Raw genomic sequence first — 144,179 nt, 5'->3', positions numbered from 1 at the left:
GTCAAATTAATTACAAGTAGTGTAGCTGCTTGTTAAAGCTCTTACTAAATGAGGGGGGACGGGGTGTGGGAGCAAAGGGGGGGCTGAAAGATGACCTCCCCCCCAACCATGGACCGAGTACAAGACCCATAAACAGACGTGATAGATGGCTGGCAGAGTGTGCAGATAGATGAATTACGTGGATGTGTACGTACGAGTGGACACACAAGACATGGGGCATCGCATCCTGTTTGTTCCTGTCTTAACCTTGACTTTATTTACCACTATTCATTTGCAATGCACGCCACATGTGTATATATTCTTCTGGATGACTAAACTTTATTGTGGGAAACCATATCTGGTAAATTAAGTGCTGCCTCCCTTTCACAAAAAAAAACACAGTCTGAATAAGAAGACATGAATGTGACAAGATGACGTGTTGAAGTATTATTATTATTATTATTATTATTATTGTTTGAGGTATTATTTTCTGGCAGAGACTTCCGTTTCATCCCCGGGGGTGGCAGCTGATTGACAGTAAGCACAGCACCAAATAATGTGCCCACTGAGACGAAAACACAAAAACTCAGCTCGGAGAAAAAAAAAAGACAACAAAACCGACACTTAGTCAAAATGAAGGCATCATATTTACCATGATAAATTAACTCGCCCCGGCTACGGTTTCCAAGTCATTAAAAGGATTGTTTCATACTGTCCAAAACATATGAATGGCATTTAATAAAGAATTAAATTCTTTAGCTAGACAATGCTTGAAATAATTTGAAGGCCACGAGCGGCACAGGCAATCTGAGCGTAATTTACAAAAACCCTGGTATTACCTTTTTGAATGTGATATTTTTCTCATTCTCAGACGGAACCCACTGACAGAGAGGGCTTTAAGAGTAGAAGATGGACATGCTTTCCGCAGGGATCATCTGAATCAGAAAAAAGAAGAAGAGGCAGGAGTGTTACTTGTCAGTCATGTGACAGAGACTCATTACACTCACACATCACCGAACCAGAGACTCTCTCTCAAGTGTTTATTACACTGGGCTTCGGGGAGAAATCGATCTAAAATGACAGCTGTTAGGTCCATTCCTGTGGAGAGTGAAGTTGACCTGTACACGGTGACGCCTGCGTGACTGGTCTACCTGCATGATCCTATCACAGGCTGTTTTATCTGGTTACATTGAGGCTTCTGTTGGTTGCATTTTTTTATATTACGGGGAAGGAAGAGTGAGGAGAAAGCACAGTGTGAAATAGAGATGCAACAACCATTCCATTGGTTCTCAACTATTTGATTAACTGGCAACTGTTTTGATAATCGGTTAATCGTTTCAGCATTTTCTGACACTTTCTAGACCACACAACCAGGGATGGGCAATATATCGATAGCATATAACCCATATTACCAATATGAGACTAAACAGGATAAAGTCATAGATTTTGGCAAGTGTTGTCCTTTTCTGATTTTAAAAGGTGTATTACGGTAAGGTGATGTAATTTACAGAACTTGCCCCACTGTTCTACTACTTATACTGCCACTTAGTCATTAAATCCACATTTCTGATGATTATTTAACAAAAATGTCATTGCATAAACATTGTTTTTATGTACCAACACTCACTCCTGCAGTGCTTTGTTGCAAAATGTAAATTTTTTGGTCAAACAATATTGTATAACTTATGGGGATAGAGATATAGTTTAGGAATATCACTATATTATTTTAAAGGTGTCAAGGGTTGCTCCCAAACTATAGGGGGCAGCAAAACTGTCCATGCTGCTCATTACACTGGACTTGCTGTTCTATTCTGTAGCTAAGCTTGGTTGTAGCGGCAACTTGCCATTAGATAGAAGCTCAGGTAGGAAAAGAAACAGCATTAGAGAGCAAGAATATTCTCAGATCTCACTATTGAGGATTTATTTAGTGGTGATTGTGTAAAGGCAGACCAGACTGTGTAGGTGAGTTGTGTGTTTGACTCATCTCAGTTCTGTAAAGGAGAAAAAGTGTAGTTTTTCTGTTTAGTAAGGAAACTAAGTGTGCGATTATTTCTTTCTTTTCATTTTGTGAATTTATCGTGTCAAACTAGCTGCTTTTACATCTGCAAGACGAAGCTACACGGGCTATCAGGACATGCTGGGGCCAGCTGGTTAGCATGCTAGTCCAAGTCTTAGCTAGCATTGGCACCTTTTATGTTTGCTAGCTAACATTACAGTATACAGTGGTGTATCTCTACTGAGAGAGACTGAGAGAAAACTGATTTATACCGACTTCTAAAAAGACCGGAACAGGAATGATTTTCCTCGCTGATGAAGACATCAAACGAACATCTGTTGCTGACAGGGAATAAAGTACCTGATTCCAAAATTCTCTTCAACCTTAAAAAAAACAGTCACAGTGATTATTTTGACTGTTTTTTTTTTTTGCAAGTGTCTGTAATAGCCTTCATCACCCCAGGAGCTAATTGATACTCTTGACACAAAAGATGCAGCACACGCTTGAAATGGCCACCGCTGTCCCCCCCCCCCCCCCCCCCCGCCTTCATCATTCAGTACAGCCAGTACTGCATTTTGAAAGTCTTTTTAAAAAACCCCGTAGCTCCCGGTTTGGATAAAGAAATGAACAACTGCGCACGGCAACACTTCCTAGTATGTTGTAGTGTTGCGGGGGTCTGTGGGGAACCCGATGCGTAGCACAGCTGTTAAGTACTTTTAGCAGAGCTATTGTTCAGTGAAACAAAACAGCCCATTCAGCTTGGCTGGTTTCCAGAGCACTCCTATAGCGGCCAAATGTTTATCATTGTTTTGACACTGCATAGGATAGGACAGCATGGGGTATGCCTATAGATAGCGGTGTCGAGTTGGTGTGTGTGTGTGTGTGTGCGTGTGTGTAAAGAGAGAGGGAGAGGCTGTACAATGCGTTAATGCTCCAGAAACAAATTAGTGCTATCGTGTAAGTTGTGACTATTTACCATACACCTTCTTTTTTTTCCCTCTCTCTCTCTCTCTCTGTGTAATTCCTCTTGGGTAAGTGCAGTGGTAACTCAGTGAGCACGCGGCAGCTGAAATGAGGTCTATTTACAATCTCAGGGGGTCTCGTGTGTTGTACGTCCAACACACATGTTTTCATTAGCTGCCGCTCCTCCAGAGTGATTCCTCCGCCGCCTCCTAATGATTGGCGTTTCCTTTTTTGCCCTTGAATCTGCCACCGTCGACTCCTCGTGGGGTCCGGGCGGTACAGGACAGAATTGAAAAGGTGCTGTATTATCTGTTCTGACTGCAGTCCGATAGCTGCTGCTCACGCTGATTGTGCTTCCACCGTCTCTCCTTACCCATTTAATCTCTTCATTCTGGCAGCGTGCACAGCCAGGACAGTTCTGCTTTATTCTAATTGCATACTTTCGATTAAAAAAGCTTGTTTTCCTTGATTACTTTGATGTTGAAATGGGAGCAGGGGAGCAATTCACATTCATTCGGCAGTATGTTTTTCCCCCCCGCTCTTTTGTGCTAACAGCAGAATTCCTATTTATATATTGGCAGTGGAACTAAATTACTGCAAACATCTCTGTGGGCCAGCCAGGCATAACAGATTGGCAGGGACTTGTATTATATCAGTGCCCCCTACTGGCTGCAAGCGGAAGTGCACCACTGTTAATTCCAGGCACGTAAGGCATCAGGGGCTGTTAGAAACACAGTGGAATGGGCTCCTGGATTCTTTGCAGGGGCTGCTGGAATATTTGCTAAATGAATCCCTCATGACTGGAATTGCTGTGCCAGTGTGCTGCTATGTGCACATACCAGGAATGACTCCAATTTACCTCCACATTATCAGCATTTAGCATCACACCGGGAGGAGAGCGAGTCCAGCAAGGCTTCACCTCCAAGATCACCCGTAGTGGATGCATTTGCAAGCGCGAGGAGCCTTTCGTTTTTGCGAAATCCGGACGTCTTTTATGGCATTCATGCAAAGATCTGAAAGAGAAGGCTAAGAATATAAATAGAAGATGGGTGAGATATGAATCAAAAGGGGGAGGGACTGACGTTTTGTGAAGACGTGAGTGTTTAAAAGAAAGTAGTCCTCCAGAGGAAGTAGAAGATACAGAAGTGAGGATGCCTTATCTGTGTTTTGATGCTAAATGCTACATGCTACACGGGCTAAGGGCCCAACTGTCCACGCAGAAGAAAAGCCTGATCATCCGTGCATCATTCATGGCCTCCACTGATGTTAACCCACCAGTGTACAGGGGCAGGTTTACGACTAAAGGCGTGGGTCGACTCCCCCGCCGGGATGTGAGCGTCTCTCCCCGGAGTCCCATCACACACTGCTCCAACACAAGCAGACATCAAGGGGCTTTTGCTCTTTTCATATTTGGTTCTCTCTCTCTCTCTCTCTCTCTCTCCCTCTCCTCCGTTTCTCTCCTCTCGCAACAGTGAAACGGTGAAAAAGTGAGCTGCACGAGGGTGCACGAAATGCAGCAAACAACCGCCTCATTGGCCTATTAGCACTCACCTACAGATCAATTAGGAGCGCTCAACTGCTGAGAGCTCAGCTTGAGCAAGAAGCTTGGAGATTAAAGCAAAGATTTGTGGGGAGGGAGGGAAAAAAAAAGGGATTTCTTTTTTGCTATGTGTCTGTGCAAAAAGACAAATAGATACTGACAGAGACAAAAAAGCATGAAGGAGAGAGCTCTGCAAGCAGGGAAGACATAAATAGGCACGGTGTGGCAAGCAGGCAATGCCATGAAACAAAACACAGTCCTCGACTATGAATTTCAAATGTTGTTTTCATTAATGGACGCATAGAAACGCCATAAAAAGCCTTTTAAAGAAATTGCGTGGTTATCATTCCAAGCCCAACATAATTTCGAGCTTTTTTTTTTTCGAGGAAAGTAAATGTCAACCCGCTGAAATGTCACAAAAAGTTCATGATAGCCTGAGAACCGAATCTCGTTTTTCAAGTGCCGCCCTCCCGTCACATTCACAGCGCGAAAAGGCATCTTTGGGTCTGCTTTTATCTCACCAAAAGTTTGAAGCATTATTTTTCGAACAACGAGCTCAAGTTTTAATACAATAGCTCCACTGACGACCACCCTTCCCGTCTCCCGTCATGTCAGAGCCCGAGCCAGCTGCACCTTGGGATGAGGCTGTTTGTCTTCATTAGCATCCCGTGTTTCTTCAGTGTTTTTCATTAGCAAGGTCCCCCTCCTGTATTTGTCAACTGCAGTGAAAGGCCAGAGACACAACAGAATCCGGGTCACGCTTTAATCGTTTTCATGCTATCTCTACCGCTCTCTGAGGTGTTTGTCTTCCATTAGCCGAGGAGAGACTTTCCCACAGTGGGGGTTTCTCAAGCAGCTGGTACAGGCCGACCCTGCCAGTCTTGAGAACGGACGGACGGGGAGGGGGTGAAGCTGCAGGTTTTTTGTTTTTTTTTTGTTCCCAAGCATTCCTCATTTCCCACCTGCGTATGCCCGCAGCGTGACGGCTGTGCTTAAAAAAAAAACAGGCAACAACGAGGTCCAGATGAGGTGAGCTGCGATTTTAGCTCAACCTGGAGAAAAAAGTCAGGTGCTCTTTGCAACAAAACACGCGCCTGGAAAAGCAGCTTTCAGTGACGCTAATAAACATGTCAGCGTTATATATTGTAAAAGGGGGGAGATTTTATGAAAAGCATTAAACCTCTCGGACCAGTAGAGATACTTTGTTTTAATCTCATGTGACTCGCTTTCATTGTATCTACAAAGGTCATTTTGCCAGACTGTAAACATGTCATATCAAATCCAAATTATTTTTCAGCCTCAAAAACGAGGTCAGGGAGTTTGCAGAGAGGGGGGAAAAAAAAAAAAAAAAAAAAAAGCGCACAGGTTCATGGAAAGTAGCGACATTAGTGCGTGCAGTATGAACTTCTGTAATGACTAAAGCCATTACTACACATCCTGACGCGCTCGCATACCGCCATCGGTCTCACCGACCTGCACGACACGACGGTGATGCGTAATCATCCCGCGTCGTGACCTCTAATTAAACTACGCGGAGTAAGTTTGAGGAGGAAGCGTCTCCTCCGCTTCATTTGCGCGTGTAGCCGGTTGTAGAGGGAGAATTAAGGCACCGTCAGCAGTTTAATGAGCCTCTCACCTATTGTTTCCAGCACTTTTTTATGTGGCGCCGCATCTCCGTTCCCCGCTCTCGACCAAAAAAAAATAATAGAAAAATGACTGTAGATACTGCTCTCAGTGTGTAAGTTGCTGTGATTAGCAGCTGTGATTTAAGCTCTTTCTTAATTAACCTTGTTCTTTAATTCCCTCCCTCACTAATTTCCAGGGGAGACAATGGAGACTCGGCGCCGGCTGCTCACGGGGACTGAGAGGTATTCCGACGACAGGGTGATGGAGATATGATGTGTCTCGCTGTGTGCACGTTAACCAAGTCGATGTGAGATAGATGGCGAGGATAATCTTAAATCATTAGTCTCATTGATTGTTTGGGTCGTTACTGGTTCCTTTAACGTTGGCTCCTTTCCTCAAGCACAATATGCTATGTTAACTACTACTACTGCAATTTCAATATAGGGTACGTGCAGCGTTTGTAGATACCAGGTGATAGAAGTGGAGTGTGAGACTTCGGTTTAATCATGCAGGTAAACTGTGTTCACGCACTGTAGGCAGAGAGGGAAGAACAGGTAGAAGAAACTACAGTTAATCCCACTTGAGAGCGTTCCAGCATCACTCCGCATCTGTTGCCACAACTGGCAGCCTTTAGACGCTCTAAATGATCCCATCAGTTGATTTGATTGTGCTTAATTTAATATTGTTTTTGTTAAGGACGCAGCAGTTCATCAGCCATGCGTTCTGGTATTAGCCGATATTTGCTTTTTGAACAGCTATTGACCTTTTGGCAAATAAGATGACATAAAGGCCGTCAGTGTGTTCGGCTGCATAAGCACTGAGTAAATCTTATCATTGAGCGAACTGTGAAGTCTGACAAAGTGTTCAGATACTTTAGTTTGGATACCAAAAGCTGACAAAAAAAGGTCCATTCATAGAGCAGGCTAACAAGGCTTTCGAAGCAGTTACTTTTCAAAATAAAAGAATGTGTTTCAAGTGAAAGACGGTTATGTTAAATGTTGTTTCATAAATTTGTATGATCTGATCTGTGCTGTTTCAAAGGCAGACTAAAGAAAGGATTAACGACTTTAAAATCTGTCAGTGTGGCTTTGCTTCAAAAAAAGTCAGAGAAACTGATTACCTCAACATCATAAAGTAAAATAGATGAATAATAAACACAAGTCGACAAAACTTTAATTTAGTCGGAAAATATATTTTAATAGTCTCAGTTTCTTTGACTTTTTTTTAAAGTAAAGTCAACTTTTAAAATGAACAGTGTAGAATGAATATGTCTTTCTCTCTCTGGCACAAAAGGGGTTCAAACTTATGAAGTAAACAACAGCAAGGATCGGTGTCGGTCTTGGCTATTGGCCAAATTGGTATTCTAAACACCGGTGTTGATATTGGCTCAGAATTTCACCACCAGTGCATCCATATGTGTGATTTTCAGTTTGAACTGTTAGTAACGGGGCTGCTTCGCCGTGCAGTCCTGATACCTCTGACTTCTGAATGATGCAACATTATAAATATGTGGAAATCTTTCTGGTTTTGAAAAAAGGTGACACGGTTTAGTGTGGAAGAGGCTGACAAATGACCTGTTTTGTAGTGTTGCAGTGTTAGTATCTGTTGCATGAACAATAACAGTTATCTAACATTTAATCGTGTATTTATGATATTTAATCATGCACAGAATTCCATGAAGTGAAAGTGACCTTTTCGACGTCTGCTCAAACCCTACAGTGCTGCATACATGTAGAGTATTTGTGTTTACACTCTTGCGCACAGTAAGAATGTGGTTCTGACAAGAGGTCCTGGTGTGCTTTTATCAGGTTACTGTCTACTTGGTATATCGTGTGTACAGAAATATTCCCTGCCAGAGTTATACTTTCAGTGGTTCATTAAATTTGGCAGGAAGTGTTAATAAAACGTGTCAGCAGTTGGATGCAGCTCATATCTTTGTTGGAGGTCATCCTCCGTCTTTTCACTTTGCCTCCTCACTCTCCGACTGAATAAAATATTCGCGCAATTAAAATCATATTCCAAAGAAAATATTCACATCAGGGTCGCAGTCACCTTCAGTTATTCAGAGCAGAACCATGGAGCCTAATGGTTATCTTCCATATGGGTCTATTTGTTTTTAAAGCCTGGCTCACCATGTTGTTGTTTTTTTTCACAGGCAAAGTCAATTGGGGCTATTGATTTTTTTTTCTGCTGAAGTGGTATAGTAATCTCTGCTTGCTTAATATACACCAACTCGCAGTCTCTCACTCCCCACAAAACATCTATCTTTGCTGCGGCAGTTGGCCTGAATGGAAGAAAAATGGAGGAGGGGAGTGGCCGGCTAAATACCGAGACTGTGTAGTGTTAGTCGGTTCACGAGAGGAGCTCCGCGCTGAACGATTCTGGACTGAATAGCTGGAGGCAGGGCATCAGAATCAGGTCAGTCTGTTTACTGATCAGCCCTGAGACTCCAGAGAGCCACCGGGCTAACAGTCAGTGCAGCAGTGTGAGGAGTGTTGTGGTTTTTTTTTTTCAGAGCCCATGTAGGTACTCGCCGCCCCCGGGCCAAACTCAGCAGCATAATTTCTAAATGCAATAACCATAAGTCAGAAAAGTTGAGATTCATGCTTCTAAGTATTCACAATGTGCATTAATGTGAGTGGTGCTCATGGCTTTGTGTGTCAGCGCTTTAGGCTACAGTCCATCCATCCATCCATCCATCCATCCTTCGATCCATTTTGTGAACCATTTGAATTATGATTTCATTATTTATTGGAAATTTGGGGAAAAGTTAGGCACTGTTTGGTTTAGAATAGAATAGAATTACTTTAATGATCCCAGACTGGGAAATTATTATTTAATGTAATACTGCAGAGACTGAACATGGCGTGTGGCATATTAAATGCACAGTATGTCATTTTTTTTTTTTTTGCCACCAGTCTCTCAATCAAAACAAATAAAACAGAGGATGTAGTTTGATCGTGGGAGTCAATGTTTTAATTGTTCAACCACAACTGCAGATGGTGATGAAATGTTCACGGACACTGTGAAGTTTGAAAGTCATTTCACATTGTGTTGGGTCACGTCCACCGACCTACGGTGGCCCTGAGAGCTCACAGCACTGCAACTTAAGAAAACACATGCAAAAAGACAAAGACAAGCAAATTTAGAAAACATCCTCATCAATTTAACAACACATGCGCAGCATTTAGAAAACGCGCTGCAAAGACCACAATGCAACACAGTAGAAAAACACGCTGCAAACAGACCGCAACACAACGGAAGTGTTTCCAGAGAACATTTAAAAGTGATGCACACGTCCAGTCACACGCTTGTTGTTGACGCAGATTTTGAGTCGCACCGCTATTAAGGTTCTCTTTCCGTCAGTGGTGTTGGAAAATGATAAAAAAAAAAAAAAAAAAAAAGTGATTTTGATTTATTTTAACATTGTGATCGCATGATTCAGATATTAGCCTATTGCAGTGATCTGCTGTTAAAGTATCGTTAGCCTTTTGCTTGTAATTAGTGATAGTTTAACAGCAGATCACTGCAATAGGCTACTATTATATTATATATTATATTAAATCCGCGTCAACAACAAGCGTGTCCAGACGTGTGCATCACTTTTAAGTGTCCTCTGGAAACACTTGCGTTGCGTTGTGGTCTTTGCAGCGCGTTTTCTAAATGCTGCCCATGTGTTGTCAAACTGACGAAGGTGTTTTCTTAATTTGCTTGTGTTTTGTCTTTTTGCATGTATTTTCCTAAGTTGCAGTGCTGTGAGCTCTCAGGGCCACCGTACCGACCTCCTTCCTCACTCTTCCCGCAGAAGTAATATCGACAAACAACAGTTAAATGTAGCGTTGCCTTAAAAACAATAACAACAACAGCAATAACAGAGGTCTTGACCTTTTCATGAGGTTTCAATGCGCACACTGGCGCTTCAGTTTGCTGATACTGCAGCACATGCTCATTGTTACGGACAGAGATCAGAGACTCTCCCCAAAGGTCCGGTTGTGAACACAGATTCTTGCCAGGATCTGGGTCACAGGTCATCGGGAGCTATTAGGTGCACCTGGGATGTTCTCCCTCGATTATATAAGGGAGGGTTGCAGTTGCCCCTGTTCAGTTGGTTGTGTGTCTTCAGGGAGTCGACACCATCAGTTGGCTTTCTGTGTTTTGTGTTTGAGATTTTTGTTTTGGCCAATTTCTTTACATTTTGTTTCCCCCACTCTGTCCAGTGACTCCCACTTCACCTTTGGTTTTTGGGTCCAATCCTTTTTGTTCGTCTTTCAACCTCTGTTCGCCACCTTTAAACTCCAAGGGACCAGTTTGCTTTGACCCTCTTTGTGATTTGTGCAGAGTTGTCTCTGTTTCCCAGCCTGTGACCCGTGTCCTGCCGGTGTTGCTGCCTGGGGAAACGTAACATCACAAACTCACATACACTAAATATCCAGTCACTGTGATTGTTCCTAGCGACTTGCACATTACATCTTTCAGTACGACTTGGGTTTACTATACTGATCTGATGCCTATTAAGCTGAACACTATACTGTGGTAAATGTTATGTATAAATATACGTATCTCAGTAGAAATGATTCCACAGCATCATGTTGGTAATTCTGAATTTAGTTACTGCTGAATGCAATAATAATGTAAGAATATATAATGTAAAAATAAGAATTTTTTTATTTGCATACTTATTTGTGTAACATTTAAAGGTGGACTATGTAGTTTGGGGGATTACATTTTAATCCGAAGAGAAAGCTCTTCATTCTTTTTTTGTGCCTGAACAAACTAGATAAACAAACGTTTGTTGTTTTTATGACAGAATAAACTGAATAAATAAACTGACAAACAATTTCACTCGTTTTTTTTTTTACTTTTACTGTTAATATGTGGCGGACCCTGCCACCTTTCCAGCTTCAGTTTCTCTGGACCTTAAGTTCCTCTCAGAACAGCTTGTTTATTCAGTTATGGACAAAATTAATATTTCTGAGTTTGTATTATCACTTCTATTAACATCGTGAATATTACAATCCTGAGTTTGAATTTCTTTTACATTGTTCCCCCCTTTTGTTTTAAAGGTAAATATCATGTCGCCTTGCCTAAGAGTACATATTAGTTCCTACCTGCCCTTGTTTCAGGGGGGACGTGTAAGAGTGAAACAGAAATAGAGTAACATGTGTAACGAGGAAGAGGTGTTGTGAACTGTGAGAGAGCTAAGTCAGGTGTACATTGTCCTGCTGTGTTGGTGTTGATGACAAGAAGATTAAAGAAAAGTCCAACTGTAGCCTGCTTATTGTCCAGAAGGGCTGAGGAACGCTACCAAACAAAGAAACAGGGTTAAATGACTTAAAGACGTCCGTCACTAACTTGAGTCTAAAGAAATAATGGACAAAATCCAAAAGTCCTTGTCTTTAGCAGAAACGCACTCTCAACTTCAGCCAAATCCAGGAAGGTATTTTGCCAAAATTAAAATTTCCTTCATAAAAATCCCCTCTTGAATTTGGTTTAACAAGGCTGTAAATTGATTTTAGCTAATTCAGTCTGCTGAAGGAGGACTTGCGTACACAAGAGTTCTCGAGAGATCGTTTCACAGCCACCATACCTAGAAAGAGGGAAGTATTACAACGATCAATAACTATCAGTGTACGTATGGGTATTTCTATATTGCTTTAAGACAGACTTGGGAGAACTGCGAGCTTGACTGTGTCTTTCTCAAGGGTGCAACAAAAATACTGAAGTGCGTTTGCATTTCTGAAAAGGGTTTACTACTGACTTGCTTTGACCACAATTATTGGGCTGTTTAAGAGCGCCTGCTGTGTCGTATAAAGAATATGCGGCTATCAGAGCCTTCGCGGTTCTAATTAGTCTTTTAGCTGTGACTCATGTTAAAGATTCAAAATTATACATTTCTTAAAGCTCCGGGGATGAATTCATTCACTTTAACAACCCCATCAGGTATAACAGTTTGCATCAGCTAATCGCTTGAAGAAGATATGGATATGTGTGTGTGTGTGTGTGTGTGTGAGTGTGTGTCTCTCCTCTGCAAGAAGGTGCTGATTATTCCTATTAGAATCGTGTTGTGTTTCAGGCACAGTAACAGCAGTGTCATCTGCCAATGTTATTTCATGCTCGGTTGGGTGTGAATCAATTTCATTCCGGGGAACAATTACTGAAGATTGCAGATTTTTTATTTTTCGTTTTTTTTTTTTTTTTTGCCATCCTTCCAATCATAACATTTGAATCAAATCATTGTGCGACGCTCGACATACAGTGCCAGAATCAAAACACATCAGCTGCTCAGCGCTGTGATCCAGTGACGTCTGTGACAGGCCGTTTCCAGGAGAGAAGCATGTTTCAGTTTCCATCATTTCTTAAAAAAATGCATGTCGAAAATATTCCCTCCTAGTTTTTCTTTTTCTTTCTTTCTTTCTCTCCAGGTCAATAAACACCACACACGACCTCAGTGAACTCTGACTCGAGAGCGTTTACATTGTCAGGGCAGCGTAGTCAAACAATACGCGGGGATGGATGGGAGATAAAGCCTCACACATTCCCCCATTACTCACAAAAAGAATGTCGGCCCCTTCAGCGATGGACAGAGACCCTGGTTTCTCGGAGCCTAGTTGGGCCGACGCTGACAGTTATTTCTGGCCTCCAGAATTGGATGTGGGGAAGGCTGCGCAGGGAGCCATGCTTCAACGGTTAAAGAGGCTGATCAGTTTGAGGTTGTGCACCTTTCACTAACGTGGAGGTGTCATTCAAGCCCAGCTACCTCTAACTGGAGGAAAGGGTCCATCCATGGATCACTAAACAACACAGACAGGCAGGCTCTCTCCAATTAGAACTGGCTGCAGTGTATCCGTCCCATCTTCCACTGGCCTTTAGTTAGACATGGATGGGTATACTGTTGAGGGCTAAGATCGAGGAATATAATTAAACTGGGAAAGCATTAAGGACACAGACAAGGTTAAAGTTAGTATGTTCTTAAGTAAGATGTCCAGCTACTGGCTGGCAGGGTGGAATTATAATAACTACCTTCCTTTTTAAGGAACTAGAAGACTCCCAGTGAATGATTTATTTATATTTTAAGGTATATCAACAGGACACTACATTCAAAAGTGCTGCTCTTCAGGTGCATGCTTTAATTGAGCCACTAATAGAAAAGGTTTACATGTTTTAATGCTAAAAAGAAACGGTCGGGAACGCTCTGTTTTAGCTCCTGTCTCTTTAAGGCCCCCCCCGCTCCCGAATTCCACTGTCTCTTCTGATTGGTCAGCTCATACACGCCTGACCTAGCACCGCTAACAACAACAGAGCAGCAGTGCTAAATTATTTCTTGCGTGCCAAACTAGCCACTAGGCATTGCTAATGCAAATGTGTGTCATGGTGATGTCACAAAGTCACGGAATTAAAGGTGGGGCTACTGACGAGGCGTTTGAGGAGCACCGTTTTCTGTGGGAGAGAGGAGCTCTGTTGGTGCTGAGATCTTCAACGTGCATGCAAACAAATATGAAACAATGAGGGGAGAAAAAGAGGAAACAAATCCCGACAGGTCTCCTTTAAAGCGCTAATAAAACACATTTGAAAAACTCAGCAGACCCCATCACCCAAGATAATCCACAAAACTTGTTGTGAGGAACTCATTTCTTACCAAACTACTCCTGCCGAAAGTATCACTGCGCAGAAGGAAGTGTGCATCTATTCATGGATGCGAGGTTAGCTAACTGGTTCAATGAAGCTAGCTAAAATTACAGCTCAGCCAAGGCGGTTTAGCACGAGCTTCAACAAGGTCTGTGAGTTATTATCAGGGACTGGGTCATGATTTTTGTAAAGAGAAATTGCTGATGAGTTTTTGTTAGATGTTTGCTGTGCGTTTTTGTCTTTTACTAGCCGAGCGCCATCTAGTTCCATCGTATTCAGGATGTCGCTAAACGTCGGCAACTTGCACCAAAAAAAAAATCTATACGTAATTTAGTGTGAACTGTCCCTTTTTAAAATTCTGCTATATAGCAGCCCTCAGTCAGTGTTAAATTTTACAGTCGAGAGATAAAACGCCTGCAATGGAATATTTTCTGAAATTGAATGAGGAGCCAATAATTTTGACACTCCCCTGCGAGGAAAATGACCTGTTTTAGCATCATGTCTGTCCTTTGTCACAGAGAAACACCTTGAAGACTGTGTGTGTGTGTGTGTGTGTGTGTGTGTGTGTGTGTGTGTGCGCGGATGGCATACACAGATCTCCTCCTTTCATGCCTTGTGAACTACTCATGCCTTTCCTGTCCATATCACACAGATACCCGACTGCTTTCGACAAGGCTGCAATCATCAAACCCCGATTTTTTTTATTTATTTTTTTTGACTCGGAGCTCCACAATCTACAAATTGACAAAAGAAGAAGAACCTATTTCTGAGAGAAGCACAAGAGCATAAAAAGCCCACAAATAGTCAGAAGAACTAGAATCGATAGAGATTCTCTTTTTTTTCTTTTTTTGCCACATTGGGGATGTGCGATGTGGTGTATTGTACGGTACATCAACCTTCCACCCACACTTTGCAGATCTAAACAGACACTGGGCTTGTTGTTCGTCGTGTTGCCACAGCAATATTTCTATTTATCCTGTGAGACAGCTATACAAATAGATGAAGTGCAACAACATGACATTTTCTGTACTTCAATTACTTTGCGGAGCCGGGCCACGTGGGTTAAAAGCCAACAAACCATAACTTTCCCTGACATTTCCTCCCCCCACAGTGACCGTTGATGGATTCTCCCTGACAAAGCATTCATTATCGCCGAGAACAGAGAGTGCACTAAAATCTGTTCTCTTTTCTTCTCCCCTCCATCCTCTGCCTTCCCTGTCCAAATCGAGATGAACTCAGCTGCGAGAAGCAGAATGGGGCTCCGCGCTCACCGTTAGGAGGGAGAAAAAGCGTCGAATCGCTGCAGGATAGTCACTGGCAATCAAAAAGTATATCCTTATTGCGGGGCCAGCCATTATGGTGCAGTGGGCAGAGGGGCATATCAAATGGAAACAACTGTTCGGTGCCAGCTCCGATTTGATCCTGCTACAATGAGAGGGGCTGCTATGGAAATAAGCTATGATGGCATGCCATTGAAGATTAGCTCCCTTTTATCATTTATCTCAGAGTTCAATGCGCCGAGGCTCAGTGGTCCAAGATGCATCGAGTCACCTTATGTGGCAGGCGGTGCCCCAACCCCCTCCCCCCCCCCCAGAAAGCCCTCTGGAAGGATGAAGCTAACATGTAATATTCAGACAGCTCAATCAGTGAAACAGTTTGAAAAGATAAGATGCATTTTCATCTCTGAGTCAAAAAAAAAATTGTTCTTTTTTTTTATATCTGTTATGTGACTATTTAACAAGCAATTGTGCATAAGGGAACACTTCATGCTTGTGTCTTAATCACATCTCTCTTACATGGATGCAAACACACACACACACACACACACACACACAGGTCCTATCCACCCACAGGCAGGGGACTGATTGTCTGATAGCATTAGCATTCCTGTCCAAGCCTGATAGAAGCAACACAGGAATCAGGCTCACTTCAAGGGGTTCACATCACAGACAGAAACACATCCATTCACTGTGGACAGGCTAATAAATAAAAGAGTAACCCTGTGGCAGTAACAAGCCTATAAAGTATAGCTATGTTTTACAAGTGAATGAGACGGACGGCCGAGAAAGATGGTTACCTTGCGAGAGCCGGGCACTCTGTACTTTACAAGGCTGAGAGGAGCGCGCGACTCCATCCAATACTGCTGCTCTGCCGCAGATTGACTCTCTTCATCATGATATGAAAATCTCAGAGTGTCACGGCGTGAGTTATCAGTGTTTACACTGGAGAGATGATGTACTTCCCTTCAGGTGATGTGCATTTTGCTTGAGATATGAAGTGGTGGAAATAGACATTGTAGTTTGAAAAACACATTGAGACGTATAAATCAGACGCGTCTCCGACAAACACACATTTACATTTCGAATGACGCAATACATCATATATATGTTTGTGAATTGGTTATAGGATATGACTGGATTTCAATCAGGCTTTAACTGCAACACAAAACTACGAACACAATGAAAAATATGTTTCTCTGTGGATTAATCTTAATTTAATTACGTTTTATTGGGCCAACAATCTCTCATCAACAATATGAAGTTTATTATCCAAGAACACTAAAGCGGTACAAACACAAGGCCTCATTTTTATACCCAGATTGGGTTGAACTGCTGTCTGATTGGTCGTCCTTTGACCTGCAGTTAGGGGGGAAATGACACCAGACTGATTGCCTGAATGATCACTGATCAGGTTATTCGCATAATCCAGTGGGTTTCTAGCCGGTCCAGAATTCTGGGCAGCTTTCTTGCAGTCTGAGCAGTTCTACAGTCCGATTTTTCATGCAGCTGTTGTCAAAAGCGTCATGACACATTCTGCTATCAGCAGTATTCTACATGCGGTGATTAAAACGGCAGTCTTGGCTTTGCAGCAGAACAGGCAGGCTATATTTTCCACATCTGCAGCTTGACATTAACAGTCAATATTGTCGAGCACGCAGCCATCTTGTTTGTAATAAACTGGACTTATCTTTGGATAAAACAGCTGGGGGGCTCATATCTGTACAGTCTCTGAAACAACTGGCATAGATGGGGGCTTGTTTAAAAAAATTTAAAAATTTGAAAAGCCTAAGAACTCAAATGTGAGGAATGAAAAGACGGTACTAATTTTCAAGCTAAAATTTTCCCGGTGCCTGCAAAAGTAAAAGGACACATCTGGTATTAAGTGAAGGCACAAACTCATCAATGTGGACTTTGAGGGCTTCTGGAGACTTGGAATACGAAAAGTAGTCCCTATATGCTTCAGATGATAAAGATAATTCTGCAGAACTACAGAACTTCATCTGACTTTCCATCGGCATGAGGGTGAATGTATAATCTCTGAATTTACATTTTTGGGTGAACTTATCCTTTAAGGTTTTTGTCCCCATTTTTTTTTTTGTTGTTGTTGTTGCTTTTTTTTTGCTTAACAATTGTTGTGCATGATGAGTAAGTTACCGGAATTGAAGTCTACGAATAACAAAGCACACTACAGAGCATTCCACCCCAGAGAAATGAGTAAATAACTGCGTAGGTTTCAATAAAACTGACATTTCCTTGCAATAAAGTGATCACTACATATTCCACTTGTCCTTGTAATTAAACAAATTCAAACTGTATATACTGTAAAACAGATCCATACACTTGTTTTGCCACACAGACAACAGTGTACCCAGAACGTCACCATAGAAGAGGTGAATGAAGGACAGCAGAGAGCGCCGCGAGGCTCCAGTCTGGCTGTCACCCCACATCCACGCCTGGTGGACACAGCTCGGCTGAACAGAATGACTCCACGTCGGCTCCAACATATGCACATCAACTCCTGGATCAAAAAACATGCCTGGTGGAAACAGACCTTTTATATTTACCCAGCATCTGTTTAACAAGGAGAACAAGGAAAGCCAACCAATCAGAGCGAGCTAACGCAGCGGCCTCAATTACAGGGAACGTCTGAACAGCCAAAACACTGGCCTCACCATGTCAGCGCTAGCCCCGCTGCAGTCCACTGAGACTGCAATCAGCAGCACACAACACAAATATAAACACATTAGCTTTAATTAGATTGTGGCTAGCACTTTGACTCCATCAAATCTAATACATATTATGCTGGATGTAATCCAGCTGGTTGCTATGGTATTGTTGGCTCTGCAGCGGAGGGGGCTGGGAGAATGTGCTGCTGGGGAAACGGCGATTTGTCTAACTGGAGATCAAGATGTGAGTGAGCGGGTCTCTGAATGTGAGTGTGTGCATGTATATGGGCACAGTGTGGTTCGCATGCATGCAAGTTTGTGTGTTAGTGGTTATATCCAGGTGGTTTTGTGTGTGTGTGGGTGTGTGTAGGGGGGTAGGGAGGGTTGTTGTTTGTATAAATGCATGGCCACGTACACGTGTGTCGGTGCAACCATGTGTCACATCCAACATATGCTCCCCAGCAGCTCTCCCAAGCTGTGGCACACGGCAGGACTTTTCCCTGACATGATCCGGGGGGACAACATGGTGCTCGGTCCCAGGGGCCAGAGGGCTCAGCCCGGGGCCTCGAGAAGCGCTCAGGATTTGTTTGCATCCTCACTGTCAATGTCTGTGTGGCTGTGTGGGCATGGAGGCGGACTACGCCACACACACAGACACATGCAATCATATATACTTTGCCTGACATGTATGCACACGATGTAGAGACATGATAATATGTTGACATATTAATGATTTGGTATCTCTGTATCAAACATTTGGTGTTCAACAGCTTATAAAGTATGTATTCTCAGCAGGTACATACACACTACACAGATGCACAAACACTAAAAACCCATGCATACCTATACAAAAGCACAAATAAAAACATAACTCTTTACTAGTGCACATTAACACAAGCGAACCTGCACACATACAGATATTCACACTCACAGACTGATGCACAAGTTGGGAAATAATATTGGGGCTGCAGCCTCTGACAATTTTCATGATCAAGCTAAAAATGATTTTAATATGTAAAAATCTCACTTCAAAACACTGAAAAACCACAACTGTCAACAAAATGCGAAGAAAAATCACCTTCGCCGTTCATGCCAAGACATCTCTGTGCTGTTTTGAAGAGTTCTCTGCTGAAATTAGCCTGCTAACCAGCTAGCCCTAGCTAGTGGAAAGTTTCCAGTTCGAGTCGCATTAATTGCTCCGAGCTCCCAGTTTGGGAACACTCGAGTCAGTTAATAGGAATGCTAGCTACGTGGCTAACTCCGCTGTCCAGCCAATGGCTGCTACTGTTAACAGCATCAGTTATGACTTCAATGACACCAAAAGGTGGCCAATTCTTACACATTGCATCTTTAATAAAAATAAAAAAAAAGAACAATAAAAAAACAGTTTTTTAATCATAGGTGGGAAAGAAATTATCAAATCCTGTCTTATAAAGTTAAAAACCAGCAAATACCATTTTTTTAACTTGTAAATGCCTCAAATGATTAACTTTTTTTTTTTTTTACCAAAATAGCAGCTGAATTAACTTTTCTTTTGTTTGAATATGATTCATTGCTTTAGGTTTAGCTCTAAAAGTATGTGAGTCATCCTCTTAGCTTAATCCACTTTAAAAAAAAAAACACAATAGCAGTGGATAAATAACTGGCTAGAGACACTGGAGAGGAGTAATTCTACTCATCGGGCTCCCTGTAACATGCCTTGCGTCTGCCATTGTCAACTTTATACGACACAGGGGAGACAAAAAGGTCCAGAGTTACCAGTGCTGACACAGACCAGTGTCTCTTCAGCCCACATTAGAGCAGAAGAGACCTGCAGACATCTCAGTTCCCTCTCTCTGAAATTTATTTAGACACCTCGGGCTGGCGTGTCCGCGGCTCCGGCCATTCCTCTCTTCCATCAGGACCTCGGGGGAAAAACCCATGTCAGGTTTAAAGCTCCCAGACTGCGTTATGATGTCCTCACTGTTGCCACAGCTCTGATTTTGCCTACTTGGTGTTTTTAATGAGATGATGTTTGAGTTATTCTTTCCACATTGACATGGTCTGTGTTTTCAGTCTCAGGCTCTATTAAAGAGTTGGGTAGTTCCACTGCTAGGAAATAAGTGAAAGTGTGACTAACTAACTAAACACAAAACTTTTGGTATTGGAAAGAAAAGGGGTGAACGCAGAAACAAGTCAAACGTGAGCTTTTTGAGAGCTCATGAGAAGATCGATACCATCCTGGACCTGTAAACGCTGGAAACAGCTAGCCTGCCTCTGTCCAAAGCTTCAGAGAAACAACTTACTGATACCTCTACAGCTCGCTGATTACATAAACAAGATAATTCAAACGGAACATGTAGTTTTATGGGGAGTGACGTGTGGTAACTATTTCTTGGCGACCAGGCAAGCGAGTCTAGTCGTCTCTGTGAGGTTGTCAGGCAACCAGGACGAGCCTCAAAACACACTTCTGGGCCATAATCCATCCTGGTAATACATTCTGACAATACATTTATCCGAACCACCTGTTAGATGACTCCAATTCCTGAGATTACATTCAATGATAAAGTTTTTGAACATTGTGTTTGGAGTTTTGGACGTCAGGCCACTAAAACACTGAGTCCAGCTGAAGGAAATATAGATGTCATGATATGAAAAAATAAGGCATGACTTTCAACACAAAATACTAACCATTCTGCCATTCTGGTTTAATTATACACTCTTTAAATAATGTTTAAAGATGAAGAGAATGTTGAGTTACCCATCATCTAAACTTGACCCACAGATTAAAGCAACGTTATGTCACTTTTTGCCTTAAAATAACATCCTATAAATCATAATAATGGGTTGTTATGACTCATATTTTACTTTTAATGTTAGGGAGCGACCTCTAGTGGCCGTAGTAATTATGACAGGAGCAAAGGAGGAAGTTGGATGACGTGGATTAACGAGCAACAATTATCATAGTAGGGTGGTTGGATATGTCTATCACACCCAGGAGAACCAAAGGTGAATGTTGACTTGTTTAAACTTTCTAAAACATAACGTGATGTCTGTCGCACACGATGTAAGATTATGACGGGGGCAAAGGAGGAAGTCGGGTGACTTGGATTAAAGTGCACCAACTACCATAGTGAGGTGTTTGGGGTGGTTGGATCGGTCTATCACGTCCAGACCTTCACCCAGGAGAACCAAAAGTGAATGTTGACTTGTTTAAACTTTCTAAAACGTAACATAATGTCTGTCGCACACGATGTAAGCCCCTCCTCATCAGAAACCCAGCAATATAGGTTGTTATGACTAGTATTTACGTTTTAATGTTAGGCAGCGACCTCTAGTGGCTGTAGTGATTATGACGGGGGCAAAGGAGGAAGTCGGGTGACGTGGATTAAAGCGCACCAACTATCATAGTCAGGTGTTTGGGGTGGTTGGATCGGTCTGTCACATCCAGACCTTCACCCAGGAGAACCAAAGGTGAATGTTGACTTGCTTTAACTTTCTAAACAATAGACATATTCAGTCATTCAGGTACGAGGACTTGTTGCATCATGTCTAAAATTCTTATTTCCTGAAAGTCTTGATTACATTTTGTCTTTTAAGGAGTGATCACTGGGGTACATGTTAATCTGTTTCCACTTATTGTCATTAACAACATTATTGGGAACAATGAAGTTGCACTGAAAGCAGTTCCACCTTCATTGGCTGTGAAGGGGAAAAGACTTTAAGCCCTGAGATGATCTTTTAGCAGCGCTGAATGTTTTGACACAGACCGAACCCTCAAATGTCACAGCCGCAGCCTCAGCAGATCTCCGGCCAACGGACACAATGAGTGACGTACGCGGCTTTTGCTGCTGTAATGTGCAAACATCACTGTTTGAGCTGTTCTGGCGTCAGCCCGCACCAGTCTCTCTTTCCCTCTCCAAACTTGGAGAGCAGCACCCAAAGCTGTGTGCAGTTACACGTCTCTAATCCTGTAATTACTGGCCCATCAGCGCCTAGTAAAACCATAATTGGAACCAGCTGTCTATTTGTTTTGTCTTTTTCCTCTCCCAAGCTGCACCATGACCAATTTGACATTAGCAAACCCATCTCTGGACCTCCAATAGAGCCTATTTTTTTTTTTTTTAACAAGTGGGGACAATTTGGTCCAGATTACATTTGTCCACAACTGAGCGCCAGAGAAGGAGGTGGGGGGAGTGTAACGTCAAGTATGGCAAACTCGTATCAAATATCCCAAGATTCCACGGGGGACGGTGTTCGGCTAAGTGTGAGTGGGGGCATCAGGTCCAGCCGTACAACGAGCAGAACAACAGATCTGGCTGAAGAAAGATTAAACCAGTGATCAGAGAAGCAGACAAACTCGTGGCTATGCTTAAAGGGAGATATAGAGGTTACTTAAAAACACGGTCTCACAGTAGAGAAGAAAACAAAGTAACAGAGAGGTCTGGCAGAGAGAGATTGGAGTTTTATTTATGCAAACATTTCCCAGAGGCAGCTGCTCTTGAGGGCAAAACGAAGCACGCTGGTTACTTTATATTTGTATTAGTAACAAATACACGCCTGAATACATTAGCTACTAACAGCATGCAGAAAAATCCATGTTTCTGTTATATACAGCATAAATATGTGAATATGGAAATACATTACTGCAATAATAAAACAGCAGGCAGAAGCTGTGAAAACAACACTGATGTTATTGTCAGCATTTAAAGGGCGACTCCACCAATTTTGAAGTTTGTTTACTGGTCTTGGTAATACTGCGCATGTGAGCAAAGTTATCTCCAAGTGATGTCACTCAGTGGCTATGTTGCATTGTGTGTAATGTAGGCAACAGGTTTGCAAAGCAGTCCCCTGGTCTTAGCATTGCACTCCTATAACACTGCTGGACTCAGTTTAGAAAGAAAATAATATTTACTCCATTCAACCTGGAGACTACAATACCCATGATGCAACTCATTCACTCAGTGACATCACTGGAAACGATTTATCAGTGTTTTGTTCACAGCTTCCTCTTTTATCGCTGCACTAATGTACAACTGTGTATTTCTGACAAGGGACCACAGGATTTCAATATTTGTAAGATTGATACTACTGGATGTTTTTAAGGAGACCCAAAACTTGATTTTTATCAAGAAGAAGACATCTTGAGCTATGTTTGCTACGACCAAAACAGGTATTTTAAGCCAGAACATTATCTTTACTCACCCTAACCAAGTGGTCAGTGTGCGTTAATCTAACCAGAGCATAAGCACGATGTGTCACAAGAAAAAGACACCATCAAATTTTTGTTTTAGACTAAAATAATCACAAAAAACACAAACATCCTGAATATATCTGAGTAAACAACAGCGAAACGAGCTGTCAGTGTTGGTCCAGTCTTGGTGCGTAACCTGCCTAAACTTTGGAATCACTTAAGAGGTATAAGATCAAAAAATGCTCATATGAGTTGTGAGTGGAAGGCACAAGCTGTCTATTTGTTGTGTAGTCATGAAGACTTGCTCTGTGCTGGGAGCACACCTATGAACCTGATATCGATCAGTCTGCTGCACTGTGGGTTTGGATCTGTTCCCAAAATACTGAAAACATTCCTCTGTCAAAGGTCAAGAGTTTAAAACGTGCCTTTTTATATATGTGTGTGTGTGTGTTTGTGTGTGCCTGTGTGAAAAATGTAAATGAAAGTCATCTCTTTGCAGTTTTTTTAAGACAGTGTGTACAAAGATACTGGATGGAAATAAGAGGCGACAAACGATAAAAATAAAGTGCACAGATACACAAGTTCATTCTGCATTATAACAGCAGCAGCACTCCATGTTTGGCTTCTCATTCCCCGGCCACAGATAAGTGTTTTGCTACTTCCACACAGCCACTCTCACCTTCATTTTCATTCTGTTTTTTCCTTGTGAAGGTCATTGTTTGCTTTCCTCTCGCTGTATACATTACATTTCACAGTCTATTGCTTCATTCCCATCTAATGACTCGCAGGCCCCTCTGTCTGATTTGCCAGAAATGAAAGCAGACATGACAGACTAAATGACTTCAATTCTACTCCGGAGTAGAACTACATGCCCTCGGAAAAGAGAACGCGCACGCAACCAGATAAATAACAGATAGAGGGAAGCAGGCAGAACCATCAAGAAACACAATCATGATGCAATAAAGCTGCACGACAGCAGGAAAACGCATGATTAAAGTTGTTTACGGAGTCGAAATGGAAGCGGTTATTATCTTATTTCTGAATTGTGCTTTTATAAAAGAGTGTCTCAAGTGCGTTTTGTCAACAGACGGCGCACGATTATGAAAAACTGTCTCTCTATGAACAAATTATGTTCCGACGCTGGTGTTGTGTGCGTCGGCAAATCACATTTAGGAGGGGAACACAATGCCACGTACACTGTGTTTCTTCACTGTACGAGACAGAACTTTCATACTGAACATGTTTTTATGCATTTACTGCTCTCGTCACTATTTACACTGACCTTTTAATATCTGCAAGAGGCAACAGAGTTACTAATTAAAGCCATTTTATTAACTTTTTGAGAGGGAACAGAATGCAAAAAAATTAGTTTCTTAAACACTTGCTCGTAAAGTTACTCTATTTCAGAATCATGGCCTTTGGAATTATTGAATATTCATATTTTCCAGAGAAAAAAAACAACATCAACCGTCTTATAAAAACTGAATCAAGGCTCAATACAAACTTATTTTGATTCCTATTCACGATCTTTTAAAAAAGGGGTTTAGCAGCGACGCATTTAACCTGTGATGTAATATATATATTTAAAAATGTTAAGCTCCCACAAAGATTGAGTGCCGCTTTAATGCTCTATAAAACATTAATGTGAGATAATGGCATTACTTTATCTAAAACTCAATAATAACATCGTGCCACAGAGTTTGCAGGCCTTTCTTCACGGTGTTTGATACTGTACCTTTAGCCAGCGTTGCCTCGGGGCTCATATTTGAAATGCTACAAATGCTGTAGCAACACAGGATAATTTAATAGGTTTCTGACTGCCAATCCCCAGGAGCACAACATGAGACAGGGAGGAGGGGCGGGGAGAAAAGGCAGCTATTCTAATGTGTGCTTGGCTCTCTTCCTTGACTCTGGCTGCAACCAGCTCTGATAGGAATGATGGTTTTTATATGTATCGCTTTCTGAGTGGCGGCAGATGTTCCGCATTCTCCAGCAGCGCTCCGTTCCGGGGGGAAATCAGGGAAAACTACGCACTATAAAATTAAACCACTGACACTTCACCGGCCCTGAAACCAAATAGGGCCCGCAGCATCGGCAAGCTGGAGCGAATCCATCATTTCTCATTTTTTAGAGGGTTCCATCTGTGCTAACTTTCATTAACACTGGCTGTATCTACAGTGAGCGGCTATGTAACGGATAAACAACACAGCACTTATTCACCAGGGCCCATTGTGTTTGATATCACAACAGAGTGTAATGTAGGATTAGGAAGGGGGGGGGGGGGGGAACCCATATGAGTAAAAAGCAAACACTGTCTGATTTCATTATGTAGAAACAACAGTGGTTATTGACATCAGTGTGTGTGCCAAGGCTGGTTAGGAAAGCTCCGACTTCATAATAAAACAACATGTTCCAGAAATGATTTTTTGTCTTTATCACGGGATCCAGAAACAACAATTCTTGTTTGTGTCGCTTTATACGTTGAAGGTTTGGTGTATTTATAGAGACGATGTTTTAATTCCAGCCGGGGAATAGGTTGTAATGTCACTCAACACAATGCGCGCAGAAAGGAAACTGTTTTCTTTTTAATTACGTATGAAAAGAATGAAAGAGAACGGATGCCTGTCATCTCTCCGCTGACCTCTCTGTTACTGCTTGACATAAATAACTCATTGAAAGCTTCTGTGGGTTTTTTCCATTTCAGCAAACAGTATTCAGATCATTTCTCTTTGTATTTTGTAATCTGTTAGCCTCCACCAGTAGCCAGTCACACCCAGTTGAACCTGGATAAGGGGATTAGACCCGGGGCATTATGGAAATAGTAGAGATCAAAAGAGGACCAGCAACGGTCAGACCGCTCGCGCAGGTAGGCTGGTGGAACAAAGCCTTTTTAATTACCCTTTTAATTGCTCCTTTAACAGTATGAATTAGCATTTTAATGATGGGTATGTAATTAGGGTGGAAAAGGCTACGAGAGCTGCAGGCTGCTAATAATGCCTCTCAGCTCAGAGATCACAGCAACAGGAGACAAGAGCAGCTGCACCTGAGCGCCGACACACACTGTACCCCTCAGCCCACAGCGAGCAGATGCTGCGTGCACACACTCGCACAGAGGAGGGCTTTTGTGCACACGCGAGCACGTCCGTGGGCGCAACGCTCACGAGGATTTGGTGGTCAGCGGGGTGAGCAAACAGTGGACGTCCAGAGAGAAAGAGAGCACGGTCTGGATCCTAAGTTAAGTACCGTATGTCCAAACACCGGATCAAATCATTAAACTGGTCATTAAAACCATTCGACATTAATGCGATTATATCAAACCGGATGATTTTCTTTTGTTTTCTATGATGAAATGTTAGAAATACATTGCCGCAAAACCGCAGATGAGTTTCTTTATGTTGCAGCTTTCTGTTTGTTGAGGTTAATTGTTTTTCTATTTGTGCTCCGGGTCGGTTCAGGCGCCAAAACCACTTGGTTAGGGTCAGGGAAACATCAAGGTTTGGCTTAAAATATTATTTTTGCTCGCCACAAACACGTCTGGAATTCTCTCCAGCTCTGGTGTTTGGTTTGGTCTGGTTTTGGTCGACCCATATCCGTGAAGAATATCTGCTTGTGCTCGCCCCAAACATGGCTGGAAAATGTCCTGAGGTCTCCCAAAAAAACGTCCCGGTTTTGTCGCCCAAGTGACAAAATGCTCTGGTGTCTGATGTCACGCTTCCAAATGCCTTCATATGGCACAGTTTGCACAAATGTCAATATAGTGCATAGCCTATGCCACGAACAAACCTGGACGTATCTGCGGTTGGTAGAAACTACTGCTAACACTGTGTCCTGGCGGTGGGGCTGTTGATTCAGATATGCACATGGACACAGATGCACATACACACACACGTGCTCCGCTCACACACACAGACCTTGGCAATTAGACCGTTAACAACAGGCTCCCCTAACAACTCGCATGTGGCGATTGAAAGATGGTAAAGGATGAGAGCGGTTTGACGAAAAGGCTTTCCAGCTAATTAAAAGACTAACGCAGCCTCCAAATGACCATTAGGATCCGTTCGGCCCGTATGCAAAAAAAAAAAAAAAAGATGTATATCTCATCATGAAATGGCCGCGGGATGAAAGCGGGCGACATCAAATATGCCGTTCATGTGTGCCAATCATTTGTCGTGGCAGAGACCTTTTACCTGTGTTTACATGAAGCGAACTGTGTGTGCAACATAAAAGATGTTCTAGTAACGGTCTGTTCTCGAGGGGCATGCATTGTGTTTTTTTTTTTTTTCCCCTCCGTATGAATATGTAACGACTTAAACAGGCCTGAAGGAGACACAATGCAGCCAGTAATTATGTGACATAATGGCACCGTATGAAAAACAGCGGCACATATCTCATTAGTATCCGGTAATGACATCTGCAGTGTAATAATGGAAGTCTTTGCTCGCGTTTGGCCGCCTAAAAAGCTCCTATATTGTGAATTCAAAGCGTTCTTTTGTTTCCCACGCGATCAAATGCAAAAATGTTCTCCTTCTCGTCGACCCCGAGCTCTATGCTGTGCAACAGCCTTCCTGCAGCTTGTCATATTTACTTATGATTGGACGCTAATGGCACGCCGCGACAATGAGACGTCTTTATGAGCTGGAAAAAAAAGGAGATCAAACCTGACACGTCGCCTTTTTTTTTTATTTCTGTAAAACCTGCAATCAGCCTTATACACAAACGGGCTAATCTAATTCTAAAACGCAGCCGCCTGTTCACAAGCAACCAAACTCGGTTTCTTTCCGGCTCCCGCATTAAGATTATTTAGCAGGAGCCGAGACGTAAATATCAAGGCGGGGAGAGCATCAAGAACAGAGGACCGTCTTTGTGCAGTGTTGCTTCTGGGAGCAGACAGAGGGGCTTTCTCAGCGCGCTCTGGACGGCCGTCCTAATTATTTTTTCCCAGAGATGAGGTCACATTCCTCATGGCCCAATCATGGAGAGAGAGGGGGGGAGAGAGAGCTTGTTATTAACAATCTGCAGACAAACAAACATGCTGGCTAAAAGGCATCCATTCAGCCTTCGAGGGTTTTTTTTTTTTTTTTTTTTTCCTGCTCCAGTCACAATAATCAAATTCAAACAAACAAGTGCAGAGACACAGCAAGGTAAACAAATAGAGAATAATCTCAATATTTAAACCGTGAGGGTTCTGACTTGAAACAACAGAGTAGATTTTTCAGTTTTTCCCCCTCGAGGCGTGCAGGACTGTGGCATGATGACACAGCGGGCAACAACGCCATTAGCAGACTATTACTGTTATTTGATGTGCGTTAAGCGACCCTTCTACAGATGTTCAGGGGTATTAGCCCTGTTGTCATGGTGAACATGAAGGCCTGCTGCAGAAATCATTGTGATAATTAGCCTTTGTTATCCTAATGGATTTGTTTCCAGCGATCCGAACAGGAAAGTGCACACATGCAAAATATGTATAAGTGCCTCATTTGATATCTGGAACACACGCGGTCTACGTGGTTCTTTGTGCATCCTCAAAGAAAAAAGATGATTTCTCCTCCTCCTGCTCTTCAGAGAGGTTGGTTCAGGCAGCTGGTAGGAAGTCGTGTTGCGGTCGTCAGATCATGCAGACATCTCAGTAAACAGTTAAGAAAATGAGAGCCAGAGCGCAGGGGGTCTGTGGTTAAAGGGGCGATCTCCCTGCCTCCAAAACAATCACCAGGAAGCCGTTGACCCTTCGCTCCTCAAAGCTTCTGTTTGCTACGTCTTCCAGGCGTTCGAGTGAGGCAACCTGTGGAGTGTACAGTGGTTACAGAATTTCTTCAAAGGCTTCTTTGATTCTTAATTATTCCGTCTCGCCTCTGTAATAAAGTACGAACGCGGATTTAGAGAGGCATTTTTTGTTGTGCCTTCAAACTGGAAGTGGACGTAGTAACAGAGCTGAACGGACGTCTGCGTGAGAAGAGTGAGAGTGTTCGGTTCACTGCCAGAGTTATGATGGCTCATCTTTGCGGCGATGTTTTGAAAACCAGGCTTCCAGCTGAGAACCGGGGACTTAATCGTTTCTAGCTAGATTGCTGATTAACTCTATATAATGATTTGTTGAAAATTCCATCTCCAGCGACTTTTTTTGCGTTTCCGACAAACTTGGTTTTTAAAAAAATGGCTACATACGCCATGTAATGCTACGAGACTAGAGCTAAAGTCAACAACCTCACCAGTCTGTGTCCAAGTCATTTAGAGTAGAAGACACGGGAAAAGCAGCATCATTGTTCTCCTACTGGTACTGTACTATATTGTTTTATTTTTTACATAGAAAGCTTGCAAGCTTATATTCGTTTTTCCAAACCATAACTTTCACTTTTACAAGAAGTGTGGATTTGAGGATAAGGACGGATTTTAGACTTTAACTCTATCTCAGGTGAAAGGTTTGGCCAAGGTTGTTGGAGCTTAAACTTATCAAATATTTTTTTTGTTGGATGCACCGTTGACAATACTGATGTGCTTAGATTTTTTTCTAGTTTAATAAGTTTTTGTTGGGTTTTTTTCCCCCTTTGGTGCCAGGGAAACAAAGACATCTTCAAAATAAATGTTTTATAAAGTTTTTCAGCCCTTCATGACACTACCTTTTAAAGAGCACAGATTCAATCATACACGTTTATAAATCAGCCTGGTTTGGATCCATCTTTCACATGAAAAGGCTTCTTTTTTTAAAAGTACCTGCTTCAGAAATGCTTTTTCAGCCTGCTACATGCTCAATGATAAGAACATTTCCATAGTGTAGCCTTACGAACTGATGGAAGGGATCTCACGAGCCAATAGCTCATGAACGTGCCAGTGCAAATACGACGTGACACATCAGATGAATGTCATTATTCGCCAGTAGACCTCGCAGTCAACAAGGCGAACCCCGGCTGATATTGATGTTTATCATGACTCTTAACTTGCCATTGTACCCCTGGCATCTTGGCTCCCACATGCATGTGTCAGATCTGATCTCCACAAGTTAATGTACAGTAGTGAACAAAACAATCACCAGGAAGCCGTTGACCCTTCGCTCCTCAAAGCTTCTGTTTGCTACGTCTTCCAGGCGTTCGAGTGAGGCAACCTGTGGAGTGTACAGTGGTTACAGAATTTCTTCAAAGGCTTCTTTGATTCCTAATTATTCCGTCTCGCCTCTGTAATAAAGTGCGAACGCGGATTTAGAGAGGCATTTTTTGTTGTGCCTTCAAACTGGAAGTGGACGTAGTAACAGAGCTGAACGGACGTCTGCGTGAGAAGAGTGAGAGTGTTCGGTTCACAGCCAGAGTTATGATGGCTCATCTTTGCGGCACTGTTTTGAAAACCAGGCTTCCAGCTGAGAACCAGGGACTTACTCGTTTCTAGCTAGATTGCTGATTAACTCTACATAATGATTTGTTGAAAATTCCATCTCCAGCGACTTTTTTTGCGTTTCCGACAAACTTGGTTTTTAAAAAAAATGGCTACATACGCCATGTAATGCTATGAGACTAGAGCTAAAGTCAACAACCTCACCAGTCTGTGTCCAAGTCATTTAGAGTAGAAGACACGGGAAAAGCAGCAGCATTGTTCTTGTACTGGTACTGTACTATATTGTTTTATTTTTTACATAGAAAGCTTGCAAGCTTACTATTGGAAAACATACGTGGTGATGCCAGACTGAGGTTAGATTTATCCTTTCATATTCGTTTTTCCAAACCATACGTTTCACTTTTACAAGAAGTGTGGATTTGAGGATAAGGACGGATTTAAGACTTTAACTCTATCTCAGGTGAAAGGTTTGGCCAAGGTTGTTGGAGCTTAAACTTATCAAATATTTTTTTGTTGGATGCACCGTTGACAATACTGATGTGCTTAGATTTTTTTCTAGTTTAATAAGTTTTTGTTGGGTTTTTTTCCCCCTTTGGTGCCAGGGAAACAAAGACATCTTCAAAATAAATGTTTTATAAAGTTTTTCAGCCCTTCATGACACTACCTTTTAAAGAGCACAGATTCAATCATACACGTTTATAAATCAGCCTGGTTTGGATCCATCTTTCACATGAAAAGGCTTCTTTTTTTAAAAGTACCTGCTTCAGAAATGCTTTTTCAGCCTGCTACATGCTCAATGATAAGAACATTTCCATAGTGTAGCCTTACGAACTGATGGAAGGGATCTCACGAGCCAATAGCTCATGAACGTGCCAGTGCAAATACGACGTGACACATCAGATGAATGTCATTATTCGCCAGTAGACCTCGCAGTCAACAAGGCGAACCCCGGGCTGATATTGATGTTTATCATGACTCTTAACTTGCCATTGTACCCCTGGCATCTTGGCTCCCACATGCATGTGTCAGATCTGATCTCCACAAGTTAATGTACAGTAGTGAACAAACAAAAAGCTGTTTGGTAGTGTAATGGTAGGTTTTTAGGTAGGCTGGCTAGTTAGCTGGACAAGCTAACATCTGCAGCTTACAGAAGAGAAGACCAAATGTTCAATCCATCTGTTACACTTTTCCTTTTGTGTTTCTGATTATTATCTTTTTTGAAACTAGACATCAGCTTCCGAGAGATGAACAAGTCCGAACTTTTACTACATATGCACACTGCTTTAGCATGTGGAGACATCCAAAGCCAGACAGGCCATGTTTAAAGTTTGAAGGAGACCCAGTTGCAAGGGTGGGCATTTGGGAAGCCGGGCTCGCCCACTGAGTCGCCCCTGTCCCACCCTTCACTGCCCTGGACTCGTCTGGACCAGACGTAAGATGGACTAATGTAATAATAATGGATATTAGAAGTTTCTTTAAAAAAAAACTGCTGGCCGCGGGTCATCAGAGGAGAGGAAACTGAGGAGACTGATGAGGACTTGATTAAAAAGTTCAGGGATGGGCGGTGTTTTAAGACGATTGCACTCGGTCCAAAAACAGCCACCACTGTACTAACTGTGTAGACTCTGACTGAAGTACATTTGTAAGCTGTGCCCCCCTGTGAAAATTGAATGCCCGCCCATTGAAGAGCCGCTACGATTGGACAACCGAACGAGGGGTTTAGCAAACGGCCAATTAAAGCCATCTATCCTGCGTTACCCACCTTGTGCTTAAGCTTAAACATTCAACCCAATCAAAGATTTTAAAGACGCACGGCGGTCATCATCACTGCGTTCACAAAGGTTATCTGCTGGACAAAAAGCAGTGCAACAACACATGACACACAATGGGTATCCCCCCCCCCTCCATGCGTGCAGATAACACACAGTCACATCTGAACCCACACTGACCAAACACCGGCAACCATCACACGTTCGCTTTCATGCTTTCATTCCTTCCTCTTTTTTTTTTTTTTTTTTTCTTATCAAATTTGATATTTTACAGAGCCCACTCGTCCACGCTCACAATAGGCAGAGTTGATTCTGCTGAAGGTCACCCCGACATCCGAGCTGAATGAATGACATTTAGAGTACAATTTCCTTCTTTTTTGCACCATTTCTTCTTTTTTGAAAGGCCTTACTCTACATGCGAGCACATCCACGCGACGGGCCCTTTTAGCCAGCCGCTAAGCTCGTCGTAATTTACTGCGGCGACTTTATACAAACAGCGATGACTCAGCGGCTCTCAGACTCACCTTTCCCGCTCCAGCACAGATTAGATACAGAAACACTTGCAAAACCGGATCGACTCCTCAAACAGTCATCTATAATTTACGGATGACTGGCGAGATTAGCGGGGGTTGCCCCTAAGATAACAAATATATTCAGCTCTTAAAAGAAAATGACTGCCAAGTACAAATATTCATTCCTGAAGTAGGCTAATTATAAACAGCGGGAGCGTGTTTGATTAATTTCTCATTTGGTTTGCAGCACCAGAATTGTTCTCACCATTCCGTTTCAGATGTTTACAGCCGGCCCCCTTTTTTTTTTTTCGCTCCTGTTATTGGAAGATGGTATTTTCTTCTAACCCTGTTGCAAAAGGACATGTCTCTTTGTGCTCCCATCCAGGATAATCAAGTCATCCTGGTCCACATGCCTCCCTGTATCTCTCCTCCAGCGCCCTGACCTTTATCTTCAGCTAAATCTTATTTGCCTCCAGGACTTTATAGGGTTTTCCACTCGTTCATAATCTATTTGCAGTGTCCTACAGACTTTTCATTGCGATGACATTTGACAAAAAAAAACTTAATGGTAAGATATTTCAGTCCCTGTATTCATTTGCGGTTGACTTTGAGTGAATCCTCTTTGGAAGCGGTGGAGGAGATGGATTGTGAGCAGCTTTGCTCCAGGGACATTTTTTTTTTTTTCTCCCCCTTTAGTTCAAGGAGATTACCTTTCTGGGCGTGTGCTCCATTAAGCAGCTGCTCAAATCTTGAAAAAAAAGAAAAATACTCCAATAAATAAAAACTTTGCAGAGTTGCTATTGTTTACCTTCCACTAAAAAGGAGGGGGGAGTCTAATGGACGACATAACAGACTGATGACTCACCAGTGTTCCCTCTTTAATCATGACGGGCACTAAAACACAAACTACAAACAAATAGATGAAGTCGGCATGCAAAGTGAAACCTGCCATCAGCCACTGTATTTACATAGTTTGTCAGTTTCCAGGAAACACAGGTCAAAACGCTCAGCCCTGATTGGCTCACACTACACAGTGTAGCTGCTGTCGCTAAGGTATACGTAGCCTCGTGACTCATGTTGGTGGTGTTCCTGGATTATCATATTAATGGGTGTTGCTACAGTCCGGAGTACGTGTGGGCTCCGTACAAGTCTCTCACTCAGTAGAACAGTAGAACATTATTAATTTTATGCTAAGGTGACCTGCTTTCTTTTCAGTTTTTGTGACTGTTTGGTTAGGATCAGGAAATAAACATACTTGTTGGGTTTAGGTAAACATGGTTTGGGTTAAAATGTACCTTCACACAATGTGAAACATGTGTTTTAAATGAATTGAGTTTCTTAGTAATGACGTTGAGATAAACATGATTGGTCAGTTGCTATGGGAAAAGTACCAACATGGCGATATCTCACCCTGTCGCCACATCTATCGCAGATGTTGAAATAAGAAATAATCAAAACGCAACAAACTACCTACGATAACTAGCTTGTAACATGTTCAGCTTAATTATCGTCTGATGTTTCTATGAAAAATTCTACTTTAAAGCAGCTACAAACAACTTTAATTTCTCTTGACTCTGGCGGCCCCTGTGGACAAAAACTGTAACAGCAGTCATAGTGGTCTGAATCCGGCTAGTGCGCACGTTTGTTTTGGAAGCAAGTGAAAGGAAGACGCAACATATTTTGAATATGGTTTTATCGTATTATTGCAATCAGCTGTTTGAAAAAGAAAATGCATAACTTTGTTGTAGCGCTCTACCTTACAAGCAGACTGAAGAGCAGCTTCACTCCTCATGCTGTGAGGCTTGACTTTCATTTTATGACTCAGCCAACCCGTATAAATTGGAATCCAAACAAGTGACAGGCCAGCTTCTTATTGATGTTCTTAGAGAGGCATCAGAATTAAATTGAGACTGTTTCATAACCAGTTAAAAGTTACTTGTTGTACAGTTAATTCATACCTACAATAACAGAGGTCATTGAATTATTAGTGTCGTTTCTATTCTTCGGAGACTTTCACTAAACTATCTGATTTGTGCTTGTTGGTCTTGAGGCTGATTTGAAGTATTAGTTGTGACACTGATAGTGATGTTGTTGTTCTGGACTGACAAAATTAGAAACCGCTTTAAATGTAATGCAGCCCAGTGGAACACCACATTTAACTGTGACCTCAATAATGAGCATAAAGTTGCATTTCACACATTTCTGATAGTGAGATGACCAGCTGATGTGTGGGCAGACAGCTAATCTAATTAGTGCCACTGCTTTAATAGCGGTTGATGTTTAGAAAGCTGCTGACAGAAGGTGATTTTCTTCAAGCTCTAGCTGTTTTCATGCTTTTGCCGGTTGGCCAGATGTTTGTGTGAGGTGATCGCATCATTTTGCAGCTTTTCCTTGTTGTCCGAAAGGTAACCCGTGGCGCTTGTCTTGTCATCTACAGTCACCTGCATCATTATTGCACTTCTTAATAATGATGATGTGGCGTTGATAAGGTTCAAAGCACCGCTTTAACTGTGCTACAGGAGTCTGCTGAGCATCCTGTCCTTTTTTTTTTTATCCGATTGATCGAGAGGATAGTTAATCCTGCAGAGAAACTATAGATCAAACTGGTAAACAGGCATAAAGAAAAAAACATAAATGCACTACATGACCTGATCTAAAGGGAGCAGACTGCAGATCATCTCACAACAGGGAGAAGATGTCCGGGTACAAATTGCCCCGACACCGAAACACGTTGTCTCGCAGCGAGACAACAACGTGGGTTGTTCATACAGAGATCCTTCTGCTGTTTGTGTTCAATAAACTACACTCCAGAGGCCTTAGTGTCGCTTCAGGATCAGATTGTTCTGACAAGTTTTTTTATTTTTTATTTTTATGAATATGTGGTGATTTTTTTGTTTTTTTGTTTTTTTGTTTTTTTTCCATCCAACTCAAAATAAAAGCTGCGTTGCTGCACCAGAGTGTGAATGGGATGGGTCTCTGTAGCCTGCAGTGGTGGTGGAGGAGGAGGTGGAGGAGGAGGTGGAGGAGGGGGTGAGGAGGGTGGTTGGAATCAGTGACATTCTTCAAGGCCAGTGTAAGATTAAAGACCGGGGCTGTCGTGCCTCTGATCATATATTCACAAAAGATTCCCTGTGAAGAACACATCTTTAAAGAGAGGCTGGCTGAAAATAAGACCACTACTTGTGAATATTTGTGGCAGCCCATTATACATATCATATAAATGGTCCATTACTGAGTAAGGAGATTACACCCCAGAGAGCTTTTTTTTTTTTTTTTTTTTTTTTAGTTACCCTTCTCATTTTCTGTTTGCCCTCTTTCCTTTTTTTTTTGGCACAATCCAGCGAGCAGCTGCCTCCAGTGGCACCAGTTTGTCCTCTGTGATGTGTTTTTATGTGTGGAAACATCACCGATCCCAGGTTGGAATCGAGCCAGGAGACCTCTATCTTTTCTCTCCTTTTTTTTTTGATCTTATGGAATGACTCAAACATTATAGCATTGTGGCGTTGAGCTCAAAGGGCACTGATAAAAAATGATTTAAAAAAAAAAAAAGCAACAGCCTTGGGCATAATGTGCAACCAGGAGCATTTATGCAGAAATGAAAAATGTCAATAGTGCTTCCTTCCATAATATTGCCTATTTCACTAGCACATAACACTGGCCTGTGACTCATGGACATAAATTCAGCGTGCAGTACAGTAAACCGAATAATGATTAATATAACTTTCATCTCTGGTTTGCTTCACTTGGTGTGGCCTTGGGTCCTTTAATAGTCACGGCACGGTGGAGGAAAATGTAATAGCTTGCTACTCTGCATGTCCTTCAAACAAAATGTTTCCATAATGGATTCTCCTAGTACATACACACACATATATATATATATATATATACTTATATTGCACCGTAAGTACTGCCCTTTTTTGTATCTTTCATGAGAGAGTTCATCAAAAAAACTCTAGCTAGATCACATGATTACAGCCCCCCCGGAAAAGGGACAGCAAACGGCTAAGCTGCTGAGTAGTATTAATATAATAATCAAGTGTCTCAGGTTGCTTTTAATTCAATTGTCTCTCTTAACATTTCCCGGCTATGTCAATCAATGTGCCTGCCTTGTCTTTAAAGCAACAGAAGAGTTATCCGTTCTGGCGCCATTAAAACATCAATGTCTCATTTCTGCTAAATGGCAGAGGAAAAGATAATTGGCATGTGTGCATGCATATTAATTAACTGATAATGAGACGATAAGGCCCCCTCTCTATCTGCAGATGTGGAACCACTAATCAATTGGCAGTGAAATGGGGCAAAAATGCGCTACTTTTATCCCACTACTGAAATTAAAAACCTATTTAGCACCACGTTTTCCAACAAAGTGCTTTTCATTTATCTTCTCCGGCACATTATTCAATCACACTTTCCATTTGTATAATGGTAATATTTTCATGTAATTTCCCACTGCCTCTGAGATGGGTATTTTTGATATGGCTTTGTGAAATGGCTATTCCATTCCAGCTCCATTCACTCGCTGGTAATAAACTTACAACCTATATTTTAGATTAAATGTCTTCAGCAAATGGAGCCGGCCTCAGATGTGTCACGGCGGCACGGAAAGATCACTTCTGCTCCCTGGTGGCCGCACGTGGGAACTACCTCGGCGTTTGTGCGCGCCTCCTGGTGGCCGAGATGGCAAAGTGCCTTTTTCAGACATGCCTGTAACCAAACTCTTGGCATGCATTTCATTACCCGCTGCATAAAGCACTCGCTCCCCTTCAAATGAATACCAGAGACAGTCCTCTGATATGCAGAGCATGCTATCTAGTTGGAGAGCTGCGAGGTATCCACGGCAGAAACATAAGCTGACTATCTTAGAGGGGGTTTTGCCGCTTTAGCCTGCAGCAGAATTGGAAGCGTTTGAAAGGGTGCGTTGCAACTATCAGGCCTGACCAGAGGTGTGCGAGCGCTTCAGAGCAGAATGAACATATAACGGCTGTGAAAACAAACAAAGGCGATGCAAAGTAGGCCGCAGGGGAGAGGTGGGGGCTGTGCAAAGATCTGAACGGAGCCTGAAAAGGAATATAGAGGCAACACAGGTACACAGAAACACAACACGGAGGGTTTGAATCAGTGCATTTATCACAAAATAGTTACTGGAATATGAACAGAAGAGCTGGATTATCTCCAGAAGTGTGTGTGTGTGTGTGTGTGTTCTGGCTGGCCCAGAGGTTGATGGACAGCGGTGCACCGTCGCCTCCTCCTGCTGACAGGCCCTCCTTCACCCCGGACAGGCCAATCTGTACACACAGCGACACAGACACACAGAGCCCATCTCAGTCAGCACACAGCCCATTTGTCATGTCAAATAGCCTCAGAGAGACATGGCGGTCGAGTTATAGAGGTGATTGTATCAAAGTGACCCCAATGCGATGGTCATAAATTGCTCTCTTTTATGGGCGAGGTATACCGCGTCCTCGTTGCATTGATAGAATTGGAAAACAACGAAAAAAGGACACCGTCAGCTGATATGTCGAAATTGGAAAACATTTTTCATGTAGATTGTGAATCCTTTTCATTAAATCTCAAATATTCACGGGTTTCGCGTCATTTATCACGGTTCTTACTTCGAGCAGAGTTCAGGACGAGAGGTGAGGACGGCACTCAGCTGGAATTCTCAATTTTCTCCACCTCGACTTTGTCTGTTGTTCCGTTGTTTTCCTCTACAGACGCCTCGTTGGTGGAAGCGGCTGTCTCCGGCCTCTCCTCCGGCTTCTCGGAAGGGTCCACCACAGTGGCGTCCCGGCTGGTGTTGCAACCCATGATTTAGCAAAATCTAGGAGTCTACAGTGTGCTGTTCAGTCGATGGAAGTCCAAAAGCATATAGGGTGTTAAATCGCCGGTCAACACCTTAAAACCTGAATAAGTGTTGTGGGCTCAGGTGCCTCTGTTCTCTATGGCAACCTCGGGACTTCCTGTCGAGTTCGGGCACCTGAGCTGAGCTTTTGTCTGCTGTTCTTAATGCCCTTCGGTATTTACCTCCCAAGCAACATTTGGTTGAGAATTAACTGAGCAGGCGTGCCAAGACATGGTTACTGATCAACACTAAAACAGATTGTGTGTCAGTCACAGGGACGCCATGGTTACCAACCTGGCGGTGAGTTTCCCTCAGAGGAATCCATGAAAAGTGTTTACCGGGCGGTCAGATAATGTCAGAGCAGCTTCTTATTTATAGGCCCACTGTGTTTGAGGAGACGGTGAGCTGTAGATCATTATGAAGGCGGTTTGTATGACGGTGGAGTGACTGAGAAAATGTATGACGTTTAATCTGAAAACTGCAGTCTATATATTTACTAAAGTGCCGTTTAATTTAAGGTACTTTTAGTTTACGAGTCTTTTCTTTTCATGCCATTTCTCCTCAGCTACATCTAAGAGAGAAACACTGTATTTATTACTCACTGCATTTATTTGACAGCTTTAGCCACTTGTTCATTTACAAATTAATTAAATTAAGATCACTCCTGTTGTAAATTAAACTATATACAGGCAGTGGATGAACCTATTAGTTGATGAAGAGAAAACTATTTGAATAATCACGTAAGTCATTTTATTTTATTTCCTTTCAAGGTTTTTTTTTTATTGATTTTAAATGATTTAACCTCACCAATTCATTTTTTTTTTTTTTTTTTTTTTTTTTTTTTTTACCAACCAATCTGTTGATTAGTGGTGAAATAATTAGCGGATGAATCCATGATGAAAATAACCATTAAATGCAGTTCTAACCAACTAATTCAAGATAAGCTCCACCTCAACTGAGTAATGTGAATCTGATGTCATAATATGGAACAGAATAAAGTGTGAATATAACAGCATTGAGTATCATTACTTTAGTTTTTAACACCTTAAGTACCTTTTTCCTATTATACATTCTTTTACTTGAAGAACACTTTCAGTGCTGTTAGCTGGTTAGCTCAGTTAGCCATGCAGCTAGTGGTACTATCATAGAAGCTGTACATACTCTGCCCTGACTTGGAGCTAAACTAGGCTAAGCTAAGCTAAGCTATGCACTGGGGGAGTGTTAGTATTGTTTACACTGCTCGCTGGAAGGCTTTGAACTTTGCACAAACTCTTACATATTGCACCTTTAAGTAAGGATATGAATATTTTCACCCCTCTATATTAAATATTCTGTTTGGTATCTAGGTACAGCAGAAAAACAGGTTTCCTGTTTGCATCTCATTCATTTTTTAAAAAGGAAAGCAGAGCAGAGTCCGGCCTCAGTGCCGAGTGTAAAGCAGTTTCCCTGGAACTGATCCGATCTGATAACATTTACTCACAGTGTGAAATTCAACAGAAACCAAACAGTCTTTCCTGGTAAACTGTGATAAATTTCACGGCAGAGTAAAGCGACTGGTTTAATGAACAAGAATAATCAATATGAGACATGTTGTCAAATAAATGTATGTTTATTCTCAAAAGTGTTGTTGCATGTAGACATCAGAGTTCAGATTGACAATTAAATAAAGACAGTTTTGATTTAAAAAAGGACCCTTCAGTTTAAGACGATCAAATGAAAATACAGCACAAGAAAGCCCCAGAATCTGTGAACATGAAAATAAAATGACGAGGTTGGAATTCATTCTCAGTTTCTGGGCGCTGGAGGTTTCAAGTTTTTAAACATTGGACCATGTCTGGCTTCCCCACTAGTTGCGATGTCACAAAATCCTGCTTGTACATCAACATCTTACACTCCAAATAAAAATGCGAGCGCACATACAGTGAAGGTCAAACGAGTGATTTAACAAAAAGCGAAACACTTTTCTGAGTGGATTTGATACAATTCCTCATCCATGGTATTAAAGGTTGCGGTCAGTAGCGGCTGGAGCTGATGATGGGATTTAAAAGTGATTCTACTCAAACAGATTCTTTCATTTTCTTTTAATGTGTTCACGTAGTTCAAGTATCACTGAGTAAAGTTTTAATGCTGCTGTAACTCCTTCATTTATGGGAAGAAGTAAAGAATCATGTTTTCAGTTTCAACACAAACATATTTTAAAAAAAAATGAAGCATCACGTCTAGAAAGCATCATTACAGGATAAATAAGAATTAAAAAACACATGAAACATTTCTTAACAGTGGCTTGTACTGAACGCTAAGTACCACTTAATCGGAATCTAGTCAATTACAATCATGAAGGCCGTGGACCCTGCTGAGGCTTGACTTCCCCGGACGAGCTTGTCCTACAGCGGATCAGTCTGTACAGTGCGATCCTCTCTCAGTCTAACCTTTATTTATCCGAGGAAAGTCAAGTGAGTACTCTTCCAGACATGCCCTACTTCAAATTTATACATCACACACTTCCACCAGGGAGCCGCCCGGGACGACGACAGTCTCCTACCGCCGAGCCGAGGGGGCCGAGTGCCTCATTCAAGGACATAAGGTGTCAGAACAAAAGAGCAAAAAGACATAAGTTTAGCTTAGGCTGGAGAGAAAACTTTGATCTGACAGGGGAATTCTGGTAAGATACCTTTTTAACAGGAATAAAAGCAGCTAAAAGTGTGCCACGGTACACTGGTGCATATCAGTAATCATAGTGCGAAAAAAATATAAATAAAGATTAAAGAGCTGGACATCGTTGTTGGAGTCTCAGAAAGAGGAGCAGAGTGAGACTTCATGCTCCTCTACGCTCCAGTGCAGGTTCAGCTTTGTAACTGGACACGGTCGGTCCTGGTCCCGGTCACCTCCCGTCACGCCATCATCCACCACGATCCTCAGCCGCCTCGGAGCGACTCAATGATCACCCGAACGAAGCCTCTTGACTTGAGGACCACCTTCTCTCTCCTCCTCCTCTTCCTCCTCTCTGTCCAGCGGTAACACATAGCGTCCCCTGCTGGCCGGCCTGCCCGTCCTGATCATGTTATTGATCTCACGCAGACGCTGTTGGGACAGGAAGGGATATTTGTGGTTATATTTAACCAAAACATGACGTGGAATTTATTCAGTCCACACAAAGATGATGTTTCCATCGCTGCGTCCACAGACCCCTGGGGGGCTTGAGTTGAAATAGTAGGAGAGTCCGGATGAACTGGGTGGAGCGGTTTCCGTGTTGTACGGTGAAATGAAGATGGTGCGGCTGCCGGACAGCCTCCGCCTGCGAGGAGAGGCGTTCCACTGACGGGGGTACGGAGACAGAGGAGGAGTGTCCCCCTACAAAACAGCGGCAAGGCACATGTGTGATAACAGTATTTTTACAGTGTTTTATACATATTCGTGTTTAAGAGATTTAAATTGACTTACTCCAGAGCTTGGGGCAAACTGCTTGGCGAAGGCCTCCATCTTTGTGGTGTAGACCTGGTTGTAGAAGTAAATCAGATTGCCCCTCTCCTCCTGACAGGACCTGGGGTAATGTGATGAGGGTGTGTTGGGGGTCGGGAGACCGTTGCTGTGCTCTACATTGTCTGAAATCAACAAGGTAATAAATGGAATGATGGCCGTACGCTGTCGCTACTTACATTATAATGCGGTATATTGTAACTTATTATAGCACCTTGATATAGGTATTGCTTTAACGCAGCTCTCCAGACTGACTTATGTCCGACCCTTGTCATGCTGTCTGAAGGCGTTCAGCTAAGCGGAACAACCAAAGATAAAAATCTTAGTTGTGTATCAAGAAAACTCTCTGACATCATGTTGATGATGCTCTGATGTTGGTGAGTCCAGTAGAATACAGTACAGAATTATGCTCTAAACGTGGGTTTATTTAATCATCTCATCTTCCTGTAGTAAGAAATGGGAAGTGTACCACTCACTCCATGAAGGAACACACATATTTAGTGTTATGAAACTGAGCCTTTAAACGAGCTGTCAGGACTTCCGTAAGGTTGTGATGTCATAATGGTGCGTGCTTGCTCGGGCGTGTGAGAGCTGGCCAATCAGAGCAGACTGGGCTCTTTTGTGGGCCTTAAAGACACAGGCACCAAAGTGACAGAGGGTGAATAGAGGGGCTGCAGCAATTGACGGTACGAGAATGTAATCTGTTTTTTTTATTACAAACTAAAGCAAATAAACATTGTTTGGGTGAACACCTGAAATAAAAGTATGAACCTGAAAATAGAATATGCAGAATATGGGACCTTTTTAAAGTAATCGAGTAAAAATCTTTAAGTTACTTAAATGATAAACAGACACAATTAGACATCAACATAATAAAATAAAAACATAATTAATGAACGTGTTGTTACTGTGTGCTGTATATACGGCATGTTGAGATGCGTCTGTATCACCTGTTAGTGTTCTACACACTGATTCACCTCTGCGTAATGCAGGGAAGTGTTCCATCCTGCCTTTTTCTTGTACATGCAGATGAGCGAGTGTGCCCTTTACAAAAAAGAAAAAAAAAAAAGGGTTTCTTACTTTCGTTTCCAGACGGGAGACTTTCTGCGTCTCTTCTGTTAGAAATCAGCACATTTTTACAGACCTGGGAACAGAAAGAAGAGCTGTCAACAACAGATCGCGCGCTGCGTGTCAGTCACGTTTCACCTGTCAGTTTAATGAAAGTGTTAATGTTGATGTTCGGCAAGATCTCAAATCACGTCGTCTGTTTGACTTCTCACAGCGTTTAAGTAAATGAGCTTAAATGATCACGAGGTAAATCGGAAAAAGGGAACTTACACTTCTGCTGGCAAGCGGCTGCGAGTTGTAGCACTCCATTATGTGTTTGAAGAGTATCTCCCCATTGGTAATCTGTGATGTAAATTCCATGAATTAATAATTCATTACGTACTTTTTAATCTCTAAGCGGACTTCTCACATCTGGATCAATTATCTTATTAGCAGGTCCTTCTGACATCGGCTGTGCGTGGTGAGAGTGGAGGCGTAAGACTTTCATGGGATGCTCTAATGACTAATGTTGTATCAGAATGATGGTAGAATGACTTTTTAACCACTTCTTGACCTAACGTTAGCCCCTAGACACCTGACATCCCTGCATACGGTACCACCGGTGTACCACATCGACGAACGACCTCTCTCAGGTGTTTCAGAACCCCACCTTCGCTATGATGTAGATGGCACACATGAGCAGCTGGTCCAGGTGACGGTCCACCATGAGGTCAGTGCAGTGGACCAGAGAGTACTCGAAGCAGGTCCAGATCTTTAACCTCAGCTCGTCAGAAATGCGCAGCGTGGAGCACAGCTCCCTCAGACGCCTGGCCATCAAGCTGTACACCTGACGGGGTGCGGAGGGGAACACGACTCCGTTAAACATGGCACAATATCTCCAAAATATTCCTCGAGAAACAATCAAACTCCCAGATCTGCACCTTAACTTATATGATGCTCCATAAATTAAACGACTGAGGGGAGAAACACTACTGCACGATGTAATGGGTGTATAAGCCACAGAGGTATCATGCATACAGTACATCAGTAATGTTTCCTATATCAGCCAGGATCACTTCATGTGCACAGCATAGACTGAACTGAGTTTAATGGCATGACCCTGTCCTGGAGGCTCCATCTCAGTAAAATGGTGATTGCGGCGATGACCGTTATTTGGAGCGGATATCATTACACACAGTGTGAGAGTGCTGCGCCGCCGTAGACCGACTGACCTTGCGAGCGAACAGATGAAGGGCGTTGCTAATCCGAGGCCTGGCGTCAGCTGACGGGGGGCGCTGCTGGTCGGTGCTCGGACCCGCTGGCAATAACAGAACCGACCGGTCAATCCATGATGACAATACTCAAGTTGTGAGTTTGCGACAGGGAGGGCATCAAATAGAGGGATGTGTTGTAATTGTATTAAATGCAATAGAACTACAACAATGTGATTAAAGGTGCAATATGGAAGAATTGGCCACCTGATAATTTCATTCACCAGAGTAAAAGCTAACTGCTGCTAACTGTAGCATCCAAACTCTACTTAGTTCAGTTAGTCGTGCAGCTGGTGTTTCTTTAAGCTGGTTTGCATGAAACACGGAAGTCTTTGACAACAGAACTGACATTTATTAACATTTTGTTGATATTTTTATTTAGTTTATGAATAACAGTCCTACATATTGCACCTTTTAAAAAAGAAACATAAGGGCCAGCGTGTAGGATTCAGGTGGATCTATTGACACAAATGTAATATAATGTTCCTACTTATGTGAACCTTTTAATAAACTATATCCGTACCTCCTGGTAGGTTTGCGTCAGGTTGCACGTCCGTCCTCATCTGATCTTCAAGTTGTGCAGAAGGGATCACCTACAAATGACACCAAGCCTCCGTTAAATCCACATGTGTAAAGAAACTGTAGTGCTTCAGAGCGATCATTTAATCAGGAGAAACGTTTTAATCATGTTTCTGATTTCATCTCACTCAGAAACCGCCACCGCCGGTCACCTTGAAGGAAACCTGGAGTACGTGACCGAGGTGATTTTGTGTGTTTTACTGCCAACCTGTTGGCAGGAGGGCAGAGGGCCCTCGCTGGCTCGGAGCTCTTCCCACAGCGGTGAGTCGCCGGTCCAGGCCAAGCTCTCCAGGACTTTCTCCTCCGCCTGGGCGAGGTGTTTGACCACGTCGCGATGCAGGCCCTCTTCAGCCCGCAACACCAGCTCAATCACCTGTCGGACCACAGGGGGAAAAACAAAAGGCAGGACAGATCCTCAGTGAAATTATGTTTTAACATTTGCCCTCCTGTGTGTTCTCCTTAACGGCAATTCAGAAAAAAAAGTTTACCGGTTTACTCATTCTTTCTTTTTAATTTGATCTCACAGAATTGATTTGAGGTTGATTGACCTGCAGAACTTGCAAATGGTTGAAACAGACTTGACTGCTAACAAGCTTAGAAGAAAGAGCACACCCGCCAGAAGTGGTACGGTGCCAGTTTGAGGATCTGAAGGAGCAGAGGGAAGTCGCATGGCAGGCGATTCAAGGATATGGAAATCTCCAGGCAACAGGCCACCAGACAGGACTGGATGAGATCATTCTCAAAGAGGACCTGCGACGAAACACGTGCACATCATGAGCATGAAACAAAAAAAAAAAAAAAAGACAACTACAGACCAGGAAGGACATAAAACATGTAGTATAGTACAGATTCTGTATTAACTGGTCATGCAGCGCCTCTAGTGTGCAGAAAAAAAGGTATTAGCCAGTTCCAGTTGTGGCCACAGGAGGGCGGTGCACTCACTGAGATGTCGCTGACGCCCAGCCTCTTCCTCTCCTCACTGGCATGCTTCTCCAGGATTTTGTAATACCAGATTGTCGCCTCACAGCAGCACTTTGCTGCCAACTCTGTGAACGGTATCACATGGATTATGTGTGACATGTATCAACAACAAGGGCTCTACTCCAGAATACGATACCTGTCATTTAAGGAAAAAAAAAAAAAAGCCCGCTCTGTGATCGTGTGGGGAGTTAAAACAGCGTAGGGGAGCAGACAGTGGCTCCCTGCTGTGCTCAGAGAGACATTTGTTCCTTCTGAGAAAACCAGTGGATGTTAAAACTGTTGCGTCTCTGAAGACTAATTAAATTCTGGGATATGAACCAGCAACACTGAGAAGGCTATAATCAGTGTTTCTTTGAATTCGAACGACAGAGACTTCCAAGTTGTTTTCCCATTCCCTCATCTCACTACATGAGAATCATTAGTATGTTAATACCTTGGGTGTCGTTTGCCGCGGTCTCCCTGTTGTTTTGTAGAAATGTGTGCAGCAAACGTTGCAGCCTGGCTTCAATCGCCTCGGTCGGGTCCCTGGAGCAGTCTCTAAAATCAGGGGAATCGTAGTAGTTAGCAGAGACGATAAATGAGGAATGTTGAGGGTTGAGAGTAGGGAGGTTAAGGAAAAATTTGAAAACTTGTATGGTGAAGTAAACATCATGTAACGCTGTGATCCGACCCTCTCCCTGAAGTTACACAAGTGACGAGGAGCAGAGTGGCTGAGACAGAGACACCAATAACCCGAATACAAGACACCGTACCATCAAAATGATTTTGAAACTGGTATTTTAAGCTTTCAAAGGATAAGTTCATGGAAATATTATTTTTCTGTCATTTCACCCCCATGCCGACGGAAAGTCGGGTGAAGTTTCTTATTCTACCAAACACTTCTGGAAACAAATAGCGCTGTAGCATTCTCATAAATAACTGAAGTAGATGGAGACTTATTTAACAATGAAAAAAAGCAAAAACATTAATGCTCCGTACAACTTGGCCTTCATAATCCAAGCGTCTGGAAGCCCTGATACCACAAATTGATTGGAAAAGATGCTATTTACATCCCCGCAGTTCGGTCAGCCCTCTCAAATCAGACTGGATGCACACTAACACTTTTAGCTTTAGCAGGTACAGTGACAATTGCTGCTTAAAAAAGAAAGTGTAAATAACATCTTCTCAAAATCAATTTCAGGGTTTCCTGTAACTTGGATCATGAAGCCATTCAATGTTTAATTTCAGTTGTTTTCATTTTTTTTTGGGGGGGGGGGGGGGGGGCGTATATAAACGAAGACTGGTCAGCTGGTGTAAAAGCAAGAAAACACTCAGAAATCAGTCAAAATGTAGCACAAATGAATCTACAAGGTTAAAAACCATCTGAAAAAACAGAACATATGTTAATGTAAATGATGTCAGTGTGTAATTTAAAGGTGCAATATGTAGTTTGGGGGAAGAGAAAAAGCCTAAACAAACCTCATAAACAAACTATTTGTTTTCATGACTAAACAAACTGACCTTAAAGGACAACACCATATCACACTGTTTTACTTTGTTTACACGTGGCGGACCCTGCCACCTTTCCAGCTTCAAACTGTGGTCTTGGACCTTATTTTCCTCTGAGAACAGCTTGTATATATATATATTGCTGAGTTTCGGTTACCACCTCACTAATATAAGTTTGAATTTCTACTCAAAAGCTACATAGTCAACGTTCTGATTAAAAAGCAAACATAGCAACTTTTAATTAACTAGACAATATATCACATTGAGTAGCTGCGGTAGCTCACAGCAACTTTTAAAAGCTCTATTAGTGCGTTTAAAGAGTAAACAAAAACCTCCTCCACTAAACATCATGTGTACACACAGTACACTCCTCTGTCTCAGTGCAGACGTAACCCTGTTACTTGTCAAAACCTGACATGCATGTAAGAGTTATGCGTGGTTATACAACGGAGACAGTGTTGTGTCGGTCTGCCGCGGTCCCCGGAGCTAACAGCGGCTGCTCGCTTCATGTTAACGTGACCCGCTGAGACGATGTCATAATTGTGAGGCTCCATACAAACTTATACAAACCATACAAACCCCTGTGTGAGTAATACTGACCTGAAGATAGAGATCAGCGGGTCGCTGGGGCCAAAGCCCGGCCTTCCTAGGTTACCCTGCTGCTCGTTTGCCATGGTGACCTGCAACACACACACACACACACACACACACTGGATCAAAGTGAGGGCAGGAATGAGTACCTAAACATTCGTACCACAGACACAATTAGCGGTGTGGAACCAGTGACTAAATCAAGTCAGTCGACCTCTAAACAAATACAATGTGTAAAAATGGTGTAAAAACAAAAAAAATTATGTTTTCATTTCTCAAGAAACTGTCCTCCAGGAAATCCACAGAAGTGGAAGTGGTGTGTGTGAGACGTCACCCTCTGGTTTCCGCAGGGACTTACAGAAAACGTTTGACGTCAGCAGGAAACGTATTTGCTTTTTTGCAGAAGAATTAGATTGAGATGAGAAGACTGAAACAAATCGGACAGTCTTGCCTACACCCAGATTCAAGACCAGAACCTCTAAGTTACTCACTTTGACTCACTTATTTGTTCAGTTCTGGACGTGCTGGTCGGTGAACTTCGGCAGTGACCGTCATGTTGAAGGTGTAACAGTAAAATGTTTTTAGCTGCCACAGAAGACTCGTGTCTGTGAGCAGCGGCTGTAGTCGTCAAGGAATGGAATTTAAAGCCTACCGTGACAAGTGCAGGTCTCAACAAGAGATCATTTTTAGAATTAATTGAGGGTATTTTTTTTTTTTCTTTGTCAGACTCTTCTCAAGGGGTGTTTGTTCGCTCCTCGGTCCGGCCTGAATAGAGAGTCTGTTTTCTCTTATCAGTCCCACATGTGCTGTTTTCATTCCGGGTAAGCGTCCTCACTGAGTCAGACAGTCAGACCTCAGCCCGCACAGATGTGTGTGTGCGCGTGTGTGTGTGTGTGTGTGAGTAATGGAAGAGGAACCCCCCCCCGAGCTGAGAGGCTGTGAGGAAGCTGAGGCCGCAAGACGCAGACCAAATTTGAATTGTGATTTTTTTAGTTTGTTGATCAGAGGATCTCGCAGGCCCAGTACACAAATATAAGCACGTTTTGCAACTTTAATTGTGGTAACTTCCCTGCTGTTTGCTCTTCGTGGCCATTTAGAGCTCAACGCTCGTCCTGATTTAGATTAAAAAAAGATTTATTTGCCGTGTTCAGGAGACTCACAGTCAGTCCTGCTGTCTTTTGTCAGTCCTACGTCGATCTTTGGAAGCTGTTTCAGAAATAACAACTCACTTTTTGATCTTACGCTGATGACACACACACACACATACACAGCTTTAGTTTTTATGCATTCAAAACTCTCAGTTGACATGAATTTGCGGATTCGATATCATCTGTTTCCTACTTTTTTGTTATCTTGAGCATGATAACAAAAAAGGACGGTGACTCACTCTGGCTTCATTCATTCATCCTGACACATTCCCAAGATAAGATCATCTCCAGATAAAGAAGGGACCTTAAGTACTTCATTAATAGCAGAAATTCTCCATCATTATTCCACCTTGTTAATCTTCCGCCTCGGGCAAAGTTCAAGCTGGCACAGAGCTGATTTTAAGAGTGTGTCATTGGATCCACAGGTGCGGTCCTGATAACAACTTTCATGAAGCCCACGCGGGGGCCGTAGCCTGGAGTTTAGGAATACTGAGGTCGTACGTCCTAGCCATGCAGTTCCATCTAAATCTTTGCATTTCAATGCATCTGAATGGCAACTTGTCACTTTTTAATAAATGTTTATATAACATTTTAAAAAGACCCAGAAGAATTTACCCAGGACATGACCTCAGTGTCCTCAGTGGTAGTGAGCAAATGTCTATAATACATTATAATGCATTATATTGTGCTCATCTCTCTGTATAATAACGGCTATAAGCACTCATAGATATTCATGATGCTTTTTAATCATAACTCATGACACCGATGTCTAAAAACACACGTATGATGCCTTTATAGTTATGAGCAATCAGATATTTAGAATGCTTAACAACAATCATAACACACATTATACATTTTAACACTTTATAATAACTTGATGAGGTTAAGTAGAAATAGTTGCTGGTAACTATCGTTGCAAGGATCAAAGTTTATTAAAAGTCTTCATTATAATCACTAGTATAATATATTGTAATGTGATTATAAGATACTGTAAGTGGCTGTTAAGTAAAGTAATGAAATCCCTGTATTATCGACAGATGTTATAAATTACGAGCCGGTTACAAGTTACTTTAAGTGGTCATTTGTTTTTGTTTCTACACACTCATGAGTGCTTCTAACTATGACTGTAAGGCACTTTAATAATAATAATCATCATCTTCATTATTATGTTCATAAAGCACTTCATGGAAGCATGAGATCAGATGTCTTGATTTCGAATAACTGGCAGAAGCGAAGAAAAATCTCTCTTCCTCGTTACATCTTAAGTTGAACATCTGCTTTTACACTTCGAGGACGAGTTTTCCATCTCATCTCCTCAGCTGCAGCAAGATAAAACCTACGACTGGTAGTTTTTTAGGGGGGGGGGGGGGGGGGATCAGCATGCACCTAGCCACTCACACTCTCTATCTAAATCATTGCCTGGGCGATTCATTATCTGATTAAAACAGATGTGTTAACACTCCATTACTGTGCTGCGAGTCCACGGAAATATTAAACACAGGAAGATCAGTCGGCGGCAGACTGTACACACAGAGAGGAGATAAACTGGATGAAACAAAAACACAAAAAAAAACAGCTCGTACTCTGTATTTTTAAACTCTGCCTGGACTTTCCAACACATTATATGGAATTAAACATCTTTCCACATGATGCCATCCGGCGCTGCATGTTTGTTCGGTGTCAGCAAAAATTCATTTACACAAACTGTTTTTGCCAATTTGAAAGGGTTACACCCATTTCCTGTTTCCTCCCCGACCCGTCCTTCACTGACACAAGTTCTGTCAAACACAAGCCATACTTTCACTTTTGAGACACGTGCTAAACATTTAAATGTCACTTCAGTTCGGTTTGAGCTCGTGTTTCCTGGGGTCCGCAGTGAATGTGTGATCATTCTGTGCAGTGAAGCCTGGCCGCAGTGCAGTTATTGAAAGTGAAAAGTGCCTGTGCTGAAGCTTCACAGCAGTGAGACAACACTCCCTTTAAAACTGTCAGCTGACTTTATCTCTGTTGAACTTTTGACTTGACACTAAAGTCACAAACAGGCACTTACCGGTATCGCTCAGTGTGTTTTTTTTATGGTGAGATCAGGAACCCAGATGGAGGGTCTCTTCTGCTCTGAGAATGCCCCCTCTGTATGTGTCTTCAGGTCCAGCTTGTAGCAGTGCAGCAGTGCAGCATGGTAACTCAGAGCAGTCAAACCTTCTGCTCTGCACACTGAGGAAGTTCAGCTCATTGGCCTCCTCTCAGCAGCAGACAAGCCCCGACTTGTCATCTGTGTCTGGTTGCTATGATAAGCGCTGAGCAGTTGACCAACACAGGCCTCCTGGTGCCGCCAAGAGGAGGCATGGAGGTACTTACAGCCGGGCGGAAAGCCTGCTAACCCTCGGCTTTAACAAAGACAGTTCATGGGACTGTTTATGCACTTTAAAAATGCAACTGGTGTTGGTTAAGAAATTGTAAAGAGTTTGATGGAGGTCTTCTTCCAACGGCATGATGTTAAAGAGTCATATTTCTGGACACATGTAAGATTTGGTGGAGCATCAACAAAACCTTGATGCAGCACTTGTGTATTAATTCTACATTATAATACCTAAAAATGGCACTTAGTGGTTACTAACATAACATTAGTATGTAAGTGCAAGTACCAAAAAGGAGACTCAGTTTTCTGATTTCTTACTCTAGCTCTCCGTGACAAACGAGAGCCACATGAACTTTTAAAGCCCTGTTATGTTTTTCCATTTTTTTCCCCTTTCTTCAGTGATTTTTATTTGTCCCTGTGCATGTAAAAGATGTTAGAAGATAAAAAATTCCCAAGTCTTCAACCGACAGAAGCTCCTCTCTCCCACAGAAAACTCTGCTCCTCAAACGCCTCGTCAGTAGTTCCGCCTTTAATTCCGTGACCTTGTGACATCACACTTTATAACGACCGTGTACTGATTTATGTCCAGCGGCTGGCTTGGCGCGTAAGAAATGATTTTGCACAGCTGCACTGTTGTTGGCAGCGCTGGTTCAGGCGTGTGTGGGCCGACCAATGAGAGCAGACCTTGTATTTGGGGTCTGAGGCCGATGTGTTTGAGCGTTAAAGCACGTAAACCTATGCAAGCAGTGAGCCAAAAATATGATTATTAACCTGAAAATGAGCAGAATGTCTCCTTTAAAAACTGATGAGAGGAAAAACACGTTTAAATCGAGGCACCTGAACCATTTACTGAGTCGTACAGCGCCACATTATCTGCTTCCTGGAGTAAATATCAGGGAAGGGGAGCAGTAAGAAAGTGCACACGTGAGAGACGAGGAGCAGAAATGTCCCAAAACGTTCCCGACATCAGCGACTTCTCCAACGAGCCCCCCCCGCCCCCACCCCGACAAAAGCAACAGGCAAAGGCACACTTAAGTGATAGTCAGAAGAATATGTTTAATAAAAATAATTAAACCTCAATTTCCTCTATAGAACTTCATAGAAAGTAATCCAATAAATTACAAATGACTTTTTAAGACGCGTTTTTTTCCTGCACTACATAAAGAATTATTTTGACTACACAGACCACAACTTGCAAATATCACAACTGTCCAATGAAAAAAAAAAAAAAATAATAATAATAATAAAAAGGACAAAAAAACTGACCAGGGTGACATTTAGGATATTATCAAGCTTGAAATAAAAATACAAAACCAAATGATGCTAGTTTTGTCATCTCAGTGATTTTACACGTTATGAAAACTGAAAGAAAACCTCCCTGTACAGCAGTAGTAGTAGTAGTGTGTGTTGTCATTTCCTCTTGCATATTGGTCATGGTTTGTTTGTTTTTGTTTTTTTTTAAACTTGTGTCCGTGTTTGACGCAGATTCAACACCGCTTTCCCCTAAAAGACGAGCAGTGCTTTTTTTTTTGGGAGTCCTTGTACAGTACAACCTAGAGAAGAACATTTAAAAAAAAAAAAAAAAAAAAAAGAAGAAGGAAAGCAAAATGAAAGCAAAAGAAAAAAGTCCAATCTTATGTCTAACATTTTTTTGTTTTTTTTTCCCTCTCCCCCGCCATTTGTGTCCTAATGAGGCTCAGCACAGTCGTCAATCCATCAACCCATCAAATCGCTGCGGGGCAACAACAACAACAACAACAAGAAAAAAAAAAAAAGTTGCAAAAAAAAGTAGTTCGATCAATCAGCAGAAGTAGCGATGGCTGGGTGTTTGCATAAGGGCACTACAAGTTTAAAGAGAGCAGAGGTGTAGATATACAAAATGACAGTGGCATGTTTTAAGTTCATTGCTCAGACATAGAAAAATACTGTACTGTTAGTTAGAATATAAAAAAAACGCAATTGCATTGCAAGCGAAAACCCATGACGAGGTCTATAGAGATATACAACAGGCATACAAGAAACAAAACCACTTTAAAGCAACAGTAGAAATCAAGACGTGGGGGGGCTGTTTCATGGTTTCACCCACCAGAGAACGATGCTACAGCAATACTTAAGAAACTAAAAACAGACTGAGTTAATTCAGTAGGGCTATTTTTCAATGCAGGAGGGGGAGGCGCTCCGTCGTCCCCCCGCGCTCCCCCCTCCAAGTCAGAACGGAAAGATCGCCTCGGGAAAAAAAAACATAAAAATCATCGTTGAAACGCGTATCTAACAGTCCGCTGTGTAACAGCAGTCCTAGAGCGAGCACTGTTGTGCAGGAGGAGGTTTACAAGAAGGTACTTCGGCTTGAGTGAAATCCAGTGTTTGTGTGTGTCCTGGTTACAGCTGAGCGTGAACATGCGCAAGAGATGATGAACCAAAAAAAAAAAAAAAAAAAAAATTGCACAAGCATGGACACTGAAATCTGAGCAGTCAGTCTGTCAGACAGAAGTTGAATGAGAGAGAGAGAGAGAGAGAGAGGTACAGGATAAGGGCACTTCTACATCTAGCTGAAGCTCCATTCATCAGCGAAACAGAGTCAAGGACAAAGTGAAAGACACACAAGCTGCTATTTTTCTTTTGAGCCATTTCTGAAGCTCGCTCCACCGGAACTGTGTAAAAGTGTAATACTCAGTCAAAAGACGAAGACGGTTTCTACAATCTTAGCCGGGGTTTCGAACTATTTTGTGCTTGTGCCAGGTGTAACGACTTTGGTAGACCGGCGGTCATGCAACACAGAATCCAAAAAGCTCTTCGCTTCCCCCCCCAAAATTCCTAATGAGCCCCGTCTGAAGGTCAAAAAACACTTTGCTATAACGATAGCTAGAAAGGTTTCCCCCCCCTCCCCCCCGCCTCCGTAAGACACAACATTCAGACTGGAAATTATGGAAGCAGTAGATAACACCAGGTGAGACGGAGCGGTCCAGCCAAACGAGACAGCACAGTGGAAGCTCTCGGTACAAAAACAAAAAAAATGGCCTCTGGTACACACATTCCAGCAGAGACGAAGAGGACATTGAAAAGTACACGGACAGCAAAGACAACACACCCATGCACATGTACACATCTGCACAGTGAAAGCCAATCCGTGTAGCACAGTTGAGGTAAGATGCAGTCGAATACGCCGGGGTTTTTTGTCGTAATAATACCCATGTCGTCGAGAAATCCTGAATTCTTCCTCTACACAGAGACGGCGGGAAAAACAAACCTCAAAACGGGTCAAAGGGCAGTTGTTTTTTTTTTGTTTTTTTGGCACACAGTAAAAAGGTTGTTTTTCTGTCCTCACAGCTAATGACACCGTTGTCAAAATCAACAGATGCGAAAGTGACCGTGTATGTGCCTACCGTGAGTAGCTAAAGTGCTCCTTGGACATGTTGCGACATGTTCTGTAAGGTGATGGTGAAAATAAGGAGTTGCTAAAAAAATTCGATATCCGTGTGAGAAATGAAAAAAAAAAAGAAAAGAAGAAAAAGAAAATAAATCACAGCAGACATTTAACTGAGATCTGTTTTCGAGGGATTTTTAAGCTTATGAGTTTGATTAAGAAAATAACACTTGTACAGATTTTTTTTTTTTTTTTCCCCCCCAGATTGAAACTTTTTCGGGGTGATTTCAGCTGAAATTAAAACTCTTCCAACATGATATGAAGGTGAGCGGAGAAAAAAAAAAAAAAAAAAAAAAAAAGGTAAGTGAGGCTGTGTGAGTTTGTGCACTGGGGGGTGGAAACATGGCAGACAGAGAATCTACAGCTTCAGTGACATTCATTAGCTGCCCAAGTTATTGCTGACATATCCAACGTATGATCTGCAAAGCATAAGTGTCAACGAACCTGTAAAAGTACTGACTATTTACAAGAGAAACCAAAGTGTTTTTGTCAAGTGTCATTCGCCCCAAACCCCCCGACAATCAAAATATATTAATAGTACAGCTCAACGAGCATGTTGATGTAGTTTCACTTTTTTTAATAAAATTAAATCCTGACATAATTACAATAATGCCTTTTTTTGTTGCAATTGTACATAATTGTGTGGTACAAGTTCACAGAGTTCAGAAATCTACTAAAGTCTGACATGCAAAATGTCTCAAAACAAAGACTGTACCTTGTGAACAAAAAAAAACTGAAATTTTATTTCAGTTCCTTTTAAGTCAGTTTTTCCTGTTTTTTTTTTTGTTTTTTTTAAGGGTTTTTTTTTTAAGGTTTTTGTAGTCAACAACATTTTTAGTTAGTTCTTATATTTACATGTAAAGAAATCGCAACATAAGTGCTGGAAAAATCCATATATATGTGAATATATGTATACATTTCTAGGCGATACATAAATAAATTTATAATTATATATTCATCGGATCAGTCCTCGTCACTGGAGTCTGAGTCATCTGAAGAGGAAGACGAGCTCCCAGACTCTGATGTCGACGACTCGGCTTTCCCAGAACCTTCGGGACCACTGTTTTCTTTTTGTTCTGCTGACTCTTCCTCCTCCTCCTCCTCTTCCTCTTCTTCGTCCAAAGCCTCTTCCATCTCCTCTTCGTCCTCCTCTCCGTCCTTCCCTGCCGCCGGCCGCTTTGTCTCCTGCGTCGATGGCTGGGAGAGGGCGGGCGGAGGAGGAGGAGGAGGAGGAGGAGGAGCGGGAAGGGTCGGGTCACTGTTTGAGCTCTGCTGCTGTGCGGCAGACACGGGAAGGTTAAGGCCTGGAGTGAGAAGCATCCCTGGGTAAAGCATACTGGAGAGTAACAAGGGGTTAAGAGACAGTTGGTGACTGGAGGCTGCAGACGCAGCTGAAGCACTTGGTGGGGCGGTGGCGGAGGAAGTGGAGCTGGAAGTGGAGGAAGGAATCGTGTTCAAGCCCTCTGTCCTTTCTCCTTTGGTGTCTGAAGTGTGAGGGGGGGCCTTAGAGGCAGATGGCTCTCCTGCTACACCGCTGCCGGTTACCTTCTTCTTCTCCTCAGAGCCTCCTGTGCTCTCCTGCGCAGGCTTCCCGAGCAAGCTGCTCATGCCCAGCAGGTTTGGCAATCCAGCCATACCAGAGAGCATCATGGGAAACATGGCGGCTAAGTTACTTGCGGCCAGGTTGCTCGCGTCGGATGGGAGCCCCATCAGGCCTGCGGTGAGCTGCAGGGACTGTAAGCTCTGGAGGTTTTGCTGGAAGGCCTGCAGGCTGGTCAGGTCCATACCAGAGAGGAGGCCGTTGGCCAGCAGGGGGTTCAGACCCAGGGCGGAGACGGCCTGGTTGGGCGCCGCTGCTGCTGCTGCCGCCGCCGCCGCCTTGGCCAGAGGATTCTTGGGTCGACGTCCACGCCGGCTCACCTCCTCAGGAACGATGGGTCCCGTCAGGATTCTGTCAAACATGCTCTCTGGGAGGTAACCCTGGAAGATAAAATGCAGGGTTAGACGTTTTACTCACACAGTTATCACAGGACGTGTAATGACAGTCATTCATCGCTTGTTTATCAGGTACACCTGACAAAAAAACCAGTGTAGCAGAGTAGCAGTAGCTGACTTCCAGTCTGACCACAGAACTGGACTTCTTCAGCAGCCCGTCTCGGCCGCCCTGACATATTCACACCAGCACACCACAGACTGATAGATCTCCGATGGCTTGTTAGAGTCCAGCAGTGGTTGGGATGTCATGGAGGGTGGTGTGATGCATCCAGTCTCATGTAGGTGGGTTCTAGAGGAGAGCTGGATGGCGAGCACGAGAAGGAGCAAACCTTAATGGATGTGACAGCGCTCTCCTCACAGAAATACCATGTAACCAGGCCCTTAGTGTCACCCTGGAACAGTTCCCGGTCTGTGACATGGAAATACTCGCGGAGGGTCTCCTCGACATCCTCAGACTAAACCTGTACAGTCCCTGTACTGACCACCTGTAGCTTCACTAGTGGGTTTTAGGTGGCCAGAAGGAGTATCAGGTGATGTTTTTATGTCTTGCTGCACTGTGCACACAAATAAAATGACTCGAATAAATACACTGAAATCCACACTGAGCATTTTAAGCATTTAAAGTGTGGCGAAGACATCGCTCACTCTCGACGTCGCAGCAGCAGGTCCCAATCCTACACCCACCAGCTCAGTATCAGCAGTACTAGTACTGTACGTTACATGGCGGTTACATGGCCAGGCTTAAACCAGGATTAAGATGAATGCAGCGAGACGTCCTCCTCTCTTCTCACTGCTCTGTTTTCCTGTCTGCCCGGGCCGGAGCGAGCCGGCTAATTCAAGCCGACTGTCCAATTCAGCCACATCGCAGTGAAGCAGAGCAAACTTGCGCTCCCTGAGGGCACGCTGACCGTTCGCCAGAGCCGTTCATCTGTCTTGTTGGCTGCAGACCTCTTGTTTCCCGTAATGATTGATGGGAGAAAAGGTTAACTTGTCCCGTCCCTCCTGTCCTCTCTCTGATGCTCACACCGGCTCGCTGATAGAGTCTCCATATGTCCGCTTTAATATGTGAACAACAACTCCAGCTCAGCGGCGGTATTCCAGGAACTTGTCATGGTAGTCGGCAACCACCGCACTTCAAAACTATCCAAATAAATAGTTCTGTATTACGACTGCACTTCCTCTGAAGTAGCTTTTGCTGGTGGACCTTGTAAAATAGCAACTGGCTGTGCATCGGTTCTAACACATGCAGTTTTGATCTGATCTGATGGATGTGTTATTTTGTGACTCACCGACTGTTTGACGACATCGGCCCATTCAGGTGGGACTCCGTATTCGGGGTTCTCCTGAAGGAACCGGCACAGATCCTTCAGAGGAGGAGCGAAGGCTCCACCGACCTACAGAGCAGATCACAGTCAACATGAACCCGAGTGCACAACACGCAAGATACATATTCTAGAAATATACCAAATTATCCCTTAGAGATGAGGTGAGAATGATGGTTTTTTTTGTGTCATTTTGAAGAAAGCATTTGAGGACAGGCGACACAAAAAAAACCACACCAAACACACACACAAACACACACCTTGCGTGCATTTCTCCTGTTGATGATCTGGACCCTCTCCTCTCCTGTGAGGCTGTTCACGTCGATCTTGTTGGGGTTCCTGCAGCGGTGCCGCTTCTGTTTGGGCCGGCCGTCCTGGAAGTGGAACTGCATTTGCATCTTATTTACCCCCTGGACAGGAAATGAAAAAAAATGTTTAGGTGTAAAAGAAAAAAAACTGCACAAACAATCATAAACGAAGAAAAATGAAAAAAATAAAAATCAGCTTACCGGGATAAAGGCTCCTGTGTCTGCCACGAAGCCCGGGTGCTCTCTGAGCCACTGTTCTAGATCTTTCCTCCTGGGAGCGTCGTCCCCGGCGAGCCGGGTGCCGTCTTTGAGGTTGATGACGGGGACCCGGCTCTCCGTGTCCCCGGGGATCTGACTGGAGCTCTGGCTGTAGGCCAGCGCGGGGGCCGCAGCCATGCCCACCTGACCAATACCACCCCAACCCGCGGGCAGCTGCTGACGGATGAGCACACAAAACGGTGTTTTATGTTATTTACAGTACAGCTCATTATATGTGAGACCTGCTTTTGCAAGGATCAGAAGATAAGTGCTCACCTGGTCTGGAACTGCAGGGACTCGACTCCTGTTCATGAATAACAGGTCCATCCCCTCCACGTTCTTCCTCCTTCCCCTTCGCTTCTTGACCACAGGCTGGCCGTCCAGTGCTCCGTTCAACCTCATCTGACCAGAGAGATCTTGAGGCGCTGCTGTGAGAAAACAGCCAGTTAGCTGTGAACTACTGAGTCGGTTTCAAAGTGCAATGAAGCTTTGAGATATGGAAAATCTGGATCTGGAAATATTTACACATTTACTTTCTGATTTGAATCGGCTTTTACAGATTTCCATCTCTGGTTTACTGATTATTTTCTGGAAAGTTCAGATGATATAGTTTAAAGCCAACCAACGCCTTTTTATTCCATAACTATCTTTACAAAAACTAGACTTTGCTGCCATCTAGTGGCAGCAGAGGCAAACAGGATGGCCTCATCTCAACACACAGCACTCGTCTTCAGGCATGGCTGAGTTCTGTATAAACACACCGGTCTGGTAGCTGCACTGAGGCTTGGTGATGTCGGCCAGGCCCGTGTCCGAGGCGCTCTGCAGCTCGTGAAGCCGGACGAGGTACTGCTGCTCCTCCGACTCCAGCGGCCTCTTCAGAGGTAGACCTTGTTTCTGGAAGGTCAGCTTGAGACCTCCCTCCTGCTGCATGCACGGACAAACAGAGGTGTTAGACGCACGTAGGCAGATGTATAGTGACAGGAAAAGCTAATTATAAACAAGGAGAAACTGTTGCTTAATTATCTTTAATCCCTTTTCAGATGGTTTATTATATATTTGGGCTTTTTTTCTGACTATTCAGAGATTTAAGGATTTAAGGACCTGGTAGATAACTATGTTACATAAAATCATCTCACTTACAAGAATTCTTTACAGGAACTATTTACAATATTACATTTATAAATGTAAGTATTTCCTTGTTAGTACTGGGACACGTAGACACACAGTGGGTAGTGGCTAGTAGGACAGCGGGTGAAGTCTTTTTCACAGTTTGGACTGTGCTGGGAAGCCATGCCAAAGAGATAGCTGCTGTCAGCGTATACAAACTTAAAAAAAAAAAAAAAAAAGGTAACAAGCAGCAGGTGTCGTGCTGGTAAAAAAAAAAAAGGGACAATTTTGGAAAAGATCCTGGTGAAAAAAAGCAACACGAAAGCAAGATGCAAATATTAAGCCTGTCAAGTTAATTGCCGCATTGCCAAGAAGCATATTAAAAAAAAACACCCACAGTCAGGGTCTCCATTTCAATCAGATTAGAAGCAAGACCTCTTCAGCAACGAGAGGCTGCAAACTGAACCTTATTATATTCTCATGACTGAGTGATTTGTGCTCGTGTAATCACAGCCTCAGAGCCCGATTCAAATTGAGTGTGTGGGAAAAAGAAAAAAAAAAAAAAAAAAAAAGAGAGGAAGGCTGCTATTAAATTAATCTCTCCTCCTGCCAGGCAGTCAAAACCGCTAATCATCCCCGAAAGGAAAGCAGGAGGGAAAAAAAAAAAAAAAAACAGAGAAACATGCTGAACGCGGCAGCTAGCAACCGGTCATGGCAGCAGAAGTGGAAGGGGGTCCTACGATTAGGGCGAAAGCGGAGGGAGGAGGGGGAAGAATGGAGAAATGAACATACATCGTTGAGTTTTACTGAGAACTCCTTGTTTTCTGCAACATGCTTGGTCACCTTTGACCCCTGTGGCGATGCAGAGGGGTCCTCGCACAGGCTGTTGGCATTGTCCAGCAGCTTGGTGGTGTAGAAGGAAGCCACCGCGCCGCCGGGCTCGTAGACCCGACGCGTTCCGGGCCACTTGCCCTTCAGCACCGCCTGGCAGATGCTGTCCAGGCGGTTGATGATCACACGGTCCTGAATTGACATCAGCACAGAGGATTAGCAAACTCAGATTGTCGTTTCGCTTTCAATTACAACTATGCTGCAGGTTCACAATCATCACAGGACAAAAACGTGTTATATTTTAAGATCAAATATTCCCCTTTCTTGCTGAATACGCCTTTTGAACAACTACAGGGACAACAATGGAAGAATTACGTGGTTTTAAAAATGGCTTCAGACAGCAGTTTTATATCAGCGCCACTAAACGGGGAGTGGATGTGTGCAGCAGCTCACCTTCGGCCAGTAGGATGCAGCGAGCATGTACCCTCCGCCCTGGAAAGGATGCGAGGAGTTGTTGGTGATGCCGTTCTCGGCCACGTGGGTGTCCTGCGTTTCGTCCTGCGTTGTGCTCAGAGACGCCACACTGTCCTCGTCGAAGGCCTTCACACTCGCCACTGCAGGCACTGAAGAAAAAAAGGACGGGACACAAACATTAGAGACACACCCAAACCTTTTTAATGAGCACATTAATAATCAGTATATAACACGGTCCAGCAGCAGAAAAACAATCAAATAATTCAGATATTTTACTTAATTTAAACTAGCTGGTTAATAATTTGGTGAAATATGTCCGCCTTATCAAAACGTATGAATTCCAGACTTTTTTGTTTTGTATTTCGTTAGTTACTCACCTTTCTTCTTCCCTTCCTCTCCCTCGCTTTCGCTGTCATCAGAAGACGAGGAGGACGAGGACGACGAGGACGAAGAGCCAGAGGAGCAAGATGACGAGGAGGAGGAGGAGCTGGATCCGGAATGTGACGAGGAGGAAGAGGATGACGAAGAGGAAGAAGAGGAGCGCGACGAAGAGCTGGAGGAGGAGCCGTCCGAGTCGGACTCGGAGCCCCGCCGGGCCTCCCTGCGGCTCCTCTTGCTCGCCTTCTTGGGTTTCCTCTCGGAGGAGTTGGGTGTGAGGGGTTTGGTTCGTGCTGCCACCATCTGCTTCTCGCTCTCCTTCACCTCAGTGATAGGCTTCTCCTCCAGACCTGTGGGAGTAGCTGGTGCTCGAGGAGGGCTCCATGTCTCCCCCGGCTTCTCCTTGCCCTCCTCCCCCTCTGAGGCTGGTTCCACCTTGGGTACAACCACACCGGGCTCTGTGTCTCTCTGGACAGGTGGAGGCAGTGGAGAGCCCGTCAATACTGAGCTGCTGGGCTGGCACTGAGGGTGTAGAAGCGGGGTGGATGTGCGTGATTGCTGCTGTGCAGCTTTAGTTTGGCTGTAGTTGCGTTGGGCAGCCATGAAGCTGAGCTCGGGGTCTCTGAGAATGTGGTAGTCTGTGCGGCTGACGCCGTGCTTAGCAGCTCCGATCAGCAGGTCGCGGTCATGGGTGCCGGCTTCCCACCAGACGGGTAAGTCAGAGCTCATCTGGCACAGCGGCAGGCGCTCGTAGAGCAACGAATGGCGAAGGACCTGTTCTCTCACCTGGCGAAGCAGCTCCACTCTGTACAGCGTGCGAGACGCTCGCTCCTCAGTGATGGGCTGGATGTTCAGAGACGGGTCGACCGCAGAGTCTGCAACAAAGACCGAGGAGGTGTGAGGGAAAAGTGCAGGAGGGAGAGGAAATAAAAGGCTGCTCTGCAGGCACAACCCGAAGACCTGTTTGTGCCGGAGTTTAAACATCACTCTGTTTGTCTTCCCACAAATGATTAACCTTATCAGCCGCTCTGCCTCGGTCCTGCAGAGCCAGCTTGTTTACTAAGGTGCTGCCGACCTCCCTCCAGAATAAAACCATTCACTGCCAGGAATGTGTGTAGCACATGCTACTGTACCTGGAGCTGCGTTAATAACATCATATTGAAAAAAAGCGTCTCCGGAGAGTATATAATAAATTTAGACTCACACAAGTATAAACGGACAATATATCATAAGATCCATTTCAGACACCGGTGCTGGACACACACACACACACACACACACACACGACACAGCATCCTCACTTATCTCACAAGCATCGATTCTTGTCGCGACCACAGGATCTAGCCGGGTGACAGAGTGTCTGCTGGTGACCGCTCAAAGTCAAAAACTCAATGTCGCCGTGGTCCAGACCTCCTCAGTTCAAGTGTATACAGATAAAGAGTGACAGTTCGTCTGCATGTGTGTGTGTGTGTGTGTGTGTGTGTTCACTTGTGAAAGATGTCTGACCTCCTTCTTTGGGTGGCAGGCGACACACCCTTCGGCACATGGCGGTAAATGCACACAGGTACTTCTGCAGGCTCTCGTCGGTCTTCTTGTGCAGCCGAGCCATGGCCCTGAACTTGGCCCAGTCGAATCGGCCGAGGTTGGGGTCGAACACGACGCCAAAGGTGGAGACCACGCGGTAAAAGTCGGCCTCTTCTCGCCGCGTCCATCTGAGGAGGAGAGAAAGACGTGCACTGTAGAAACAATCATCATTCACAATAATCTCTGTTCTTAACTAAATATTCCTCCGGACCTCTCAAAACCTCTAAGGTCCAATTTATTCTGCGACCGAACGCCAATCTGCTCTGTGTTCTGACCTTTGCTGGCGTTCGATCTTAGCAGCCATCTTGGGGTTGAGGGTGTCGTTGAGCGTGGCGGGCAGCGGGCAGAGCGGAGCAGACATCACCATGGTCTGCTGGGACTGAGACTGAGTCTGAGTCTGGTGGATCTGGAGGATCTGCCGGCTCTTGGTGAAGCGCTGGGAGGCCGTGATGAGACGCCTCAGCCGGGCTGTCAGCACCGAGGACGAGGGCCAGTAGATGGTTTCACCTTCTGTCGGCGGTACTGCGTCTAGATCGGAGTAACAGACCGCGCGGAGAACATTCAAGTTCCAAAAATCACTGGAACACATTCACGTTTTTTTTTTTTTTTGCTAACCTAACTAAAATTCAACAAGGTTTCCCAGATTTCTCCCACTTGCAGGAAGCCTGCATTTAACGATAATCGGCTGAGGATTACAAGCGTCTAATTCTCACCTCCGGCGTTGTCAGTGACAACCAAATCTCCAGGGGAAGAGGCGTCATCCTGCGTGAGAAGAGACTGTATGTTTATGGCAGGGTTTAATACATAACATGCTTCATCATAAACACAGACGTGTGCATCGGATTCACGTTTCCTGACCTCCATGTCGTCCTTCATCAGGGCCGGAGCGGGCTTGTACTCCGGATCGTCCACATCCCTGCGCAGAGTTCAAACATTCAGTCACGTTTCGGTTGCCGACACAATTTTCAAAACACAAATCTAAACTTGAGAACACAAAGGGGGGGCAACGTCATGTTTTTCAGGCTCAGCGGCAGTGCGATGGACCCACCCGTCCATGAAATCATTGCCTCTCTGTTCAGCAGCGATGGCCTTCTCGTCCGGTCGTCCCACGCGCTCTATGAAGCACAGGGTCGGGTCGGCGCGAATCGTGTTGTACTTCTCGTAACCTGGGAGCGCACGGGAGGAGAAACCAAACGCAGGAGTTAGTTCAGGATAATGCATGGAAACTTTTAGATTACAACGTACACAAGCTGGAGGATTTCCCACAATCACCTGATGTCAATGGAAAACACACACAAAGCAAACAAAGCGATCAGCTGCCACAATGTTTTCCTTTACATGATAGATAATATAATAGATAATAGCAGACTGTAGCTGGTAAATGTTTCATGTCTGGTACCGACTGTTCTCCCCTCTGTGAAGTGATCACAGACACTTTGGATGCACTAGTTGAGTTAAACTTTAGCGCCGTAGCACACGCTTCTCCTTTTGGGTTATCGAGGAAAGAGTGGAAGTTTTTCCTCACCGTGCTTGTAGATGCCCAGCAGCAGACACTTGTCAGCGATGGCATCCCACCACAAGGCCGGCAGCTCCGAGTGGTCAGGATCCGGCACCCAGATCTTTATCTCACTGAAGAGAAAGGAGGGGGGCAGGTTTGGAAACAAAAAACACGTCAGTGAGGCTTTGTCAGTTTACTGATCTCCGACGCTGTGACTGCTGTTTGAGTTTAGACACAGTTCCTCCATTGCAACATCGCGTGAGAACCAAGTAAATCTGGGAAAATGTACCGCGGCGAGAAGCCCTGAAGACCCAGAGCTCGGCTGATTTCTATTCTTTCATCTGAGACAAGATAAGTTTTCACCTTTGCATCCTCTTTTTTTAATATACTGTAATATACTGACTCATAATCTTAAATCGGGTTTAAAAAGAAAAAAAAATAATTAAATATTTCACAGATTATTTTCACAATGAACTGATTAATCATTTAGTCATTTGAATGTAAAAAATAAAAATAAAAATGCTCATCAAAGTGATGTTTTTTAATGGTTTCTTGCACAACCAACAGTCCACAACCCAAAGACTCTTCATCTACTATCATAACAGACACAGAACAACAAATCATTACATTTACTTAAACTGAATCACCATCAGAATAGATTCATTTTCTCTCCTCCGACTGCTCGGTGAATGGACTAATCACTGCAGAGTTTATCGTTGGTGCTAAACGTCAAACTGCTCCTCCGTTTAGAGCTTTTATTGTGATAAAACATAATGAGACTTAATAAAAGCCGTTCTATACTTTAGATGGTGATTTCCATGATAACCCCTTTTTAACAGCGCCGTATGATTGAAACGACAGAAGAAGAAAAAAACTTCCCATCTTCACCAGCAGGTGGAGCTCTGCCACCTTCTAATGCATTCAGCTGATCGGTTAGTTCTTGCTTCAACAGGTTGATGCAACACGCTAACGACTCGACTCGCCACTCAAGGAGGAAAAAAAAAAACATCTGAGGCGGGTTTTTTTACGTTGATATGGATACAATGCTGTCGCCAGTAATGTTGTATTAAAGCTGCTAAACCCACCTGACCCTCCGTGTGCACCGTAAATCCGGCTATTTCATTATCTGAGCAGGACAGGAACACTGCACTAGTCAGAGTGTTAGACACCATCTGCTGCGTCGTGGGGAAATCTTTTATATCCTTCGAAATTCAGGGTTCAAAGAGTCTCGAGCGGCAGAAAATGTAGAGTGCGTGAGGTAAGGTTAACGTCCGAGTAGCTCACCTGGCGTCCGCGCCGTCCAGCACCTTCTGGGCCTGGCTTCCTATCACCTCTTGTTTCAGGTAGTAGAGCATTCTGACCCTGAGCAGCACCCTGCGCAGAGAAAACCCACTGGTCACAAAAAAGCCCTGACCACGCACAAACGCTAGAGCGAGCAGAACCAACACACAGACACACACAGACACACACACACACACACACACACAAACACAGACACACACACGCACGCACACACAGACAGCAACCTGTTGAACACAATGCAAATGAGGGAAATCACCCACAATTCAGCTGTAACGCTAAAAGTTGACTGCTGTACACTCCAGCAACGAAAAACTGGATTTATCTGTAACATGTGCACTTATATTATATTCTAGGACTTGTGTGTGTGTGTGTGTGTGTTTTCAGCTACACATCATTAGCCGTACATGTAGCATACACGCTAAACCCGAGCGACAGATTAGGCGAATGTTTGTTACGCCGAGGCCCATGTCACGGTATCGATCTGGCAGGGAGGAGTCGTGAGCGGCTCGACTCGGCGAACCGTCCCTCTCTCTCGAGTCGTCGTGTGGTCGTGCTCTGGCACCAGATGAAGGCTGGGAAGCCGACGGCTGACAAGGTAGAGAGAGGCTGACTCACAGGGGAGACATTAGCTCTGTGATGCATGATCACACGTCGCAGCCAGCAGGCTTTTTGAGCGACAGTGAAGTGCTGGGAACTGTGGTGTGCCAGGCGCTAACGTCTGGTACGCCTTGAGATCTTTTTTTTTTTTTTTCTTCTTCTTTGCTTAATGCAGAAAAAGCTGTTCTGTGTATTCGTTTTCTGTCTGAACGCAGAATTATTTTCCTGTTGCAAAACGTGCAGCGCGGAAAGTTTCAGGGACTTCTTTGCATGAGAGGGGAAATTCTCTGAGGGGGATTTTTTTTTTTACATTTTTTGCTATCTGTCTTACAATTATTTTTTACATTAGACATTGTCAACTGAGCGCGGACACTCAGATTTACATATCCAGCATTTCTGTACGGTGACATTTAACCCCCGCAATTAAAACAACCGACTATTAACAGCATTATCCAGCAACCTGTTGCCAGACTGCTGGTGTTTTCAACACTGTATGTGTCGCCTGACTCTTCTTCTTCTTCTTCTTCTTCCTTTTTCGAAGCTTTCAAAAGAAGAACACTGTGTCACAGTTTTTCCTGGCGAGGTCTTTTCCTTTCAGCCAGTTTTTAAAACAAATTACCACTAAAGACTTCAATATTAATCTATCACCATCTATCACTTTCGGTGGCCTCTTCTCCTGCCAAAAAGCTCCTCCACAGTGCTGCTCTTCCTTCAAGAGCGCCGAGAGTTGCGAGCCGCCGCTATGAAATGTAACACGCCGGGCCATCCGTCTTTATCACGCTGTAATTTAGCTAAATATTGTTATAAATGGGCCCCAAAATCCTTCCCCAATGCACCGCGCTTCGAGACCTGTCCGTCTGTGTGAGTGATGGATATCTGCGGTGACCAGAGCGGACTTGTAGCTCTGGTAAATCAAAGTCTTGAACTTCCTCCCCCCCCCTCCTTCCCCTCCTTCCCCGCCTCCACCCTCCATCCTCCTGTGTGACTGGACCCGCCCAGGAGCAGCTGCCGCTTCCTCTGCCTGTCAGCACAACCCTTCATCACTCTCCTCCCAAGCCTTTGTTAGTCCGCGAGCGTGCGTGCGTGCGCGCGCGATGCCGGTTTCGCTGGCAGAGATGAGCTGCAGAGGATCTCGGCACAAGTCGCACGCAGTCTTTTTTTTTTTTTTTTTTTTTTCCCGAAAGCAAATAAGCCAAGTATGCATGACATGAGTGGCATGCAAAGAATCCCTCATGGGCTGTTCACACAAAACAATCCATCAAAAAAAAAAAAAAAAAAAAAAAAATGGCGTAACAGGGAGATTCTGAGTCACTGATGTAATTCTGATTCAAAACACACAAAACACTATGAAATTTTTATGCACTCTCTCAAAAACTGCATCCCACACGCCGAAGCAGATTTATTGATGACAGCTCCGCGTCTTTACTACGGCGCGTGCAGTAAAGGAATATGTGTTATTTATAAAGCGGAGAGCGGAGGCAGACTGCCAGAGGAGCGAGGAATTCGCAAAATGATCATCCGCGGCGATCGCGATTTTTTTTTCTCCGACCTGCGGGTCCCTTTCACACTTTTGGTAACAGAATCTTTTCCAACCGCTTCATGCGAGCTGCTTCATCGGTTTCCCGTGCAGGAGCTCTGTCCTACATGTACAGCCCCTGTGGTTCCCAGCCTCGCTCAAGAAGACACGCAAGCCAGGGCCAAGTCTGATGAACTCAAGCACCCCTTCATCATCATCATCATCAACAACAGCAGCAGCAGCAGTGGTAGTAGTTATGTTCCAGACGTGTTCATTTGAGCTCAGTTTGATCGAGTTTGCATCGGTGCTACAACTACAAAGCGGCAAAAGCTGGACTTTCTAACCATTCATCCATTTTTTTGTCATTTATTTCAACAGTTCTTTATTTCATTTAGCCAAGTATTTTAATCATTGAGCCATTACTTTCCCCTCATCCTTTATTTCTTCCAGTTTTCCTTTTCTTTTTTACCCATGACGATTGTACCGCCTTGTCTCATTTGCTAAAATAAATTGCAATAACGTCTAAATTAATTGTTATAGCGGACTCGATGTGTGTAATTTTTAATAAAATCTTTAATTACATTTTTAAAAAGTAGTTGAACGGCTCTAAGATCTACATTCTCCCCCCGCCGGCAACGCCAGAAGTGCCCCCTGGGGAACAAGTACCTCTGGCTGGGAGAATTACTGCTGCTGAGGAAGCCAGTGAACGCCTCCCCACCTCCCCCACCTCCCCCACCACCACCCCGCCCCGACCCAGCAGTCACATTCCAGGTCCTCACACTAAAAATGCACGAGTCAGCAAACCGCGCTGACTGTGTGTCCCCGTTCGCCCGGCGTGTCACACATCAGACAATCCCTGGATTCAGCACAACTGGACCGGGGGGGAGACAATGGAGAACTTTCTATGGAAGCTTCGGCGATCCGCGTCCAAAGCCCCACGGACACAAGCCCCCCCTTTTAAAAAGAGAGGCAGCCATCTATTTGGCTTTTATATCTCTGCAGCGTGTGTTTTGATAGAGGCCATCTTTTTCTTCCCCCCCCCCCCCTGCTGTCTGTAAATAAGAGAGATCTACGACGGCCATTAGCCGCGCTGAAAGTCTCGTTAAGAATCGCATCGTCGGGGGCCGGTCGCGACGTGACGCGCGTCCGTTAATGAATCAGTCGACTGTCTGCTCCGATAGATGTTTTTAGTGCCTCCTAATTACCGTGGCTTTGAGGTGCCACGGTTGAAATTTGAGTCAAGTGCAAATTGTATTTTCATGCACTCGGGGCTTCATTCTATTAAAAATAAACTGATACAATCTGTGCTGGAAGAGAATAATGACCACCTGCCAGTCGCTATAATAGCACGAGAGGTTTAAAAAAACACAGAACGCACACGTTCTCTCACCCACAAGAGATACAACAGCCCGACAATAGACTATTAGTCACCACGTGCACTGCGAGCAAGTTAAATGCTGGTCGTTACAACTGTCATGTTCACCTAATGACGCCGTTTGAGACGGTCAAAAATATTCATCTGTTGCGTTATGGTTGTGTCACACTGCGCTGTCACTGCTGTGCAGAAGCGGATCGCGGGGTGGGATGAGGGAACACCTACTTGTTGCAGTGGTGTTTGAGGTGTTTCTTGTAGCCGTCGTCCTGAAGCATGTGCTCTGGGTTGTGTTTCCGGAGCCATTCGGCTTTGTGGATGTCGAAAGAGCTCGACTGGGTTTTCATCTTCTTACCCTTCCTGCCCCGAGGGACTGGGGCGGACAGGCCTGTTGGAACACGGGGGAGACAGAGCGTTAAAGGTGCAGTAGAGGAAATTTAACGGTTCCCTAACTCCCACCTCCGTATGTGCCGTAAACTTCACACAATGAGTTGCAGTTAAATGTAGGCTGGCAAGGCCCGAGACTCACCCAGGTGATTCTGCAGCTCCTTGGTTTGTCCGTCCTCCGTCGGGGCGATCAGGTCCCACATGAAGCTCTTGATTTTGTCATCTCCGCGGTAATGGACCAGGCAGTAAGACAGCAGGGCCCTGCAGATGGACTCCACGTCCCACTCCGTCAGCTGCTTCTTAAAACGCCCGTGTTTGAGAATATCGTTCCAACGACCCCATCTGGACGAGAACACGGACGACGTTAGAAAAGTGGGATTTGAAAGCATCGCTTGTCAAGGTGTACTATCTGCAGAAAGCTTTAATTATTCAACTGAAAATATACGTGACGACCGCCTCGTCTCACCCGTAAACGAGCAGGTTCTTCTCCACTCTGAAGCACTCCGTGCGTCCGTAGCTGTTGAGGCGGTCGTGGTTTCGCCTCAGCTTCGGTTTGGTCTCGTCGCCCTCGCTTTCGCCCTCCGAAAGCTCGGCTAGCTCGTCCTTAGTGGCGCTGAACGGCCTCGTCTGCTTTCGGACACGAGGTGTGTCGATCACCAAGCTGTTCTGTAGAGAGAGGGGACGTACAGCATGTCAGCGAAAGGGCTTCGCGCATTTCCACACAACTATTCTTTCCCCGGTGCTCGGTATTAACTGTGCTGGAGAACTTACTCTGCCATTGACCATTTCCATGTCAATGTCTGCCTTTTTGGCCCATTTGTCCCAGAAGTTGGGGTCATCCAGAGAGATGTCTGTGCGGTTTCCAGATGCCACAAAACTAGCCTGAAAGCAAACATCAGAGTCGCATCAGACATCGCCTTTCATCACAAACTGCTCCAGGTTAAAACTTCAGATCAGCCAGTTGACCTGCATCACTTGTGTCGGAGCAGTTGTATTTATCGGTTTCACTCACCTTTGCGAAGGTGGATCCTCGTCCCTCAGACTCAATGGTGATGGTCTTCGTCCTGCGCTGGAGGATCTGGTCGATGTCCTCCTCGCAGAATTTGGCCCCTTCGTCCTCCTCGTCCATTATGGCCCCGTACGCGCCGCGTCGCAACAGATCCTCGATCTCCTTCTTCGACAGCTGCTGCTGCACAGCCTGAGAGGGTAAAGGGAAAAGGAAGGGTCAAGAAACTACGTAAAACTAAGAAAGGATACTGGCAAAACAGATTTTAAAATAGACCAGACGTGCAAAAACGACATAATGCACGACCAAAAACATAACTTTACACTTTTTCTAGAAGACGACAAGCCCTTGCCAAACGCACACAATGAAAGACAGACATGTTGCATTTTTAAAATCACAACATCAGCAGCCCTGTGTCTAACCCCAGCAGCTGTTTGTTATGCAAAACCCTTCAGTCAGACCAGATGTGGAAACCTGCTAATCGCTCAACCTCCTTATACTTCAGATAATTCTCAGAGGACACCAACCGCCGACAAACATCCACCTACACGCTTCACATGCTGTTGACACACTCCCTCACAGCGAGATTAGACTCTAATAGGATCGGTTACACTTCAAGGGGAAATTTGGAGAGCGAGCTCCAAGTTTGTCGGGTTTGTGAACAGTTCCTTTTTCTTTGGCTTTGGCATCTTCTCGTTGTCTGCCATCTGCTACAGTTTTTCCTCTGATGTCATTTAGGCCCGACTGTATTGGAAACCGTTGACTTCTGTTATTGTTAGAAAGACACTTGGAGGAAAAATCTTCTGTGTTTTATTTTTAAAAACTTCGGCTCGTTCTCGCAGGGTGACATCAGGAGGGTGTTCGGCGAGCGAGTGCGAGAAAGCGCGTTCATCATCTCGTCTGACTGAAACTGCGTCATGAACGCCAAGTGTGATTTTTCCTTCAACTATATTCAAGTCTCTACCTGGGATTTTAAGATTTAAATCTACCTGATGCGATGCCAAACTGAGAGGGAGAATAGAGGGCGTTTGTGAAATAATCAAAAAATAAAGAGGAATCAAGAATAAGAAGAAAACATGGAGACTGCAACAAGTGTTAGTAAAAACTGTGCGCGCTGCTGCTTCATAATTATCCCAGCGCCGCACCGGGCTTTTGCCGTTTCCTGCTTGTTTTTGTGTGATGATTCGATGATGAGATGGTTCAACTGAAATATTTCATGTCCCCGCCAAGGTCAGCCTGTGAATTCATCACAAGCGCTGTCTGCAAACAAACACACCCCCCCCCTCCCCTCCCTCCCCCCTCCCTCCCCCCTTTGAAAAATTAACTGAACATAATTTACACGACTAAATGGTTTAATTCCCCGTTTCTATTCCAGACAAATTGGACAATTCTCAAACTCACCCCTCCCCCGGCGCCTCCTCCCAGGCTGTTGTCGCGGCCACTCATGCTCTGCAGCACGGCTTTGTCCAGGCCCAGCTTGAGGCTGGCGCGATCAAACATCTCCCGCTCGTACGAGTTCCTGGTGATCAGGCGGTACACCTTCACCGCCTTGTTCTGACCGATCCGATGGCAGCGAGCCTGGGCCTGCGTAGGGGAGGAGAAAAATGGAGTGAAGCGCACTAAATATACATTTCTTTAATTTGACCCAAATGTCACCCGGTACCGAATGACTGCATCTGTAAAAATCATTGGAATTTGCAGGTGCTGCTGATTGGACGGAGTGTAAGCACGATCGACGGTGAGGAGACTTGTTGGCTGGTGCTCACAAGAGCAGATGTCACACAAGAGACGACGATCGGAGTGCCAGAATCGTCCGATGCCAGAAACATTAATGCTACAAATCTACGGTAGTACTGTGCATCTGCTGCTAAGACAGTGTGTGTGGTTGTGTGTGTGTGGTTTTGACGTACCTGCAGGTCGTTCTGCGGGTTCCAGTCAGAGTCAAAGATGATGCAGGTGTCTGCGGCTGTGAGGTTGATCCCGAGGCCGCCAGCTCTCGTGCACAGGAGGAAAACGAAGCGTTCCGATTCGGGCTTACTGAAGCGGTCGATGGCTGCCTGCCGCAGGTTCCCGCGAACGCGGCCATCTATCCGCTCATACAAGTACCTGCCAGATCAAAAGAAAATACCCATGATGCGTGCAGAAAGCAATAACTTCGCTTTAGGTTAACGCTTTATCAACGCCACATTTTGGTGAATCGTGCTTTTAAGAACTGGTTTTAACTGAGGCATAATTTTTGGACAGCTCCTTTAAATTCACACACACAATGTTACTTTCTCTCCCTCCCTTCTACACCTGTGCACCACTACCTTCGAAAATAAAACTGTTTTTGTAAAAGGAGTGGTTGCTCTCTTTCATCCGTGTGTCCGTTCTCATCCCCTCCCACAGTCCGACCCCCCTGCCCTCCCCAGGGTAATCCACTTCCAGTCAGGAGAAGCCTCACAGAAATTCCTGCTCGTCTAACGCGGTGGAGCCCTGAGGGCTTCTATAACCCGCCGCTGAACTCTGTCTGAGGTCTGCGCTGAGCGGCATCTCGCATGTTTACAATGGTTTAGGGTTCGCTCCGGCTGCCAGTGGGAAGCCAGAGGAGCGAGAGCGAGGAGGAGGAGAGAGCGAGGCAGAAGCAGAGACATGAGAGAAACAGCGTGATGTAGGAAGACAAAGAGCTGTATAACAAAGTCAGGAAAGTGAAATGGAAAAAGGCCGAGGAGGAAGACTTTGGAGATTTGAGGATAAAGACAAAAGAGAGTCAGAAACGCAAACTCTCGTAATCTGTAATAATCATTCGTTCCTAAATGACACTCAATCTGAAACCTAATGGCCGGCTGTGAAGATCCAACACCGCTCAATGTAAAGCCACCGAAGCTTTTTATGGGGCCCGGGACAGCTGACAAACACAACCGCACGAGGGAAACGAGGTGAGAGCTCAAAGTCTGGCAGAGCCTCAGATTGTGTAAAGTAGATTTAACGACAGAGTTTAATGTCCATCATCTCCATCAGCTGCTCTCTTTTCATTCACTCACTGAAACAAGACTCTGCGTCGTAAATAACTTCTTCAATAGTGAAGAAGAAGAGGTGAACCGGACATTTTAACTTACTGATCAGTGTGTGGTTTATATTCATGTATTTATATGTATGTTGCGTTTGTGTTCACTACATGCCACCATGATCTCTAAGTCTGAGCTATGAATAACAGTTGCTGTCACCGTCACCTTCTCTGAATGAGGTAGTCTTCCAAGATGTCCAGGCAGCGCACCATCTGGGAGAAGATGAGCACCTTGTGCCCTCCGGCCTTCATCTTAGGCAGCAGCTTGTCGATAAGGACGAGCTTCCCGGCAGACTGTACCATCGCCTGCAGGTGAAAGTCCATGGCAGTGGGGCTGTACACCTCCCTGAAGTCCTCCAGGATCTTCTCTTCTGCTCCTGATAAACAAAAGACACGGATACATCAGGAACAGTTCAGCGTCCATTCGTGTTCTCTGTAACACATGAAGTATAATTTCAGGAGTTTAAAAGGTAAAAAGTCTGAAGACTTTGACTTTGTTGCTGTGATCTAATTAAAAAGGGAGGAAAACAAAACACCACTCAGATTCAGTGCGTATGCAATTTACACTAAATCTGTTGAGATTGATATGTTTTTCTCGGGGGCAACAGTGCTCGTGTGCAGAGTCTCATGTAACAATCACTTAAGGTATCAAATTATAGAGAGCGCCTTAATCTTCTAAAATGAGCCCACAACAGTCCCGAAGACTAAACAGGAAACGGTGGAATTGCAGACCTTCTGCTGACTCCGCCTTTCAAGGTTTCCAACTATACATTTCAGCTGGATTGACTTAAATTCACCTATATTTAGGCTTTAAGGAGGGAAACGATCCTACCTTTGATGAGGTAGGGATGGTTGCAGCACTTTCGCAGCTCCATCATGGTGTTGACCAGGTTGGGCATGTTGGCCTGGCCGGCTCCTTTAGCCAGGAAAGAGAAGTTCTTCTCGAGGATGGCGCGGTAGTATTTCTTCTGAATGTTGGTGAGCTCCACCTCGATGATGGTTTCCTCTTTCGGAGCCAACTTCTTCTCCACGTCCTCCTTCAGCCGACGCAGCATCATCGGCTTCAGGATGCCTTGAAGCTTTTGTACCTGCGGGCGGCGAACACGCGGAGATTAAAAATGAAAAAGCGGCGTCGTACGTAGCGCTGCACTTCTTCTGTGCGCGCCAGGGAGTTTTCCCATTCCCGGGTCGAGAGTAATTTTACTGTATTCAATCAGAACAAACGCTCGAGTTTCCTCATCGCACGCGGAAACGCATTTGATGCAGAACCGCGTTTACAAAAAGCCAAGAGTTTGTGCTTGCAGAACAGAATCGCAGCATAGCTTCTGCTAGACCCAGAGGAGCGGACCAGCTTCCCTCAAACAGCGTTCAATTTCTGTTACACATACAGGCCCCCTCGTCTAACATCGGTTGTTGGAAAAAAAAAAAGCAGCTCTCGACAGCACCGACAACCTTTATTAAGTAAAGGGTTTCACATTTCCCCACTGGCACAAAGAGCTTCTGGATTTAGTACCGCGTGTTTGAGTACTAGCCGTTCCAAATGTTTTAACTTTCAGCGCGAGTGCCGCACTTCAAACATGTTGTAACGGTCTTTCCTCGAGCATCTCTTCAGCGCCTCTGCCTGAAAAATGAAATGCCGAGCTGCGATGTGTAGAAGGAAAGGTAAAAAAAAAACAAAAAGGGCCCTTTTTCTCTGTGGGCAAGTGTGACAATGCATAGCTTAACAATGAGTAGCATAATACCCCATTATCTGTTATCATTATCCACCATATGTTGGGTGTGTGAGAGTGTGAGTGTGTGTACAAAATGTCACTGTGGCCTAGTTAGAAAAAGCCCTACTTTAAGTGTTCCATCTGTAGCGAGAGGATCTGGTGTCGAGGCGTTTTGCGGAGCTCTGCGGAACATTTTGTCTTGTTATATGAATCCAAAACCTTAAAACGATGTTTCCTGTTAACAGCTTTACACATAAAGGGTCACAAAAGGGCGACAGAAGCTCAAAACATCATCGTCTGACCTGCTTGTATGGTGAGTGTTAACAAACGTAGCGTGCAGAATATCCGCTGCCTCACCTGCTCCTCAGTCTTGAGGTCTCCGAACTCCTGCATGAAGGTGTGTTCTGAGGGGAAGCGTGCCGGCTCCAGGAAGTGGAGCAGGCTGAAGAGCTCTTCGACTGTGTTCTGGAGAGGAGTACCCGTCAGCAGGACCTTGTGTTCCTGAGGGATGGAGGGGATGAGAATTAACATCGAGTCTCATTTGTCAAAAAAGCACAAAAAAATGCTCCCTCTCTCTCTCTCTCTAAGCTGGTGGTTTACGTACCAGGTTCATGAGCTTGAAGCCCTCTAGCAGCTTGCAGTTCTTGTTCTTGAGGCGGTGGGCCTCGTCGATGATCACACAGCGCCACTCGATGGCGTTGAGCTCGGGGCAGCCTCCCAGGATCATCTCGAACGTCGTGATGACGGCCCTGAACTTGTAGGCGCCTCGTATCACGCGGCCCTAGAGACGAGGAAAAAAAAAGGGGGGACAGACTTTATCAAACCGGTTTATTAAGCATTTATAAAACACATGCTAACGATCTTAAACAGATCACATCGAAGTGCTGAGCCTCTTGGAGTTGCTCTCCGTACCTGTTCACGTTAGTGAGACATTAAAACAGCAGCTCACACCGCTGACAGCAGACACACGGCTTACTTTAATCTCCCCGACAATCTAAAAGCACACCTCCTGGCTGGAGAGCTGCGTACAGTACAACCAGAACACCCTCTGGTGAGTCTTTTACGCCGTTGTGTTTATTTGTTTGTCTGTCTGTCTTGGGAGGCTTTCGCTTCTACCCGCCTCTCCATTTGTATCCATCGCCTTGACAACGGTCCTCGAGGGATACTCAGTTATCCAGTAACTCCCCTCCCACAGCCGGCCCCGGCCGACAGACTGCTGTAAGAAGGGCCTCGTTCTCTCTGCGATACGCCTGAGCGGCGCTGACAGCGATGCTCCTCTCGAGGGCTGCCGTGACATCACAGGCTGCCTGGGAGACAGCCCGGTGGCGGCTCGGCTCTGTTCTGTTCTGCTCTGCTCGACGCTCGCTTTAATTCCTCCTACGGTTTCGTCTGAACACCGAGAGCTTCTCGCTGCCTGTTGTGACACATCACATGGCCTGCCAACCGCAGAAAGCCTCTGCCCAAGGCTCACTAACTACCTAGCAGCCCACTTACTGTCGAGCACGTGCCCCGCTTTGAATCTCGTTACACGCCACGTTAGTACTACGATCCAGTTATTCACAAATGCGCTCTCGTTCCCAGAACGACGAGCAGCTCAATTTGATTTCAGACGACATATTTTTTCCTTCAGCTTTTTGATATTTCCGTAACAAGGCCCTAAAATCTTTGGTGCCCTGTAGCGTACAGATGTTTCTGAGGAACATCTTGACGTGACTGAACGACACCCAAGTCACAAAGAAACAAGATGTTTTTCCACAGAGGTCCTTTTAAGAGAGAACTTGCCTGAGATATTCACAATCAGCTGCTGCCTGCTTCCTTCTTTTCACAGGTGTCTCTGACATTGCGGTGTGCGAGTTTCCGGCGTTACGTCCACAGTTCCACAGTGTATATAGTCTTTGTGTTACGCATTCTGCCCGGCTTTTTCAATACCCTACACCTATTGTTCCATCCTCTTTTCAAAACATATCATCAGACGGCTCGCAGGACTTCGCATTGCTGCCGTTTTCAAAGAAAAGCACTGTGATTATTTTTAATCGAAGTGAATCACTGCTTTACGGTCTGAAAGTGAGCGCAAGTTTCTTTCTGCTTGCCTGTCTTGTAAAAGAGGAAGATTATGTATGTCAGCGCGAACTAAAAGGACCGCGTCGCTCGTCTGAGAAAAGCTGGATGCCCGATTGAGTCTCGCCCCGACCTCGCAAACGAAGGAAAAGCAGCGTTCTCTCATGAAATCCACAACCCTGCAACAGCTGCACTGCCGCCGTACAACTGCATCTGAAATGTGTAGAGAAAGACTTGCAGATATGACAAGAAATGCATGATGTATAATCACTCCCAATGCATTCACTACAGGCCACCAGCAGGGGCTGCAGGCTTCCACTTACTGGAAAATCATATAATAAGCTTTTAATTGTAAGAGAACCTAAGAATGTGTCGTGGGCCAAACATTTTAAAAAGAGTTCTTCTGGTGTTTGATTGCATTTTTTAAAAAGAGAATAACAATCTGAGAATCACATCTAAAATACTGCATGTGCTGATTTTGTTGTGGGACTATAAAGGAGACATTACTGCTTCCAAATGACTATTTAAAAGGGGCATTGTGTAACGTGTTTTAGTAATAATTTATACTAGTCTGACATACGGTATTATCTAACTGTAGGACTCCACGCGCTCTCTTTGTTCTCGACCCACCATCCCTCAAAATACAAGCCTGTTTTGCTCTACTGCTCATAAATACAAATCCAAACTAACGGCTCAAAAGCACATCAACAACTCACGCAGTTCCCTCGCACCAAGAGCTCTGCGGTGCGATCTCTGCGCTTCCCGTCCATTTACCTGCGAATCCTTGAAATACATCTCGTACTGCTGCAGCATCTGCCTGCTGACCATGCTCCCGTGGTAGACGATCACGTTGAGATACGTCCAGGTGCGGAACTCGCGCTCCCAGTTGGCGATGGTGGAGAGGGGGGCGATGATGAGGAACGGCCCTTTAATGCCCACGCGCTGGATCTCTTCTAAGAAGGTGATGGACTGGATGGTCTTCCCCAGGCCCATCTCGTCCGCCAGGATGCAGTTTCGTCTGACGGGTGCAGATAACGAGGGTTAGAAGAGGAGGAGTGACAACGTAATTGGTGTGGAGAATAAAAAAAAAAAAAAAAAAAAAACTGCAGAGGAAAGGAAAGGCAAGGGGTGACGGACCGTTTATATAATCGACGGCGCCTGAATGAAAATGTGAATATCACAGCTCTGGTTTGTACAGTGTGTGACTGTGTAGCTGCACGAGCTATTATGTCTCCACATCACCAAGGTGAAGCGGCGTGTATACATTCACTGTTCTGTTAGATGTTACAATAGGAAAAAAAAAAGGGAAGGCCACGGGAAAACGCAGGGAAAAAAAAAAAAAAAACCCATGATACTCAAAGAATAAACTGTGAACAATGGAGGAGAAAGCGACATCATCAGCAGTAATAACAGACCGAAAGAGATGAGATGCAACATAATGGCAAATGCAACTGCCTCTGCTGCGTGGTGTACTCTCGGCAAACCATTTATTCAGCTGTCCAGTGGGTGGGGGTATTATGTCTTGATACTAATTGCAACGTGCGGATATTCCCACTGGCCTCTTAAGCAGCTCTCTACTTTTGATGAATCTCTCTGCGTAGGCATACGCGCAAAAAAAAAAACAAAAAAAAAAAACCTCCTGCATGCTCACACATAAAGCCAATTCCCAGGGTTAATGCAAGCGCACTGACACCGTGTACTCCGGATGTAACTGCGCCGTGCTTCTTTTTTGTGTTCGTGGGCGAAGAAAAAAGCAAATTGTTGCTGCAGCAGCGTGCACCTTGACAGGAAATTTGACTCTCCTCGCAGGGCCCCCCCCCCCCGCCCCCCCCGACCGAATAAACGTGAATGCAGCCAAATTCACGGCGTGGTTTCTCGCGTGAGCACAACAGGAAAGAGCGATTCATTATTCATCATCTGCAGCCTCAATGCACCCAGAGGATTCATCTCGAAATACAAAATGCCTACTTAAAATCGCTGAATCAATAAATATAGTGTAGTATTCTACCCCGCATGGGACTGCTGGAGCTTTACAAGCGAAACGCAGCATGAGGGTGAGGAGACGGCATTTTGCTTCAGGTGTTGGATATATGCTAAATCTGTCTTTCCGTGAGTAAAGTGTGCTGAAGCTATTGAGGCCATCGTCCCACGGCGGCAGCGCGTCCCGCAGCTTTTAATCGAAAGTCATAACAATCTGTGACACTGTGATTGAAACGCTTCTTTTCTCCATCATTTTATTGTATCATATCGTTATTTTTGTATCGATCCCTGCCTGAACTGGATAGCAATCCATTAACGTCGGGTCAATATGTGTTTAATACTGTTCTGTTCAGTTATGGAAGGTGACATGTACAGAATTGCCGGTATCGAATTTGACCACGTGGTTCAGATTTTACGATCGTCGGCAGCCACGCGGAGCTCCTGGTTAAGATTAGAGCTGCAGATTTTAGTCAGGTGAAACCTCACACCGGTGGGCGAACGGGCTGCGCGTGCGCGCATGTGCGCAGTACTTCAAACTGACCTGTTGTACCAGTTGAAGAGGAGCCAGTTGACCCCCTCGAGCTGGTAGTCCCTGAGGCTGTTGCCGTTCCTGTATTCCCTCGACTGATCCCTCTTCTTCCACAGATTGGCCGGGGGCCGATCCTAAAAGGGACACATTTTTTTTTTCCGTGTTTTGAAATGAATAATGCATTAACATTTTACATGAAAACACCCAATGAGAGACGGGCGACAAGCTTAGGAAAAAAAAGATAAAGCAAGTTGTCGAGTGCAAGGCGTGAAGAGAAACACAGAAATCACTGTTGCGGTTGTTCTGAGAATGCGTCTCCAACTATTCCTGGTGTTTGACTGAGTCACGTACAAATTACGCGACCTAACCGTGTGTAGTCTCGGTTACTATACGATGCTATTAATACAACCACGCTTCTTGCTTCATGGAGCAGAAGTTATAGGTTTCAGTCTCTTCAAGCTTTGGCTCTAACTTGGATCTTTTTTACTAGGAAATCTCTTCTGATACGGCAAAGTAACATTTTTTTTTTTTTACTTTTTACGGCACAAACATCATTCACCGCTCTCGGAGTGACTGGCAGCAGGTGTTTGAGTTTGTTCACGCCGTTGTGGGAGTGTGGTTTTATTTACACAGGTTTAATGTTTGGCTAATGACGCCCATTAATCCAGCGTACAGCGGGTTTTTTTCGGTGGGTGCAGGGTATAAACACATTCTCGCCACGTTTTCCAGTGCAACAAATCTGCATCGTTATACAAAACAAGCAGATTTTTAAGAGAAAGGGGGGGGGGAACTCCCTTATTAGCACTTCAAAATACCAGCGACAGAGGAAAAAACGGAGTACCAATATACAGAGTCTGAGAGCGATAGAGGAAAATGGAAACAAGTGGTGAGCGAGGAATGTCGGCGGGCACGGCTCACCATCCTGCGCGAGTCTGGCTTGACTGCCTGCAGCTGCTCAAACTCTTCAATCTTGCTCTGATCCACGTCGTCCTTCAGCTCCCAGGTGCTGTCCTCGTAAGGCAGAGAGCACCACTTGACCAGGTAGTACACCACCTCCTGCAAGCGGGCACAGAGGGAATTAGCACCGCGAAAAGACTGGAGCGAGGCCAGGCTCCGCTTTTTATAATATTAACAAAGGCTGCGAGGGAGCCCATTAGGATGGCCTTGGGCACTTTGGAGACACAAAGACATCACTGGAGTGGTGAAAAAACTGAAAAAGAGTCAAACGTGTTCAGGCACGCAAATAAAAAACACGCACAGACGCTTGCTCACGGATATGATTTACGAATCAAAAGAGGGTTCGCTTTACCTCTCCCGTGTCTTTGTCCTCACAATACGACACCTCCAGCACTCGGTCTACCTCGACATAGTCGGGGTTAAAGGGCTCCTCTTCCATCTGAGAGACAGGAAGGGAGAGAAAAAAGGAAAGAACAAACCTTTAGTGCCCACTCACCATCTGGAATCTGACACAAGCATCGCTGCTGTATCGACTGAGCGAGTTAAAAAAAAAAAAAAAAAAAAGGGAAAAAAAAAGGAAAATTCTAATCTATGCACACAGATGTGCCTGCCCACACAAACAGAACACAGAGAGTCAATTAAACATCCACGCACACACACACACACACACACACAACATCGAGGTAAATGCACGAAACACACACACACACACACGCTTTTCCTGTTAAACACGCACACCTGCTCATATTCAATAACCAAATATGTCTCGTGTACACATAATGACGGCACACAGACAAAGAGACGCATCCACACGGCCTTACATCTGCAAAGAGGAGCGCCCTCTGCGCTTGTTTCATCTTGAAACGTTTGATCTTCTGCTGAATCCTCTTGTCCTTCACCAGCTGCTGCTCCGTGGCCCACTCACAGTGTAGGTACGAGCTGACACGCACACACACACACAAACACAAACGGACACACAAGAAGCTTAAGGTGAGAAACCCTGAACGACACCTTCTGCACAGCACCTTTGGGTAACCGCTGAGGCCACCGGGTGTGATCACAGATTGCAGATGTGGTCTCGGAGTCTTTTTTTTTTTTACGGACAGAAAGTCGCTCATCTTGACAGATTATCTGTCGAGTGAGAATAAATTGTTCCACTGTAATTTTTTTTAAACAATGCCCCCCCGAGTTCATCGAAGAGAAAAAAAAATGCGATGATAACATATGTGGTAATACTGAAAAGCCGTCCCACAGAGACGCTTCTCCGCTCGTGTGATGACACACTTCTTATGCAACATCCTTTCAGAAAAACGTCTTCCGGACATTTGGGTTTCTATTTTTATCTCATATTCTTGTTGCCTATTTGTTTTTTTTTTAATAATTGAGGAAGAGCGGCGGTAATGTCTGGATCGTCGTCTATAAACGGATCACGCACTCATCCCTTGAGCTGGGGTGATAAAAAAAAGGCACAATACACACAAAATGTCACATAAATGATGATTTGTAATCATTTCTGCTGCTTTAAATCGTAAAAAAAACAAACCGTCTTAAACTTTAAACACAGTAAGGCCGCAAATACACAAACGACGAACTTACTAGTTTTTGTATTTTACGAAAAACTCCTCCACTTCGATCACCACTCCTGGAGAGACCTGTGACAGAAGGATGAACAATGACAAACTCCAAACTGAGTTCGTGGTGACTAATAATTCAGATCTCACCGTTTAGATTCTACTGGAGCTTTTACAAAATCACTAAAAAGCAGAAAGTAAAAACCCATCGAGCGAATCGTTACCTCCTTCTTGACGACATGAGAGGACATGATTTTGTCAACAACAGCGGCGTCCTCTTCGCTGGGATTCTCCTGCAAAACATTAAATGTCAAGTGTTGCTGCATATTCTCCCACAGCAGGAATCTGTACGAGCATCAAGGAAAGAGGGACCGCACGCACGCTCAAAACCGCCAAGCCTGTACGCAGATGTTCTTCCCGATTCCTTTTAATAATAATAATACAAATCTAAGGTTAGGTCAGGTTAGGTGAGTGTGCTGTATGGATTGGAAAAACCTGGCAAATTTGCGATTTGTATAACCAGCACCGAAATAAATCCGGCCCGAGGGAAGAGAATCTGCTCCTCGACTACTTCAGCTGAAAAAACACCAGGGTGGAACCTGCATGAAATCGTTTGCAGAAACATGTTTTTTAAAGCAGAGCTGTCGCCCGTTATACTCTTTAATTTCTCTGCTGTTGCATCTCATTTATTAAAAGTGGGCACCGAATATGCATCTTCCCACTATGTACAGGCATACTGCAGGGGTCCTGGCTTGCGCGTCACGGCGCGGTGGTGAACAGAACAAGCTGTGCTGTTCTTCACTTCACATGTAGTGCTGTTGTTCCTCTCCAAAATGTGCTTTTTGTTTTTCCCAGTGCATAAATGAGCTCTCCACGATAATTTATGTGCATGATTGCCAGAAAAAAAAACAAAAAAAAACAATCCTTTGCATGGTCTGTCGTTTGTGAGCTGCCAGATACTTTATAGAATTGCGATTTAAAACGCGATGCAGTGAACACGGTGTGGCTTTAATCTTTTTGCTCTCTGGTTTTCCCAAAAAAAACCAAACAAGAATAAATGCAAACTGGCCTTTCTGAGCTACGACGGAGCTGTTGGCAGAGCTACTTACTACAAAGAGTTGAAGCGCAGGCTGCTTGGATGCTGCAGTGTTGGTTTTCTTGGTTTTGACGATGACCTTGACTTCGTCATCCGACAACCTGGCCTCCAGCTCTTCAGCGTACTTCTTCCTCTTCACCTGGCGATTTGATCGCCTCTTCTGCAAAAAAAAAAAAAAAGGGCAAGACAAGGTTGGAAGAAGCACATTTATAAAAAAGAAATATTCAACAGACACAGATTACTTCATACATCAACTCAGAGCTGAAAATAAAAACTGTGGTTCAGGATAAAGGATGTGTGATTTCTCGTATATTTCCTAACCTGAGCTCAGCAATAAACCACAAGAAGAAGACGAGCTCAAAACCAAGTCTATGGCTGTATCCTATATGGTCTACATGCTTATTTTTACATGGACAGTCGATGGTAATGTCTATAATCTGCGCCTCGCTGTAAAAAAGCCTCCTGAGGATATAATTGAGGACGGCGAGCGCTGTTTTGAAAGAGCAACAGTCAGTTTTGAAATCTCCAACCCCTCCAACCGACTGACAGAGCGACTCCGTCACTCAGTTCAGTCAGCGAGAGACTTTTCTTGGTTACGGGGCCCGGCTTTGCTGCGGTCCGGCCAAAAACCACACAGTACACACTGTGTATACACTCTAAATCAAGGCTCTGAGTGTGAAGACCTCTGCTGCCAGCTCAGCTAAATTGCCGTTTCACATCTGCAGCTACGCACACAGACGGTCGTTATTATAAATCGATCAAACGTCTCGAATCTCCGGCTGCCCTCGTGACAATTTTGGACTCAACAGGGTAAAATCTTGTCTAAACTCTGGTTTGTTTTCCCGTATTGAAAAAAAGGACGATCTCGACCGTCCGTCCTCCTGAAAAGCCGTTAAAAAAACATCACCCGTAAAACGACAGAGATTTCACTGAACCGAGGACGAAATCCAGAAAAACATTTCGCTCCATCAAGTCGGAACGCCACAGCCCACAGCCCTCACCACTTCCCAACACACACCCAGCAGAAGTGCTTTAAAATCCAGCCTCTTTTCTGTTCCTTCCTGTCAAGCCTGTATAATTATCATATGCGTGGGCTTTCTGTATCCTGCATCAATACACGAGCCCCTCCTAATGATAATATGTAGTTAATTAGGAATAAATGCCACTGAGCCGGAGTTAATTAGGTGTGGAGGACACAGTCCCCGTGGAGATACACCCTCACATTCCCACGCCCGAGCTGACCAGGAGCTGCCGAGTCAAACCTGCCACACGCCACGACAACGGGGACGAACCTCCCCCCCGAGGCGGCCATGCTTCTTCCTCTAGCTGTCGGCCATGCTTCTTCCTCTAGCTGTCGGCCATGCTCCCCTGACTACTTTTCGCAGGATCATCTTAAGTGAGTCATCAACAGACTGTTTTAATTAAGGCCAGGGGCGGCATTTAACGAGCGTAATTATATCACAGGCAATAGTCCGGATAGGACGCCAAAAAGACGAGGGGAAAGAGAGGTGGTGGGGCGAAAGGAGGAGACAGAGCCGCTTGTCATCCCCACTCGCTCAGACGCGTCGCTCCCAACGCAGCAGATATCCGTCATGAACGCAGCGAGCGAACGCGGAGGTGAGGGAAAAGCTCACGTGTCACCTGCTCGACCGTTTATTACCGATCGGATCACGCAGATCTCACAGATAATAACTCAAACAAAACAAAGAATGTGATCATTTGCTACTACAAGGCGATATATTTAATGCTTTAGCTCGTCAGCCTCGTAGATTTTTTGTGACCAGGGTTCGTACAAATTTTTCAAGGTCAAATTCAAGCACTTTTCAAGCACTTTTAAGGGTCATTTTTAAGATTTTCCAGCACCTTATTGCTAGCGTAAAATACGTATCTAAAGGAATATATATACTTATGATTTTTTTCTTCACTTTTTATCACAATTATGTACAACATATTATGCTTTAAACATCTAAAATTATATTTCATAACAGCAAAAACTTCAGAAATTAATTATCCAGTGTGATCCCAATTTTGTGAAAGACACAGAGTTATAATGTCAAGCACTTTCAAGCACTTAAACTAAAATCCAAGCACTTTTCAGACCTTGAAAACACAACATTGAAATTCAAGCACTTTCAAGGATTTCAAGCACCCGTACGAACCCTGTGTGACTATCTGCTTATTCTGAATTTAATGCCAGCAACACGTTTCAAACCAGTTGGTTGGCATGTCGATTGGTACGGTTACAGAAGGAGCATCCTCGAAAGAAGCTCAGTCGTTGGGGCGCGGTTCACCACTCCAGGAAACACATGATTGTATAAAAAAGGATATTACTACACAGGCCGAGGAGCGCTTTGTTAAACCGCAGTCGGTTCTGCTAAACGATTGCATTTACACGTTACACACAGCGTCCTCTTTGCTCAGATTTGACCGAGTTTGACCCTCGAACTACAACGGTCAACTCTCTGGGCCGTCAAATTAGATTTACGTTACCGCTGACATAATTCAATCCACAGTGAAGTATTCCTAAATTCAGTGGCAAATGAAATTACTGGATTACCGATCAGTCATAGTTCCGACTGAAACATTTCAGCTTTTTATGATAAATGATGTGCAACTTCACACTGTAAGCATAAATAAAAAATGTTGAATACTATTTTTCCGGGAGCTCTTATTTGCTTTGAAGTAAAGTAAACTCAAATTCAGCTCATATCTTTTATACAAATGCTTTTTCACTTGTAAGACTATAAAAAAAACAACTCAAAATTTCCTTTAGTTTCGAGGGATGATTCAACATTTGAAGAAAGCAAAACGATGCATCGTGTTATCAAGCGAACTAAAAAAAACCTGCAGCATATCGTCTTCACCGGCTGCTGTGGAGGTGTGCGCATGTGCACGCGATAGTGCTACTGTTGTTTTACGTCTCCATCGTCCACACAGATAAGAATGTGCACTTTGAGATAGCCGAGCCTGCTGTATGACCTCCACCTGAACCACACACTCGATCCTGCCGGGGCTCAAAATCTAAAGCCGGAAGCCTTCCTCCGGGGCTCAGCGGCCGCGCCAACAGTCAGACCGAAGACACTCCTCCAGTTTGCTTTCGGCAGAGAAGTGACTCCACAACAAATGAAAAAAAAAAACAGTCAAATGAAGGCAAATTCCCCACAAGCACCGTCTCACAGTTCAGGATGAAGGTTTCAAACCCCAGTTAAATACTCTGATGTACATCATACGTCTGTTTGTGTTCATCTGCGTGTGTCTGTGTACAGTCTTACAGAGTCCACGTCTTTAGAAGAGTGTCGAGGGGGAGGGTCATCATCCGACTCCTCCGAAGACTCCGGCTTTCGCTTCTTCTTCTTCCCGATCTTGATGACAATTTTCCTGTGGGGAGGGAAAAACACACACAACGTCAATGCGATGCGACAAAAAGGGCCAGAGCAATAAAACAACCCCGCTCCGAGCGCGTGCAGTCGTGTTTACTGCAGCGTTGACAAAACGCCTGTAAAAAGATACGGCCCCGGAGCGAGAGAGAAGACTTTAAAAGATCTGGACGGCGTAAAAAATGGAATCAATTCACATGTGTATTCGAAAATCTCGGTAGATTTAATCCCGATGTTTCTGACGATCCTGCAAAACACAAATACGGACCTGTGTTTACCGACTCGGTGTCAACTTACTGGATGAGCTATAACACTTCTGCCTGTAAGAGATCAGTTTCGGGACTTTGCTGCGCATCGCTTACAATGAAATCACTTCAGACAGAGATCTCTTTGTGATAAGGATGGACAGCGATGGGAGGAACAAATGCAGCCAACAGTAAACCTTCTGATGTGCAGATAGACGTGCGAGTGCTCCTTCAGGATGGGATAAAAAAAAATGTGAAGAGCAAAAGAGAAGTGAGACAACAAATCGAAACGATTTAAGCAAACAGATTTGGGCATTATTTCAAAATAAACACAGAAAGCGTTCAGCTCATTTTGCTCTCAATCCACATTCAGACGTTATAACTGCTTTTTTTTTAGCGGATGGATATGGAGCTGCTCGGCTGAGGGGGGGGGGGGGGGGGGGGGGCTGCCTTAACTGGATTATAAGAAAACGGATGAGCGTGTGTTGTCATACAGACGCTAAAAAAAAAAAAAAAAAAAGAGGCGGCTTACGCTCAGAGATCACGGCAGACAAACGCGTCGTCAAGGTCGGACGCGTCTCGCCGGAAGAACAAAAGAAATCCATACCATCTTCTCGACCCGTGCAGGTTTGCACTCGTATGCGAGAAGGAATGAAACGAGGGATCGTAGATTTGCGCACTGCAGCCCGTAAAAACAGCATATATGCATTTGCAGCTATAAAAAAATAAAATAAATCTCTCTCCACACAGCTGTCAGCAGGCAGTATTTGACCCCAACACACACACCAGCAGCAGCAGCACGGGGGGGGGGGGGACCTGCTGAAAGTATGGTGGGGAAATGCCTCCATGTATTATCACGCTTCGCAACGGGAGCCGCCAGAGTTTACGGAGAAAGGAATTCGGTGCTTTTGCTAAAGCTCCCACCTAGGCGGCGGATTCATTACGATTTAGCACATTTTTTTTTTCCCCCCTATGAGCTACCGTCGCTGCTTTGCAAGTGCTGAAATTCTCACCGTGGTCTGATATACAACTGCAGTAGCAACACAGACTGCCGGGGATGCGATCACAAGCAGCAGATTGCACGATGAATAGACGTAAGCTTATACTTTCCTCGCCCGCGCCTCGTCCTGTAACTCACTCCTCTCTCTTTCACACGCAGTCGCATATTATTTCTGTGACCTTTCCCCATATATTCTCTCGCCACATATGCAGACGCTTCCTATCTTGCGCCTCTCCGCGCGTATCATCTCTTGGAAGCCACAGGCGCCAAAGCTCCGGCTTGGTGTGATGTTAACGGGAAAAAAAATAAAAATAAAATAAAAACACCGCTATCATGCCGACACGAGACGGCGTCTTCCCTCTACCAGCCTCTAATGTGTTTGCGTACACATGCAGCCTTTTTTTCCACGAAGGCGAACATGCTCCGTACTACACACACCACGCGCACACACACACACACACACACACACACACACACGGCTACTCAGACAGACTGTTGCACGAGCAGGTATGTCTCTAGTGAGAAGCATGTCCCTGTGGGGGGATATTCATCTGAGATTACATTACAGACTCATACGGAGTACGAACAAAGATTCCCACGCTCGCCAATATCCTCTCCCGTTAGCCGGCAGGGCGACATGTTCAGCGCCGAGACGGGGGGGGGTCGATCAGAAAGAACATGTAATTCATGTCAAGACGGCAATATGACATTTTTGAGTCAACCTTTTTAAAAGACGGGTGACCATTTTTCATCGAGCCCCACGTTTTTGTTTCTAAGCCTCCTGAGCCGGTTTGTATAAAACGCTTTTAGCTGTAGAATCCCGGTTTATTTCCGTCACGGACGGAGATACTCGGATGTCAACAGATGGTGCAGACAGAGACATCTGACTGACATATAGTACTTTTTTTTAAATCCAGCTTAAATCCAAATTTGTCGTAAGTACATTCATCGTGGTGTTGATTGGCCTCCCATTCGATTCATTCAACATAATGACTAAAGAACCCGAATAGAAAAAGCAAAAAAAAAGACTTTTGACATCTGTTTGTTCATTGTTTTTAAACTTGTCAGACTTGACCTAATTTGACTGGTTATGATATAAGCAGCAACACCTGCTGGACCGAGGTTTCACCACATCACGGGTGTACTCTATGAAAAGCCTATCCAGGAAAAAGTGGAAATCTGTGTCAATGTGTTGAGCATGTGTGTTCAATGAAATGTCACACACCGATTGTAATATGTGACAGTGGGCAGTAACAGCAGACTCTTTCTGTGCTACAGAGACGTCCCTTCTCTCCGGCGTCCCTGCCCCCCCCCCACCGGATGATATTACATTTCACAAATCCTCTCGACAATGACACTTTTACGGTTGCCACGCAACGTGCCCTTGGGGAGTGCATTTAGCAATGTGGGCGGGCGATGTTCATGGTGACATCACTTCCTGTGAAAAACAACACCATTACCATGTCCGCCGACACTATGAATGGCAGAGATAAAAAAAAAAATGTGCCAAGTCAGAATGACACAATGAAAAGAGGGAAAAAAAAAGAAAAAAATTAACCAGCTGTGACATCCAGAAGAATAGAGGAAAAAAAAAAACAAACAGCACAAAGCAGCTGAATGGTACGAAACACAATGTTCTCCCTCTACCAAATAAACGCTGGCTCGGATACGGGCCCTTGCAGAATAACAGTGTCACATTACCGGGCAGCGGCTCAGCAGCTAACAGCATGTAACAGGGCTAAAGCATCTCTCTGATCCCCATATGGGAAAACCTGAACTGTGAAACGAGATACTCGAGGCCTGTGAAATCATCAGTCGAGCCACTACAGAAGAACGCTGATGATGCTGCCGCGGCGCTGCGTGTAAGCACGGCGTTTACAAGAGCAAAGCGGTATAGTTAGAGGGTTAATATGATGAAAAAGTATACGTCGCGCGCACAAAACCACACAGAGCGTAAGCCACATGTGAGGGATGGTTACAGTCCTGCTGCGGCTGATACACACAGGACCACCCAGGGGGTTTACTGATGCTAGAGCCAGAACACGCGCTCCCTTCAAGCTGGACGGCCTCCCCTATAAGCCGATACCGTATATATATTAACTCAAATGACAGGGAGGAAATATAGACTTTCAAATCAACCTCTCACTGAGAAAAAAAAAGAGGTCTCCCTGATGTGAAGAGCTGGACAAACACTATAGAAACCATATCTGCTCACCATGTATTATGAAAGAGAAGGGCGACTTTGGGTTGTTATACAAGAGTCAACATCCCAGCAAGCTCAGGGAGGAAAATAGGGGAATTGACAAACTAACCACACAGGTTTCCTTCGCGGTATTTTTCGTCTGACAATGAAGTCAAACAGGCTGAAGCCCCGACGACCAGACGTCTGATTTACTTCCACACTAAACAGAAGTCGTCTCCTCTTTAAATCCTTTCCTCTGGCAACGTAGTGAAAAAAACCTGTCTTAGAGAACGTGCAGTTAAGACGGACAACAACAAAAAAACTATGTTGACTTGCTGATCGTGAGATAACTGCGACGCGCTCAGGAACACAAACGTTTTGTAACGCTACTCTGACCCGGAGATTCACGTATGCCAGGTTTAATGTTACTCAACAGGTCAGATATTTTAATGCTTTAAGAAGGAGCTCCAGGTACGCCGAGGCACGGTGGTAAGATGCCAAAGCGTTTTGGCAGGGAGCTTCGCAACAATTGCCAGTGATTTGTTTATATGCAAAAAGAATAGAAATGTAATCAGTCGATCGTTCGTCGTCGCGGTGAGCAATGCAGAGGCACACAGGGCGTGTATAAGAGGAAAATATAATCAAAATCGGTGTGCTGGTGATTTAATCTGAGGACTTTTCCCAATATTCCACTTATAATTGTGAAACAGCAGCTCTTCTTTTAAATCCCAGCACTGATACTGCGTATAAAAAGGTGTGATTCAGATATTTCTTCGGGCTGACTGGGACGTTTTGTTGACTCTTTACTGGCAGATGACGAACCCTTAATCTCAAATTAAAAACCGCACCTTGTGTAGATGACTCGCCAGATATTAAATCATCATCTATAGTTGTGATAACACTCTTTTCCTCCTTTCAGTGAAATGCTTTCTTTTCTTTAATTAAAACAGTAAATGACACCAGGAGATGTGAGCACTGACAGCACTTGCGTACGCGAGCCACGCAGCGCTCGATTTCTATTCAATTATTTTGACAGAAACAGAAACAAAAAAAAAACAACATTTCATTTCACTATAATCAAAATAGATTCCATTCGATTGTCGGCTAAATATTTCTCAAGCCGCTTGCTTGAATTATTTGCTCAGTCACGACGCAGACGCGAGATTAATACCTTATTGTTTTTCCTGTTGTAACAGGCACCACAATAGATATCGTATTTAAGCCCCGAGTCCTCCCGGTGGTCTTCTGTGTGATTATCTCCTCTCGGCTTCACATTTGAGGCTACATTTAGATGCACTTCCACCTGGCTGGTGCTGGCTGCACTTAATGTTTATTATTATGGAGAAGGAAGTGATTTATTTGCCTCCCCACCAGGAATTAAAGAGGCCATCCTCCAGACGTAATCTCGCATCTCTAATTAGACTACAGCTGCCCCCGATCTGACATTACGGAGTGATCCCCGATGATAGGCTACCACCAGCTTTTTTTTTCCTGAGAGTGATAGCCTAGTTGCTGTTCGAGGCTCGCTTGGCTCCCGTCCTCCTATTGTGCCAAATAACCTCCATCCGTTGTCCCCCCAGTGTTGTCCTGCCCTACTTGGCACGCTGCCACTGGGTGTGTGTGTGTGTGTGTGTGTGTGTGCGCGAGTGGTTTTGATTTTAATAGAATGAAGATATGATAGTGCTTTGCAGGGCCAAGACTGCAATGTGGCGCTTCGGCATCTCAGAGAGAGAGAAAGAGAGAGAGAGACCTTCATCGCCTTTAAGTGCGTCTACCTCAGAAATTCTGATTGTGCGTGAGTCATCTTCAAAACTGCTGCAGTGTGTGTATGTATGCGTGTGTGTGTGTGTGAGAGTATGTGTGTGTGTTTCTCCTCCTGAGGGGCTTATTGAGACAGTAGTACTGGTTTCTTGTCGGGAAATCCCCCGTTCTTATGAATGGAAGGGCTATAATCTCGGTGCCACACAGCACACAACTGGAAACAGTAGTAGCAGAGCCATCAAGCCCCCTCTCGGAAGACAAATACTGTATCAACACGGAGCACATGGCCACGCAGGGGATTTCTGCATTATTCAGCACACACACACACACACACACACACAAGAATGTGTATGCCTGCATGACTTTCAGCGCAAAGACGTGCAACATCGACCCACAAACATGCTTACGTATCGCACGCCAGCGACACACAGGAACAGGCGCACACACCCATCCTGCGAGGGATTAGCAAAGGAAAACACTCAATTAAAAAAACAGCTTTAGCTCTTCCTAATGAAAAACTGGGGGGGGGGGGGAGAATATAAAAAGCTTAGACAGCTAGGCAGGCAAGCGCTGAAATATGAACGGCTATACGCTTTGCTGCATATACGCTAGACTTAAACCTCCATTTTCTATCATGTAATTGATCTCACGAGCACCATTTTGTTTGATATTTCCCCGCTACCCCTGCTGCTTTTGTAGCATCAGCATTAGGGCATGCCTGCAAACAGGAAACATTGGATGCGCGGGCTTTGAGCGTGCCGGTAGAAACCAAATTTATATTAGGGAGGAAAAATGTAAAGGAGGAGGGGGGAGGGTGAAACACACACACACACACACACACACACACACACACAAAAAAGGGAGTGAGCGGCGCAGTCGCTTTCATCTGGTGATTATATGAGGTTATTTTTTTTAACAGGTGGGCTGCCTAGAAAAGCAAATTCCGGCCCGCAGGGAGCTGTGATCAGTCAGGCCTGACCTGCTAAATATCCCTCGTGCAACCCGAGGGTAGATGTTGTTGGTAAATATTTTGATGAGAGCAGGTTTTCAGATCAAACCTCAAACCTACCAGCGCCTTTTGTTTGATTTTTTTTAAACATTTAATGGGAAAAAAATCAGAAGTTTCAGCAAGCATCGCCACTGAAAACTTATTTCTCCTCCCTGTGTGGATATCGGCTTATAAAAAAAACAGGGAAAATCACACCATAATAACTCAGGTGACATTTCTAAAACCTCTTTTTATGACGCGTGCTTAATGCAGCGTCTCTCACTGAAAAGACGCTCCTTAAATTTTAAAATTTTGGGGCTAAAATGGGACAAAAAACAAGATAACTCGTAATCTCAAGATGGCATAGATTGGAGCTGCCGCCAAGGTTATTAGTAACACCTGTGCTCTTCCTGCTCTGTCGAGGCAAAATGTCTGCTGTGAAAAAAAACAAAAAGGCGCCTGTGGTTGAGACTTTGAAACCGCCAACACAATCTACACGATCGCAATCGACAATCTACCCGGTAACATGTTTCACACTTAACTCGTCTCTTTTTTTATGCACAACGGAACATGTGCAGTTACGTTAGACACTTTTTGAAACGAAATGCCGTCAATGAGCGAATTACAAGTTGCAGGGAGAGACACCTGCATTATTTTCTTAACAGCTGCTGAGATATTCCCCGGGGTCGTTTCCCCCTTCTGGCAGCAACGCGCGGGAGCCTCCTCGTCGTCGGAGGCGATTGGATCTTACGGTTCGAGCTTTGATGAAGATTCAGTTACGGAATGAAGTCGTTTTAACGATGAAGAATGTCGACAGCCAAATTTCCCCATTTAGAGCAGTTTGTACAATTCCCGACTTTAAGGTACGACGAACTCTTTTGGGACTTATGTGGTGTGATATTAAAGCGCTTACACAGCCTGACAAAAACATCGTGTGTTTTTCTTGTATATGCGCCTTGGTGCTCGTCCACCTGTCACAGCGGCTGGTTCGTCCATATTTTTAAAACCGGCTGCTTTCATTCATGTCTCTCATCAGTCGGACAGATTTTCCATATGATGATATACGACCCCTAACATGCTTGCCGAGCGGCTGGCGGAGTAAACTAGCAAAGTAATCCAGAAGGCGCCTACTCGCAATCATATGGAACTGATGATTCACGTGGAATCCCAGGTAGTAACAACAGCGCGGTGGTCTCACAGAGACAGACCCTTAAGTACACAGGCAATTAGTATAATGGTCTTATCTCAGGCCCCATTCCCTGCTTTAAAAGGAGGGTCGGATGCGATGGAAGAGCGAGCACTACACTGGACAACCTCGATGTTTTTTCTGAACACAGGCCCGCGCCTCGACAGAGCGGAGGCTCGGGTAATGACTTCAGCGGAAGGTTAGTACCTCTGCAGCCGAGATCCATTAATATTTTATGGGGAGATCCTGGGTGGCGCATGCATACGAACAGAACTCTCCACCGGCATGAATCTCTCCCCGGAGCTTCTTGTCATCATGTACATGGGCTGTCTCCATCACTCCACATTAGCGACAGAGCAGCAATCACTGTAAGCCGTGCAGACGCCACAGTTCGACAACATGCGCCGTGCGCGCGGACGAGGGAACGCGCCACGTTTCTGGTTTGGGGCCAGTTCAGTTAGTATTGAACATAAAGGGGGAGAGGGTTACATGGTGGTGCAGACCCAAGGTATGCATGAAAAGAGAGCACAATTTTTTGAATTTCTTTCCTTCTTTTTTTTGGGTCTGTTGCGCCGATTCTTTCCTAATTATTTTGGCTGAAGCCGACGCCAATACATGGAACGGCATCAAGTCCCTCTTGTAGTGGAATTAGAACATTATTATGCCTTCTCTTGTCATGACTGCCCACTGCCAGATGAGGACACATAATGCTTTATTTCAAATGTACACATTCACTGGGCAAAAATAAGAGAACTACTTAGTCACAGTTTGCGTCGCGTTTGCTTAAATTTAAGCATCATATTACAGGCGTATCAAAGAGGTAGACATGTTCATTTCGGGGCCGATGCGGATATTTTACATTTTAAAAAGCCCGTGCTGCCCGATAACGTTCTGATATCGTCGAAAGCACATCGGCTCAAATCTTTATGGACCCAGCCAGCAGATGCTCCATTCCAACTGGAGAGAGCCGCGGCGGCTCTGTTACTCGTTAGACCTGTTGTAACTACACAACCAAGTCAGTGTTATATTACGGCTCGACTGTTTGTTCCGCCCAGGCCAGCGAGCCTCTTCCTGTCTGTCTTGTGTCCACACGCAGCCACTGACAGAGTAAGATGCCATAAAATGTACAGCCTGCGCGCCCCTAAAGTCTGGGAGCAAGCCTAGCAGAGTTATTCAATGCATTTACTCTTCTTACAGGGTTCGTACACATTTTTCAAGGTCAAATTCAAGCACTTTTCAAGCACTTTTAAGGGTCATTTTTAAGATTTTCCAGCACCTTACTGCTGGGGTAAAATACGTATCTAAAGGAATATATATACACTTGTGATTTTTTTCTTCACTTTTTATCACAAATATGTACATTGTATTATGCTGTAAACATCTAAAATTATATTCTATAATAGCAAAAACTTCAGAAATTAATTATCCAGTCTGATTATCCAATTTTGTAAAAGACACAGAGTTATAATGTCAAGCACTTTCAAGCACTTAAACTAAAATCCAAGCACTTTCAGACCTTGAAAACACAACATTGAAATTCAAGCACTTTCAAGGTTTTCAAGCACCCGTACGAACCCTGTTCTTAATAAAACAGCGATGATGCACTTCAATGCTGTTAAACATCTACTTTTAGTTTCATTTACGATTTATTCCTTGCACCATGAGTACGTCCGAAGGGAAGTGTTGAGAAGGAGGGAGTTTAATCAGGTCATCTGCCGTTCGAGCCAATGAGGTTGTATTTATGTTTGAGTCCTCGTGTTTACATTACAGTGTCATGAGCCTGTGACTGATCATGTTCTGACTCATGATTCAAGGCCTGGACTTGCCTGCCTCACTGGAACTGTATGTACAAAAAGTAAGTTTGTTATCTTTCTGTTGTTGAAACTGATCATTTACGACAAAGATTATTTCGTTCACGTGGCCGCACTGTTGTTGGTTACCGAGGCCTAAAGCTTGGTAAGATGACGGCTCTTTGGGGAAAAAAAAAAAAAACTCTGCTCCACATTGTCTTCTTCTTTATTGTGCCATTTCTAATTAGTACAGAAGTGGAAGCTCCATTAGCGCGAGCGTTTGCCAGCTATGAATCTTCACACCTTAGATGAAATATTCACACACTCCCACAAGCCTTTTTTTTCTTCTCCTTTATACAGACAGAGCTATATATCACTGCCACATTTGCACTGAGGGCCTGTGCATCTGAACTTCTTTTTGTCAAGTGAAACAAAAAAAAAAAAAGAGGGACGGAGAAAAGGAGATCGCTACGACCGCATCCACGAGGACGGTCGGACAGACTCTCCGTCACACGCGTGTGTCAGCAGTGAAGATTAAGACGCAGCATCGCAGGCTGCAGGGTCACGGTCAGATTAGTCCCGATTCAATTTGTCAAATTCAAAACACATTTGACTGTCAGAACTCTGGCTGGTCCTGCTTTTCTATTGAAACATTGGTAAACGCGGCAAAATTAGGGATTGCAAAGAAGTGTTCACCAATTTCACTACATACAAGAAGACCTATTTCACGACTTCCGCCACACCAGAAACTAAAAAAAATTAAGAATTTCGAATATCACCATCTCCACTAATAGTTTCCCACTTGCTCTTTAGAAACACTCGGTTAAAGTGGATTACGGTAACCGAATCACAAAGACCCTGTTCGGATACACCAGCTGGTTCGCTGACATGGATTGTAGGCAACCGCTGATTTTATTTAATTGTTTACACATTTCTGTGTACTGTAAAGAAATATAATGTCATGCAGACTTCTAAATGTGACGCTGTGTGGAGAGCTGTGCTTTACGACAGTGTTTCCATTGTTAAAAAGCAGAATAAAAAAACAGTGTTAAGTATCTAGAATTATGGACATGTATGTAGAACAATACACTAAATAGGTTACAATACTTTAAATAGGTTAATAAAATGCAGCATTGTAGTTTTGCCCCCCCGACGTTAACAGAAAGGACGCGTCGGGTGGAGCTAAAAAAACTGAACTATGAATGGCTGAGAAAAAAAGGAAACAGAAACAAAGCTATCAAAGAGCAGAAAAAGGTCACGGCCTTTATAAAAAATAAATAAAAAAAAAAAAAATGTCTGTAAGACTGTGCCAGCCCGTCATCTGACCACACTGAATGACGTTTCAAAATGGCTGGAATGCATGATGTAATGAATGCCCCAAAAAAAAAAAAAAAAAAGGTTGACTGAGATGATTCAGGCTCCATAAGCGGCTGCGTTTCCAAGCAGTCTTAATCTGATGCTTTTTTCTGCATGTAGGCCAAGTATGGCTACACTAAATAAAAATTGGGTTACACAGCTCATTAACTTGTACCAACAAGGATCAGCGCGATCAGTAACGCATTTGAACGGCCATGCCAATACAGACCCCATTACAAACTGCCCCTCCAACACTAACAAGTCTTCGCACAGGTCTTTGCATTTCATTAAACGCTGATGGTTTAATCGGCTGCGTCTCCACGACCGCAAAGTGGTTAATGAAGGCAAAAGATCTGAGTGTGCGCTGACTAACCAAGGTAGAGTTAAGCTTCCTGATCTCACGGGTGTTTTAATCTCAAAGTGAAATCAAACTGAGCTTTTGTTCGACGATCAAAAAACCAGAGCGTGTTCAGCGATGCCACCGGATCAACAATCTTTTAGTTAACCAAACAGCGACGAGTCCCGAGCCGCCGTCCGCGTCGCCGAGCGAGCACATCCGACTCCAGCTGGGAAGCTACTGAAGGGGGGGGGGGGGGCTGTATCACAATGACGGATTTGCTCCATCATCTCACTATTCTCCCGAATATCAGCACTGCCACAACTTCCTCATTATCACACACACAAACTGCGAGCGAAATCCATTATCTCCTACAGCTTTTCTCCCTCTGCCGAGCTCATCTGGTTATTAATCAACACAGCTGCCAGCCAGATATTATTGTTGACCGCTGTCAGTCACTCTCACGCGAAGTCTGAAAAAAACAAAAAAAAACAAACACAACACAAGCCTTCTCAATCATGCCTAAAACCAACAAACGGGTTTTTACAGCGGCGCAATCTGACATTAGTGAATCTCAACATTTCCCCCTTTTTTTCCCCCCCTCAGCTTCCTGCCTCAGTCCCTCCCGTCTGCACCAGCTGATGTTTCAATAGCTTGTGTTGGGTGTGGCTTATAGCTACACGCTGCTTATAGCAGTTTAACAGGGGGATGGGAGGCGGACGGCGGTATCTATACATCAGCACTACTTGCCTGAATATACTCGGCAGCACTGTCTCACATGTAAATGCAGCCTTTGTTTGCTCCTCCCATGTCTATGCTGACGACTGAGCCTGCTTTATTGTTTTGGTGTGCAGTAAATTCTGTTGAACTTTGAGCTTCCATCTTGGCAACGGCAGGCACAAAATGTACGCGAGTGGAACAATGTACCAGCGAGAGAGGAAAAAAAAAAATTTAAAAAAAATCAACCAGCGCACAAACGTGTTCAACAGTGAAATACGCTGCAACAGTGCAGGACCAGTGTGTGTTAGTGATCAACCCAAACATACTGAAATGTATGCATCCTCCTGAACAACACTGTTTTAATAATTACCACGAAATGGAGCTTTGCTTCTCAGCTCAGACCCAATGGACTCCTACTTAGACTCTTTGCAACAGAGCTTTTATTTATAGTGCTATCAATAGAGCACGTGGAGAGAGATGACGTGCAAGGTACGATTCGATAGCAGCAACATCAAGCCATATCATGTAGAGAGAGAGAAAAAAAAAAAAACACCTTTCCCTTTCACTTTCACAAACCCTGATCAGCTTATGTCCCATTTGTTAGTTTTTCCCCCTCAATCAGCACAAGTGAAGCAAACCATTGTGTGAATGTGGCGCATATGCATATCTGGTTCTGCGGGCACTTTGCATAAACGGGGCAAACTGATAAACGGATGGGGACGCGAAGTGTTCGCTTTGTCCTCGCAGAAGGGGGAAATGAGCCGTGTCGAAAACACAAGTGAAACGATGGTGATTATTTGGTATTCTGAAAATAAATCAACCGTTTTTTTCCTCCATTCGCACCGCTATAAATATCACTGTTAATTGAATAGTTGATCCATCTGCTTGTTCTGTGATGTGAATTTGTCATTATTAGTGCCAAACTAATGACTACAATGTAATAAAAAAAAAAACATTTTAGATGGATTTCTTCTGAAATCTGTTAATATCTCTGGTAGAAGGTGGTGCAGTGACATGAAGTTTGACTGTGGTGGCTTATGTCACTTCTTCATTGACTCATTAAACGCTTGACTTGGGTTCTGTTAAAGAATACACTATACTGCTTTGGGTAAGCTGGGACCCAATCACAGCTCTACCTCCTGGATCATTTCAGTGGTTTGCACAGCAGTGTTAATGGCTGCGGCTACATACCCGATCTTGGCCTTCTGCTTGGGCTTGGAGGAGGGTACGATGCAGGCCTTCCTACAAGCCTTCTCTTTGAATCGCGCTTTGCCGTTTCCTTTGTGCTCGCGGTCGCGGTGGCTCTTGTGCTGCGAGGAGGAGCTGGGGAAGCTCTCGGGGCTCATGACTCTGGGGATGTTCTTCTCCCCGCGCTGTCGGGCTTTAGCGATGGCCTCCGATATTATCCTGTTGGCCTTCTCCTGCTTGTCCTGTATGTTCGGCTCCATCTGATGGTGCGTCCTCCGCGGCGTTCTCTTCTCCGACGAGGAGCTGGACGAGGACGACGACGATGAGGAAGAGGAGGAGGACGACGAGCTGCTCTTCATTGGGGGACTGAGGACCCGTACCTGGCTACCGGGACCATTAGCGTTCTTTCGAGGCTGAGGAAAGCAAAGAGAGCGATGATTAGTGTGTATCAATTTATGAGGCAAACATCTCAGACATGATGTCATCTATTTCAGACGACACAAACCCAAAATCAGATGCTGGGCTGTATGTGCTATAGAAAGACTCAGTGAGACCTATAGGGATGACACCTGACCTTAAAAGCAGATCTGAGTGACTGAAGCTGACGGTCTCACAGACAAACAAGTTCAGGCTGAACTCAATTCATGCAAGCACAGTGTGCAGCCAATAAGATACTACACACAAGTCCTCAAAACACTCTACAATCATGCATTACTCTACATGTACGAAGTACCATAAACAAAATCCGCAGTTTTCTACCCGGCCTCGCAATCGAATGCATCCCGTCTCTAAGGCTGGCCTTTTTCTGTACGGTATAAAAACATCTGCTTGCACTTTCTGTAACATAAGTAGTTATACTGAAATAGAAACAGATAAAAAGGAGATTATAATAAGAGTCATACAGCTCAGCTAACAGGTGAGTAATACACGCCGACCTCGGTTTCCTTTACGGGAAATGGTGTCAGCACACAGAGATGCAATTTCGCCGTACAACAAGCAGACAGTTGACGTGATGATCAAACATGAAACGGAGGCTCAGAAGAACCACCACAACCCCCTTCATGGAATTACAACACGCTCCGATGCTGCGATGTGACCACTGCGACTATCACTCATTCAGAAAAAAACAACACAACCCTCCTGGAGGCTGCGTGAACCTCTCGCACAGCGGCGCTCGACGGTGGGGGTGGGGGGAGGACCTGTCTCACTATGCGTGATGCTCACTTCCACTACCAGCCTTCCTGTGCAACTCTACCGGCAGACCTTCAGCGCGAGAAAGGTCCGGTGTTTCCCCACCCCACCGAGGATTTCATTTAGATCCGGCGGTGGGGAAAAACCAATGTGGCGAGAAAACTCTCCCAACCCCTGATACAACTGAAATTCTTTTAGATGGTGTGAGATATTGCGAAAAGGTGGGGTAAACACTCCAGTCAATGAAGCGGGTTACAGTGAGCCTTGGCAGACATAAATAATCCAGCCCGGCTGATACATGATGATACGTGAATAATAGATGGTGTGACGGTGGTGGTTGTGCCCACACGAGCGCCTTGTCGTGGGCCTCTCAAGAGAGAGGGAACCCATACATGGATGACCCGATCTAAAAATGTGTTGCGTATGCCTATACGGCCCAGGCGGGGTTGCATTTATCTTTTTTTTCCCCCCTCACTGGTGGCTAAATAAAGAGAATTAGCTTGAACCTTGCCAACAAAGTGGTGGTGGGGGTTGGAGGGAGTTGAATAACCCAGCGATTCATTTGGAAAAGGAAGGGGGACACACACACACACACACACACACACACACACAAACACACACAAGAGCTGCATTATGATTTTCACGTGTGCAACGCCGCTGAGGCTATTAGGAAGAAATTTACTGGATCATGCTGGAATGTTCTCATTCAAGTTAATGGTAGAAAAAAGAGAGAGAGAGAGAGAGAGAGAGAGAGAGAGAGAGAGAGAGAGAGAGAGAGAGAGAGAGAGAGAGAGAGATGGGGGGGAGGGGTTGAAAGTAATGCTGAAGAGCGGAAGAACATGAAAGAAGCAGCAAGAGGAAGACAGAAAAATATGAAAACAGGCTTCTTTCAGAGAGAGAGAGAGAGGGGGGAGAGAGGGAGGGAGAGAGAGAGAGAGGGGGTGAGGAAAGATAAAATGCACCAAAACTGAGAGCGCTGCAGCTGTGTAATACATCTATAAATAACTGAAATTACAGCCTGCCAGCACTGCAGTGATTTCAATCTCTCTAACAGCACGTAGTCCCACAAAAAAACGCCGAGGACCATTACAGCCCGTGAAAAGGTAGAGTAAGCCTCCAAAAAATCGGGCCGGCCTGCTTCACTCCCCCCCCCCCCCCTCTTAGTTTCCACATGTAGTGAAGCTCTCTGGTGACTGACAGGTTCAACACTTGGAGGACACACACACACACACACACACACACACACAACACAGTACAGTACAGAAACTACAGCAGCCTGGAGGGAGGAATTAAAAAAAAGAAGAAGCTGGGAATAGCGATGTATGGAATGAACAGGCAGTGGAGGGAGGGAGGGAGGGAGGGGAACAGAAACGCTGTTAAGAAAGAAAAAAAAAAAAAAAGCCTTCAGCCTTGATAAGGTCTAGCACAGCCAAGCAAATGAGTATGGAAGGGGAGGAAAATAAAGCAGCAATGAGTTCAAGATGGCGGCAGTGCAGCATGAGCCAGTAGCAGAGGAGGTTGTTCAGTTCCTGCCGGCCCCTCCTCCTCCTCCCCCTCGTCCCTCCTCCCAGCTCTCAGAGCAGCTCACTTACCCTTCCTCTTGGCCTCTTCACTGTAGACATGGTGTTTCTTTTTTTTTTTTTTTGTGTGTGTGATTTTTTTCTTCCTCTTTCCTCCCCCTCTCCAACCGGCTAACAAAAGCCTTGCCCTTTCGCCGGGTTTTTGTTTTTTTTTCCCCTCTCTCTCTCCCTCCGCCGCTCGCTCGCCGCTTTTCTCTTTTTACAAAACACACTTCTTTTTCCCTCTCAACAGTCGGTTTTCTCTCACTCTTCCTAGAGCCGTGCGTTCCCCCCCTCCCCTCCCTCGCTTCCTCGTTTTTGCCTCCCCTCCTCCTCCTCCTCCCCGGTCAGCTCTTCTCCTCAGGCAGTGGCGAAGAGCGCTGGAGCCGCTTCGTCTCCTCCTCCCCCAGCGGGCAGGGCTCAAGAGGAGCGCATGGGAGCCCTCTCTCTCTCTCTCTCTCTCTCTCTCTCTCTCCCTCTCTCTCTCTCGCTCGCTCCCTCACCCTCGTTTGTCTCTTCACAGGGTGATGAGGGAGCAGCGCTGTGGGCGGTAGAGGAGGTGCGTGGCAGTCCAGGAAGCTCTCATTCTGCCGCTGCGTGCCTCTTCGCCGTCGTCCGGCTTCGCCAAAGTCTCCCTCTCTCTCTCTCTCCGTGCGTGCGTGTGTCAGAGTTGCCTTCCCCCCTGCCTCCCCTCTCCTCCCCTCTCATTGATTCCTCTTTCCGCCTGCCTCTCGTGCGCCTGTGCCTCTCCGAGCCGCTTCTCCTCCGATTTCTCGCTCTTTCTCGCTCTTTCCGCTCTGCCGTTTTCCCCACTCTCGCAGCCCTCTCTCCTCGTCTTCCTCGCCGGCCAGGATGGTAAAAAAAAATTTAAATAAAAAAAAAAAAAAGGTAGGTTACTCCTTTTTTTATTACAAACAAAAAAGGCTTTTGTGGTAGCTTGCTCGCTTGTTTGGCCGGTTGTTTTTTCCTCCTCTCTTCCCCCCCACTTGTCTGTTTCCTCGTCCTCCCTCGCTGCCCTCCCCTCTCCCTGGCTGGGGCGTGTGTGGCGAGCTCGAGACTCTGGCAGGCAGAGCGGCGGAAAATGAAAGCACAAAGCAGCAAAATGCATCAGCATGAATATTAGAGATGTCGTTAAAACCCAGACTCGTTTTTCTCTCCCTCTCTCTCTCCCTCGCTCGCTCGCTCACTCACTCGCTCACTCTCACTCTCTCTCTCTTTGTAAGGAAGTAGGCCAGCAGATGGTGCTAGCAGTTATTACATTAACTTTCACAACTTAACCCCCAAAGTACTGGATTTCGCCTACACACACACACACCACAGACCGTCAACATCGGAGCTTTTTTTGGCCCCATGTAGGTTACTGCCTGTGACGCGTCGCGTTATTTATGGAACGGCATCATCGCAGACAGGGCCAGAAATTATCGAACGCATTCATGAATTTCCCACAGGATAAAAAAAAAAAAAATGTTTCGCCCGACTCAAACATCGCACGCATTAACACATGACCACAGCGGCGTAAAAAGCTTTCTCCCACTTCCTACTGCCCCTCGCGACAGACGGAAGGAACATCCAGGAGTCTCTAGAGGGGTGAGACTTCGAGCACTTGAGAGGTCAAGGCCTCGTCACCCCGCGATGACTCTTTGGAAAAAAAAAAAAAAAAAAAAACAATTCCAAGAGGGGGAAACTGGGCTGCGTCCAAGACATGCAGCTCTTCCTGCGCACCAGAACAGATTCTTGGGAGGAACGCGCTGGCCTTTCAGGGGAATGACAGCATGATGCAGGGGCCATGTGCACCGGCTGGCACATGGTGTCGGGAATTATGCAGAGACACAGGGCTGGCCTGAGGCCATGTACAGTGCACAGCACTACTGGTCTGAGTTACTGACAGATATCCAATCAGCTCTGAAATCTTTATTTACCGGGCAAATTGTGCTGAGCGTGCTTCTTTCCCCGCCAACACCCTGCTCACCTTTCCATGCAGCTGCACAAACATTTATATACGAGTGGATTTGGGATGAGACTAGTTCAAAATATTACACAAAACACACTATGTCAATACCCATCTCCTGACAGGTGGAGCTGATTTAAAGAGACGACTCAATACAACACAACACACACTGACACATCACCTCGAATCCTTCACAGTGTCTTAAAAAAAGCAAATGTCCCTGTGGAATGCTCTTATTCTGGAAGATATTACATGTTCTCCGTGTGCTTCTCTGTGTCTTTTCAATGTTTCGGGACCAATAAAACTGTCAATTTGTTTTACGTTTGTATAATTAAACCGCATCGTTCCACTCTGATCTGGTCCCTCTTCAGCTCGGAGACTTCTTACTGTGAGTTTTTTCTTTTTTTTTTTCCCAAGTGTGGTGTGAAAAACGTGGGTGTGTGTGCGTGTAGGCTACAACACAATATGGCTTTACGTAGCATGTTGTACAGATAACCTCAATAAAGTTGCGTGCAACTGACCAACTGGTACGGTGTGGACAGCCTCATTCGAAGTGTGTGTGTGTGTGTGTGTGTAACGCAGCTAAGGCAGAGCTTTTAAGATAAGTGGGATGACAGGTCTCTCATTTTTTATCTCTCTGGTGTGTGTAGTTTTACATTTTTTACAGCGTTATATCGTCCACACAGAGATGACTCTCCGACGTGTGAATAACAATGGCTGTCGTGTCCCAAAAATGTGTGCGGGGAGCAGACACGAGATCCAACCTGCCAGGCCAGGCCTTGGAGTTTGGACTTTAAAGCAGACCACACGCTTTACCGAGAGCTGAGCAACAGCGTCCTCCCCGAGCTCAGCAAATCCACTGTCAGATAAATGCCCACTGGGGAACGGAGCCTGGGGGTGAGCTTTGACTGCACACACATCGACAGTGCAGTGGGTGTTAAAACTCCTTGGCCCTTTCTACATAAACCAATGCAAACAGACAAAATAACAAAAAAAAAAATCACGAAACGGTGTCCTTCATTATAATATGTGTGCATAATAAAAACAACCTTTAACAATCGAAACAACGTGGAACGAGCTTTCCCACTGCGTCCGACAGCTGCCGTCTAAAATCCAAACGATCAAATCACTGCAACGGCAAACAGTGTTTGATGGGTAAAACAGACGAGATGTGACATTCAGAGAGCCTCAATAGCGCCCTTATTAAAAAACACAGAACGACTCGGTTACCATACATGGTTGTCAGCGACGAGACAAAAATTTTTTTCCTTCACTGGAAAGGTTTGTCTGCGTGCGAGGGGATAAACAAAGAAAGAACGAAAGAGGAAAAAAGGCTCAGCAACACACAAAATGCTTCAACGGTCACATGGCACGAAGCCACGGCTCCCTGGCGACGAAGCGGTTAATATGCAAACAAGCCTGGCAGCTCTGTGCGAGGGGAGGGAAGGGGGGGGGGGGGGGGGGGGGAGTGGCTTCATTTAAAGACAGAAGAGGGAGGGAGGAGGAAGAGGAGGGGAGGGCAGTAGAGAGGAAGGGGAGGGGAGTAGCAGAGCTGTTGAAAGGTAGTGTGTGTGTGTGTGGAAAGAGATAGAGAGAGAGAGAGAGAGAGGCTGGCTGCAGAGGCACAGGTGTCTGCCTCTGAACACTCCATTACTTCCTCATCAAAAGGGACTGTATTAGTGTGCCACTGCTCTCATTTCTTGCCTGAACCACCGTGAGAGTCTCCACTAACGCACCATTAGGGAAATGAGAGCCAGCACCGGGCTAGAGTAGATGGACGAGCACCCGCCGGTGCTTTCGGGGCTCTGCCAGCTAGCTGCTACGCTCGTACACGCAGATCATAGGCATGTCCAACTGGGATAAAAGTGTCACCCAGTGTTAATGGAAACGTTATCCGCGGCGCGACGAATGACAGAGCGAGCGTGTGATCTTTTTTGTGCGCCGGCACGGCTTCAGGCAGTGCACGTGTGAGTTTTGAACTTCCTCGACTCACTGTTTGTTGTCATAATGCTGAATTTTTTTTAAAACTATGATATGGAAGGGATGCGTGAAAATCCTCATAGCGGATATCAGAGAGTTTCACCAATCGATTATTTGCCATTGAACTAAAAAAAATGCATCGACTGTTATTTCCTAGAATAACTCCATTATCGTCGTCGATAACGGGAGCCGTCGTCGACATAATAATGCAGCGCTATCGGATTCTCTCATTCAATATGTGTGAACGTCCATCAGACAGCGGCGAGCGTTTCCCCCCTCACAGGTCCAGGACTGATTTGTAGCGAGAGCCGGCTGCGAGGGAACGCAGCACTCACAAATTAACAGCTGATTACCAAAGTCATTTTTCTTTATCTGCGAGACTGCAAATAAAAGGCTGCAGTCCGGGAGCCGTTTTCATCACTCTCCATGTCAAAACGCCGCTCCCTGCAGGCTCCCGGAAAGAGGAAATGCCAAGTGGAACATTTTTTCGAGTGATTCGACAGGAGACGCTGCCCTCTCCTTGAAATCTGCCACCAAATACCAACGTAGATGAGATAAATATGAAAAAAAAAATAAAAATCAGGGCCGGATAAACTTATCACCTCCACTGCCGAATGTTGTTGAACTCTCCCTTTCACTTTTTCACACCTTGAAAAACACTTCTCGGTGGCGCTCACTAAGAATAGCCTTGGCCTTTCGGATTTCTCACAGCAACGAAAACATCGCGGCTCACCTCGTCGCCAGCTCTCGATCTCGTACCTACGGCTTTGTTAATGAAACGTAGATCGCGGCGTTAAATCAAGGTGCGAAGAAGAAAAATGATTACACCCCGCTAATTAGGCCTACAGCCACAGGCCAGTCTGAAACCGAACAAAAAGGTGGGAGGGGGGGGACCGGCAGCGCTGATAAATGAAAGGAGACACGATGCACAGCAATGCTTCCTCAACCAATTAAATACAGCGCCATGCATTAATGATCCTTTATTCAGGGCCAAGGGTAGCGCGAGCCGGGTCGGAGCGTGGTGCCCTCTGGAGAAGCTGCTGGAAGTCTAACAAAGCGTCAGAACTTCAGTCGGGCCGGACCAAAACACCAAAAACAGCCTCACTGAGCCCGACGGAAGAACTGCGCACACACATACACAGACACTCACAACTCAAAATGAGTGCACGTCTGCTTCAATGGCTTTAATTACTTCATTAACTGATGAATAACCAACTGTTGATAATTGTTATAGTTTGTCATTTTTCCAGCCAAAGGTCAAAGGTTAGTTGGTTCTAGCTTCTTGTCTGTGAGGATTTAAAGCCTTTATTTGTCATTTATGATAGTAAAAAAAGAGTCTTTGACATTTTTTTGGCTTAATTTGTGAAAACAGTTGTTAGTAATTGTTGCGACGCCAATAGCATTGCGAGAAAACAAATTATTCAAATGTGACTTATTCACTGTGTACGTTTAGCTTCAGATGTGTGTTGTTGTTGTGCAATGTCTGGCTTTAAATCCAAAAAAACAGCAAAAGAAACTTCCCCACCATCCTCCATTAGTGGCCAATGACGGTTGCGTGAGGGTTTAAATGCCCTGGTGCCATGCTCAAAGGCGCCTGGTCAGCAGTCTTGGAGGAAGGTGAGCATGTACCTCGTTCACCTTCCCACATTAACTTTCCACCTGACCAGGCAGCACACACCGGTTTTACCGTCGTGTAGTTTCTGGGCTACAATTCAAAATACTTTGATACTTTACATTGACGACTACCGGTTTCAATCCTGTGCAGGATTATTTGAAAAATAAGAAAATTTAGGCCTTCAAACAGCCGCCAAAAATAAATGTTCATCTGTGATGCGGCTCCTCGTAGTGACTATAGGTTATGAACGATCTGCATATTTCAACTTACTGTTATCTCAAAACATTTACTGTTATACAAGCCGCTGTCACTGCTGCATCCTCAGGGTTAACCAAGCAATAAGCCCAGAGAAAGAAGAAGTAAGCATGTTCAAGTCTGACGGTATCGTCCTCAGAAGACAAAACATAGCTGGTGTTTGACTGTGTGCGTAGTAAATAAAAATATGACAGCTCAAAAGGATGACGATCACAAAGACATGACGCACAACATGAACAACCTGCTCTCTTACCCTCATACCTCTCTCACACATTCATTCTTTAACATACACAATAATCTTTACACCTGGTTTATCGTTGACAGTGGATTCAATTAACAATTAGACTGCCGCAGCTGTAACGGCGACGTATCTCAGCGCTGCTGCGCTCCCAAACAACCTCCAGTCCGACAGGCATTAATGAAGACGGCCTGTTTGCTCACTATTATGCCGTCGGCTAATTGTCTGCTTTATTAGATCAAGTTCAGCGCAGACGGCCACTCCTAGTGCTGACAAAGAGGTCCGTGAGCACAGACAGACCCATGTGAAGTGTAACAAGTACAGCATGTTGTATCCAGTCATGTGGCTAGGACATTATTGAACACCAGGGGGTGACTGTGAGGAGAGGGAGAGGGAGCGCACGTTAGAGAGAGAAGGCGTCTGCCACCACCTCTATGTGAGTTAGACGCCCGATCGGTCGAGTGATAATAGCAGAGTGTTATCGTGCATTTGACTCACATCAACAACAATAAACACAAAAAGGAAGTTGTAAAAGTCCACAACAGTTTATGAGCGGTTGTGGCATCATTCTGTCCTCGTTGCGTTCTCGGTTTAGTTTGGCTTCCTCGCGATGCCCACGTTCTCACCAACCCCTGCACGAAACAGCTGTGACTTGGGTTTGACTCTCGTGCAGAATACAGAGCACATCCTGAGCCTGGCGCCGTGTCAGTCAGGCCCGACGACTGAGGAAACGCCAGCAGTGATTCTAACTAGGGCATCTGGCCTTCTTGCATCTTTAAGCGTCGGCTCAGAGGGCAGTCGCTCAGCAAGATGTGAGATGGTATTTTAAGGGCTCGCACTGTGTGCGAGCTCTAGTGGAGCATGAGCCAAAGTGAAAGCAAGAGGCCATCCATCCACAGAGGGACACCCTTCATAATTAGCAGCTGACTCTCACATTTTACAGGAGGCAGCGGTGTGGCTCGTCTCCCTACTTAAACACAGTCCGCCGTTAGAAATGCAGGTCGTTACCTCATGAATTAAATATTAGTGCGTGTGAATTTGTTTAGAGGTCGTCAAGGCAGTGGTGAGGCAACCTTTGTAGCAACCACAAACCGACCGTCCCGTCGTTGCGCCACAGCAACACTTGTTGAATTGCTACAACAACAAAAATCAGCATCTGCATGTTATTTTTTTGTCAGAGAAGAGTGAGGGGTCGCTGTCTGGGCCTTCTGGAAAAGATCCTGCAAACCTCAAGGGGAAAAAAAAAATCCTCGTGTTTCAATCTGGATTTTATTTTTGGTTCCTATTAGCAATGGAAATGTTGTAGTAACCGAGGAATTTGCTGAAAAATGGAAATACAGCGACGGGGGAAGTCTAACGGGGCAACACCGATGAGTGGTCAGAGGATCGGACAGGGGCGCGTCGTGATATTGCAAGAATAACACCAACCGTTATTCTAAAAACGTTAATGCTGATGTAATGTTAATAATACGAGTATGATAATATGGTGTGAGCGATCAAATGAGTTTGTGTGGTCGCCTTCTGTCTAATAATGGGAGTGTAACTTTTCTTTTTGTGCACTTTCAGTCTAAAAAAAAAGACACAAACAAAATTAAAAGATACGGTTCAGAAGAAGCATTTTCTTCATTTCTATCGTGAATCGGTTTGGCCATGTATTGAAATCTGATAATGTGACTGCTCTTATATTCCAACCCAGGGCCCTTTTGCTGTGTCACATCTGTCCACTTACGGTAAAAAAAAAAAACCCCACAAAAAATAATTGAAAAAGAAGCCAGCAGTTTAGTCATATCATCCAAACCACCTAATTTGGAGGTAAAAACCAAAGTGACCGCACCAGCAGTGGCGCCTCGGGGGGTGACTGCAACTGAACTGAGAAACCGAGCGCAGAAAATACAGCGCGAACGGCGGGTCAAGAGTTGAACCGGAGCTCAGACGTAACAACTGTGACGGAAGTTTGCTTTTTAATAAAAAGCCTCCTTCTCAGATGTCACAGTTACTTTGTTTGGACCAAAGTAATTATAGAAACAACAGCCAAACCGATGCAAAAAAGGGGGATCGAGGCTGTAATAAACCAGAAGTATGCTTTAAAACTACATATGGGGAAGATCTGAACTAATCAAAGGATAACTTATTAAACCGTATTAATCGTTCCACTGAATTAAGAATCCCGTCCTGGTAACGTGGACTTGAAGCAGCACAGGTGGCCTCCGAAGAAGTGACAATTTTGCAGATGCTGCATGATTCATCTACCCCTGAGGAATTGAGTGTTTTGCATACTGAACAGCTCAAGGATTTCTTGTGCGCTTCATATTCGCCGTCAGAAAACAAAATTCATAGCACCTTCCTTTTCTATAAGGCCGTTTTTCTTTCTTTTATTTTTTTCCCCCATTTAGCCGTGGTAGTTCCGAGTAAATGACGCAGTGCTCTCCGCGTCAGAGGCGGCACAGCGGGTCAGACACCAGCCGGCAAAGTGAAGCTGAACCGTGCAAAACAAGCAAGCCGGATGATGCCATTCATTAATGGGAACATCGGTGCAAACTGAAGAGCGGAGCTGAGAGGAGGTCCCTCAGGATGTGAAAGAGAGAGCCAGACAGAGAGCGAGGGGAGGAAAGAGAGGAGGGATGAGGTAGAGGGGGATTCAGCGAGAGGGGGGGGGGGGGGGGGGGCTTACTGCCAGACCTTTACAACTCCTTCATTATTGAAGCGGTGCAAAGTGAGAGCGAGGCCAAAGCCTGCGTAAAAAAAAGAAATTAAAAAAAAGAAAGGAACACACACAGAGGCGACTGCGTACATCTGCACGCAAGCGAGACAAACCGGGTGCGTAGTCAACCTGCAGCCTTCAGGATATGATGAAGTAAGGATTTTTTTTTTTATTCCCCCCCCTCCTGCTCTGATTTCCACCTCCTGCTCAGTGTGAGGCAGGTGTCTGTGGAGAGTCTCTGCTGGAAATCGCAGAAGCCAGGCACACGACATAATGAGCAGGATCACCTCCACCACAATCGCTGTGGTATGATTTTATAAAAGAATGAGAGAGATGGGCATAGTTCAAACTGCTCAGGCTGAGATGTATATGGGGGAAAAGCGGATGAAAAAATCATACCAAGATGTGAAAACGTTTATCCCTGAACAGAGCTAAGTGTGTAGCAGTGCACACACACACACACACACACAGTACACGTGTGCAATAAAGTATATGTGCAGAATCCAAAGGGGTAAAACACATAAATGGCAGGTTTTACCATTCGCCTTTGTGAATTTACTGTCTGTTCTGTCAGATTATTGTCAATCATGACGTCGCTGGTGTCCACCAAATAATCCGATACAGACACTGTGGTCTACAGCAGTTTGGTTTGAGAGGACAGAGCTGTCAGAGACGAACTGGATCGTTTCATTGTCATTCAGCCGCTGCACTTCGTCCAATTGCGGCCGCCGACATTCATAATTCAACTCGTCTCAGCGCGACAATCATCGTGACCATCAGAGCGACTGCCGGGCTTGTGAGACAGAGCAGGACAGAGTGGCAGCGAGTGATGACAAAGAAAGATCTCGATGAAAAACAAAGAAAAGTTCCTGCCGTTCGTGTCGATGGATGGAAGAAGTCAATCGACGAAGACAGAAAGATCAGAGGCTGCGAGAAAGACCAAAAAAAAACATCGCTGGCACTGAAGGAACTTGTATTCAAACTGAGATGTTCTTTTTCTTCAGACGGCAGCTGCACTTTTGGAGACACTACCATTAATAAAAAATACATCTCATCTTAACTGTTCTGCGTCACTAAGCCACATTTAAGCTCTCAACAGTGTACATCTAATCCTTTTAAATTAGTTGATAAAAATCCAGATAAAGACAAAATACTTTTTCAACTCAGACTCAAATTCAAGGCTGATTTGATTTCATCAAGATTAATTAAGCTGAGATATGATCCAGTAAGTATGTCGTATTTTCAGTTAATTTGTTATTTTCACTAACATTTAATTGTAAGGCACTCGAAACATAATTAAAAAAAAAAGGACGACAGACATTACAAATCTGAAGAGAGTACTCTCGCACTGAGGAGAACTGCAATTACAAACAATGATCCTAATCTTAAATTTTTCCTTTTTGTCTCTCAAAGACAAAAATAAACAAGAAAAAAAAAAATCACACTTGCATCATCAACAGGAACTACGCTGGTCTTGGTTAAGGTGTCTAGACACAATTCACCCCAGCAAGCCAAAGCAACCACAATAACAGAAACACCAAGATGGACTCAAGATTTGAAAAATCAAACATGTGTAAAGTACAAGAACGATGAGGCGCAGAACTGAAACATATCTTTTTAAAAGGCAATCCAAGAAACGCATGTGTATAATGACAAGTGTCATGTTGACCAGGCGCTTTGAACCTTGTTCAAGTTTAGTTGTTTTTAAAAATCGACCCTTTTGGGAGCCTGACCGACGTTACTTTAGCTTGACTCACTTCACAGTAAAACGATGACAGATTAATGACACGCCGGTCATTAACAGCGAACTTTTTTCTTCAACAGTTAACAGAGAATTGAGTGAGTCAATGGTCCCTGCGCAACAGATATGAAGGGTAAAGACTCAACTTACAACACAGGCGTCCATAGCAACTAGCTAACGACTTCCTACTGACACGAACCTGTTTGCTGAGCTCACAAATCAGTAACCAGTTAAGAGCCAACCGCCGTCTCTTTGACACAACTTTATGGTGATCGCATTGTCCAAAGTCAAACAAAGACTACGATGTGTCAAGTGAAAAAGAGGGAAAGAGCCGTTTTCACTTGCTTTACACTAGCTGGCTTGATTCAATCTTTATCTTTGAGATGTCTTGTTCCAAGATTTTTCTCAGACAATCCCTCCCTCCGACCGCAAGACGACAATCATGTGTGTCAGCTGTAAACGCAAGGACAAAAGGGTCACAACCTCTTCGTGCCTTGTCTTATTTTCTCAGTTGCGCCCAACACTGAGGCTAATTTACAAGTGATTTCTATGCTGTCTTCGGTCTTTCTATGCCCAGGGACACTGTGCCACTGTCTAGCCACCCAGCTTTCCTTCCCCTCTCAAACCAGTCAAAGGTTAACGCGAGTTCAAGGAGGTTTGCCTCGCGTCACGACCAAAAACTGCATTCCAGTCACATACACAGACGCACAGACGCACACAAAAACCCTCCACATTTGACCGCTCAGCAAACATTCACCCCGCCATCACAACTGAGAAATATTCAAAGCCGTTTTAATCCCCTGGAGAAAGAGGCTTCGAGAGGAAAGGAAGGACGGAAACGCGGAATAAAAAAGAGCATACTTTAAATTCAGACCTACTGTGCACTTTGGGCTGGCAGCGTTCCCACATGTTCCTGACACACTCGGTCCAAGTACAACTCCCTCCTCCCTCTTCTCCCGCGGCTCCTCCCCCCCATCCCCCGCCTCCTCTCCCGAGCCCTCCCCTTCCGCCAACGGCAAGGACCACCTGACTTCCTGTTTACCTCTGACCCTTAGCCATCCCCCGCCCCCGCCTTTATCTGGCAGGCCTCCAAACAGACAGGCTGATGGGGCCGGATGCAAACACTCAGAACGCTTGACAGAGCGAGCGAGCGAGCGAGCCGGAGGGAGGGAGGGAGAGAGAGCGAGAGAGCGAGAGAGAGAGAGAGAGAGAGAGAGAGGGTGGGCTGTGTATGGATGTTGGGGGAGGTGATTCGGAGAACGTGTGTGAATGAGACAGCCTATTACCATGTGGCCACTGAAGCAGCAGGTTTCCCAGGGGTGTGTGCGAGTGTGCAAAGTGTGCGCGTGTGGTGCATGTGGGTGGTGGGGCGAGGGCTGGGGTGATGCATGGTGTCAAGTTTCAGGGCTGATTATGGCATTGCCTGCCCAGTCTGGACGGCTGGTTGGCTGGGAGTTATATAAACCGCAGAAGGGAGGTCAGGAAGCAACAAAGCTGCACACACGCGCCAACCCTGCTTTCGCGCACACACACACGCCCCAAGTTGCTTGCTCGCGACACGGCTCGGAGGCCAAGGAGAGGGTTTGGACGAGAGGATTGAGCTGCGATACCCAGTCAGATAATAAATCTAAAGCAGCAACGCAGGCAGGCGGGGAGGAGGCACCTGCTCAGTGTCAGTGCCGGGGGGGGGGAGGCTGTGGTGGGTACAGTAAGCCAGGCCATCAGTATCCATCAGCACACACTTCATCTCCGTTTCTATTCTATTCAACGAGGGAGCCTTTTGCGCCCTTATTTTTGCCAGACCCGAGGCCTCAAATATAACAAACTGACTGCAAAAATAATCATAAGAAAGCTGGCAAATTACTAATTTACCAGAGCAGATAAAGGCTGGTGTGATGTCACAAAAGGAAACACCAGACTGAGGCTAAATAAAAAAAACATAGAAAAACTTACAAGGATTTTTCCCGAGGTGTCGCTGTGGCAGGTCACATTTCTCTACCAACCACTCAGTTTTATTTGTCTCCTACTTCTGAAAACTTTAGAATTATAAACACCGAGTCGGTGGTTTCTCTCAAAAGAAATACTGAATATACATCAAACATCAATCCCCAACTACTTGCAGTGTAAAAAGAACTGACCCGCACGTCACCTGAAAATACCTGCCATAATAAAAACACCCACCTTGTGTTTGACAGGTGCCAATTTAACTCCCTGCTGACATCAGTTATTTTTTTTTCCCAGATCTAGTCTCTGTTTTGATGTTTACTATTCTGCAGCATCGAATCACCGATACACAATATGTCAATCCAACTTCAAAAATGTGGGAGGAAGCATGGTTGTTTACCGAACTCATCACTTTTTCCAAAGGGTACAAACTGAATTATGTCAGTCGCGCTCAGTACATCAAATTGCCGCAGCTGGTTCGAGACTAAAAAACCAACCATGTTGTCTGGCGTCGATGTTTTTTACCATTTCTGAGGAAGACAACATACTTATAATTTGCAAACAGGTTAAACGAGGTTTCAAAGAGGAGAGAAAAAGTCTCACTTGAGCTATGAAATATCAAATCATCCATTTTTGCTCACCAAGTCTGAGCCTTTCTTATATTCAGTTCAGTGCTTTCCACAAGCGCCGGCTGCCGGCCATATAGCCGACTACACAGTTAACTCCAGCCGGCTACTTTAATGACTATTATTTTTCGATTTTAATAAAGTTAAATGTTTTTCTAACAGACTGACAATAATGTCAAACTGAACCGCACTCATTAAAATTGTGATTCGCTGTGCTTGTACTGATAATAATCACAAACTACTCCGATCATCGCCGACTTCATTGATCACAAGGGAGAGAAACTCATCCGCGGCCCCGACACGCGGTGTGTGTGCGCACGCACTCAGCGGAGTCAGTGTGTCGGCCGTCGGAGGCAAGAAGCAGGGCTCACCATAATACGCTTATTTTGTCACCGGTAATCCACTCTTCTCTTCCAGCGTCCATTTAGCAATACCTGCGACACGTGCTGGCATCAAAAAACACTGTCGGTTGTACAAATGAAACCAAACGGACTCTAAGAGTGTATTTTCATTAGTTGCTAAGGGAGAAACGTTCACTGAGTGTTTAATTGTGTAGCCACCACTGCAGACTGTGAAGGTGTCATGCACCGACAATAAGATATTTACAAGCCCAGAACGCCTCATGATGCAATATTATGTGAGCTTGTATAGCCTATTATTTATTATTTTCAGTGCGCAAATCACAGTTTTTATTGGTGCATTAGCGTCTGGCATACTTACACTAATGAATAAAAGAAGATGCGATATTTTGTAATAATAATAATATAATATATAGAGTAGATATTGATGCTGATAATAATAATAATAATAATAATATTAATAATAATAATAATAGAGCAAATGTCTGAGAAATTAATATAGGCTGCCTGCATCACCTGTTCTACACTTAGGCTAATAATAATAATAATAATGTAACATTATTATTATTATTATTATTATTATTACATTTAAGACCAGTATATAAGATCGTACCCCCCCCCCCCCCCCGGCTGGCTACTTATGTATTATGGCTGGCTAGTCTGTGTCTTAGTGGAAAGCCCTGCAGTTGTGAAAAAACTACAGGTTATAGGTCATTATCATGATTGCTGTTAATATCAGCCATGAGAAGCAGGTAGTTATCGGTTATTGGTATTGGCTGATACCAATAACAGATCGGCTGTGGTGTGTGTACAGGGGAAACTACAGCTCAGGAGGAGGAGAAGCTGGAAAATGCTATGCTACCAGAGTGAGATTTTAAAACATACCATAAAAAAGGGGCGTAATCACAGTCAGACATGAGGTGGCTTGACCACTGCATATGGCTGCACGCACTGAAATCTGCTGGAGAGGCAACTAGATGGAGGCGCAACGTCAGCAAACAGTCGTGGAAGTGTGGGAGGACTTAAAACCAGGGTTTTCCACAAGGAGTAGCCAGCCAGAGGAAAAAGCCCGCTTAGCTGTGTCAAGCCCAAATTCAGTGGCCCCTCACTAATTCCAATGGCCCTACGCCATCATATACACCAACGCTGTCAAAAGGTATCAATATCTCAATTTCAGTGAATCATACATTTGACGGTCTTGAAAGCGCCAAAGCTATCAGGCTGCACAGATATAAACAATTGACAAATGTGTTGGCATGTGTTCAGTGCACTGTGTGCAGATTGTTTACAAATAAAGAAATTATCCTATTTTGTGTGTCGAGGACAATTTTTCTTTTTGCCGTCCAAATGGAAATAGATAGCGTATTGTTTGGAGTACTCATACTGTGTCTATGTTCAGAATTCTGGGATTGTGACAACTTTAAAAAACAAAATATTAACATCAGGGTTTAAAGTTGTTAAGAATGATCATTCACTACACACGTGTAGGCCAGAATATTTTCCACATCCAACTCTGTGAATTTGGGGATTTAGGTTTATATCAACCAAACTAGAGTCGGTGATATTTAGTGTAGTGGAAAGATAAACCAAGATGGTTTTGGTGAGTTGGATTTTATGTATGAAGATCGTTTTACAACGATACAATTATTTATTCTGTAAGTATAAGAGTGATATAGTGGCTGTTTCTGGTTTAACAAAAACAGATTTCTCTCCGCAGGGATCCGTTTTTTTCAAAAATGTTTTCAAACAGTAACTTATTTTTTGTGGACTTAAGTTGCCAACAAGGACTCTATTGGAGCCACTGCAGTCTGTGTTGCAACTGCTGACTTGGATGATCTACAGGCCTGATTACAAAACTTTGTGTACCCATTAGTAATTCATACACCACAACATATAAACACAGGGCCAGGTTTAAGAGGAACTGATGTTTAAGTAATGGTGTCCATACAACAATGTAAAAATCCTAAAATGTTAAAATCAGACCAGAAGCTGCTAAAAGGATCTTTCATTTTTTGGTTGATTCTGGCGGCCCCTGTAGACAAAAGTGATATGAGCACCACTGCCACATGTGCGAAAAGATCTTAAACTGGCTAGTTCTTACATTTGTTTTGAAACAGAGTGAGAGACAGAAGCAGCTGTCTTTCACCGTTTTTCCTCTGGGGCTTGTATTTGTACCCATATAAAGCTCTATCAAATCCAATTAAAGACATAACACAAGTGAGAAGAAAAAAGGAAAAAACAGATCTCCAATTGAAAATCAACCACAAGAAACCATTACTGTACAGATCTTATCAATATTGAATTAGACTATTAGACCGTCAGTAAACAGACAAATAAAGACCCTTGCTGTAAATCCAGCAATGCCACAATTGAGTCCATCTTATTGATTGGCAACGTTGCCCATAACAGTCCATTAAAGCCTTCACAAATTCCATCTCACACTTCTTTTGCTATGCACAAATTATTCATGATTCTCGCCTGAACAGGTTAAAGTTCACACGCATGTTTGTTTGAATGTTAATTTTCATGGCTTTGAGTGCTTAAGACATCATTTTTCACTACATTTAAACTTCGAATATGGCAACCTGAGACGAATGTTCAGTCGTGAACCGTGGGTGTTCATCACAGCTGACCACTGCCGCCATTGGAAGCCCTAATTAGCCACATTCACTGCGGGGGAGAGAAGAGTGGACAGCCATCCCCTGATGCCTTGCCTGTTCAGCAAACACACCATCAGCAGGCTCTTCACACATCAGTGCACATGAACAGCACAGTCAGCCTGTAAGCATCAACACAGGGCTGGGTGTTGACACAGACAGGGAGAGGCTCGTTCAAATGGCTGTGGTTCATGGCCCCATTTCAATCAGGGACCTTTGCAGATGGCCGAATGGTCTGTGCGGATGGGCTCTGGTCAGGCAGACAACCGGTTCCGTTGTCACCTGCTGCCTGCAGGGGGATAGTCAACGCAGTACTCAACACAGGTGGTGTTTTGGCTCGAGGGCATAGGTTTGGTTTCGGTAGTGGTGAGACATAATGGGTCTGCTGCCAGTAAGAGGACACTGATTAGAGTGATTTAAATGAGTCACTCGAATGGTTACTGTAAAATTTTAATCATTCGAAAAACACCCCTTGTCAGTATGCGGGCCATAAAAAAAACACAAGTGCTCTTCTGAAAAAAGAAAATCTCTTTCTGTAGCCCTTCAACAAAATGCGTTTGTCAATCCAACGACTATTTTCAAAAAAAAATAAAAGGGGCACATGGATGTGTTGAAATTCACATGTCCTCTTCCACGTGTGCACATGAAACGTCTGTTGCTTTTGCTGCTGGTCATGTGTCACTTGTGGGCCAGGAGGCAGCGTGGATGCTGCTAAGTTACTAGCCAACTGAGGTCCAGGAACCGCCTGAAGCCTGTTACAGCCAGCTAATGCATTCTCTCAACCTCCCCCTCCGCTTCTCGTCTGCCTCTCATGCTCTTCCTCTCTGTCTCTTTGCCTCCCTTTCTTTCCTAGGCTCTCCTTTTTTTTTTTTTTTTTTTTCCATGAGCTACTGCTCTCTCCATCTCCCAACCCCCCTCCCCCCTCTCAAGTGCTAACCACTCTCCTCCACCACGCTCTTTTCTTCCCGCCTGCTCTCTCACATGTGCGCACACACACACACACACACACACACACACCCATAGACACACAAACACACACACACACACACACACACCCATAGACACACACACACACACTGAAACTGTGGCAGCAACCACAACAGCGTGCAACCTCCCCCACACTCCAGCGGGGCAGTGTGCAAGTGCCTCTGGCTTGCCCTGACCCACATCTTGATATAGCCCTAAGTATGCTTACAGCTAAGTCCTGAAGACACTCCTGCCACTCTTAGCCTAATCAGGCCTGACCTGCTGTCAGCGCACTGGGCAGATCTGCACAGACCATTATCATTTTCAGAGGGCTTTCAAATGGCCCTAGGTACTGCCTCTCCACCACTGATTGCAGGTTCCCTAGTAGACAAAACATGCTCTATCTGGGATAGTTAGTTAAACATTACATGACTGGCTAGATTTTGGGCCTTGCTTCACTATCGAGAACACACCTACTAGTAAAGCAGTCTTTTTAAATATTATATATAATTTCTGCAATTGATTTTAACTTATCAATCTTCGTCCTCCCTAATTACCCTCATTAATCCATAGCGAGAAGAAATGGGGGTAAAGGAGAGAGTGTCCAGGCTGTAAGGACATAAATTAGACTCGGGCAAAGATCATTTCACAGTCTGAAGTTTGCTTATATGCCACATGAAAGTAAAAAGTTCAAATGAAAACGACTTAAGTTTGTAATATTGTAATACCTTCTCCTCCTTGAATTCAACAGGTGGGGATTTCCTGGGCTCATGTCCCCTCTCTTGACTGGACTCGCCCCAGGAACAGTTGGAGTCATCCCCTTGGCTGAGAGCAGCCTCCAGCTGGGGCAGTAGGTCAGGCAAGAGGTCCGGAGGCTCCAGGCCCTCCAAGTCTCCGTCCTGAGCGTCTGATGGAAGGAGATCGTCTCCCAGTGCTTCGAATCCATTAGTGTTGATGGCCCCGCAGCTTTGAGGCTGCTCAGAGGGCATCTGGCCGGCCATGTTGGGGAAACACCTCATAGATTCCCCAAATATCTCTGATGACTTGCAGTTTCCCTGGGCTTCTCCCGAGCAACGCAGGGCCCGGAAAGGACACTCATCCGCCTGGCTGACTGGGGCCCTGGTGTGCTTTTGACTCATAACAGCTGCTGATGGAAACTGACATACTGTCCCTGGGAGCTCAGGCACTGTAGGAGTGAGGGGTGCAGCAGTGGTGGTTGGCCTAGACACTGAGGCTGATGACAAAGGCTGCTGACTGAGACTAGGTATTTCTGGCTCTCCGGGGTAGGCAGGGTACTGAGCTGGTTGGTAAGCAGCTGCAGAGCATGCGGGCAGCGAGTGAACCATAGATGACGAATGCATGGGGAAGGGCAGGTTAGGGTCTTCAGGTCCCGATCCAGAAAAGGCTTGACCACTCCTGGTCAACTGGTAGCTACCCTGCTGCTGCTGCGGCTGCAAGCAAGTACCGCTCAGAGAAGCATTCTGACTATCCAAATAAGACTTACTTGGCAGAGCCCGTGAATGGAACCTTTGCCCTCCGACAGCAAGTTGGTGCTGGACCTGCTGCGGCGTATGGTGAATTTGCTGCTGGCTCTGAGATTGACCACCCTGGTGAAAGGAGAAATTGTGATGGTGCTGTTGCTGCAGGGACATTGTCTGTGTGTTAATTTGTTGGTGCTGTCGCTGGTTTAGCAGCTGCTGCTGATGACTTTGCTGTTGTTGCAGCTGCTGCTGCTGCTGCTGCTGCTGCCGCATTCTGTGCTGCTGCTCCTGTTGTTGATGACACGGGTGGTGTTGTTGCTGCTGTGTTGGTTGTTGTCTGACATGAATTTGCTGGTTGTGCAGTTGCTGCTGATGACAGAGCTGTTGTTGCTGATGTTGCTGCTGTTGAGATAAGGGGTGGTACATGTTCCCATTCTGGTCTTCGTTGCCCCACATTGGACTGCTACTGCTACAGAACAGCCCATTGGATTGAGGTACTTGGCTCATGGCAGCATTGTGGTACTGGCCATGCTGATCTGCAATCAAGCCACTGCCTCCACCACCTGTGCCCCCAGGACCAGGAAATGCCTGTGCCATGGGATTCTGTGCCTTCATGCCAATGTAGTGACCCATCTGCTCACTGTAAGTAGGCATGGTTTGTTGTGTAGAAACTGGTGGCATCATGTCTTGGTGCTTCCCTGAGCCAAGAGGCTCCACTTGGAGCGGCTCAAAGTCAGCACTGAGGTTCAGCTCATCCACAAGTGATGGTGCTGAAGCAAAGCCATCCTCATCCAGCCCTTCCAAACCCCCAACAAAGAGGTTGGGGTCATTAAAGAAGTCCATGGCCAAGGCTGGAGGGTAACTGGAACCTTTGAAACTCCACTGGATCCAAAATGGTCCCAATGAGCCTCGCTGTCTACAGAGCTACAGCATGGCCATTATGTTGTGTCCCTGTCCCAAAAACAAAAAGGGAAAGAATTATTCAAATGCAACATACATAATGAGAAGATGAAAACATGTGTGGTCTAGATGAACATCAGATAACAGTTTGCACGACAAAACAAGCTACTCACGCACACAAACATGCAAATTCATAATTTTCAGTGACACTAAATGACAACTCAAGTGTATTTTTTTCTATATCTACATTTATTTATACCATCTATGTTTTCAATCATCCATTTCCCCATCAGTTATAAATGCTTGTATGCGACTAGAATGATATGAATGGCCACGCAGAGTCAAATAAAAAGCTGTCAAATGGCAGGTAACGGCAAGGTCAGAAGGCTCTGGGAGAAACTCGGTACTGTCAATTAGCTATCAGCATTGCCTTTCATGTGTGTAGCAAAGCAGCTGGTGCAAACCAACCGCCAGTCATCAGCAGGTGCCTCTTCCTGTACCCCCTCCCCTTTCGCACAGACACACAAATGCACCTCAAACCCCCACCCCCACAACCAATGAAGCTGCCTGCCCTGCTACTGCAGAATGTGTGGGAGGTGCAGACAGCTGATAGAATTTCAACAGCAAGGGACACAAGCAGATGAGGTCCTTTGAGTATGCAAGTGTGTGTGTGTGTGTGTGTGTGTGTGAGTGAGTGTGGGTGTGTGTGTTCATTCTGCAACCACAGACCAGCGGAAGATGACAGAAGCGTACCCAGGTCAGTCATTATATGCTGACTTGCTATGCACACAGTCACACAAAAAAGGCACAAAGGCACTTGCGTAGTATCTTATCTAACATGTACATTTTATTTTTACTTCATATGACATGGTTATATTTTTGGCATTCACTCTATTCAATGTAATATACTGTGCATTAGCCACAGTTGTTTTTTTTTATGTCTCTAACTATGACAGCGTCGATTTCTCCATGTGTGATCTGTAATCATGCGCCAAATTAGTCACCAAAAAAAGGATGACGGCAATGGTGGACAGAGCGCTCAGCGCACACTCACAATGAGGTCAAAAAGGCTGTGTTTTTTTATATCTACACAAGTAACTAGATATCTTTAAACCGCAATACACATCAGGCGCAACGTTAATGTTCTTGTACGGTCTGTGAGCGAACATGGTGAACATGGTTATGCCTGAGCTGTTGCACAAAAAATTAGGTCCTAATTGGGAATATTTCAACATTTAGGGTATGTAGTTAAGACATTTATCTGCCCAGGCTGCATGCTTGGTCCATATTTAACTAAAGCGCACATATATTATCTGTACTTATCTGTTTCACTGTTGGTCTTGGTGCTGGAGCCTTTCCCAGTTCACACTGCGTGAGAGGCATGTGTAAACCCTGAACAGGTCCCTACCAACCACTCATGCTTGCATTGACGCCTACTTGCAATTCTTGAGTCACCAATAAACCTGACCTGCATGTGTTTGTGTTTGGACTGTAAGAGGAAACTCAAGTACCTTGAGAACACCCACGCAGGTCCAGTGAGAACATTTAAACTGCGCATGGAGAGGCCCCTGTCGTTCAGTAGGTCAGGACCCAGATCCTTCTGCTAATCACTGCATCGCCGCTCCGTCCTATTTTCATGCCAGCCGTTCTGCGACTGACTTGTGTCGTTTGTTAGTAGGTGTCTGGATTTCATATGAAATAATTCTTGTTTTTGAAGTCACCAATCATAATTTGTCACTCCTGTGGTTGTTCAAATGTCGCATTAATCATTTAGTTTTTAAACACAGGCTTGTCTGGGTTAAAATAAACATCTATAGTTTAACAATCATTTACAGTATAACTCATCACCTCTGCCAAGGAGATGATGTTTTCACCTGTGTCTCTTTGTTGGTTGGTTGGCAGGATTACACAAAAGCTACTGAACTGATTTCCACAACACTCAGACGGAGCATGGATCTCGGCCCAGAATGGCACCCGATGACCTTTGGCGTAGATCCGGATAAAGGGGAGGATCCAGGAAAGTTTTCTCACTTTTGTGACATGTTTGATTATTCCTCAGGGTGCATGGATCTTGCTGATAAAAATTCAGTGTATTTAGGTTGCCAGACTATCTGAGCGAATTCAATTTGGATGGCAGATCTGGTTAGCTTAAAATATGGTTACGCGGTTACAGGTGGTTGCACTGAATTTGATATTGCAGGCTTGATTAATTTAAGGTGTGTGTTTGGCATTGGCAGAGGTATGTGCTTTACTGAGTGCCATTCTAATTTTTTGTGTTGCACAGACAGAACTGTATGTCTTGATCAGAAATTCTGTTAAGGACCACGGCCAGGCTACACACCAAGTGGTGTGCTTCATACCTTCACACCTGAGATGAATTAATATAAATTTGCAGCACCAGGTTTTATGAACGTAGCTCAAATGATTAAAAATATGAAGCCTAAACCAAACCTTAATCCTAAACTGAACAGTTAGAGGTAGGAAAGCTCACCAGCAACCATCATCAACAGGTCCCAACAATAAGCTTTTCCTGATGGCAGTTTGGGTTGTGCTCCCAGCTCACTCCAGGGTTTCGTTTATGATCCTTTTTATTGGGGAATCATGTGACTGTCTTGAAAAGTGACATTCCTTGTTGCTAATTGTTTTACGCTTCCTCGTCTCGCACTCAACAAGCAAAACAAGAGGCCGAACGTACTGCCAGCATGAGATGCGCTTGTGCATGGTGGAACGTCTTGCTTTTCATTTCGGCATTCACGCGAACAGGTTGGAACAGACGACGTGCAGAAATGAGTAACGCGGCTCATGCATGTGTGAAGCGAGGCTGCAGCGGCATGTCGTCTAGAGATTCGGAGTCTTGGCCAAAAAAAAAAAAAAAAATGGACCTTAAAACAATGTGTAGAATGTCTTATCGACATCACACCAGAGTTTTATCACAGAGTTAATGTCTGTATCTGTAGAATCAGTCACAGCCGTGGAGAGAACAGGCCAAGGGCAGTTTATTTTTCCTGTGCACTCTTTTTCCCGTCTCCCCCTCTCACTCGCTCTTTTGACGGGGTTAAAGGAAAATCGCATCATCGTATTATATTGATAATTATCAAAAAGGCACACTCCATGTAAAAGCTGCCTGTGGAGGGGCACGCGCGAATCAGCCGCAGCTCAGCAACATAGCCGTCACGCACCACACAAGAAGGAACGTGCCACATCTAAACCACATCTAAATAATTTAAGTACACGAAAACTGCAACTTTTCCCGAGTCGTACTGAGTTGAAGTATCTAATAGAGCTGCACAATTACTCACAAAATAATCTTTTTACGATGTAAAATGCGTCACAAAACAGTGTTTTCATGATTTTTTTTTGTTCTGCAGAGATGCTCTAATTCTCCAGATGTAATAAAACATGCTTGTTTGGCAGAGACCAGGAGAAATGCCACATCATGTTTTCACTAGTCTTTCAAATGACACTGACAATCATGATGTTAAATGTAATCATCCAAAATAATCATGAATTACATTGCAATCGCAATATCTGTCAAAATAATCGAAATATCACATTTTGACCAAACTGTGCAGCCCTCGTATCTAAATACTAAATACCAGCACTTTCTTATGGCAGTGATACTTATGGCAAGATGGGCGCTAATCATTTCAGATGACACTATTGGGTTCGTGCCAAACAGAAGACAATATATGAGGTGCTAGCAGTAAACACAGAAAAAAAAATGTGTGTGTTGAAAATTCTGCTGATTTTGTATGAGCTGAAATCACTCCCAGCAGATATCCCTTTGTCAGTATAATTCAAAGTAACCCTGAGACACAGTCGAACACAAGCTGAAAGCTGAGACGAGGTAAGGAGTCCATTCAAGCTACAGTTATAACAGTTAACTGGAGAGAAATGGCCTTCCATTTCTATAGTGCTTTTTTTCAGTCTACAGACCGCTCAAAGCGCTTCGCAACACGTGTCACATTCACCCATTCATACTCTGATGGCAGAGGCTGCCATGCAAGGTGCCAACTGCTCATCAGGAGCAGTTTGTGGGTTCAGTAACTTGCTCAAGGATACTTCCACATGCATCCAGGGGAGTCAGGGATTTGAACCAGACCTGACCCGCTCTACCCCCTGAGCCGCCCCCCAAAAAAGCAGCAAATATGACAACTGAAGTGTATCATGTAGCATCTTTGTGAGAAATTCGATCTTCTTCCCAGTGTGCCATGGATCAGTGCCATGGATCGGTGCAGCATATTCCTGATCCTGCTAGCCAAGGCGCTGCTAGCCTTTAAACAACACCTCTAATCTGGCCCTGAGGCACAAAGACTGGCCCCCCCTGCACCCCCTGAAACCTCCGTCGCCTGCCAGCTGTTTCCTTCATAACCATGACGCTGTGAGCACCGTCCAGGCACGTGCAACTTCATGCCTAAATGTCAACAAGAAGCTGGTGCGTAACTGAGGTCCCGAGGTCGCCATTGAATCCCGGGACTGATGTCATGCAAATGGCCACTTCTGGCGAGGCTCGGTCGAAACGCCGTTCAGGCCCAACAACAACTTGTAGCTGGAGGAGCGTCAGAGCTGCGGCCGGGCGGCGTGACGACTGAAACGCGTAAAGTTTGTCCAAGTGACTGTTGTGGCCGAAGACGCGTTTAATGTTTTGCGCGTGAGCCTTAAAAGTGTTTTTTAGATGTTACAGGAGCGCGGTGCGTTCAAAGGCTTTGATTGAAGACAAACAAAAGAGACGCCGGGCTCACCTCTGAAGTCGGCAGCATCCTCTTCATCTCCACCGCAGCAATGGCTCCAGCGCCTGTGAGCGCGGCGGCGGCGGCTGATAAAAGCCGGCGAGGCGGCAATGTGTTGCGCTACTTTTAAGCACAACCGCTCGCCAAGTGGAAACCAAACGAGCACACGTGGGACATCTGATATTCGGGCGTTAAAATTGTCAACCCGGCGGGTGTCGAGACGGGGTGGACACGTGCTCCGAGCCGAGCCGAGCCTCCACTTTGGAAGCCACAGGATTCAAGAGGTGTCGTGACGCGACGAAGAAGAAGAGGAGGAGGGGGAGGTGGGGGAGGAGGAGGAGGCCGGAGATGGATGGAGAGAGGTCGACAGCGATGGTGTCCGCGATAATGCAACTTGTTTGTTATCTCCGACCGAGTTTCGTTTTTCTTTTCCCCAATAAAAGCCGCCGGCGTTTTGGCACCGTTCGCAAGCTACCGCGTTCACATTAATAAAGAAGTGCGCTCGCGAGCTGAGCCCCGGCCCGGCTTGTCGCTGTCAGTTCAGGACCACCATGACCAGGAAAAAAAAAAAGAAAAAAAACCTAACGGAAGGAGAGGGGGGTACTTTGGAGACACGCGTATTATTCATTCAATCCGGCAAACTCAGAAAAAGTACGACGGATTTGTTGTTTTTTAAATTACGCGAACTTACTGGAAAAAAAACAGCGCGGAGCAAGTTTTGGCAAGTGAGCAGTATTCTGTCTGCCGGGAAGATACACACTCAGCAAGGCGGTGTGTCATCAGACAGCTGAGGCGAGCCCCACTGACCGACTGTCACCAATTTGACAGCTCCTCGCCGGAATTAAACACCACCCGACCGCTCCGAAATACACGAAAAAATCAACAAAAGAAGGTGTGATTTCTTACCTGAAACGAACCCAAAAGCGCAACTCCGGTGCGTCAACGTAAGGAGAGTGTTATCGGCGAAGTTGGGACTGTGTTGTTTAGTTGTACTCCTGCTGGCGACCACGGCGCAGCGGCTCCTACCCGCTGCTGCTGACGTGCCTGTGATAACACCGCATTTGCATATTAGTGACCTCCTCTCTGATTGGCCCGCCGACAATTTCACACAATTTCACCCCTGCGTGTGAAAATTAAAATCCGGTCCCCCGGTGCGCGTGCCTTCGGTGCGGTGGCGCCCCCGCACAGCACCGGAGAGCGGCTGATTAAGTGACGGATTCGCGTCTAAAGTCCCGGTGTTGACAGAGTGCATAAGATGGCCGCGTCCGAGCCAGAGCCAATCCGGAGAGGTTTCACTTTCGCACACGCACCGGAGTCGCTCCTCGATGCAAACGTGACAGGAGCGCGGAGAGAGCGGCTCTCCACGCGCGGGTACACGTCGACCTCTGGTGGCCGTCGTCGATAGCGTGCTCATATCGATTTTTACACAATTTATGGCATTTCTGATCTCATTGGGTAGAAGAGCACGATAAAACTACTGTAATTTTTCACAGTGAACCCAGTATATTCGGATTAGGAGACAAGGGGCCCCCCGGGCGCAGACATAAAGGCCCCTTCATCCCTTCTTTGTGGGTCACCAAGATCAAAAGAGGCCTCGGTATCTCTTCATTGTCTCTTTGTGATAGTTTTGTGACCCTTTGTACTTCTGTAGCTTTTCTTTGTGGAAGGTGTGAATCCCTTTGAAGTTGTGCTCTTTCTGTTTCATGTCTCCTGGTAGTGCTTTGGAGGCTCTGAAGTCTTTTTGTGCCACTTTCCTGTCTTAAGTAATCCTTTTGTGTCTCTGTAATCATTTTAATTCTCTCTGTGGTCATTTTGTCAAGTTACTTCAGACACCTTGGGCCTCTGATGCTTGTTGAAAAGTCCATCTACGGACCCCAGATATTCTGCAAAGTGTCCCAAGTTTCCCAGTAATAAACAATAATTACGAATAAATGTAAGCCAAGAGGACTTACAGATTGTACAATAATACCAATTGTCAATGTATGACAGAGTATGTACAGTAGTCTTCACTATAGGAAAATGTGGAACATGGGCGTGTGCAGTAAAAACCCAAACTGCTCGTAGGCTGTACAGTTGAGAGCAAACACTCCACCCATGCAGACTTTTAATACTATTTACCTTGACAATTATCATTTCCCCCCCCAGCTATAGTGAAAGAAGGCCCAAGTCAATTATAGAGAAGAGCAACCACAGGAAAGAAAACATCTGTGAGACTAGAAGCGAAATTAAAATCAACTTAAATCAATTTGACTTCAGAAAGGATTCACTGAAACGAAAACAAAAACAAAACAAAAAAAAAAACATTCCAAATCATGACTCAAGTTTTTGGAATCGTTTTATTGATTTCACAGAAAAAAAAGCAATTTAAATCTTTGTGTCATCTATGCAGTAGTGTTCTTTCACAAACCGGAGCAGGAATGGGTTCCTTACAGAACACATTAGAACTCGCACGTTTGAAGATGCCGACAGCCCGAATGGCAGCGTGTCAAGTACACCGAGATTTTCTTACGCCCTAGCCTTTCACAGCAGCTATAAATAGATCTAACATGTTTTTCCTTCAGCATCGTGTATGATATTCTAATACAGTAATTTCATTCTGGAGTTTTCAGACACACGTCCTTGATGATATTTGCATACTGACAGCTGCTAGGCAATATTATTTTCAATTAATCCAGAGCCCTCCGCAGATGAAGACATCACAGAAGTCACAACATTACATTTGTCCGGCACAACATCAATGTGTTTCTTTTGCATTTAACTCCGTTCTGTGCTGCTCTGAAACTACTTCATATCTAAATCTTATCAAAATAAATTTCTGAGTTTCCTTCAGACCTATGCAGGATTCCTGCATTTCTTTATGAAGGAAAAAGAAAAAAAAGAGTTGTAAAAGGGAGCTTAAGTAACATTTGTAAAGAAAGCTAAGAAAACCAAAAACAATCAGAAAATCCAAGCACTGATGCGGAAACCTCTCTCAAAGTCAAAGCTTAGCACGGCATCCAATATTTACACATCAAACCTTTAATAAACCAAACGGTACGTAAAACATTCAAAATGATTTAAAATCAGACAACATAAAATACGAGCTTACTTACTTAGTGTCTCATTTAAAACCGTACTTGCCTGCTCTGCTTTATATTTATATATATATTTATATATTAGGAACTATGTAAGACAATAGTTTACACAGTGGAATTAAGAAGAAATCATTTCCCAACGGAACAAAAATAAAAACATGTCAATCAAATTAGGTGATGGGAGGGGGGAGTGATTAGGATGTGTCGCTCACACAGCGGTGACGGACAACATTCCAAGTCTGACAAATGAACAGTCCTGAGCCAATTCAAAACAAGTGGTAGAGATCATGTAGTCCACTATACTTACCGTATGAACGCAAAATGCTTTGCTCATACTTCTCAGCTCCCTTTGGGACAGTATGTTCTATCACCTAGCCCAAACATGTGCATGGATCCGAAAAATCTAAATGAGAAAGCTCTTTGATTGCAACACAGCCTAGATGATGTTGCCGAGACATCCATTTGTCATCGTCGATTTACATATGATACACACTTTTTCCTTATTCTAAAGCTGTTTGAGGAGATGCCTACGAAGCTTTTAAAGCTGAGCGATAACATGGAGATTTAATATATAGTTCTCCCAAATGTTTCAAGGATCCAGTTCACGTCAACAGCTGAGGTAAGCCAGCGGCGTGGCATCTGAAGCGTGTGCCTCCCTCTAGTGGCTGCTGTGGCGACACTGCAGGTTCAGCTTTGGGGAGAGCCGTCTTCTTTGCTGAAGGGCTGCGTCGACCCAGGTTTCACCCAAGACAACCCTGACACCTGCGTTCCCTTGTGGTGATCCTCAGGCCGTCTCTACGGCAACAAAAGGCAAATTAGCAGTTGCATAACAGAAACAGCTCGACCAATCGTAATGCACACAGCTATCATTCTGGCTTACCCAAAACCTTTGGGCTTTAATTCTGGCAGGAGAAGTGCAATAGTCTGCACTCTCCTGCTAATAAACAATCGAAGATGATAAACTTGTGTGTTTTTTTTTTAAACCTACTTTGTATGTGAACATCCGCTCTTTTGCTTCCTCATGAACAGCTGGGTTCCATGGAGAAAAGCTATCAAATGGATAACAGAGGCAATGTGAGTGTGAGACACGACATCAGCTTTTGTCACAGGGTGACAAATACAGGGCGTGTTTTTTTTTTTGTTTTTTTTCCCACAGTGGTGAGTGTTCAAGAATGTTAAAAGCGGGGACAGTTCACCAACCTTATTGCGTATGGATCATCTATCTTGGGCTGGTCAAAAAGATGACTGTTGCATAGTTTGACACTATCCACCACTTTGCTTTTGAACAAATGCACATCTTTGTCGTATCTGAAGGGGAAAAAGAACAGTTTTCTTTACAAAACAAGCTTAAAACAAATGTAAATATTTTTGGGATGAAGGTGGTTAAAAGACGAGCATATGGCTGCTCTATGTGAACTGCCAAAAGAAAACTAGAGCTCCACGATACAAAGCAGCAGGCAGCTAGGATGAATGTTTGTGATCCAGAAGATTATAAGTACAGCATTTAACCCAGAGTTTTGTGCACAAGATTCTTCATATTTCTGTTTCATTTCATTTTCTAATAAATTGTGATGTGATGCATTTTGCCTGAGACTTCATCATTGATGCCATTAACAATATGCCTCCTTCACAGCAGCATTTGTCATAGCGAGAAAAATACATGTATAATTAATTACATAAATAATGGTTGGTGCATGTTGGCTTTCCGAGACAATCGATACAACTAAACTACCAATAGTGTAGTCATTATGATCAGTTAATATTAATCAAAGATAAAAACTAAAGGCTTTTTAATATTCATGTGTTCTGATACTAGAAAAACACGCAAAAGAATGCAAATATATATGTACAATAGGAAAATGTGGTAATATTCTTGTTCGTTGGTAACAGCACAGAGCATCAGAGAAAGCATTTTTTTTGTAAAAACAACTGAGAGGAGGCTCAGACACTCACAGCACAGCAGCCTCTGGATTGAGTGGTTCCACGGTATTGATCTTGTAGAAAATTGTGCGTGCGTACATCAGGACTTGCCAGATGTGGTTGTGATTCCGTCTATCAAAAACACAACGAAAAGGACAAAAACACAACATTTATTCTTTTTGTCTGGAATATGGCTACATGAAATCACTACATGATGAGAAACTAAGAAGACCCAGAAGAATATTCTTTATTTCCTTGACCACCACTAAAAGTGAACAACCTTCCATCACAGGATTTGAGTTACATGCATAACTTTATTTTGTGTAACGACGTTTGCTAGAAATTAAATTAGGTGGACATGTTGTCCCTCCGATTTCTACAGCATATTTAAAAGTGCACTTTGTAGTTTTGGGAAGAAATTGTTATCAGAAGAGAAAGATCATTGAAAGATTTTTTATGTTATGCCTACACAAACTACATAAACAAACTTTCTTAAATGTCCATGACTGAATAAACTCAATAAACAAACTGACCTTAATTTCATACCTTCTGACCATGTTTATATGTGGCAGACCCTGCCAACTTTCTAGCTTCAAACAGTGATCTGGGGACTTTATTTTCCTTGAGAACAGCTTGTTTATTAAGTTATTGAAAAATAAATAAATGGTATTTGAGTTTGTATTATTTACTCATTAATATTGTAAAATACTAAAATTCAGAGTTTGAGTTTCTTCTCCAAAACTACTACAAAGTGCTCCTTTAATGTGTTTTTACAATTTTGGTCTTAAAGTGTTTGACTGTCATGTCAGACTCATGCCGTTTGGTCCAAAAGACTTTGCAGACCAGATTTTAATTTTTACTTAAATATTCACTCTTGAAAAAAGGTGAACAGGACAACACATTGCATAAACTTTCAAGCCAACTTCATACCTCCATTTGGTAAAAGCTCTTCTGACATCAAGCTCTCCAGACACGGGGTCAACAAGAGGATGGAAGACTGGGATGTCAAACACTAGTTTCTGAAACAAAGCACAAGATAGAGAGGATCGATGTTTTGTGACTCTTTAATTACCCTTTTCCTAAACATTTACAGGCCTGACCATGACCTTAACAACTTGATGATAAGCATAAAGACTTAAGATTTAAAGCACACTCCAAGCTTTTTGTTTTTATGTGAACAGTCGAAAAGGGGAAAAATATAACTTTCGATTACACTGTACTTACTGGACACTCTCCATCTGGATAGTTATCTGGAATATACACAGTGAATTTGAAGACTCCATCTTGGTACAAGCCATGTCTGATGAATATGACTCCAAACCACACTAAATAGAGGGAGACATATGACAGTTATCAGTAACATTTCAGAGACTGCAACCTTTAAAATTACAGCCAAAACATTACACTTAATCTTGTTTTTGCATCCGTTTTTTGCAAGTAGATGTTGAGGATTCAAAAAGCAATCAATGATTAGCCACATTTTATTATTGTATAGATGAAACATGCATCTTCAAAAAGAGGGTCCTTACTTAGTGCAGACTTGTAGGATGGCTGGACATAAATTCCAGGGAGTTTCTGCTTAATCACTAGTGTGCTGCCGGTCACATGGTGAGAAGAAGAAGATCGATTGAAAATGGAGAAAAAAAAAAATGCATGAAATTTTCTTCTTTAAAAAAAAAGGTACCAAATTAAAGGAATAATTCAAACTTAACTAAACAAATAAAGATTATATATATATATATATATGCTTATACAAAAGCAGGTGCTACAGACATTTTATAAGTATTCTTAAGTTTAAACATGAAAGAAGACAATGTGACAAGTGCCAGGGGATTCAAAACTAAACTTCTTATTCTGATACTGGAGTAATACTTACAACTCAGCCAGCAGAGAGTACTCCAAATAAAAGGGGCCATAAGAGGCATGTGTGCCATTGGCTGACTGGGCTGGCGTGCCCGTTGTCACAGGCTTGGTAATGGGGGCTGCATTCTTCGGAATGGGTGGAAGCTGCTTTTTGCCAAAAGGCAGACGAGCTGGGCTGGCTCTCTGCTCCCCATGCCCGCTCTGTTCTTCGTTGTCAGATCTCTGCTGTTAAGTGTGAGAAATAACAGGGATCTCAACACACATCAGCTGTAAAAACAATAAAATTAGCTATGTGAAAGAACAGGCTGGGGTAAAGTGTTGAGAGCGCTAGATAAGAGAAGGCTACTCTTTATGGGCCATTTTGCACAGTCAAGAGTAGACCAGTGGCCCAGGGTAGTGACCATGTGCTTTGACCAATCTCTCAAGTTACACTGCCCATCTGGTTTGCAGTTTATCAGGAAGCAGTGTCTAGACAAGAGCAAGTGCCTTAAAGTACAGCTATACTGTTGCTTATCAGAATGATAAGTGTAGATACAGTAGGAACGCATCAGGAAGCCACACGAATGCTGCCGATGACGAGTTCAAGAATGCTAGGAATGCTGACAGCGAATAGTGCATTAAAGATCTAGCATTCCCATTCTTTGAACTCAGACTCGACTGTTGAATGTTTCTCCGACTAGGCAGGAAAACAATCACACCCATGCTCAAGGTACATTGCTTATCCCCTCCCTGCCTCACAAAAATTGCATCAGCATGCTGAAATGTACTTCCCCCTCCCCTTTGTTGGTGAATATTCAACGTCCTAAACCACCAACACAAGTAACACTTAACAGTATCCACACTGAGATTCTAGTCATCAAAATTTGAACAGTGGCCAATTTCCTATGGGAATTCTCTATCCAAAAACAAGCAGGAGACCACACCCTGGAGTACTGGAGTATTAACAATTCCAGTCTAACGAGATTCCTAGAAAACTGAATACAAGTGGGAACAGGTGTAGGACTTTAGACCAAACTTATACCGGCTAGCGGCACAAAATCAGAAGCAAGAAGCAAGTGAAAAAAAAAAAAAAGGTAGCAAGGTTTCTCAAAGATTGTTGTGTACAACCTTTACATTCAAGCCAACATACGGTCAATGTGTATGGTTATCTGTTGAAGACAATGTGGGTTTGATTTTGATGGACAAGTACAATATGATCGTCAACCATCATGGTTTCATAAATAAAATAAGTTGAATGTGTTGGCTCTCATTAGCCTGTTTGGCACCATAACTGGGCTGTAAAGTTGTTGAATGGGTCTAATGTCCAGCTCTCTAAAGTACATACCAGGACTACCATGGCCAGCAGATTTCACATATTTGCACAATGCGATTTACAAGCTAACACTCAATGTTGTTGCCTCTTTACCATCAAGTTTGGTGTTACATCCTTCTCCACAGAAATTAAAAGGGGGGTGCCAATTGTGTTATGAGCACATTATCAATGGGTTTACCTTACGACTTGTATTGGCAGACATGCTCCAGAAGGGGTTAAGGTTCATTACTCATCCAGAGGTTCGGATTGGTGTCCCTCTATTTTTTTATGTAGGTCCCACGACAAGTGCTGTCGGGGCCATCCGCTGCTGCGATGGAAAGAAAAACACATGAAACAAAAACAGACTGGTGCTGCAGTTCAGCTCCAACACGCACACAAACAACTTGAAAACCTACACAGAATCTAGCGTGTAACGCTGATCTAATATTGTCTGGCTAACACTACAGTTGTATATCGTCGCACCTTGACAGTTGTCTTTAAATATCGCGCAGAAAAAGTAAGATACAAAAGAGAAAGCCGTAACTCCGGGCTGATTTCAAATTAGGGATTGTTTGGGTTAAGTTAGCTCAACGTTAGCTTCGTGCTAACTCGGCTGTTAAAGGGTGTGTGCTAGCTTTAACTGCTAGTAGTATTGTAGACCTCGAATAAGTCTTTGTCCAACAACTAATGGTAGTAACGTTAACTGAACAACTCAGCTACTTAACTTTACTATTAATATCGTGGCAAGTGGAGTTAAAGTGTCATTCGCTGCAACCTGAGGATACAGTGCTAACGTTGCGTTAGCAAACGAAATGCACCCACATAAGGTAGACAGTGATTGCACCTTAGCTTACAGTTGGAAATCTGACTAAACACTCTTCCGATGCCTAAGAGTATTAATGTTATTGTCTGTAAGCTGTCATTGTCTCACCTGCTTTCCTGGACACACTTAATATTGCCTTGCTATAGCATTAGCTTACAATGCTACCTTTTTTCGTTGCTTAGAACTTGACTGTTTCTCAAACGTTAGCCGTTAGTGTAGATAAGCGCTGTGATTTAACTCACCGTATTTGATAGAGAGCGGTAAAATTCACTTTAACAGAGATGTTAGCGTGTCTCCGGGTTAAATTTTCGCACAAGCTGCTCAGCTGTTCGCCGTTCCTTTTGGAGTCATCTCGGCTAACAGGCTATCGCTGGCTAGCTAAATAATTTGACAGAAACCGGAGTTCAATCTAACCCTAATTGAGGGGCGTTTCGTTGTACGAACGCGGGTTCTCATTGGTCCAAGGGATGAACCTTCTCGCAGTTGATTTGCTGGCGGCTCCGTCACGTGACAAAGGAAAGAGCACTTCAGTGAGAAAAAGTAGCTGATGTAAACATGGCTTGCTGTCAATCAAACGCAAGTACAGCTGCTCTGTTGATGTTTTTGACAGTTTTTTATGATAATCACAGCCTAAAAGGTTAATTCTACCAGAAGAAGACATTTTTCATGGCAGACATTTTGCCTTGACAGAGCACAGGTGGCGCTAATAACATGAATAATGGCCCAGTCCATTAAAGGGTAACTCCACCAATTCTGCACATTTAAGTGAAAATTATTTTGTGGCTGCAGAGGAAGCTGCGTGCAATCTGAAAAACTGTCTCAGATGTTGAAGCTTTGATTGTTTACTTCTATTTGTGCCCACCCCCCAAAATATTTTATAAGCTTAATGGCTTCAGATTGGCAAACAGCGACATCTGGTGGCTTGAAGAACTCAAAGCAGCCCTTCAAGACATGTGCCGAAGGACTACAGTCACTCCTCACTGTTAATAATATACATGTGTGCAAACCAGGTTCCACAAAACCTTTTGTATGATTCGATCTGCATAGTTTTATTTGGAAGTACCAAATTGAATACAGATGTTGTTGTGCAATATGTTACAGTAAAATGATGACGTGTTGTCCCATGAAGCTGAGATATAAAATATTTTGCTTACACAAAACACAAATGTAACATTTGGTGTAGGTTAGTCTGAGCGCCACTGTAGGCTCATGTTTTATAAGCTGATATGTGACATTTCATTTGAGAGGCACGTGATCGGAGAGCAATATTCATTAAAGTGAGAGTGATTTTCATTAAATTAACCTCACTTTTAATTTTCAAGCATACTCAAGGTGCGTTTAAGCTTTTCCAGCAACTTAGAATTTCACTTCATTACATTAAGTTACATCTTATTGTGCTATAAAAATACCAAATTACGTTCAAATTTCAAGATAAATGTAGTTGTTGTTATTATGCAAGACAAGATTGGAACTAGATAGGGTTTAGTCACCCTGCAGAGCTGTTCATATGCCAGGACAGATTTGCGTGACACCCAGGGCCAGATAGCATTCTACAAAAGGGTGACAAAGACAACCCATAATATTATTAGGGCCAGAGAACTATAAGTGCGAGAACCCTATTGTTTCTGTAAATTTAAAATGTAAATCTCCCGAAAGAAGTTCATGTTTGGCTGCCTAAACAGTCTCCAAAACTTACCAAACTCTGCACACACATCAAATCTAATGAAAAATGCTATGATTTAGCATGACTGGGTGTGATAGCGCCCTCTAATGCCTGGTCATGTGACCAAAAACTTTCTCTGATCTTCAGGAAACTTGCAGGACTCATAGGTCTCGGCGATATCGCCAGGAATTAATTTTAAGGATTTGTTTTTGTCCCAACAGGAAGTCGGCCATCTTGAATTTTCATTTTGCTGACACTGTTTAACTGACTTCAGGATGTTTCACAGACTCTACAAATGTGCCACGTAGGTTTAAACTCATGAGTACTTTCATTTGAAACAACAGCTGACCTCAGGTGCAGCACAACAGCTCAGTAGCGCCCCCAAATGGCTTTTCCCATTTTGTATGTACAGACAAACTCCTACACACGCCAAAGTTTGCACATTCATCAGGAGTCACCTACACTGGTATCTGCTAGAGTCTGGGCCTTTTCAGTGACAAGATGGTTTCACAGCGCCCCCTGGAAGATGAAGCCCCGCCTCCTTCATGCACGTACATGCACAACATTCGGTATGCATATGTATCATGACCATCATATCATAAATTAGTTTGAAAATGAATTTATTACTTTTTAAATAAATAGACTAAGTATTAAGTATTAAGAAGTAAGTATTAGACTAAGTATTAATTATTTTGTATTTTAATGGGCATTAAATAGAGGAATTATAAATAGAATTTACAAATAAAATATTAATCCATCAATAAATAATTCAAATTAAAAAAGATATAAAAAAAAAACACATGTAACTACACCATTTTAAAATACATTAATGAATTGATAAATAGATAATGAAATTTAAAAATCTATTTGAAAAATGCAGTTCAAAAAGATTTCTTCGAATAGATTTTTAAATTCCATAAATTGTCAATTCTATTTATAATTCCTCTTTTTATTGCCAATTCAAATATAAAATAATGAATATTTTGTAACTTAGTCTAATTATTTAAATTAGAATTAATTTGTAAACTAATTTATAAATGCCTATTTTTATTCTAAAATGAATAAACTAATTTGTTCAGTAATTTGTTAATGCCTATTTTCATTGTAATGCAAAAATAATGTATTAGTTAAATGCATTATTACTATTTCTGTAACAGCTGTGGTCCTCCATTAGACTCAATGAGTTGGCAGCCATAGATATCAGACTGACCCTTTGTTGTACTTAGTAGAACTCAATTACTACAAAACAAAGATGGAGAACATTAATATTTTAAAGGATCTTCTGGCTCGATTAATAAAAAAAAATGTTTGTGAGTTTTCTTAATTTTCCAAAAAAATTCCTCCCAAACTCCTGCTCGTATCAAAAACACCAAAACTCTAATTGGCAAAATGTTACATTCTGAGTGACAGGAGTTGCTGAATGCATTGATTTAGATTGGGACTGATGAAGGAACGACAGCGAGTTAGAAAAACTGATACTGTCAGCTTTCCTTCAGGACATTTAGACTCAAAATCAACATGAGCGCTTCTGAGGGTTGGTGGTGTTGTTTCCGCCTGAAAATCTTCTTGTAGATGGACGGATCACCAGCTGCAGAGACTTCCTGTCCTGGGAAGTGCACCAACCGTACAATTATGTTTCAATTTCTCGCTTTCTGTGAGTCCTCGGTAAGAGCTGACTTCTTTGTCAGTCTTCCTCTGGAGAAACGAACAGTGACCGTCAGTACACTGCAGATATATCAGCCAGATGTGTAAAGTACAGGTGACACTTCAGGCTCCTGTGGCGGCTCGTCTCCGTTGTTTGGCTCGTCTTGTTCTTCTTGGTGATTCATCCTGTCAACCCGTCCATCACCTGCAGGATGAGAAAGAGGAGCAGTGGTAGTTTCATGTCTCATTATGGAGATTTTGTGTATTTGTGAAGGTTTTGTGTGTAATTGTGGAACTTTTGTGAAGATTTTGTGTGTCATTATGGAGATTTTCTGTGCAATTGTAGAGGTTTTGTGTGTATTTGATGATATTTTGTGTGTAATTGTGGAGGTTTGGTGTGTAACTGTGGACATTTTGTGCATCTTTGTGGAGTTTTTATCAGTGGAGGTTTCGAGTCTCTTTGTGGAGATTTTGTGTGTATTTGATGAGATTTTGTGTGTATTGTGGAGTTTTGATTAGCGGAGGTTTAATTTGTATTTGTGGTGTGTATTTGTGGAGGTTTGGTGTGTAATTGTGGAGGTTTTGTGTCACATTGTAGAGGTTTTGTGTGCATTTGATGATATTTCGTATATAATTGTGGAAGTCTTGAGCATCTGTGTGGAGGCTTTGTGATTATTTGATGTTATTTTGTGTGTAATTGTGGAAGTTTTGTGCATCTTTGTGAAGTTTTTATTAGTGGAGGTTTTGAGTCTCTTTCTGGAGATTTTGTGTGTATTTGATGAGATTTTGTGTGCAATTGTGGAGTTTTGATTAGCAGAGGTTTTATTTTTATTTGTGGTGTGCAATTGTGGAGGTTTGGTGTGCAATTGTGGAGGTTTTGTGTCACATTGTAGAGGTTTGGTGTGTATTTGATGATATTTTGTATGTATTTGTGGAAGTTTTGAGTCTCTTTGTGGACATTTAGTGTGTATTAGATGATATTTTGTGTTTAATTGTGGAAGTTTTGAGCGTCTTTGTGGAGTTTTGATTAGTGGAGGTTTTATTTGTAATCGTGGAGGTTTGGTGTGTCATTGTGGAGGTTTTGTGTGTATTTGATGATTTTTGTGTGTAATTGTGGATGTTTTGAGCATCTTTGTAGAGTTTTTATTAGTGGAGGTTTTATTTGTGTTTATCGGTTTTGAGTCTCTGTGGAGATTTTGTTTGTCATTATGGAGATTTTCTGTGCAATTGTGGAGGTTTTGTGTGTATTTGATGATATTTTGTGTGTAATTGTGGAAGTTTTGAGCATCTTTGTGGAGATTTGTGTGTCATTTTGGAGATTTTGTGTGTATTAGTTGAGGTTTTGAGTCTCTTTGTGGAGGCTTTGTGTTCATTTGTGGAGGTTTTGTGTGTCTGTGGCAGTTTTGTGTTTGTTTGTAGAGGTTGTGTGTCAGTTTGTGGAGGTTTTGTGTTTGTTTGTTTGTGCATGTTTTGTGTGTCTGTGGGGGTTTTGTATTTGTTTGTATAGGTTTTGTGTCTGTTTGTATAGGTTTTGTGTCAGTTTGTGGAGGTTTTGTGTTTGTTTGTGCATGTTTTTATTGTTTGTAGAGGTTGTGTGTCTGTTGACGTTTTATGTGTGTTTGTTGAGGTGTTGTTTTTGTGGTAGTTGTTTGTCTCTTTGTGGAGGTCCTGGGTCTATTTTTGTTGGTTGTAGGTCTCCTTGTGGAGGTTTGAGTCCCTACCTCAGTTGTATTTAACCTGAAATCATTTAATATAATTTGTTTAAATGGAGTTTTAATTTAATTGGAAGTAAATTTGAACATTTACACTGGTGTAAAGTTACTCTGTACGTTCATTTAAGTAGTTTATTTCTATTTTCACAACTTTAATCTGATTTACAATTAATATTTTTACTGCACATTATTTAACAGCTCACATTGTACAACATTATTTAGTTAACAGTTACTTTGCAGATTCACATAATTAATACAAAATATGAACTGATGTTAACATGAAACATGACGTATTATCGTTAAGACACCCAGTATAATTTTGAGCTACTTACTGTCCTTGCGTAATTCTAGTTTCTGCAACTTTAAACTGATTTATGATTTAGACTTTCACTGCACTTTATTTAACAGCTTTAGTTACCAGTTACTTTGTAGATTCACATCATTAATATTAAATGTTTGCAGATCAAACAGCAACTCTGTGGAAAGATAGCTGATATTTGAGTCTCATTCTCAGGTTCTCAAATAACGACCTTTCTGGGCTTCTAGCAGGACTCAGAGAGAGTTGGTCAGTTAACACAGGCCTGAGCCACTACAAATTAACATCACTCTGGTGGTTCACTGCACTTCGACCATGAATATGACCACAAGACTGAATGCACAATCACTCATAGCTATCAGTTCAATGCATTTCTATCATGAAAATGACCACAACAACTGCTTCTAAACCAGCCTGAAAAGCTTTATGCGACGATGTTTCTCCAGCAAAACAACTTCAAAGGCTTCATAAAGCTTATCAAGCACTCCTTAACGTACATTTGTGTGCTCGAGTGGAGATGTACCTGAACTGAAAACAAACCTTCAATACACTCAGAAGGACGCAGACAAACTAACGACCGCTCAAGCTGTTTGTAGCTATCAGTTTGCAAGACGACGACTCCAAAAGCCTCATAAAGCTTTTGAAGCACTCTCTGAATGCACACGTGTGGGTTCGAGTGGAGATGTACAAGAACTGAAAACAAACCTTCAGGTAGGGGCCCTCTCGTATCTCCCTTTTGTCGCCGAAAGCATTCGTCATTTCCGGTGCGTGTTTAAACTAGGTAAATGTTTTTTCGGTTTCAAAAATTTCAAACTGGCTCCCTGCCTCTAACTCAATAATAATTGTTTCTGTTGTTTATTCTGGTTATTTTCTTTATCTTATTTCGTTATGTTAATTTCTCATTTAACTGTACCTGCCATACTGGCAACCCGGATGCGAGAGGAGGCTGGCGTGAATATTTTCTCTTCTCAATCCGTAGCAAAACTGCTTTTTCTGTTGGAAAAAGAAAGCCAAGTTGTCCCTACAAGCTCTCGGGCCGTGCTACTAACTTTAAAGGCTGAACACCTGAACAATTGGCTCCATGGACTCACCTTTCTCCACTGATCAGCTGTCTTCAAACCGACGTACTCAATACTCAGATGTGTCCATCATTGCTCTGTTGGTCATCCCTTCACCACAACCTAAGGGTTATTCACCGCCAGGATGTTCCTGAACCTCTGCTATCACTTCACCCCAGGCTCCATCGCTGGGATTGGATCTCTTGGTCTCCTGCGACGCCCCTGCTGTGTGCATGGAGCCTCTAGATGCAAGTTTGTTTATACAGACGGTGCTGCTCCCTCATGCTGACTGACAGGCACTCCATTTATTCTTTGTTTTGTTTGTTCCACTTTGTTAAATGTCCTTGGGTACCCTGAAAGGCGATATATAAATTAAATGTATTATTATACCTGGCTGCTCGGCCTCACCATTAATCTTGTTTTGTGTTTGTTTTGTTAACTATATCTTGGTTTTACTGTTGATTCAACTTTTTAAGAGTTGTCATTTTCCACAGGTAGGAGGGCCGGTTTTCTCTTACAGTTACCAACCAACATATAGTTTGGCAGCAACAATTCAGTGCAATATTGTTTTTTGTCTCCCTAATTGTCTTGTTCCCTTTCCGTCCTAGAAGCTAAGAGCCTAAGGTGGCTCACCTCTCCAATGGTAAGCCTCAACATAGGCCATTTCCTTTGCCACCCTCCCCAATTGTCTATATTGTGTTTCCTGGCCTTTTATTAGTAGTGTGTGTGTGTGTGTGTGCGTGTGTGTGTTTTGAAAATAAAGAATTGTTTAATGGAACCATGTCTCATTTACATATTTAAACATAACATTAAATAATTTGGATATACAAAAATTGTCTCAATTTAAAGTAATTAACATGAAGATTTTCCTGTTGTGTTTTTCCACCAGCTTTATCTAAATGTATAGAATACTGCATTTTAGATCTTTTAAAGGTTGTCATCTCAATGATTTTCTTTTTCTCAGTCAAGTCTGACTTAAACTAAACGTTATACTATTTTATGATTTTATACATGGATAAAAAAGAACTCCAATTCTCTTTGTAAAAACTTGTCAACAAATAAAATGAGGATTTGGAAACCTGACTTTCAGAAAAGCCAGACGAACATTTTTAACTTACAGAAACAATGGGGTCCTCGCACTGATGGTGCTCGGGTCCTAATAATAAAAAGTTTAATGTTTCAGAATGTGTCTGTACGGAAGAGGATTAGGGCCACATGTGAATTTTTTTTTTTAGTTCTGACTTTAAAGTCAGAATTATGACAAAAAAGTCAGAATTCTGAGATTAAAGTCAGAATTCTGAGAAAAAAGTCAGAATTCTGACTTTTTTCTCAGAATTCTGAGAATAAAGTCAGAATTCTGAGATTAAAGTCAGAATTCTGAGATTAAAGTCAGAATTCTGACTTTTTTCTCAGAATTCTGACTTTAAAGTCAGAACTAAAAAAAAAATTCACATGTGGCCCTAATCCTCTTCCGTATGTCTGAGTAGGCAACCTTAAACTTACATTTTTATCAAATTTAGACTGAAAATGTGAAGATAAGAGAACAAAAACACTGTGCAATCCAAACTGATGAACGTGTTGACGTAGTAAATGCCCTTCATCTCCTCAAACAATCCTCCTCCGTCCTCTGCCTTCTTGTTGAGCAGCCCGCTAACACTCAGCTTGAAGATCTCTGAGCAGTGAATGGCTGTCATTGAATATCAACACAATACAAATAACTCAGGTTGACGTCAAACTCTTCAGTTGTTTTATTTAAACCCTTGTGTAGAGAACTGACATTACACTTACCTTGTAACTTGTCAGTGTCTTACATCTCCTAGAGTTTAAAAAATAAATTGCGATGAATAATACAAGATGGTGCAAAAAAACAGAATCGGCCAATCCAAGGTTGGAAAAAATAGGTGTTGAATGTCAAGTCCTCCAGTTGTTTCTCAAGGCAGGATGCGAGAGCGACGGAAAATGCTTGACTCTCTTCGACAGTTATCATTGAGTCATGTCTTATACATAATTATGCCTATGTTAAATGTTGTAGTCGGCTGATTATAATTATTTATTATTGATTTGTGTGTTGTTGTTTTTTCATAAAGGCCGAAAGCAGAAAAGGAGGATGCAGCTTCTTCTGTAAATGACTGTTAAATAGGCAGTGATATCTAATATCAATCACAGGCCCTTTAATTGAATCAAAATGTTATTGGACTGAATATCCACAATTATCAAATTATCCAAATAATTGATATAATATTGTGTTGTGAT

At 44.0% G+C, this 144,179-nt stretch overlaps 3 protein-coding genes and 1 long non-coding RNA gene across 18 annotated transcripts; all 4 read right to left on the bottom strand.

Moving 5' to 3' along the window:
- Nucleotides 1-37,559: 37,559 nt before the first annotated feature.
- On the bottom strand, nucleotides 37,560-38,456 carry LOC115580609 (uncharacterized). Its single transcript, XR_003983883.1, has 2 exons — nucleotides 38,063-38,456; nucleotides 37,560-37,735 (listed from the first exon to the last, which is right to left on the bottom strand). It is a non-coding gene; the product is annotated as an uncharacterized LOC115580609 (long non-coding RNA).
- Nucleotides 38,457-39,882: 1,426 nt separating this feature from the next.
- LOC115579711 (retinoblastoma-like protein 2) lies at nucleotides 39,883-51,098 on the bottom strand. Its single transcript, XM_030413314.1, has 14 exons — nucleotides 50,925-51,098; nucleotides 47,736-47,815; nucleotides 46,081-46,184; nucleotides 45,609-45,712; nucleotides 45,279-45,416; nucleotides 44,875-45,039; nucleotides 44,611-44,680; nucleotides 44,049-44,134; nucleotides 43,487-43,663; nucleotides 43,108-43,179; nucleotides 42,850-42,913; nucleotides 41,734-41,894; nucleotides 41,479-41,643; nucleotides 39,883-41,373 (listed from the first exon to the last, which is right to left on the bottom strand). The coding sequence occupies exons 2-14, from the start codon at nucleotides 47,807-47,809 to the stop codon at nucleotides 41,227-41,229; spliced, it is 1,527 nt and encodes a 508-aa protein (XP_030269174.1). The 5' UTR covers nucleotides 47,810-47,815; nucleotides 50,925-51,098; the 3' UTR covers nucleotides 39,883-41,226.
- A 1,171-nt stretch (nucleotides 51,099-52,269) lies between these two features.
- chd9 (chromodomain helicase DNA binding protein 9) lies at nucleotides 52,270-127,771 on the bottom strand. Of its 12 annotated transcripts, none has more exons than XM_030413815.1 (39): nucleotides 127,469-127,771; nucleotides 120,180-121,883; nucleotides 99,675-100,084; nucleotides 86,814-86,919; nucleotides 83,555-83,701; nucleotides 82,670-82,738; nucleotides 82,471-82,526; nucleotides 81,696-81,813; nucleotides 81,227-81,313; nucleotides 80,836-80,973; nucleotides 79,930-80,051; nucleotides 78,183-78,426; nucleotides 75,955-76,131; nucleotides 75,708-75,851; nucleotides 74,471-74,726; nucleotides 73,805-74,015; nucleotides 72,503-72,698; nucleotides 71,994-72,176; nucleotides 70,599-70,784; nucleotides 70,358-70,468; nucleotides 70,053-70,252; nucleotides 69,729-69,928; nucleotides 69,428-69,587; nucleotides 65,697-65,786; nucleotides 64,440-64,543; nucleotides 63,963-64,080; nucleotides 63,773-63,830; nucleotides 63,628-63,676; nucleotides 63,190-63,442; nucleotides 62,837-63,042; nucleotides 61,330-62,205; nucleotides 60,932-61,101; nucleotides 60,440-60,670; nucleotides 59,302-59,464; nucleotides 58,817-58,968; nucleotides 58,484-58,717; nucleotides 58,235-58,384; nucleotides 57,942-58,046; nucleotides 52,270-56,637 (listed from the first exon to the last, which is right to left on the bottom strand). In XM_030413815.1, the coding sequence occupies exons 2-39, from the start codon at nucleotides 121,773-121,775 to the stop codon at nucleotides 55,621-55,623; spliced, it is 9,093 nt and encodes a 3,030-aa protein (XP_030269675.1). In that variant the 5' UTR covers nucleotides 121,776-121,883; nucleotides 127,469-127,771; the 3' UTR covers nucleotides 52,270-55,620. The 12 variants fall into 12 exon arrangements, with proteins under 12 accessions (XP_030269675.1, XP_030269679.1, XP_030269677.1 ...); XM_030413819.1 differs by having other exon boundaries at nucleotides 58,484-58,714; XM_030413817.1 differs by having other exon boundaries at nucleotides 58,817-58,965.
- Nucleotides 127,772-128,879: 1,108 nt separating this feature from the next.
- On the bottom strand, nucleotides 128,880-135,990 carry aktip (akt interacting protein). 4 transcript variants are annotated; one of them, XM_030415279.1, is made up of 10 exons: nucleotides 135,776-135,990; nucleotides 134,910-135,038; nucleotides 133,433-133,644; nucleotides 133,086-133,150; nucleotides 132,781-132,881; nucleotides 132,487-132,575; nucleotides 131,590-131,688; nucleotides 130,837-130,944; nucleotides 130,625-130,685; nucleotides 128,880-130,431 (listed from the first exon to the last, which is right to left on the bottom strand). In XM_030415279.1, exons 2-10 carry the CDS (start codon nucleotides 134,955-134,957, stop codon nucleotides 130,324-130,326), a joined length of 891 nt encoding a protein of 296 aa, XP_030271139.1. In that variant the 5' UTR covers nucleotides 134,958-135,038; nucleotides 135,776-135,990; the 3' UTR covers nucleotides 128,880-130,323. The 4 variants fall into 4 exon arrangements, with proteins under 4 accessions (XP_030271139.1, XP_030271143.1, XP_030271140.1 ...); XM_030415283.1 differs by having other exon boundaries at nucleotides 133,433-133,641; XM_030415280.1 differs by having other exon boundaries at nucleotides 134,910-135,035; nucleotides 135,776-135,947.
- Between the last annotated feature and the right edge of the window lie 8,189 nt (nucleotides 135,991-144,179).

The sequence above is a fragment of the Sparus aurata genome, chromosome 4 (assembly GCF_900880675.1).
Source record: "Sparus aurata chromosome 4, fSpaAur1.1, whole genome shotgun sequence".
Classification (NCBI taxonomy): domain Eukaryota; kingdom Metazoa; phylum Chordata; class Actinopteri; order Spariformes; family Sparidae; genus Sparus; species Sparus aurata.
Note: the sequence above shows the minus strand (reverse complement) of the source record. Positions and strands in the feature narration are given on the sequence as shown.

Coding starts and splice junctions, on each gene's coding strand:
- chd9 (XM_030413815.1), bottom strand. CDS start 121,775: ATGGACTTCTTTAATGACCCCAACCTCTTTGTTGGGGGTTTGGAAGGG. Junction 81,814..82,470: donor TTCGTAAAATACAAAAACTA/GTAAGTTCGTCG, acceptor TGTGCGTGTCAG/CTCGTACCTACACTGTGAGT. Junction 65,787..69,427: donor CTCAAACACCACTGCAACAA/GTAGGTGTTCCC, acceptor TTCTCTGCGCAG/GGTGCTGCTCAGGGTCAGAA.
- LOC115579711 (XM_030413314.1), bottom strand. CDS start 47,809: ATGGCAAACGAGCAGCAGGGTAACCTAGGAAGGCCGGGCTTTGGCCCC. Junction 46,185..47,735: donor CCGCTGATCTCTATCTTCAG/GTCAGTATTACT, acceptor CCCTGATTTTAG/AGACTGCTCCAGGGACCCGA. Junction 45,713..46,080: donor CGCGGCAAACGACACCCAAG/GTATTAACATAC, acceptor TACCGTTCACAG/AGTTGGCAGCAAAGTGCTGC.
- aktip (XM_030415279.1), bottom strand. CDS start 134,957: ATGAACCTTAACCCCTTCTGGAGCATGTCTGCCAATACAAGTCGTAAG. Junction 131,689..132,486: donor AGAGCTTTTACCAAATGGAG/GTATGAAGTTGG, acceptor TGTTTTTGATAG/ACGGAATCACAACCACATCT. Junction 130,686..130,836: donor GATGATCCATACGCAATAAG/GTTGGTGAACTG, acceptor TCCATTTGATAG/CTTTTCTCCATGGAACCCAG.